General features: G+C 50.9%; 1 protein-coding gene across 1 annotated transcript; it reads left to right on the plus strand.

The window, feature by feature from the left end:
• The first annotated feature begins 275 nt into the window (after positions 1 to 275).
• OTOG (otogelin) lies at positions 276 to 70,429 on the plus strand. The gene is made up of 56 exons (XM_084773335.1): positions 276 to 388; positions 835 to 895; positions 1,027 to 1,087; positions 4,952 to 5,027; positions 5,785 to 5,877; positions 6,037 to 6,191; positions 8,419 to 8,537; positions 9,673 to 9,878; positions 10,847 to 10,977; positions 11,178 to 11,284; positions 11,918 to 12,027; positions 12,444 to 12,572; positions 13,540 to 13,648; positions 13,903 to 13,949; positions 14,344 to 14,489; positions 19,570 to 19,702; positions 20,640 to 20,817; positions 21,980 to 22,104; positions 23,009 to 23,221; positions 24,428 to 24,623; positions 26,150 to 26,224; positions 26,387 to 26,430; positions 27,933 to 28,086; positions 29,962 to 30,069; positions 31,776 to 31,914; positions 33,970 to 34,104; positions 34,359 to 34,505; positions 34,787 to 34,906; positions 36,172 to 36,288; positions 36,883 to 37,039; positions 39,591 to 39,617; positions 42,493 to 42,660; positions 43,613 to 43,891; positions 44,499 to 44,616; positions 45,372 to 45,451; positions 45,845 to 47,583; positions 48,719 to 48,887; positions 49,171 to 49,316; positions 50,116 to 50,205; positions 54,525 to 54,708; positions 57,707 to 57,927; positions 58,064 to 58,202; positions 59,760 to 59,954; positions 60,153 to 60,365; positions 60,864 to 60,968; positions 61,123 to 61,230; positions 61,918 to 62,019; positions 62,221 to 62,319; positions 63,270 to 63,310; positions 64,398 to 64,473; positions 64,603 to 64,781; positions 65,385 to 65,489; positions 65,659 to 65,778; positions 66,486 to 66,531; positions 68,791 to 68,870; positions 68,948 to 70,429. The coding sequence occupies exons 1-56, from the start codon at positions 292 to 294 to the stop codon at positions 69,146 to 69,148; spliced, it is 8,718 nt and encodes a 2,905-aa protein (XP_084629461.1). The 5' UTR covers positions 276 to 291; the 3' UTR covers positions 69,149 to 70,429.
• Positions 70,430 to 143,198: the final 72,769 nt, after the last annotated feature.

A 143,198-nucleotide genomic window follows, 5' to 3' on the forward strand; every position in this document is an offset into this window, starting at 1 on the left:
GTGAGGGAATTGGAGTCTGCCTAGGTTGCCTCCTTGATCCCCCAGGGGACCTCCCTGGAGAAGGCTAGTTACAATGGCAATGGAGGACAGAGGCCTGGCTGTAACTTATGCTAATGAGATGGGCAGTCCTGTCACTCTAGCCTGGGGGAGGAGTCAAGTGCCTGAGAGGAGGGACTAAGGGAGCTGCCAGGCGTGAGAGCGAGGGGTTGCCTCTGCTAGTGGAGGTGTGACCCACCTGAGAGCAGAACCCTGCGCCAGCTCTCCAGTCATCTCCAGTCCCCTGACGCCCTGATGGGAGGCCCCGCGCCCAGACTTTGCTTGCTTCTCTCTTGCTTTTATCTCTTCAGGGTTGAGCCTGCTGCGGAGTTCCCGCGGGTGCAGCACCAGGGTGAGACGGGGTCTGAGGTGGGGCAAGTTGCCGGGGGCTTTGGGAACAGGTTTGCGCTGGTTGGAGAGAGAGAGAGAAAGAGAAAGAGAGAGAGAGAGAGAGAGAGAGAGAGAGAGAGAGAGAGAGGTGGATGTGGTGTGAGGAAGGGGCAGAGACTTGTGAGAGCGGAGGCAGCCAGCCAGGCCTGTCACCCAAATGCTTCTAAGTTAGAAAAGACCCAAAGTGGAGAACAAGAGAGAGCCGAGGCCCAAGGAGTAGAAGGAATGGGAAAGGCCTTCTCTAGAAGGATCCTGGGAGCTGGAGAAAGAACTTGAGAAAGCTGGGGGTGGGGCCCAGGCAGAGCTGGGGTATAGGGGAGTCAGGCTCCCTAGCCAGTGGGAGGATGCGGTGGGAGGCCCCAGTGAAGGGGGGCCTTACCTGGAGTGGAGTCTGTGGTCCCTCCCTAGCCTCAGCGTTCACATGGAAAGCCAGTGCAGAGCCGCAGCAGGAGCCTGCCCTTGAGCCCAGGTAAGTCACTGCCTCCTCATCCGAGGTCCCAGCTTAGCCTTGGCCCAAATAACCCCGGGGCTGGACTTTGGGGTGAGTGGAAGTGTGTCTGATCCTAACTCTGCACATATACAAGCTCATTTTCCCTCTAGCCACAGCTCCCATGAGACGTCCCTCGCAGTAGAGGATGCCACAACAGTTGTGGAAGGCCAGGTAAAACATGCTTGAGGGAGGGAGGGGTGGTCACTGGGCAAGGGGCTTTTTCTGGGCCTGAGGTAACCAAAGGTCTGTCTTTCTTGGGGGATATCTGAAATTCACCTGTTTCCGTTTTTCTAGTCTCTTGGGTCCCTAGGATTTGGTTTCTTTGGGAGAGGCAGGGACACGGCTGAGTTCCTCTCCACCTCAGAGCAGGCAGGGGAGGGTTTACGAGAATGGAGCTCTCTTCTCTGCATGGCTTGCGAAAGCTGGAAATCCTGTCGCAGGCCCCTCTCCATACCCTGTGCAGTGCCCCAGCAAGGCAACTGTGAGAGGCAAGGCAAAAAAACTAGGCCACCTGCTGGGGGCTGCCAGGAAAGGCTGGTGAAGCCGAAGAAGCCGGAAAGGTGAATGGAGCCAGAAGAAGGGGATTGGGATTGCCCTCTGACCTGTACACTCACACACACACACACACACACACACACACACACACACACACTCACATACACACACACACTCACACACTCACATACACACACACACTCACACACACACACTCACACACACACACACTCACACACTCACATACACACACACACTCACACACACACTCACACACACACTCACACTCAACACACACTCACACACACACTCACACACACTCACACACACACACACTCACACTCAACACACACACTCACACACTCACATACACACTCACACTCAACACACACTCACACACACACTCACACACACACTCTCACACACACACTCACACACACACTCACACACACATACACACACCCTCACACACACATTCACACACACACTCACACACACATTCACATACACACACTCACACACACACATACACACACACGCACACTCACACACTCACATACACACACATACACACTCACACACACACATACACACATACCCTCACACACACATTCACACACACACACTCACACACACATTCACACACACACTCACACACACACATACACACACACACACACACACACACACACACACACACACACACACACACACCATGCAATCCATTGATTTCCTGGGGCTGACCATCCCCTGGGTCCCACCCTCCCAGGATCCTTTGCTTCTTGGAGAAAGGCTGAAAGTCTCTTTCCTCCATTTGCCGTTTGTTGATCTCTGGATTGGACGACTCAGATTCGCTTTCTAACCCTGGCTTACATTTGTCCTTCCTTCTACAACCACGGTCAATTTACACATCTGCCCACGCACTGCCATGTTCCCTCAGAAGGCTTGACCCTCAGCTGTGCCCAGTCCAGGGATCAGCTCAGGGCAGCCCTCGTGTCAGCAAATTAGGGGGAATAATTTATTATGTATATATATATATATATTTTTAAAAAGTCCCTGCTATCTGCCCTTCAGGGCACAGAAGCCCAGGATGGCGGAGCCAGCGTGCTCCTCTCTTATGCCCATTTTCCCCTCTCATTGGCCTGGTCTTCTAGGCTTCAGGCTGCAGGATCACAGTCCATTAGAGTTGTTGAAAAGTTGAAAGGGTGGCCTTCTCTTTCTTTTTAAAATATATTTTATTAATTTATTCATATTACATCTCAATTGTTATCCCATCCCTTTGTATCCTCCCATTCCTCCCTCCCTCCTGCTTTCCCCCTTACTTCCCTCCCCTATGCCTGTGACTGAGGGGGACCTCCTCCCCCTATATATGCTCATAGAGTATCAAGTCTCATCTTGGTAGCCTGCTATCCTTCCTCTGAGTGCTGCCAGGCCTCCCCATCCAGGGGACGTGGTCAAATATGGGCAGCCTTTTCATAGCTAGGGAAGCTGACTTTCTGGAACCGCACAAAGAGCAAATAGGCCAAAGTGTTGGTGGATCTAGGCCCGCCCCTCTGCCCACAGGACTCTAGAAGTTTGCATCATGGAGATAATGGCTCTCACACCCGAACGCCTCGCTCCCACTGGGCAGAATGCGCCCTTGCTGGTGTTCTGGTTAGGCAGCCTTGCCTTTTCCCGCTGAGAGGGGTCCTGTCCTAGGATTTTCTATTGCTGGGATTAGATACCATGACCAAAAGCAACATTAGGAGGAAAGGGTTTATTTCATCTGCAACCCTCAGGTCACAGCTCATCCCTGAGGGAAGTCAAGACAGGAGCTCGAGGCAGGAACCAGGAGGCCCAAGCTGATTCAGAGGTGGCAGAGGGATGCTGCTTACTGGCTTGCTTCCCATGGCTTCCTCAATCTGCTTTCTTCTGTCAGCCAAGACAATTTGCCTAGGGGTTGACACTGACCCCAATGAGCTGGCCACTTCCACATCAATCATCAATCAAAAAATGCTCCCCACAGACGTGCCTACAGGCAAAGCTTATGCGGGCATTTTTTTTTTCAATCAAGAGTCTCTTCCCAAATGACTCCAGCTGTGTCAGCGAACATAAAACTAAGCAACACAGGTCTTGAATGTCTCGACCAGACGCTGCGGGCCCATATTGCTCCTTACTCCATAGAGTTAAAAGGACTGACGGTGTCCTCCCTATGTGGTGAGTGGAGGGGCCTGAGGCCCACATACTATGGATGCTTTGGGGCCTTCCAATGCCTGGTCTAAGAGAGTAGGGGTGGGTCCCAGACTAGTAGCCAAGCAAACTTTTTCTTTTCCTTCCTTCCTTCCTTCCTCCCTTCCTTCCTTCCTTCCTCTCTTCCTTCTTTTTCTTTTTCTCTGTCTTTCTTTTTTTTGAGACAAGGTCTTACTATATAGTTTTGGCTGATCTAGAACTTGCTATGTAGACCAGGCTGGCCTTGAACTCACAGAGATCCCCCTGCCTCTGCAGGGCTCAGACATTCTCCAAAGAACTAGGACCAGAAGGCCATGAACTAGGCTGAGAAAAAAAATCCTTGGTAGTGCAGACACCAAGTGAGACCTAGCCTACTTCTGACTATTGCTCCTATAACCAGGAGCGCATTAGCAGTGCCAATTACCGACGGAGGTCACAGGCGTTTCCTGTCACCAGCCAATGCTTATTTATGTTTGGCACTCTTAACAGTCTTGGCAGTGAGGAGGCTCGCTGACAGATCTTATTTTGTGAGTTACCAAAGACGCACAATAGTACCCAAGCGCACATAAATAAGACACTCTCATATTTACATAATTGGTTTTCTTTGTAACCTTACGTTTTATGTGTTTGTAAACACTTTTCCAGCAGAGGCTTCACCAGCTCGTTAAAAGGGTTCATAACATGAGAACGATTGCAAAACCCCCGGTTGGTCCTGAAGACTAATTATTTAGACAGGATTTAAAGAATTCTTCAATGCAGGGGTGGTGGTGCACACCCGTAACCCCAACACTTGGGAATGGAGACAGGGAGGTTCAGGAGTTCACGTTATCTTTGGCTAAATACCAATACAGTAAAATCAAGAATTTTCCAGAAAATGGCTTTGGTGCTTTGCAGCTCAGGCTGTCTGCTGATCACAGGGAGGTCTCAGAAGCCGCATCTGAGGGGCGTGATGTATGCATTCACACAGGCTTTCCAGGGACCACAGGGAGAAGGTGGCAATGGCACCCTCCATATGGCCTTTCCCATTTCCCGTGGTCTCTGAGGGCCCTGAGGCTTGCTATGAAGGTGGGACACCTGATTCCTGGGGGCAAGACTTCTCGCAGCGAGAAGGAGGTGGTATGAGCATCTGGCTAGCAGGAAGTCATCTTCATGCGTCAAGGAGGGCTGGTGATCTCGGCTGAGCTCCAGGCTGCAGGCTTCTGGGCACGCCTCATGTCCTGACCCCTCCGCTGGGAGCCGGGATTCGTCCCAGTCCTGTTTAGGTATTGTCAAAAAAGACACTGGAACCGAATACCCTGGTGCTCAGAACTCACTGTTCTCTGTTCCCAAAAGGAGGCCGATGCTCCAGATGCAGTGGCCATGTCTTCGTGGGAAAGGCGGCTCCACCGGGCCAAGTGTGCACCATCTTGTAAGTCGCGCCCTCCCCGTATGTGGACCTGTGACCCTTCCCCCCTTTTTGGCATGGAATCTCTTCGTATCTTCCCCAGCTTGACCTGCCGGGCCTCTCTGTGTCCTGGTCATGCCCCTGTGGCCTGGCTCCCACTCTTACTCCCACTAATTCATGAGATTGCTGCCTCACGAGGTGGTTGACCTCTCACCCCACACCATCCTCTTTTTGGTCTTGCTTCCTGTTTCCTGTGGGACGATCCTTCCGTGCGCTAGTTCCTGTGGTCTCTGTCCTCCCCTCTCTCCTCCCCTCCCTTATGTCACATGGCCTGTGTCTGTGCTTCCCCCAGCAGAGTCCCATGTTTGTGTCTGTCTCTGTCTCGCATGCGCACTCTCTCTGCTGTGTTCTCAGACCTATCCTGATTTCTTTGGCCTCTCCGCCCTGAACAGTGAATACACGAAGCTCTCAAAGCAGTCTCCCGCTCCCCTGAAAGGTCACACTCTTGGCCTTGCTGTCTTGCTTGTTAGCCGGGAGCTAAGCCCCACGTCAAGTGACCTCAGGGCCACTTCATGAACACTGAAGGCTGAAGGTCTAAGGTCACACCCGAAATTCTCAGCAGGAAAGGGACTGTGCTGTGGCTCTATGCACCCTGTGTGACCCTCATCAGTCTGGTTATATGGGGCAGGGCCTTTACTTCCGTGGTGCCTGCTGGGAGGAGGTGTGTGCCTTGGTTCTGCTGGTCTGGTACAGTATTGGGGTGGCGATGTCTCTCTTGCAGACTTGTTCTCCTGCTTCAATGGGGGTGAGTGTGTGCACCCCGCTTTCTGTGACTGCAGACGCTTCAACGCCAGTGGACCTCGTTGCCAGTTGGGTAGGTCTGATCTCTGCGACCCCAGGAGGGACCATGGGTGCCAGAAAAGCTGTCGGTCTAAGACTTGGGAGTAACACTGTGCCTGAGCAATGGGGCTGGAACCCAGCCGCCCCCAGCACTGTGCCCATACAAATCTGGGCTCACTTTGCTCTCTCTCAGTGTATAACGTGGGTCCTGAGCGGGACAGTATCTGCCGGACCTGGGGGCAGCACCACATGGAGACGTTTGACGGCCTGTACTATTACCTCTCTGGAAAGGGCAGTTACATGCTGGTGGGACACCACGAACTTGAGGGGCAGAGCTTTTCCATCCAGGTGAGGCGTCCGCTCTCCTGCCCTGCTGGTCAGTGCAGGCTCCACCAGGCCCTGGGGACCATGGAGGCTGGCAGTTTCCTTTCCCTCTCTCCGGCTCCTACTCAAGGACTGTGTCTCTATCTCTAGTAGGAGCTACGGTCTCTAAGCCCCTGCTCACCCACGTGCCCCTGGCGGTCGCTGACGATTCGCTCATTTAGCCAGGCTTCCACGCCCACCCTACTGTGTTCTGTCCCTGAGTACAGAGTTTCAGAAAGGGAGGCCCTTAGGACACTAGCACCGATGTGGTCTTTTGTCCTCAAGGACCTTCATTTCAATAGAGAAACCACAGCAAATGACAGGAGTTATTTCAAGTGTAACTCAGAGTGGAGGTGGCAAAATGCCAAAGACTAAAAGGCAGTGTCCTGGAAACTTGATCCGGCCTTTCGTGAAGGACGGTGATGACACAAGTTTCTTATAGCCAAGTGACAGTTATTGAGACAGAAAAGGAGTCCCCGCTGGAGCTAGCCAAGAGGAGAGAAGTGGAGCTGGGAAGAATATGGTGTTTCCCAGAGGATAATGGAAATCTTGGGTGGCCCTGTGTACAGCTCATTTCTGTGAGGAGGGCCTTCCTATGTCTCCTGACAGCCCAAGCAGCTGAGGAGACACTCTCTGGGTAAATAGACACCCTCACCCCACTCCCGTCCCGTGCCCCCACCAGACCATGTCTTATGAGGACTGTTTCTGGGTGGGTCTCCTTTCCCACATATGAACTCTCTGGGGCCAGACCATGTCTTTCGGGCTTGTTCCCTGAACCTGCATGAACGTCTGGTAAAAGTTTGCCAGACGCCTGAGTGCCGTGTGAGGAGGCTCTGTGTTCCTTGGATCTGATGGGCATCTCTGACAGATGGCACGTTGGTCATTTGTGAGTCGCTGCAGCCTCAGGCATAGACTGACGGTCCCATCCTAGATGTCTAGGTGGCATGACCAGCATCGCCTTCTACTCCTCAGTCTATCGTACGTCATGGTTTTTGTGACTGTATTCACCACAGATACATTACGATTATAGTCGGATGAGATGGCCCATGGGGGAGTTGATGTAGCGAACCACACCCTGCCTGCATCTAAGAAGGAGAGAATAAAAAGACACACACACACACACACACACACACACACACACACACACTCTCTCTCTCTCTCTCTCTCTCTCTCTCTCTCTCTCTCTCTCTCTCTCATTATTCTAAAGATGCAGAAGAACATTATTTTGTTTATATATAGATATTTCTTTGTGTGAGTCATGGTAAAAAACAAACAAACAAAAAACTTCATCTCGACCATTCAAGGGGTAGTGGCACACACCGGAATTGAGGGACCAGAGGCAGGTGGATCTCTGTGAGTTTGAAGCCAGCTTTGATCCACACAGTGAGTTCCTAGCCAGGCAAGGCTGTATTATAAGACACCATTTGAGCAAACCCAGCAATACTTGAAAGGCATTAACTTTGGACAAAGGTGGCTTTCACGATTCCTCCTGTCAGTCAAAGAGTCGTCAATCTGGTCCATCATGTCTAAGGATAACGGAGCTGGGGAGCGGGCTCCTGGGGAGTGTTTCCACCTGGGGCAGGTGACCTTTGGGAATCTTTTCCCTAAGCACTAGAAACCTGCTCCGCCCTCTCGGTCTCTGGTCCTTATCTCAAATGGGGCTGGAGAAGATGCTGGAGGAACCAGCAGCATAGGACGGGTGTGTTTATGTGTGCAGGGGCAGGGCTAGTCTCTGCATGCCCGGAGTGTGCGGGGCTCTAGCACGTGTGTAGACAGTGTCTGTGAGCGTGTGTCGGCGTGTGCTTGGGTACACACATCTGCGTGAGGGACGGTGAGTGCACGTCTTCCTTTTGATTTGTGAATCTTGGCGATGCCCCAATGATCTGGGCAAGGCTCCGGGATCTGACTCATTTAGATCCGGGTCAGCAGCTCATTTTTTGCTATCTGCTAGTCTTGGGTGCATGTGGCCCTTGACCCTTCTCTGCTCCTCGGATAATGATGAAATACAGGCGGTCATAGCTCCAGCCCTGCTGCAGTGTTGGAGAGGGGCACTGGGAAGGGTCACGGAGGAGAAGTGTCCAGCACAAGGGTCACCCAGTCATCCCACAGTGGCGGAGCGACGCTCGTGCGTGGGCGGGGCGGGCTGTGGCAGTTGCTGCAGACCACCCCTCTGAGTATCCTGCCACCTCATTCCTCCCTTCCCCCAAATCAGGTGCACAATGACCCACACTGTGGCTCCGCCCACTACACATGCCCGAGGACTGTCAGCCTCTTCCTTTCGGGCGAGCATGAGATCCGCCTGGCGAAGGAGGTCACTCATGGAGGTGTGAGGTAACTATGTCTTCCTCGTCCCTGACGTGGGGTAGGGGATATCTGTCCCCAGTCAAGCTGAAGGGAAATTGATAACGGGGATGGGGGGGGGGTGGGGGGTGGGGGGGGGGCAGACAGCATTTTCCACCCTGGAGCAGAAGTGCACACCTGGCCAGGGTGTGTCTAGCCAGTGGGACTGGCAGATGGATGAATGCCTCATGGTTCTCTCCTACGATTAGTCCCAGTGTGCTTCCTACCGTTTTGGAAAACAGTAACATTTTCTAGAAAGCTGTCTCCCCACTAAGAAAACCTTCCCTCTGAGCTCACACACAGTTCCTCTGTACAGACACTTACACACACTTATCTTTTCCTGAGGACAGGGTTTCATTTTGAATGACAGTTGTCTTGCTGGATACTCAGGGACTCCTAGGGGCCCCGCCTGTGTGGAGAAGACTCCGCCCCACACCCGATGGCCCCAGAGTGAGCCTGTCCGAATTGCCTTTGCTCTCCTCCTCCATGTTCCGTCCTTCTTGGCTATCTCAAGTCCCGAGTTGCTGCCCTTTGCATCCCTCGCCCCCATCCCCCCACAGGGCCAGGGCCTGCCCTGACCCTCTGCATCTGGAAGCTGACCGCTGCTTCCTGGGCCAGAGCGCAAGGCTGGGCCTGAGGGGTTCCTTCTGCAAATCGAGTGGGTGTTCATACACCTACCACTGTCTGGACTCAGGTTGCTCTTATTGTCAGCTGGGCGGGAAGTGCTAGATCCAGACCGTGTGAGGGAAGCAAGAGGGGGCAGGCGGAAGAGGCCTCTTCTCTGTTCTCCCTCTCTCTCCTTCTCTTTCTGCTCTTCCTGTTCCGGACCAGCACAGTAAAACGAAGCCTTCTTGTATGATATGGTTTCTCTCCCTGCCCTCTGGGAGAAAAGAACCTATGGATTGATTGTCCCGATATTTATCCGTGCCAACAACATTGTGATTTGGAAAGCCCTCTGACCATAAAAGAATCCTGATGTACCTTGGCGCACTTAGGAATTCTGGGAACGTGGAGGATAGGGACATAAAGAACTCATATTGTAGGGTAGGGGTGGCAGGCCTTGTGGGAAAGGACAGGGCCCGTGGGAGTTGTGAGGACACTCTGCAACCCTGGGCTTCGCTCACAGGGTCCAGCTCCCACAGGCAGTGGGGGGTGTGCAGCTGCAGCAGCTGGCAGGCTATGTCATCGCACGGCATCCGTCAGCCTTCACACTGGCCTGGGATGGTGTCTCGGCCGTCTACATAAAGATGAGCCCCGAGTTCCTGGGCTGGACCCATGGGCTGTGTGGGAACAACAATGCTGACCCTCTGGATGACTTGGTGACCAGCTACGGTGAGTCCAGGGGAAGGTACCTCGTGGGACATTTTTGCTGTGACTCAGTGACGAAGATTGAGTCAGGATGGGTGGGAGGCAAGAGTTTGCTTTCAAAGTCCTGCCATGCTAGGCATGCTCTCAACCAAGCCCTGGGCCCCAGTCTCCTCAACCGTCAAGAAGTCATGGCTGAAGAGATAGCTCAGGGGTTAAGAGCACTGGCTGCTCTTCCAAAGGTCCTGAGTTCAATTCCCAGCAACCACATGGTGGTGCACAACTATCTATAATGAGATCTGGTGCCCTCTTCTGGCATGCAGGCCCCCATGCAATCAGAATACTGTACACACAATAAATAAATAAATATTAAAAAATAATAATAAACTAAGAATTCATAATGAGAATTCCATCTGGGGTTGTGTGTAGATCCACTGCACGCTTTGCCAGATGGGTTTGACCCCACAAGCCCACAAGGCTCCTGGAGGAAGGGGAATAAGAAGGAGAGAGAGAGAGAGAGAGAGAGAGAGAGAGAGAGAGAGAGAGAGAGAAAGAGAGAAAGAAAGCTAAGAAGAGAAAGGGCCAAACTGGAGCCAAAGTCTCTGATCGACAGATTGCTGAGTGGTGCCAGTGAAACTCAAAGCACATCATGGGGGTCCCGGCAGAAAGCTCAAGGGTACACCCACTCCCCCCAAAACCCCGACACCCCAGCAAGTGCTGAGCACTTTCGAGCTACAGTTCTTGTCAGCAATCTCCTTAGAGACTCACTGAGGCTGAGATGGGGGCTGGTGCTTGTTCAAGCTTGCACACCGGCCCTCTCAAGCGTGCCATGTCTGTTGAGTGTGAGACCGTACAGAGTTTATGACATTCATATCTCTTCCGATGAAAGGGCTTTTCCAAGAGTCTGGCTCAGTTAGGAACCGACCCAGAGTAGAGTGGGAGAGCCGAGGTGGCGGCTCACCCACCTTCATCACGACACTAGTTTTTCCCTGCAGGGAAGCTGACTGAGGATGTTGGGGAGTTCCTGCTCAGCTGGCAGGAACAAGCCCCCAACAGCCCTTCAGGGCCCGGGACTCCTTCCCTGCCCCGGCCACCATGTCTGCAGCAGAGCCCAGCATCCATGCAGGTCGGTGCCCCTGGCAGACTCCTTCCTGCCCACCTCAGTAGAAAGCTTTTGTTTGCAGGACCTGGGATAGGCCCCGCTCCCATGGCCTCTTCCCTTTTTTCTCTGCCTTCCTCTTGCGGTTGTTCTGTGGGGGGGGGGGGTTCCCCGCGGGGCTGGTGATCCCAGCCCAGCTCCTGCCTCTACGCCCACCCCCGCCCCAGGCTGTGTATGAGCGGTGTGAAGTACTGTTGAGGCCGCCCTTCGAACCCTGCCATGCCTATGTCAGCCCTCTGCCCTTCACAGCCAGCTGTACCAGTGACCTCTGCCAGTGAGTTGGGCAGCTAGGTGGTGGGTGGCATTGGGCTACGGGGAGTGCCTCCTAATATTGGGATGAGGGTTCAGGATGTGGGCCAATGAACCTAATAATACTTGGCCATTACAGAACAGCTTTCCAAAGCTTTGAAATTCTTACTTGTAAAGATGGGGTTCAGCTGTCCCATTCAACAGAGGCCCAGAGATGGGGCTCAGCCACCTCAGGGGTCACAGAGCAAATTAGCAACAATGCTGGGACTTGAATCTAGGGTTTCTGCTTTGTGTCTAGAGCTCTGTTGTAGCTGGGCCCTTTTCTAGAGGAAGGTGCCTTGACGTTCTGAGAGTGTCTGTGGCAGGGGTTCCCAACGTGTGGGTTGTGACCCTGTTGGGGTTCAAATGACGTTTCCACAGGAATAGCCTAAGGCCATCAGGAAACACAGATACTTACATTATGATTCATAACAGTAGTAAAATTATAATTATGATGTAGCAATGATATAATTTTATGGCTGGGGGTGGGGGTGACCACAACATAAGGGTCTGTACTAAAGGGTCCCAGCATTAGGAAGGTTGAGAACTACTGGTCTATGATGGGATGGTGGCAGCTGGTGACAGGCTGGACTTTCTCACACTCAGTCTTCCCGCACAGATCAGGAGGCGATGAAACCACTTGGTGCCGAGCACTGACAGAATACGCCCGGGCATGTGCACAGGCAGGGCGCCCTCTGCAGGGCTGGAGGACCCAACTCCCACAATGCAGTAGGTGCAGGCTGGAGAGAGAGAGAGAGAGAGAGAGAGAGAGAGAGAGAGAGAGAGAGAGAGAGAGTGTGTGTGTGTGTGATGTGGGCTGTGGGTGGCAGCCACAGGCCTTCGTCCAATGCTTCTCCTGCTCACCCAGAACCACAGCTGTCAGCCTTAAGCTCTGAGCTTCCATCCTTGCGACAGATGGGAGAACCAAGTCTGAGCCTGAAGGATGGGGCTGGGGCCACAAAGTGAGATGAAGGCGGTTCTCGGTGTACTCTGGCTTTTTACCAGTCTCTTGAGCGCCACACACTCCATCTAGGACTCGAGAAACAGGGAAAAATATTCCCCTATTCCCATCCCAGGACCTGGGGTGAGGATGGGTGCTGGCCAAGCCGACAGACCACAGCCTCCCTCTCTCCCTCCCTCCCAAGGTGTGCACTGCAAAGAAAAGGCCTTCATCTACAACGAGTGTATTGCTTGCTGCCCGGCTTCCTGCCAGTCCCGTGCTTCCTGCGTGGACAGCGAGATCGCCTGTGTGGATGGCTGCTACTGCCCCAACGGTTTGCTGCGGGGGGTGGGGGGTGGGGGGGTGGGGTGTCAGTGGGGGCCTGGGCTGGCATGGAGGAATGAGAAGCAGGGGTTTAGGGAATGCCTGTTTGTGGAAAGAACGAAGGAGCAAACAACTAAACCAGTAAGTGAGTGACCCGCTTAAGGGAGGTGAAGACGCAGGGCTTGGCTTCTTGACAGCTCGACTCATCAAGGAATTTGAGTTCATTTGGTCTGAGCTGTTCAGGTGACGACAAGCCATTCATTCATCGGTATGAGCAGTTTTGGTTGTCTAAGCCTCCGGTCACAGCTGCGTTGTCCTGTGTCTAACGGCCTGTTTATGGCTGGATGGAAGGGTGAGGTCGAAACTGTAAAGCTGGGGCTGGAACTGCAGTTGAGTAAAGAGCTCGCCTGAGCATGCGCAAAGCCCCAGCTTCCATCCCGGCACTGCATAGGCTGTGAGTGCTGTTTCACACCTGTAGCACCAGCACTTAAGGAGGGGCAGGGAGGAGCATCAGACGTGCAAGGGCATGGTGCTCAAGGCCACCCTGGGACACAAAAGTCAAGCGGCAGGCTTTGGTTTTAAGGAACAGAGGCTGCTTCCAGGGATGTGGCACTCCGGCCTAAGGTACAGTGTGGTGAGGACTGGCTCAAGGATCCGGAACAAAAGAGATCTGGGCATTTGTGGACTGTGGGGGTGCCAGGGAAGGACTCTGGGAGGAGGTGGTAACAGATGGCATGGCGGGGTTTGAGAGGCGGTGGGAGGTTAGGGTGTGTGCAGCTTGGCCTGGTATGTGGAGCAATGTCTGCTCAGAAGGGGGTTGACGTCCTGCCTGGGCCAGGGTTTAGAGGGGAGTTTGAAAGGAGGCTCAGAAGTGAAAGAGCTCTGCATTAGGGGCATTTATCTGAGTGCCTGGGAAGCCACCATAGTGGCTTGTGAGCAGGTGCAGTGATGAGTGGCCCTTTGTTGTCACACCCTAGGGCTGATCTTTGAGGATGGGGGCTGCATGTCACCAGCCGAATGTCCCTGTGAGTTTCACGGGACCCTACACCCGCCTGGCTCTGTGGTGACAGAGGACTGCAATGCCTGGTCTGTGTCCACTGCCTAGAGGGAGGGACCTGGGGGAGCCAGAGCTTCCTGTTAGACTACCTGGGGCTGAGGCACCCCGAAAAGACAGGGGTCACTCCCTCAGCCTCTTTGAGGTCCAGAGGGATGTCATTAGATCCACGGGAGGAGGGTGTACTTTCTACCACCCACTTTAGAAATGGGAGGCTGTGGGTGGGGTGGGACAGCGTCTGGGCATTGAGGGTAGGCAGGCCACCTTGGCGATCTCTGTGTTTCAGTACGTGCACTGCAGGAAAGTGGGTATGCAGCTCTTCCGTCTGTCCAGGTACATCTGACCCTCACCTCGGACCTTGTCCTCTTCTCCTGGTCTCATAGGTTTGGGACAGGGACACTTTGGGGCCATGCCTACTTGGGGACATTTGGTTCATGGGGCTAACCCTGACTCCCTTTATTTCCTCTGTTACCTTGGTCCTGTTCACCTGCTGCTGGAACTTGGGGGCTGCCTTGAGATTGGGTCCCATGCCTAGGGCCTGGTCTCTCCTCAGAGGGCCACTGTGGCAAGGCTGTGTCTAGGCTGCCCCTAAGCAGGCTCTCAGAACAAAGGCATCCTGGCCTATCTAACTCCAGAGGGCAGAGGCTGAGATAGTTCCCAGTGGGGGAGGAGAGCAGTCCCGGGGACAGGCAACTTCCTTGAGTAAATTGCCCTTGTTCTCCCTCAGCTGAATGCTCTGTGACTGGTGACATCCACTTCACGACCTTTGACGGACGCCGGTACACATTCCCTGCCACTTGTCAGTACATCCTAGCCAAGAGCCGCTCCTCCGGCACCTTTACAGTGACGCTGCAGAACGCCCCATGTGGCCTGGTAAGGCTGGGTGGCTCTCCATGTTCAAAGAAGCCTCCCACAGGTCCAGGAACTTAGGGAAGGAGCCCAGGTGTTCCCATGGCCTGGCTGCCTGTGGCCTCTGTTCCTGGGACACAGAACTGGTTCCTGAGGCAGTTGGAGCCGTGGCCTTCTGCTGGCTGAGAGTCCGTTCCTCTTTCTGGGCCTCATTCTCAAGAAATCTCAAGAGTGGGCCTAACTCTACTTTGTCTTCTATGCCTCACTGGTTTTTCTCTTTCCATGTCTGGAAGGCATATTTGCTCAATGAATTCGTTCATCAGATTCTGAAAACCTGGTGGGGATCAGAGGCTGTGCAGAGCAGGTCTGAGATTGTTCTGTCTTCTGGGCTCTGTCTTCTAGGCGAACCCGAGGCCCACTGTCACAGTAGTGGGAAGACTTTTCCTTTTACCTGGGCATTGGGTGGCAGGGGCAGAGGGATTCAGGAAAGGCTTCCTGAAGGAGGTGCTCCCCGAGCTGTGCCAGCCCTCCATGAGCATAGCTGAGACAACAGCCACTGTCCCTTGGGCTGACTGTGCTGAGCCAACCCCTTTCTGCACAGTAGAAACAGAGCTTCAGGCCTGGCCAGAGTGTCCCCTTCATAACCTGCACACCTGCTGTTGCCCTTGGTCCAGCCTCAGACCCTAGGGCCTTGAATGTGAGCAAACCTTAGCCAGGAGGTCTGGGGACACAGTCTGGGGACAGTGGGTGAGGTGGAGGCTGGGTTTCTTCTTTTGCCCTGAGTGATCTCTTCTCTCTGCATAGCCGGCTGTTAGCTGTTCTCGATGCAGGAGACTGTCTGTCTTCTAAGGTGGTCACTTCTGTGGCACCTTGAAGGTTGGAAGAAGGAGGGAGAGAGGACAGAATGATCCAGAGTATGTCCCATTTCTCCCAGCCACGCAGCTCAAGGGCCTGAGAGCACACGTGGACCATGGGGCCTCAGGGTGCCTTGCCCAGCCCGCTCTCTACCATGTCCCGAGCCTGTCCAGTTGGCCTCATTGCTGGACAATGCTTCTTGATTGCAAGTCTTTTTTTTTCTGCCTCAGGACAAGGTTCCGCCTCGTGGTGTTTCTATTTGCAGGAGGAACCTACGGGTGTCTTAGTCCTGCCAGCTCTGTGCTAAGCTCAGCGAGGGCTACATAGAGGAGGAGTCTCACCCAACCCACATTCCGGTGCTTACAGCTTATAGGCAGGGCACTTTGACAAGACATACGGCACTATCAAAGGTGTAAAGGGGAAGAGTATAGCAGAAGAAATAGTCCCTAATGTTAGCAGAAAAGAAGGGAAAGCCACGTGGGCAGAGGCGGCGTTTAACCTAGAGTTGTACCTACAAAGATAAATACGGAGGCAAAGAGAAAGGTCACACGGAGAACTGATCACACCAGAAAAGCAATGGCACTGGGATGGCCAAGATGAAGTGTGCTGGGCACAGTAACTGAGGTAACTGAGGTGGTGATGGTTAGCCATGACATCTTTACCCAGTGCTCTGAACTTTAATGACTTTCTGTCCAGCATCCAATTTAAGTACACACCGAGCTGGTGGACACTACCATCCTCCCTGCTTAAATTTAACGGGGTATCCTAGCGGCTTGTGGGGGGATTTCATGCCTACCCAAATCTTTACCTGCTTCCAAGGTTGGATGTTGTCACAGAGTCGTGATGCACCCACCTCATATACAGCGCGGTGCGTACGGTCTTCAAAGGGTGTAAAAAGTCAACCTTGTATTTTAGAGTGGCTTTAGAGTGTTATAGAGTCCTTGCAAAGATAGAGCACAGCCCCACACATCCTGTTTCCTTTGTTCACATCTTATGTTATGTAAGCCAATAGTTACTTTTTTTTTTCTTGTCCAACAGCAGCTTATAAAAGAACTATTCGGGCTATGGTTCCAGAGGCGGGGGGTGGGGGGCTGTGGTGTGGTGTGGTGTGTGTCCATACTGATAGGGGAAGCATGGCAGCAGCAGGCAGCTGGAACAAAAGCTGAGATACTACATCTCAACTGCTCACAGGAAGCACACACACACACACGTATTCACACACACACACACACACACACACACACACACACACACACACACATGACTGGGTGGGGGAGGGGCGCACTGGAAGTGGCTTGAAGCTGTAAACTGCGAAGCCCACCCTAGTGGTGTCCTTCAAGCCACAAGGCTCCTGTCTTAAAGGTTCCTCCCACAGGGCTGGAGAGATGGCTCAGAGGTTAAGACCACTGGCTGCTCTTCCAAAGGTCCTGAGTTCAATTCCCAGCAACCATGTTGTGGCTCACAACCATCTATAATGAGACTGGCACCCTCTTCTGGAGCGAAGGTGTACATGCGGGTAGAACACTGTATGCATAGTAATGAATAAATATTTTTTAAAAAGATCCCCTCAGGCAGCACCACCAACGGGGGGGGGGGCACATGTTCAGACACATGGGCCTATGGAGATTTCCAACCAACATAGCACAGTGCATTATACACAGCCAAGCAGTGATGTGTTGCCACTAGCTTCAGCCAAGGCTTACTCAGATTCCATTGGTTTTAACCCAGTGCCTTTTTTCTGGTCCAGCACCTCACAATAGATACAGTCACGTGTCTTGGGATCTTCTTGGCTGTCTCTCAGGCTTTCCTTGTTCAGGATAACCTGGAAAGCTTGTCAAGGCCTGGTCAGGTATTCTGTAGAAGGCTCGCTCCCTTGGGATTTGCTGATGGTTTTGTCTCTTGGCCAGATTTGCATATTTACATTTGAGGTGACGATCTATAGCTTCTTTATTTTGTCGCTAAACTGTTTCAGATTTGGATAGTGGTAGATTTTTTTTTCCCATTTGGCTCCCACTTCCCTTTTATGTACTCATATTACACGTGTGCATGCATGGTCATCTGCACACTTCTTCATTTCTGGTCCTATAGGTAGGTTATCTGTAATAAATTTAATAAATGCGCCAGGCAGTGGTAGCACACGCCTTTAATCCCAGCACTTGGGAGGCAGAGGCAGGTGGATTGCTGTGAGTTCGAGGCCAGCCTGGTCTACATAAGTGAGTCCAGGACAGTCAAGGCTACACAGAGAAACCCTGTCTCAAAAAACAAACAAACAACAACAACAACAAAATGTAATAAACGCTAATGTAAGATGTTAACAACAGAAACAGGTGAGCGAAGGGGGCAGGCGAGCACAATCCGTGCCGTGGTGGATTAGAGGCGGAACAAGTATGAATGCGTGTTTAGTTGACTGTGTAAGTTTAGATATATTTCTATGTTTGCATGTAGATGTGATATATAGAAATGCTGGTAGACATACATGTGCCCACTGGCTATGCAGATATATACAAGGGTTGTGTGTGTGTGTGTGTATATATATATATATATATATATATATATATATATATATATATATATATATATATATATTTATATATATGTATATATAAATAATTTTTTTTCTATCAACTCAGAGGGCCAAAAAGAAATGGTACCCTAATGCCAACTTATATGTCTAGCACTATGGATTTCTAAGTCCATCCTTCAATAATAAGAATTAGGATGGGCTGGTGAGATGGCTCAGATGTTAAGAACACACTGTCTGTTCTTCCAAAGGTCCTGAGTTCAATTCCCAGCAACCACATGGTGGCTCACAACCATCTATAAGGAGCTCTGCTGCCCTCTTTTGGCCTGCAGCCACACATGCAAGCAGAATACTGTACAAATAATAAATAAACAACTCTTTTTTTTTTTTTTTAAAGAGAAAACCAGTTTTTTTTTAAAAAGGGAATTAGGAGAGTCTGGCAGTATTCTTAGAGGACTGGGACAGGAAATGCATAGGAAAACATGGCAAGGACAGTACACAGCTCCCACACACCCCTCCCCATACCATGCAGCTGTAACTCAAATGTCCCTTTTTGTGCCTCAGTTTTCTGACCTGCAAAATGGTGCTGTTGCTCATAGTAGTTGCTTCGATGCTGTACTTGAGCAGAGTGCCGTGAGGCCGAGTGACGGAGAGTTAGGCACCTCCTGGATGCCGGCACTGACGTAAGCTGTTAGGAGAAGAACGTGGCGGTTTCACGGCTGTCAGGATTATTCTTCACTACCGTCCTGTTCCCTGGGACAACCTTTCCCACCTCTGCAGACCCTTTGTGTGCTTTGCTAGCGCCCTATCCCTGCTCACCACAGCGCGTTTATATAGTCAGCCCACTTTGTGCTTACCTATTCACTGTCTGTGTCCCCCCACACATTTGTAATGCTGAGTATGAGACTGTCCTCTGCCTTGCTCAGCACTTGTCTCGTGTGGTGGAGTCTGCACATGGCAAATGCTCAGGAAATCTCCAAATGACTGAGATGCAGATGTCTTCCTATGGCAGGGCGGTACAAGTGAGCATGTTATGTACTGTCCATGCTGAAGGTGGAGGAGAACCCGGAGCCTGGGGACTGTTTACTGCTCCCCACCCTGGTGGCCTTCTGTGGTGGTTGAATGGAACCCTGACCTTATCTATATAAGCCAAGCAAGGTTGTACCATTGAGCCACACAGCCCTGACCCCCTTACATTTTTTCTTTTTAATTTTGAGACAATGTCTCTTGCACAGTGACTTGAGCTGGCCTCAGACTTGCTATGTATCTCTGAAAGGCTTTGAACTTGTTACTCTCCTGTGTTAGCTTCCCGAGTGGACTTGGCTTCCTGCTTGCCTTTCGGTTGGGTACAGGATATGACGCGTGAGCAGATCTGGAAAAGGGATGGACTTAAAGCTCCAGGTTACAGTTGTGTGAGGGAGCCACGGTTTCCGAGGCTAGACCGAGCTGTGTGGGAGCCGCCTCTGTTCTGTGTCTTCGGACGACTGAGAGTTAATCGTCATGTCCATTTTCCAGCTCTGCAGCCAGCCCTGGCCACTCTGGCCTGACGATCTCCCAGATGACAGCATTTTGTTTGACAATCCTTAATGCCCTGCGGGGCTCTGCGTCTCACTCCGAGGAGCCTACTTCTCAAGTTGGGCTGGCTCCTTGTCACGGAGGGTTCTGTTTGGGCCACCAGAAGACAGCACCAACTAATCCTGCCTGCTGGCCCGTCTTCTTCTTCTCCAGAACCAGGATGGAGCCTGTGTCCAGTCGGTGTCTGTGATTCTGCACCAGGACCCTCGGAGGCAGGTGACCCTGACCCAGGCAGGCGATGTCCTTCTGTTTGACCAGTACAAGATCACCCCACCCTACTCAGATGGTATGGCCCCAGATGGTCACGAGGGCTTAGTTGAGAGCTGATAGTTCAGGAACCTTTCCCCAGCTCCTCTACCCAAGCGATCTGCTACACAGGCGCCCCCTCACATGTATCAGGTTAGCGGACATTGGATTCGGGGAGAGTGGACTCCTGAGATGTGTGCCTCTGTCCATATTCCAACACGATAGTGTGACGGTTCCTTCTGACACTTGGCCATTCGCGGCCCTGTTTCCTCCCTCTGGACTCAATATTCACTCTCTGTTCTGATTCCTTAATTCAAACGCGAGCTGCAGGCAGCCCAGAGAAAGCATGTTTAGCAGAAAAGGCAAAGCTACTAGGAAGTATGATCCAGCAACAGAAAGGATCGGGGAAGAGAGTGTCGGACCCGAGAGACGGAAAGAGAAGTGCAGCCCACGGGGATCGGGAGGGGCAGGGCGGCGGTGAGGGTAAAAAGGCCATGCATGTCATGGAGGCTGTGGAGCTCAGATGACTAATGGGAATGGGAGGGAGGGAGATGAGGAATTCAAAGTTATCCTTGTCTACATGGCAAGTTCAAAGTAACCCAGCTACCTGAGACCCTGCGTCAAAACCCGAAAGACGTAAAATGTGTGACCGTTGAATCTAATCCACTGTGATTGTATGATTGTGCAAAAAGGGGTCATTACAGAGTTCTTCTTGTGTTAGAGCAAGAAACTACACCCCACCCCTCACCTCACCCAGGGAGAGCAGGGTTGTTATTGGGGGACCCACAATGATGTGCCACTTCTCAGTTGAGTTTGCCTGGTAGGTTATGCCAGGGTTTGGCAAGGCAATCCCAAGGCAGGGTTTTCTGCAGGGTGAAGCCAGGGCCGTGTGCAGATGTGGGAGTGGGCCGGAAGGGTGGTGGCAGGGCGCTGGCCTGTACTAACAACATTGCTTGCGTTTCCCATCCTTTGGCCAGACGCGTTTGAGATCCGGAGGCTGTCCTCCGTGTTCCTGAGGGTGAGGACCAACGTGGGCGTGCGGGTCCTCTATGACCGGGAAGGGTTGCGGCTCTACCTGCAAGTGGACCAGCGATGGGTGGAGGACACTGTGGGCCTCTGTGGCACCTTCAACGGCAACACACAGGATGACTTCTTGTATGTGTCCCTGCCCCTTAGGGCCAGGCATCTATGGACACTACCAGACACACACACCACTACTTGTTTATTTTTCCACATTTAAAGGGAACTATAATCCTTTAACATGATAGTCACAGTTCTCTGTGTGTAAAAAGATCACGTGGGGAGTTTGCTTAAACACTGACTCCTGCGTCCCCACTCTTTAAGAATCTCGCACAAGTCTCATTTTCTGTGAGTACTCCCGTGATCCCAGCCTCTGAGGTAGATGGATTGTACCGTGAGAAATGCTGCCTCATGGTGAGGTCTTGACGTTCAAAGCCTCAGGTTGGGTTCAATTAGTCTCACATGCTTACTTGTTTTGATCAACTGCAAACACCTTTAAGTGATGATAAGCTCCCACAAGCTAAAGACACCAGCCTTCTCCCTGTCTGTCCCGGTAGCCCACTGTAACTGTTTCCTACGTGGTACTTCTCCTCTTCCTCCTCCTCCTCCTCCTCTTCCTCTTCTTCCTCCTCTTCCTCTTCCTCCTCTTCCTTTTCTTTGTCCTCCTCCTCCTCCTCTTCCTCTTCTTCCTCCTCTTCCTCCTCTTCCTCCTCCTCCTCCTCCCTCTTTTGGTTTTATGAGACAGGGTCTCTCTGTGTAGCCTTGGCTGTCCTGGACTCACTTTGTAGACCAGGCTGGCCTCGAACTCACAGAGATCCATCTGCCTCTGCCTCCCCGAGTTCTGGGATTATAGGCGTCCGGCTCTGGTATTCTTTCTAAGAGTCCTATTGTTCTTTCTTACATGAAGAGCTGGGGATAGGTGCTAAAAACGTACAGTCCTATGCCCATTGTGATTCTATTGAGTTTTGTTAAATGTGATTGTGTGTGTGCAGATCTTTAATTGTGTGTGTTTGCATGTGGCTATGCAGAATAGCTTGACAATTGGTGTGTCTGGCACTTACTTGTGCAGTGTGTGCATATGCATGTGTATGCTTATCTCTGTGTGTTGGTGTGTGCAAGGGCTCTATGCAGCATCAGGTGTGCTCACCTGAGAGAAGCTCAGAGTGCCTCGTCATGCCTACGCTGTGACCATGTGTTTAGATGTAAGCAAATGGCGGCTGCTTGTGTGGATAGATGCTCTGTGCATCCCTATGTCCCCATGGACAAGTGTGCAACTGTAGTTTTGTCATGGCCACAGGTCTCCAGTGGGTGTGCCTGAGAGCACCCCACAACTGTTTGGCAATTCTTGGAAAACCCTGTCTGCCTGCTCCCCGCTGCTCCCTGGCTCCTTGCTGGACCCCTGTGATGTGCATCTGCAAGCTGGTGAGAAGTCGGGTACTGGGGAGTCTTGGGGAGTCGGGTAGAGGTGGGATTGATGAGTTGGATAGTGGGGAGTCTTGGGGAGTCGGGTAGAGGTGGGACTGATTTGAGAGAGGTGAGATGGCAACTCGAAGGGAGGGTACTGGTCAAATTCATAGGAGTGACAGGAGGGAAGCCACGAGGAGGGGACCTCAGTACTGGATATGCATCCCAAGACAAAGGCCAGGTCCTCAGAAGTGTCCCGCCAGACCCCCTCCATGCCGGGCCTCCTGTTCTGTCTCCTCTGCCCACTGCCCTGCACTGTACCCCAACCATGCAGTTCTTCTGACACTTGGGTCCTCCCTCCTCCTCCGGGGCCTCTGCACTCAGGCGGCTTTCCCTCCCCAGCCACACACTTACCTCAGGATGCAATGCACCTCGGCCCTGTTTTCAAAGTTCTGCTCAAACATCACCTTCTCACCGAGGCCTTTCCAGCTGCTTGCCTTGCCTGCCCCTCCTCACACCGCCAACCTTTCCCTAGCTTTCTCAGTGCCCTAGGTTCATGCTTTTCTACCCCACTAGTAAAACTGATAACTGACTGCCTCTTCTAACCAGCTTGGCTACCTGAGGGTCTGGAATTCGGTCAGCAATGTTCATTTCTGTGTCTCTTTTAGCAGATAGCTAGCTCCCTGCCAGGCATGAGATAGACTTACATGACATCTGCTCATATTCCTGTTGTACGCATGTGCAACATGTACATATGTGCTATATATAGTCATAGAAGCACACATACACACACGAATGAACACATGTACACACACACACACACACACACACACACACACCCCTACAGACCCTGAGGGGAGGCTGAGTCTTGGGACAGCAGGCAGCCAGATCCCTGCTCATGGGCTGTATCTTCTCATCACAGCCTCCTATGCCCTGCAGTCCTGCAGTGTGCTCACGGGGGAGCTCTTTGCACCCTGCTCCACGTATCTGAGCCCAATACCCTACTTCGAGCAATGCCGTAGGGATGCCTGCCGCTGCGGGCAGCCCTGCCTGTGTGCCACGCTGGCCCACTACGCACGCCTGTGCCGGCGCCATGGGCTTCCGGTTGACTTCCGTGCCCATCTGCCAGCCTGCGGTGAGTGCCCCATCTCTGTACATCCATGGGAGCCATGTTCCAGACGCAGGTGTCCCCTCCCCTCTCAATGCTTTTACACAGTGTCCTGCCTCCTCCAGCCTGACTGCCATTCACCGGCTACTCCTCTTCTGCCAACAAGGTCCTTAGGTCCAACACTTGGGACATACTGCTCAGAATGGCTTTTCTTAGCCATGCCTCAGTCCACATCCAAGTCCTGCCTGTCAGGCCAAGTTCAAGTTGGCCCACTCGTCACTTTCTCTTCTGCCATCTCCATGGGCAGAGCCACTTCCTCAGTGCAGAAGAATGGGCGCTCTGAAGACCACTGGCTCTGAGGCCGGTTTGAGGTCCCTGCAGTTGAATTGTGTGACCCTCCTCCATTGCCCCGTGGGTCTTAGTCCTCCCTGCCCTAAGCCCCACAGAGCCTGACTCCCTGCAGGCTATTACAAAGATGGAGAGAAAAAGCAATTGTGCTGGGAGCCAGTAGCTCTGAGTTCTACTCCAGCTGGGCAGGTAATGTGCTGTGTGACCCCTCACAAAACACTGTTAGTCTCTGAATTAGTTCCTCCAAAGGTGTTCAGACAGAACCCGTGGTTCCCAACTCCAGTTACACATAGAGACACAAGGAACTTGAAAACAACATCACTCCTGGTTGTGGGTCCCAGACATCTGGACTGTTCAGAACCCAGTGTTAACTGGCTTTGAGGAGCAGCCAGGGATGGAAAAACAGCCGATCCTGGCAATTTTCAGTGGATTTGTTGCCCTTGGTGCTGTGTGAGGCTCCTGGGGAGTGAGGAGATGGCAGGCCTGAGCCCTGGACAAAAAAAATCTAAAGAAGCTGCTGGGGAGAGAGAGTGTATATGATCATCACAGTGGGGGGTGCACACTTGTGCGTGTTCCCACACCTGCGAGGAACACGTGTCTGTGTGCACGTGATGGGCTGGGCGCTGGGCTCCTGGGGTCTTGACCTCCACTCCTCTCCTGGACTATGGTCTAACAGCAGGGCCTGCTTTTCTGGGCCGAGTGGAATGGAGGCTATTTTGACATTTTGGTACCGTGAGGCACACATCTTTGACCGTGAGCTGCTGTGTGAGCAGGGTCTGAGCAAACATCTTACCTTCTCGGAGTGTTTCTTGTCAAGATGCTGAGCCCACCTCACACAGCTGTGGGAAGAAGAGAGCTCAAGCTCGGTTTTCTCTCTCCCTACAGCTCTGACCTGTGAGGCCACCAAGGAGTACAGCCCTTGTGTGGCTCAGTGTGCACAGACATGCCGGGACCTGGCCAGCCCTGATGTCTGTGGGGCTAACGGTGGCGGTGGCAACTTCAGCAGGGACGAGTGTGTGGAGGGTTGCACCTGTCCCCCGGACACATTTCTAGACACACGAGCTGACCTCTGTGTCCCCAGGTGAGTGGCCAGCCTGGCTTGTGGGAGACGTGGGGAGTGAGGCTAGGGTCTGCTCTGGACTCTGGGCTGAGCCTCTCCTACCCACCCCTCCCCAACCCCCCCCCCCCCCCCAGCCTCCCTCACCCTCATCCAGGCCTTGTTGTAAGATGCAAGCAGCTCTCTCTTCCGGACCTATTGGGAGGCCTCTCTCTCCTTCCTGTAAAACAGACTGAACCAGAGCCATGGTGGGGGGTGGGGGGGGGCAGAGGGCTGGGAGGAGGCACTCGCTCTCTGCTGCTCTCCTCTCCCACAAATATCTGTGTGCATCTCAGCATGCCCCGGATGTTTCTAGCCTCTGAGAATTGAATAGTGGACAGAATAGAGTCTAGTTTTCCAAGTCCACAACCCAAGGTGGCAAGGCAGACACACCCCAAACAGACACTTAGGAGACTTGGGGTAGCAAGAAGATCGGGAAAGCCACACAGATGGTCCTGCGCTGTCACACACAGGTGAGGAGGCCCTTAGCAGAAGTGGCCTTCTGAGCAGCCCTGAGGTGAGGGAAGGCAGGGAGGGAGTCTGAGGTGAGAACTGGCCTGGAGCCCCAGCTGGAGGCAGCTGGCTCAGTAGGGGCTGGAGGTAGCGTGTGAAGAATGGTAGATGGTGACCCCACAGGAACTGGCAAGATTCCTGGGGTCTAGGCCTCAGTTTTTCTGTCTGTGAAATGGTCTATAAATTTGTTGGAGGTTTATCAGTAGTGAGGGAAAGGAGTCGCACACACCCCAATTAGGTGGCAAATGGGAGTCACTCAGAGGCTTGTCACACTGCGGAGCCCTCCTTTAGATAAGCCGTGTGCCCACTAACACCCGTAATAGAAGCCTCCGCAAACTACACAGGAAAGACAGGGAAGCAACTGTGGAGCATCGTGAAAGATGAGCCCAGGATCTCCCCGGCTCCCCCCCCCCCCACTGGCCTGTGCTGCTCTAAGACCAGCGGTGTTGGGATGAGTTGTGGGAATTGTGTGATAAGGACATACAGCCAGCAAGCTCAGATGAGTCCAGGGACCAAAGACAGAGTGACATCCTTACACCCCAGGATCCCAGTGAAGAATCCAGGAGACAGTGCCTGGGAGGGCCTAGCCCGAGTCTTCAGCCAAGTGTCAAAAGTGGCCAGCCAGGGCACGCGCTGAGTCTGACTGGTTCTGATGCCACCCCAGAACAGTGTTTATCCAAACATGGATGGAGACTGGGGGGTGGAGCTCTGAACTGGCCACCTCTGTGGTCTGTGCTCTGAGTTAGGTTGTATTTGACAGGGGTTGGGGTGGGGGCTGGATCCCCATAGGCAGTGCTTACAGAAGCCAAAAATATGGCCTACAACCTGAGTCCTGCGCCTGGTGGGCTTTCTGGTTCTCTGGAGGGTTTGTCACATCCCAGGGATCGCTGCCACCTCTCTCCACATCCTCTGACACGCAGCTGCCTGGGGGTGGCCTTTCCCTGGATGCCTTCATCCCCCTCTCCTGAGTCTGCACTATACTTTCTTGGTTTCTGTAGGAACCAGTGCTCTTGCCACTTCCAAGGCATGGACTATCCCCCTGGGGACAGCGACATCCCTTCCCTGGGACACTGGTAAGCTTCCTGGGTATCAATTGCTGCAGGAGATATAGTGTCCAGCCTCTCACCCTGTGTGTGGCATGGTGGTGGGGAGCCAGGGTAGTAAGTGGGGATGTCTGTCTGGAGCCTCAAGGGCAGTAGGAGGTTCCCAAATGATAACTCCCCAACTCTCTGCAGCCACTGCAAAGATGGAGTCATGAGCTGTGACAGCCGAGCTCCAGGTAAGCAGGGCTGAAACAGAGGTGGGGGGGTTGGGGGGAGGGGGACTTTGGGGTGGAGGGGACTCCAGCTGGTAGGAAGTGGCTGTGGAGAAGGGAGTGGAGAACTGGGGTGCTGGTCAGGATGGGGCAAACCTACTCTAGCTTACCCTGCCTCGGGCATTAGTGTTCATGCACTCTTGGCAAAGGTTCCAGTTTAGGGAGTGGTGCCCTGGGCCCCCTCCCCCCATCCTGGCCTCAACCTACTAGAGAGCACTTGGGGGATCTGGGAAGTTGCTGGTCCTGGGCTTTCCTGCTCTGGGCCGCCAAGTGTGTTTGAGACTGGTTCTGTCCAGCTCAGGAGTGGGCAAGAGCTTGCAGAGAGGGAAGGGCTGCCTGGACTTTTGAGCTTCTCCATAGCACAGAGATAGGTCAGGAGTGGGACAGGGGTGAGCAACCTGTGAGGTAGAGGGTTGGAGAATTCTCAGAGGCCTCCGGCAGAGGCTGAGAACAGGACAGGGGTTGGGATGGAGGAGAGCGAGAGGAAGCATACGGCTGATGGTGAAGAGGAGGCCTAGAGGCTGGATCAGCTGTGTTCAAATCCTGACCTGCACCGGGCAGCTGTGCAACCCTGGGGGACACGCCTCGTCTCTCTGAACCTTCATCTTCTCTCTCTCTTTTTTAAAAAAGATTTATTTATTAATGCATGTACATATTAATGCATGCCAGAAGAGGGCATCAGATCTCATTATAGATGGTTGTGAGCCACCATGTAGTTGCTGGGAATTGAACTCAGGACCTCTGGAAGAGCAGACAATGCTCTTAACCTCTGAGCCATCTCCTTCATCTTCTCTTTCATGGGCAATCTTGAATCTTCCTTCCAACCCCCATCTCCTGTACTGTCCCAGGAGCATCTTTTCTCTGGTCTCCTCTGCCTTTGGATTTCTATCCCTTTGGGATCTGGTTCTTTCTTTCTCTCCTCTAGTCTGTTCTGGCCAGGGGTCTTAACTGACTTTTATTGGATTTCCTAAAACAATCACTCACACACAGAGTGACCTTGCGTGGCGGACTTCGCTGACGATAGGGAGCCGTTATATCAGAAAAACAGATACAATAGGGAACTGGCTCTTCCTGTTCAAAATCTCCGGCCACTGTTCTAGGCTGCTCGGCTGTCCATCTCTGGGTCCCTCTCCTGGTCACTCTGTGTCCCTTCCTTTCAGCTCCTGCTGCCTTTAGACAGCAGAATAGCTCTTCGTTCTCTCATGTCAGAGAGGAGATGCATAGTTCTTGCAATAGGAAGTAAGACAAGTTTTTGGGGAGTGCACGGTGCAGCTGCCCGGCACAGAGGTCTTGTTTGATAATGGTGGCTGGCCTGCACTGTGACTGTACCTACCTACCTCGTCCATGTGATGTGAGAACCCACACATGCCAAGAATCTGTCTGGCTCTTCCAGGCACCCACCACACAGCACCAGCCCAGGCCAGAAGCTGCAGAACTTACCTTCTCCCCCCATTCCTTTCTTCTAGCCGCCGCCTGTCCAGCAGGCCAGGTCTTCGTGAACTGCAGCGCACCGCACCTAGACCCTGAGCTCAGCAGGGAGAGGACGTGTGAGCAGCACCTGTTGAATCTGAGCGTAGCGGCTCGTGGTCCCTGCCTGTCGGGCTGTGCCTGTCCCAAGGGGTATGGTTCCACGCTGCTAGAAGCTTTCCGGCCTAAAGGGTGGCAGAGCCAGGGACTTTGGGTGGGTAGGGGCAGGCAGGGATGGCCTCACACAGCCTGGGATGGAGGAGGCAGCATGGCTGTGATGCCTGAGGGGAGCCTGGGAAGGAGCTCAGCCTGGAACGGAGCCTGTCACGTTCTGCTTCCTGTGAGCCATGGGGCCTTAGATGAGGAAGATGCTTGCTCCTCTAACACTCAGGGTTTCATCTGTAAAATGGGAGTCTGAGTGCTTGTCACCATAATTGGCAGATCAAACAAGGCATCAAAGTGGAAGCACCAAGACAGGTGTCTGATGCACCCCAAATGCCCAAGGCACCCAATGATTGAAGACCATGCACAAGAAGACTTGTGCCAGCTTTCAGTCTACTTCCTTGATCAGAGTGGGGTGTTGTTCCCCTGGAATAATCCACCCAGCAGCAGCCTCCTTCCTGGGTCCTCCAGATGCTGCATGGATGCTGTGGGGAGCTACAGGAGCTGAGCTTGTGGGTGCTCTCTGTACACAGGGACCAGTGCTCAGCTCTGCCAGTGTCTTCAGGGCTGAGTCAAAAGGGGTCCTGGGAGCTGCTCCATGCCATGGCTTGGCAGTGCCCATGAAGGGTTGTGCCCTCTGTCTGCATTGAGATTAGTGGTCACTTAGGAGCTCTGGGTCTGGCCTTGACAACCAAAGGGAATGAGGTGAGGGTCAGAGCTTCTGGGGTGGGCAGGGCAGCATTGCCCATTGGAGCTTCACTGTGTGTGTGTGTGTGTGTGTGTGTGTGTGTGTGTGTGTGTGTGTGTGTAAGACACTGATGCTACCTCTGTCAGTCTCAAAAAGAAAAGAGAACCAGTGTCATCCCACAGACGAGAAAAAGTCCAGGGTCAGAGGGAGGGAAATAGTCTGCTGAAGAACCACACTTAGACCAAGTCTCCTTCATTGCAAACTCCGCTCCTTGCCCAGAGCAGCAGGGCGCACAGTGTGGAATATGTGCCTGCCCCTTCTCCGGCCAGGGCATTTGCTTACATAGGCGCCTTGCCTCACCTTCAGCCACCCAGGCCTCAGACCTCGAAGCGTGTCACTGGAGGCCGCTCGGAATACTGTCCTGAATGCACAAGCCTGCCTCTCAGTCTGAGGTCAGGAGTGGCTCAGTCTCTGCAGTCAGGAGCCAGGAGCCTTTCACTCTCCAGAATGTAACCACACAGAGATTCTGGGAGAGAGGCCTGGGCCGGGTCCTGGCTCTGGGTTTGGGTCTGAATAGGATTCTTTGAGGGTGTATAGAACACCCCATGGGGAGTCCACCTGTGTTTCCAGGGGGCTCACAAAAGTGGAATTATGACCAGGGAGGCAGTTCTGCCATCCTGAAAAGTCCTCTTGATGAGAGAGGGCTCCCAAAGATACTCCAGCCCCATTACCAACTCCTCTCCAGGACCCGCTGAGCCTACAGCCGCTTCTGCATTCCCTGGTCACCACGTCTCTCCAAATCTATCTCAGAATCTTCAGAGCTGGGCATTGCTCCAAAGGCCCCGTGGCCACTACCGCGGGTGGGGACGCCCGGGTCTATCCTGGTTGGCTTTCTGTGGCAGTGATAAATCATCCTGACCAAAAGCAACCTGTGAGAGGAAAGAGTTTATGTGGACTGTACTTCCGGGTCACAGTGCATCACTGAGAACTCAAATGGGTACTGAAGCAGAAATCACGGAGGGATGCAGCTAACTGGCTTTGTCTCCGACTCATGTAGAGCAAGCATTCTTATGGAGCCCGGGCCTAGGGATGGTGCCACCCATGGTGGGCTGGGCCTTCCTACATCATAGCAGATCTAGGAATGCTCTTTTGGTCACTCACTTGCTGTGTCCCTCCAGCCTGCTCAGACACGGGGATGCATGCTTCCCACCGGAGGAGTGTCCATGCACCTGGAAGGGGAAGGAATATTTTCCTGGGGACCAGGTAGTATCTTCCTGCCACACCTGGTAAGTCCCCCAAGCCGGCCTCATTTTTTTTTTTTTTTGCTGGAAAGGATATGATTTTCTCTTCGTCATGTCTATATTCATAGTGACGATTGTATAGGGTTTGTATATATACACACAAGTGCAAGTATGTGAAATAATATTTAGAATATTTGTGACCATTTACGTGAATGATCAGACATGTCTATGAACATACACACTTGCATGCTTATAATCACAACAATGTGTTTGTGTATTTAGATGAGCATATATAGAGATATATAGATATGAATAAATGCAAGTGAACATACACAAAAAGGTGCAGGTGCCATAGGGATGAGTAAATTCGTTAATATATCAGCTAGGAATTTACATATGCATATTGGTGCCTTTCTATATATTTACATGCATATGCACCTATTTAGGAAATATACATGCAAAATGAGTGACTGTGCATTAAATATATGTATATTTGTATTCACATGAATGAATATGGATGTGAATATGCGATGTGTTGTTTTGCCTATGAATACAGAAATGCCCATATTCAAGATGAGCGTGTATGTGGGTGTATTTCCACACTCCTCATTCAGTAACACCAACACACATAAATAGAAGTGTGCACCTGGGCTGGATTGGTTTCAGTGGAGACAGGCTGGGGCCCAGGAGCCTATCAGAGACTCTCAGAGGTCATCCAAGCCATGACAGATGGCTCCCAGTCCCTGCCTTACGCATGGTGGGAAATGTTCACTTCCTCAGCCCAGAGGAGGGCATGACATCTTCCACGACACCAGTATGGTCACGCTCCATACTCTGCCAAGATGCAGAGCCCAGTGCAGGTGTGCTCCCGTGCAGGCGCAGGCAAAGGCTTTGTTAAAAGCATGGCTCATGACTGGCGGCCAGAGCTGATTGGTTAAGTTACTGAATTTATTAGGCTTGCATGTGTCAGCGTGAGGTCTTCAAATCTTTTGCTTGAGCCTTTTAAATTACACTTCTAATCTGGTTGCCTCTTCGCCTTTCAACTGCTGTGATTCTGTACTGAACCCTGTCCTCTTTTCTCTAAGTTACTACAGTCACCTCACTGGTGGCCTTTCCGTCCCCTCTGCCCAGTAGGAGCCACCCCTAGCTCAGTCCTCCAGAGATTTCCTCTCTCATTCCTAGGCAGGAGCCATACGCTCCCATGGCCTTCTTGAGCCTGTACCACGCCGCCCTCCACCACCCTCCAAACCTCTCCTACCCTCTTACCCTTGGGCTGTCCATCTCGGCTGTTACCACCGGAGTGTTCTTCAAGGTCACTGTAGATCTTCTTCCCACAATGCTTTTCTTCCAAGTGTCCATATAACTGCCTCAGCTCCTGGACGTCTCTGATGACCCTGTTTCAATCTGTGACACACTCCTCAGCACACCCTTTTCCCTCCATGCCCCACCCCCGCCACATCACTGCCCTCCTGCTAAAACAGGCAGGGCACATATAAGATCCACTAAGCCAGAGGGTTTTTCTTCTGTTTTGTTGACTGACGTTTCTCAAATTCTTGCAAGAGTGCCTGAGATGTGTTCATCACAAACGGTCTGATGAATGAATGAATGCTGGAGGTTGCTACGTTCACTGAACCCCTTCTTTTAGGGGCACACCACGTGCATTCAGCAGGCAAAGGCTTTGTTAAAAAGCATTGCAGCATGGGGCTAAGTGTGTCCTGTGAGCTGTCTCTGTGTGTGTGTGTGTGTTTCAGTGTGTGCCAGCGGGGCTCTTTCCAGTGTACCCTGCACCCCTGTGCCTCCACCTGCACCGCCTACGGGGACCGACACTACCGTACATTCGACGGGCTTCCGTTTGACTTTGTAGGGGCGTGCAAAGTGCACCTGGTCAAGGTGAGTCCCTGGGTGTGTTTACCCAGCTGGCTCCGTGGGTATCCGGACTAACCAGGGACCGAGACCTGTCAGATGTGTGGGTGAGCTGGACTCCAGGCTGATGCGTGCATCGTTGGATGCATGGGTTGGGAGATCTAAGCCCTGAAGTTCAGCTTTCAGAGGAGTCAGTCAGGGCGAGGGAAACCCTACTTCCTGTCCACACACCATTACAGCCTTGCCCCACTAGTCCTGTTTTGTTTTGTTTTCCTATTGTGAAGGAAAGAGTCCACGCCTTTTAAGCTTTGGTCTACTGACCGTCTTTGTGGGTTCTCTCACTTCCATTTCACTGCTGTGGACAGAGTGGGAGCGTTGTCTCCATGGGACAGATGTGACACCATGGGCCTGGGGAACTTAGGGAGCTTACTTGAGGTGACACAGCTAGGTAGCCACAGAACCAGGACATACGACTAGAAAAATGGTCGCCTGCAGGAGTCATGCATTAAGGTTCTTTGTTCACATAGAGGAAAAGGGATGGTAATGTGGGTGACACAAGAGTCCTCCAGAGGAAGAGTGGGTACCAGCAGGGTGGGGGGCAGGACCAGATATTCATGGGGACACTGATTTCCTTAGGCCCATCTATCTCATCATGTGAATATCGTATGAGTAAACTGTAATGACAGAGTATAACATGCATTTGTTTGTTTGTTTATTATTGAATTTCCTGGTCAGGGCTTGCACATGTTGGGCAAAGCAGGACCTTCCACAGGGTCTTTTCTATGGACAAGCGTTGTGCTGGAGTTTTTCACCTAAGTCCAGTCACTCCACAAGATGCATAGTATTGAACCTGTGCCATTTGATTTTAGTTGGTTGTTTGTCTATTTATTTTTGAGATGAAGGGCTTGCCGAGTTGCCCAAAATGAATTCAAACTCTCAGGTTTGAGTGACCACCACCACTGCCTCTTGGGCAGAGGGACTAGAGACATGAGCCATGGTGCCCAAGCTCTCTCCCTGCCCTTCACACACACACACACACACACACACACACACACACACACACACACACACACACAGAGTTTTGTTTTCTGCCTGTTTGAGAAAGGGTTTCAGTGTGTAGCCCTGGCTGTAGACCAGGCTGGCCTTGAACTCACACCGATCTACCTGCCTCTGCCAAACAATTGCTGGCATGTGCCACCACTCCCGGCTTGGCTATGTTACTATTGATGCTGGTTGGAACACGCTACACAGAGAGTACCGCATTACATGGGCATGGGTGAGCTCCGGCTTGGTCTCAGGACTTCAATGCTGCAGCAAAGACCTGTGTGGCTTTCTGTGCAGTGGAATCTCTGCATAAATGTGATGTAAACCTAAAATGCGATTCAACTCTGGCGAGCCTCCAGCATAGAACGCTTCCACCACATGCAAGACAGTGTCCCCTCTGCACCCCTCTTCCATCAAGTTCACTCACCCATTCATCCCTCAAGCCCTTTGGGGATAGCCACCATCTGCTAAACACTGCACGAGGTGGCCAGAAAATGACACTGAACTTCAGAGAAGTAGAGTAAGCTGCCCAAAGCCACAGAGCAGATGAGAAGTGTCTTCAGGGATGGGGAGGCTGCTCAGACAATCAGCGCAGGGGCCTGAGATCATGCCCAGATGCCACATAAAAGCAGGGCTGAGCTTGTAGTCTAAGAGCCGGGGAGCCAAAGCCAAGCCTATCTCTGGGGCTCCCTGGCCCAACCCGGTCAACTTTGTGAGTTCCAGGCCAGTGAAAGATCTTGTTTCATTATCAAGGTGAAAAGAGTCCAACAATGACACCCAAGGTTGTCACTTGGCTTCCACATTGTGTGAGCATACATATCTGTGCACAGCTGCACATGTTAACACACACACATGCACACTCAAATGCGCGCGCGCGCACACACACACACACACACACACACACACACACACACACACACTCACTCAAGGAAGAAATGGATAGAAAAAAGCCCCTCAGAGTCCACATCCCTTCTCCTCAGTGCTACTCACAAGATGTCTCCTCTCCCTGGTTGTACTGGCTTCTTCTCTCCTCCCCAGAGTACCTCAGAGCTCAGCTTCTCTGTCATGGTGGAAGATGTGAACTGCTACAGCTCCGGCGTCGTCTGCAGGAAGTCCATCTCCATCGGGGTTGGCAGCTCACTCATCATCTTTGATGACGACTCAGGGGACCCTGTAAGGACCTGCCCTGGGGAAGGCTGTGTAGACAGTGTGCAGATCGGTGGTGACGGGGCTGGAGAGGGTTGGGGTCCAGAGTTCCGCTGAGGCAGGAACTCTGACTGGAATCTTTACAGAGGGTGGGATGTCAGTGTCGGGGTGGAGGGAGAGAGAAGTGTTGGTGGGGGTCCCCGGGTTGGGCACTGACTCACAGCCACTTCCAGTTGAGTTGGCGTTGAGGGACACTTGGGCCTCGGGTTCTGTCTCTTTAGAGTCCTGAGAGCTTCCTGGACGAGAAGCAGTCTGTCCACATCTGGAGAGCAGGGTTCTTCACGTTGGTGCATTTCCCACGGGAGCACATCACCCTCCTATGGGACCAGAGAACCACTGTACATGTCCAGGCGGGCCCTCAGTGGCAGGTAGTCCCCAGACCTGAGCATCACCACCTCTGCTGTTGCCTGGCGCTGAAGCAGGCTGCTGCTGTCCTTGGCTGAGATGTCCCTTTCTGAGGGACTGGGGGAAGCACGACCCTGTCCTGTCCACTGCTACCCACTCTGTTCTGGCATCTTTCTCTGGCCCTGCCCTGTCCCGTCCTTCTGTAAACCATACAGTCCACAGTAGCTTCTGGATCAATAGTGTTGGTGCTGCAGTTCGGCCCTACTAAACTGTCAACTAACATGGCGGCCCTCTCTCTTGTCAGGGTCAGTTGGCGGGCCTCTGTGGGAACTTTGACCTGAAAACCGTCAATGAGATGAGGACCCCAGAAAACCTGGAGTTGACGAACCCCCAGGAGTTTGGCAGCAGTTGGGCTGCAGTGGAGGTAAGGCTTTCCAGAGCAGCTGGTATCCGCTCACTGTCTTACGTGGGACATATGAACCCTGGACCCAAGTCAGGGGAAAGCAACCTTAGTGTGAGGCTCTTCCTGGGAATGCCATCTCTGCCTCTGACTGGTATCCCTAGCCAAGATTCTGCCTCTCGCCCACAAGGCAAGCAGCCCATCCTGCCCTTGGCCAAACTTGGGTGGCTAGTAAGGTAAGAATTGCTATCCTAGGCAAGATGGCCACCTAGTTTGGAAGGCGGAGCTTGTCGAAGTCGGCCGGGCTTGTCTACTCTCCTCCCCATCACCACTTTTGGCACCTTTTGTTGTGTGTCTTAGTTAGGGTTTTCATTGCTGTGAAGAGACACCATGAGCAAGGCAGCTCTTATAAAGGCAAACATTTCGTTGGAGGTGCCTTATAGGAAGCATGGCAGCATCCAGGCAGATGCTGGGCTGGAGAAGGAGCTGAGAGTTCTACCCCTTGGTCCGCAGACCGCTGAAGGAGACTGTGTGCCACACTGGGCTTAGTTTGAGCATATATGGCCTCAAAGCCCACCCCATGGTGACACAATTCTTACAACAAGGCCACACCTCCTAATAGTGCCACTCCGTATGGCCAAGCATTTGAACACACGAGTCTATGGGGGCCATTACATTCAAACCCCCACACTGTGCAACAGTGGTGTTCAAAGCGACGTCAGTAAGCAACAAGTGTCTTCTCTCAGTTCCTACAGGTTGGTTGAGAATCAGAACACGAGGCTAGGGTCACTACTCTGTGTCCTACAGCCTTCAGATGAAGTGACAGCCAGGGCTGGCCTCTCTCCCAGAGGCCCCATACTTGGATAGCTGTGGGTCACTTCGCCTCCTGGACCCACATGCCTGAGAGCTTTAGCTTCGGGTAGCTGGCAGCCTCACCCTCAGCTCTTGGGGACCTCCCTTACTTCCTGCCATGTGGGGTTCCCACCATATCCGACTGATTCCTCGCAGCCAGTAAGGGAGAGATTTCATCGAAGTGGGCTCTGGGACCTCACCTGACACAATCGTGTGACCATAGACTCACAACCGGTGTGTCTCCAGAACCTTTGGTGTGCTCTGTTTGTTGGAAGTGAGTTGGAGGCCCCCCCCCATCTCCAGGGGAGGGCATTAAACAAGGACATGGATGCCAAAAGGGCAGTCTCAGGGCCTTTTTGTGCCTAGGCGCAGGCACTTGAGGGCAAGGAGAGCCTCTCTGGTCAGTGCCATAGGACAGCCTTTCCTTTATCCTTCAGTGCCCAGACACCCCTGACCCCAGGGACACGTGTGTCCTGAACCCTCTCCGAGAGCCATTTGCCAGGAAGGAGTGTGGGATCCTGCTCAGTGAGGTGTTTGAGACGTGCCACCCAGTGGTGAGTGCCTCCCTCTCAGCCCCTCCCACCTTCCCAGGACCCTTCTGGTCAGAGACTCCCTTAAATGAGAGGGGTCCATCTTGTCTCTGCCATTCTCCTGCCTCTGGTCTGCTCAGATGAGCCATCCCCAAGTTCCCAATGCCTAGGGACAGCCGGCCCAGTCTCTGCTCTCTGTAACCCACCCAGCTGGGCCTGGCTCTTGCTTCTTGTGAGGCAGTCCTGTTGCAGAGTGAGTGCTGATGTACCCCTTGCTGTACCCTGCCCCCCGCCTTTTCCCTGCCCTCCATGGTGATAAGAATTGGGGCCCAGCTCCACATGGCTCCTCCAGGCCTTCAAGGACTACTGCAGCCTGGCCTTTGTGTGTCCAGCCTGGCTGGGCAGGTCACACTCTGCCTGTTCTTTAGCAGCTCCCTAGTCCCTCAGCTCAGGGGGAACATCACAAAGTAGGCATCTGCCAGTGTTTTCTGAGCTGGCTGCATCTCCCCGCAGCCCGTGTCCCATGTGGACAGCTTACCCTACCTGTGAGCATCTTTGTGCTGTGTTGTCACTAGAAAAGACTCAGGCCTGACATTCGGAATCCGTTGACCTTCCTAGGTTGATGTCACTTGGTTTTACTCAAACTGCCTGACGGACACATGCGGGTGCAGCCGGGGTGGTGACTGTGAGTGCTTCTGTGCCAGTGTCTCTGCCTATGCCCATCAGTGCTGCCAGCATGGGGTGGTCATTGACTGGCGGACCCCGCGCCTCTGCCGTGAGTGTTCCAGGCTGCCCCCAGGGGTGTACACAATCACCATGGCTTTATATTTCTGCGTTGCCTTTGGTGAGCCATGGCAAAAGAAAGGAAGGGGGAGAGCGAGAGTGCATGCCATGCCCCAAACCACGCAGGAGAGAACAGCAGGAGCTCAGTCCTGAAGGTCCTAGCGCAGGCCTTCCTGTGTCCTTCACCCCACTGCTAAGAGTCCCAGGCCCTGAGGTCCAGAGCCAGACTGGCTTTTCACCACCGCAGCCATCTTGATGATAATACAGACCTTTGATATTTGTCACTTGGGGGGTGGGGGTGGGCAGAGGCAGGAGGATCTCTGTGAGTTCAAGGCCAGCCTGGTCTGTAGAGCGAGTTCTATGACAGCCAGGACAGAAAAACCCTGTCTCAGAAAACAAGCAAGCAAGCAAGCAAGCAAACAAACAAAACAAAGGAGCAAAACAAAAGATCTGTTTTCTTAGTTTCCCCTGTGTCCAGGTCCCGTGATGGCTCAGTGGGACCCCGTTACTGATTATTTTAATGTTTTGATATTGTGTTTATTATGAACTTTTTGAATTGATTTTGATATGCTTAGAATGCCACATTGAAGCAGAATAGCTGTTGACCTAAAGAAAGAAGAGGCAGCATCTCCAAAGATTAATCCGATTTTTGGTGAATATTAAAATATCACAATGGGAATACATGTACCATACTGGGCTGTGAGCTTACGAGAGGATGCTACAAAAGATATTTTAAAATCTACAACCCTGGGCCAGTGAGAAGGCTCGGTAGGTAGAGCCACTTGCTGCCGAGCCTGACCACCTCAGTTTGTTCCCTAGGTCCCATGTGATGGAAGGCGAGATCAGACAGATGGAAGGCAAGTTGTTCTCTGACCTCCATCCACACGTGTGCCATGGCGCATGCACTACCGTGCCCCCAATAAATAAATAGACGTAATTTAAAGCAAAAGTCCCTGGCTAACACATTAAAATGAGTGGTGTTCTGATCAGTAGCAACCGGTGCAGGTCCAAAGGGTGGACAGACGGGGCACAGAAGTCCTTGCAAAAGTGTTTCTTACATCAGTGTGTAGCCACAAGGCTGGCTGGCCAATAAGCCCCAGAGACCCACTTGCCTCTGTGTCCCCAGCGCTGGGTTGAACTCGGTCCTTGTGCTGGTAAGGCAAGCACCCGCCCAGCCCTGTCTTATAGTTTTATGACTTAGCACTCTATGTCCACAAACAAGGGAAAGCAAGTGCAAGTGCTCGCCCATAGCCCCATGGCAAGCCAGCTCCTCGATCTTTTTTTGTTTTGTTTATTGAGACAGAGTCTGTCTATGTAGTGCTGGCTGTCCTGGAGCTTGGTATGTAGACCAGAATGGCCTCAAACTCACAGGGATTCTCCTGTCTCTGCCTTCCGAGTGCTGAGATTAAAAAAACGCGCTCTTCCCCTGACCCTTAATGACCTTGCAAGAGGGCAAGCAGGCGCCACCAAATGTGTTGATTGTGGGTATAGGGTACAAAAAGGAGTCGGTGACTCTCTTTATGCCATCCCTGTGTGAGAGGCAAATCCTTCCTCGGCCTTTATCCCAGGTGAACCCAGCTGGTTCCGCATAGCCTTGTTCTTGGTTGATGCGCCCTGCCAAGGTCCCCACAGCTCAGCCCCCCCCTGTCCCTGCGGATTGAGGAATCAGTAAGGAAGATAGATGCTACGGAACAGATGCAGATCGTCCACTAGGGGGCACAATGGTTCCATGCTTTTAGGGGCTCTTAACAGAGCTTTGCTGGAGCCAAAGACTGCACAGAGGGTTTGGGAGACAGCTGGGGTCCTGGAGGCCCTTTGTCCCCTTCCATCCAAGGCTGAGGAGCTTCTGTCTCATGCTCGCATTCCTCCTGTGGGGTTCTTCTGCAACATAGCCAACCAGAGCTACAACAGTTGCATCTGTTTATTGTTGTCTTGGAGACAGCATCTCTAATCCCTATATAGCCAACGATGACCTTGAACTTGGTCCTTCTGCCTCCACCTCCCGAGTGCTAGGGTTGCAGGTGTGAGCCACCACACCCTAAAATGCAACGTCGGAAACTGAACCCCAGGACCTTGTACATGATAGGCAAGCACTCTACTGACTGGGCTACACCTTTACTCATGCTTTTTTCATTCTAATCTTGACATTTGTCGCCACACAGACCATGCTCTTCCGTACAACATTCATTCATTCATTCATTAATTCATTCATTCATCACATTGCTGAGTGCTACTCCAAGCCAGGCTTCAAGCAAGCCTTGTGCTGGGGTGAAGCGAGGGGCCACCATATTTCCTCCCCTTAAGATATATGGATCTGCTGTGTGTTATTGGTGTACACTTTTGATCCTAGTACTCGGGAAGTGGAGGCAGGAGGATCACTGAATTTGAGGGAGAAAAAAAAAAGGCCTATGGAGCTAAGCCCATCCATCAATCTTGGAGTTTTAGAAATAGGCCAGACCCAGTCCTTGATGAAAGGTGGGGAAGGCTGGCTGGTGCAAGTGCCCTGCTCAGCTCATGGAGAATCTTTCTTTTTTCTTCTTTAGCATACGACTGTGACTTCTTCAACAAAGGTAAGCCCATTCTCTCCACGCCCCCCCCCCCCAAGTAGAACCTCAGGGCCAGGGGCACTGCCAACTCTGCCCTTGGGCCACATCAGTGCTGACCTCCCCAGGAGCTGCTGGCCCTGGAAAAGCTGAGACATGGCACTGAGGGGGTGTGTGTGATGTGGAGTCCTGCAGCTGCGGCGGGGGGGGGGGGGGAATGGATGCCCAGGACTCTGTTCTGTCCACTGCTGTTCCTGCAGCCCCGCGAGGCCCGTGACAGGAACCATCTCAGGTGTATTCATCACGCAGTGCAGTGTCACCAAGGGGCTGAAAACCCACTGGTTTCAGTGTACTTACCCCACAGCCTTCCTAACTGGGCCCAACAAGTCTTTCAAGTGTCACCCGGTGGTCTCTGAAGACATGAGTTATCAAAAGCAGGTGCAGTCTGCTTTCTCTGAGGAAGGTTACTGAAAACCTAGATGAATCTTCAATCCTCAAGGGAATCCAGATATGTACCAACATCTAAATTAGTAATGAAGATGAAAATGCAAGTCATTGCTAAGGACCAATGGAGACTGGTGTCCAGTATTAGGGCCATTTAATCAGTTTGATCAGAGGTTGAGTGAGCTGTGGCAAAATGGCCACCAGAATAGTTCTTAGCATCAAGTTTGTCTGCTTGGACCAAAGTGAAATCCTGGACGCACTCAGTGCCCCAGCCCTTTGACTTCTAAGCCCCTAGGTCTCCCCCCCAGGAATAGCCTGTAGCAGCTAGCCTACGAAGGTGTGGGCACAGACAGGCTTCGTGTGCATTCTGGTGCCGATTTGGGTTTGAGAAGCATCTTTCCAGGCAAGATTACTGAATTAAAAAAAAAAAAAGAAAAGAAACAAAAAGAAGGCTATGACTGTCCCTAGGTACGGTGGTGGAGGAGGAAATTTGTTGTAGATGTGAGGGTGAATATATCTAGAGGCAGAGGCAGTTGAAAGACTCCATAGTGAACACGACTCGGAGCCAGGCGCTAAGAGGCCAGGAGGCAAAGAGGCCGAAAGGTAAAAGGCCCCAGTAATCAAAAAAGCAGGATTACACAGGGACAGCAGCTAGGGGGAGGGCAGCCCCGCCCCTGGGCTGGAGAAGCTTAGGGTAGCGAGGAAGGTGTCCCAGCCAGGAGGAGCCTGTAACAGGCAGTGTGTGTGTGTGTGTGTGTGTGTGTGTGTGTGTGTGTGTGTGTGTGTAAGGGGGGATACGGGGGAGGGGGCCGGGAGGGGATGGCTGAGGGATGCTAGGAGAACCTGGCTGCCAGCATCAGCTTTGATGTGCTAATAGGCACCTCTGTTAGCCCTTTGTCCCCGGTTTGAGACCTAACAACTGTGGCCTGGGGAAGGGACACTGAGGCAGACTAGGGGTCTGTGAGATGAGGATTTGCATGAGAGCTGGCCCAGGCTGCACCGTAATGGTAGTTCCCGGGGGTGGGGGGGGGGCTGCTACTGGCCTTCAGTGTCCAGAGGAATGGCTCTAGGAGAAGTGCTTTCCCTGGAAACAGGAGCGTCCCTGTGACATCAGGCAAGACATTTCAGCAGCATGGCTCTGAGCAATTCTCTCCTTCTGCGGCATTTTGGGTGTCAGTAACTTGCAAAGGACAGGCTGCTTCTAGCATCCTCCGCCCACCCTCCTGCCCACACACCCATTCCTTGCTTCAGTTTTCTCCCAGCATTTTCTGTGGCCCAGGCCTCGGCGAGGTGGGGGGGGGGGGGTTCTGGGAAAGAGGACCTTTGCAGAGGTACATGGGAGTACCCCAGCACCACGTGTGTGTCCTGAACCCTGCATCTGTTGAAACTGGTCCACCGCCATGAGTGTTCACACCCTTAAAATCAGCCAGTGTGACACACTGGTTTGTTTGTTTGTTTGTTTGGTTGGTTGGTTTTGTTTGGGTTTTTGAGAGCTGGTTGCTGACCATTTACCAGAGTAGCACACTGTCTGTCTGCTTTCTAGTGAAGGACACAGACAGGACCCCCAGTGCAGATGCTCACCGCAGAGCTGTGACTGGTGTGTGCTTGCTCCAAGGACTGGGTAGGGCACAGGAAGAGTATGGCAGGAGAGGGTGCTGGGAGAACTCCTCCAAGGAGGTGACATATGAGCTGGTCTCCAGGAACTCCCTGTCTTTCAGGCACAAAAGGAGCAGGATTTCTCTGAGGGAGTGGGGCAGCATGATGCCAGTGAGCTAGGACAGGCACACGGCTGTTCCAGTGAGTCAGGGGGCAGTCCGGTGTGACAGGGGCCCCTGTAGGGTGGGAGGCAAAGCAGGGGTCTGGTATGGAAGAGCCCTGAATCGAAGCTGCGTTCTTGAGATTCTGTCCTAGGGACGAGAAGAACCACTTGGGAGTGCATCACGGAAGGTGACCCAGACAGCTATGGGACACACCAGAGGCAGGATCACTTATAAAGCTGACACACCCACACCCCTTTCACTCTAAACCCACAACTCCAAAGCCCCACATGTCCCCCCCCAAAAAAAACCACAAATGGGATATGTGAATGAAACAAACAAATACAAATTTGAGCTCTGGGCTCCTGGCTGTCACCCCTCAGGAGGGCGTGGGCAGAGACCAGTGTGCTGTATTCCCCCAAAGGCGACCCTGATGGAGCAATGTGCCCTGTGGTAATGGCTCATGCATACATAGGTGACTGTCGTGGGCTCCCTGTGCACAGAGGCAGGGTCAGGCTCCTCTGGGGGCTGCTACGCAGGGGTCCTGTCGCATCATAGCTGACATAGCTCCCGTGGGTCTCATCTGGGACCGGAAGCCGTCAAGAGTCCCCCTTCTAGCACCCCGCCTCTTTTGAACTTCTGGGGGGGGTGGGACACGTGGTGTGGGTGGTGGGGTGTGTGACAGGGGCTCTTCTCTCCAGCGCTAGGTAAAGGTCCCTACCAGCTGTCCAGTGTGGCGGCTGGCGGCACCCTGGTGGCCATGAAGGCCGCAGACAGTGACATAGCCCTCGTGAGGGCAGAGGATCTGGCGCCAGGGGACATTTCAAGCTTCCTGCTGACAGCTGCTCTGTACAAGGCCAAGGCCCACGGTAAGGCCCACCCTCTGGCTCCTGTCCAGCCCTCCCTGCAGAGGCGGTGCTGACGAGGAGGGATGCTGAAGCCGCAGCCGCCCACAGGGCTCCGTCTTCCACTAGCTCAGTCTGGTTTCTTGACCTCTGTGACCTAAAACCCAGGACCTGGGCTGGCTTTTGTCCCCACCTTCTAGAGAGTCCCAGAGACAGGAACTATCCTTTTGTCGTGTGTCCTTTTCTCTTCCTTGTCTTCTATCCACTTTTCCTTTCTTGACCGCTACTTCCTCTTCCTCCCTCACCTTCTTCTCTCTTCGCCCTCCTCCCCCCTTTTCAGTGCCCGTGTTCTCTCTCCTCCTTTCTTCTTCCCTCCCTTTCACTGAGCACACACTCGCTTTCACTGAGCACAGGGCAAGCACAGGACCCAGAGATATGAAAAGACCCAGACCCTGGCCCATGTCAGCAAGAAAGAGAGTGCTTCTGAGTCAGAGGTGGGGGGTCTGCATGGCGGGGTAGCTTAGGGCCTCGAGGGATGGGAAATCTGTGGTGACAGGAAGCAACGGGGAACATTAGACACCATGAGCTTGCTGGGTCACCACACCCCAGTTGCTCCCTATGTCCAGTGGACTGTCACCTTGTAGAATGACCATCCCCATCTCTTCGATGCCATGCATAGCAAGCACTGGGCCAGGCAAGGGTTTCCGGTGGGAAGGGAGAAGAGACAGGACAGGAGACCGCAGCTGAGGGCTTCTGTAACCACCCGCCTCCATCCACAGAGATGATGACCAGAGAGCGGCTGGTAGACAGAAAGGGGGGGGGGGGAAGATTCAGGCAGGGAAGAAAGTCAAAGGAGCTGAGGCAGTGCCAGGGTCCACCTGGTCCCCTCAACCAGAGTGTGAGGACACAAGCTAGCATGCTGCACCCCCAAATCTGGTTCTCTCTGTACACTGACCTAACTCCTGCGGCTCTGCAGACCCTGACGCCGTGTCGCTGGAGGCAGCCGACAGGCCCAACTTCTTCCTGCACACCACAGCCAATGGCTCCATAGAGCTGGCTAAGTGGCACCGCAGCGAGGCCTTCCACCAGCATGCCTCCTTCTCGCTGCACCGGGGGACATGGCAGGCTGGCCTGGTGGCTCTGGAGTCCCTGGCAAAGCCTGCGTCCTTCCTCCACTCGTCAGGCCGTGAGCTGGCTCTGCGGACCTATGAACACACGGAGGCGTTTCGTGGCGGCGCGCTCTTCCGCCTTCTGGGTAAGCGGCTGTCCTGCCATCGCTCTTGGGCCTGAGAGGCTTCTGCCTCTCTCAGCCACTTTCCCACCCCTCTCTCCTCTTTCCTTCCACCCATCACGAAGGAGCAGAATCCTCATCCTTTTAGCAGAATGGAGGCTCCCTGGGGTCTACCCCTGGAATAGGAGGTGGCCTCATCTCCATATTGGCAGGTTAGGGAGTAGTGGAAGCGTGGGTTGTGAGACTCATGCCGCATCCTGTGTCCTGCCTTTTGCCACAGGCCACTTACGTAGTGTAAAAATTAGTGGCCTGTGTGGGAATAAGAGGGAAAGCGAGCCTGGTGGAGGCACATAGACTGCTTGGCTCCAGTTTCCTGCCCCGGGACACATATTGTCCCCAGGAGTGTAAAGTACACCCATGGGGGACACCAGGCCAAGAAGCCAGCAGGTTCTCCTCAGGACCCCCAGACCCTGTCCCCAGGCACCATGGGTGCAGCCTCATACTCTTATCCTGCATGAAGTTACATGTCTTCACTACGGGGCAGCGAGGGCACGAGCTGAGCCAGGATAATTCTGGGCACTGGTGTTCATTCTCTCTGTGTCCAGAGACTTGGAGGGACTTGTCTTTTTAGATGCCAAGCCTTCGGGGGCTGCCTACCCCATCTGTGAATGGCACTATGATGCCTGTGCCAGCCCCTGCTTCCAAACCTGCCGGGACCCACGGGCAGCCAGCTGCCAGGATGTGCCCAGGTAAGCCCGGGGGCGGGGGGGGGGGGCAGTGGGCATGGAGTCAGTGCCTGTGAAACGGAGAGTTTGAGTTCATCTCTGAGTGTGTGTGTGTAGACACGCACATGTGTGGGTGTGTGCAGGAGTGTGTCCTAAGGTGGGTATAGGAATGTGCGTGTCAGGGGAATGTGCTTTTATGTATATCTTAGTTATTTTTCTCACACATGTGTGCGCCACATATAAGTGCTGTATATTCCTATTGTATACTGGTGTATGGTGTATGTATTGCTGAACTGTGTTCACATGTATTAAGTATGTATGGGCTGTACACAACTATATCCACATACCTGTGTGAGCTGGTTATATGCAGTTGAGTGTGGTTGAGAATGCTACAGGGGTGTGTAAACTGGTCTTTGTGGGCATCTACATAGATGCATGGGTACATATGAGGTGTGTATATATTCTGGCTTTTTTTTCACAGCCTTGGAAAGAGCCTGTGGGCTGTGTGAGACTGGGCCTGTGCCAAGAGTGTGCACATAGCCACACATTGTTCACACGTGTCTCCCCGTGGGCCAGGGAATAACAGTATAAAAGTCACATATGTGGGCGTGGGTAGTAATGTGCCCATTACTCTACAGAGCTTCACATGAGTGTTCAGAATAAGCATGTATGCACGCACATGCCACATAGGAGGGTGGGGCCTGTGTACTATCCAGGGAAAAGAGAGAGAGGCCAGCACCATGTTCTGGTCGCTAGCCAGCTCCCTGCTCTGTCCTTAGGGTAGAAGGCTGTGTCCCTGTGTGCCCCACTCCTAAGGTCCTGGACGAAGTCACGCAGAGATGTGTCTACCTGGAAGACTGTAAGTGGCCTGGGCTTCTCCTTTCTCCTGTGGACGCCTTCAAGTCTCCAGGGTGTCACTGAGAAATCCTGTCCCAACGTCCTAGGGCAGCAGAGGCAGCACAGGGCCGTGGACAGAAAGGTCTTCAGAGCTGTGGGGCTCTGCCTGGTTCCCGTTTCAGAGAAAGGAGAAGTTAGGCGTGGAGGTCTTGCTTAGGGTAGCCTGGGGAAGCCAGGCTTAGACAAGCTGGAGAGAGTCCAGCCTTGCTGGCTTCTGTGGACAGAGGCCCCGGCCGGCATCAGAAGCTCTGCTTAGGGTACCAGTCCTCCAGCCCCATAGCTCAGTGCTGCCCCCAAGAGGACATGTAGGGACAGTCACCCTCCTCCTGAGCAGCATCTTCTCTCGTCTTCCCAGGTGTGGAGCCACCTCTGTGGGGTCCCACCGAAGCCCTTGACAATGAGACTCTGGCACCGGGTCAAGTGCTACCCACCCCCAGTGACAAGCAGGAGCGTCTACAGGAGTCCCCTAGAGCCCCCACCCGCGGGCCTGTGCTTGTCCCATTATCCCCTCTCACCTCAGCCCCAAATCCACCAATGGCTGCCACTGAGGGGCCAGTGCCCTCTCCAGGGTCTGCCCAACCCACACAGCAGCTACCACTGGGGCTTACAGCATCTAACCGTCCAGCCCACCGCACCGAGGTCCCCGCCCCTTCTCACCTCCCAGTCTCCTCGTCATCCTTCCCCGGTCCTCTGCTGACACCCATACCTGGCACTGTATCAGGCACCACAGAGACAACCAAAGTGACTGTGACCTTTGCGGGGAGTCCCAACACCACTGTCTCCTCCCAGTCACCCCCTGTACCTCGCTTCCCACTCATGACCAAAGCTGTGACGGCCCTGGGTCATGACTCCTTTACTGTTAAAACTACATCCCTGCAGCCCTCTCAGCTGCCGAGCCCCTCCTCCAGACCTGTGACATCCCCTGGAGCAACTTCCTGGCCCCCCAGCTCCCTGGGATCCCATCTGACAGCAGCTGTAACTAAGGTCACAAATAAGACAGTGATGTCCCCGTCCACCCCGGTCCAGAATGCTTCAAGTTCCAGCCACCCCCTGACTGTGGTGAGCACGGCAGAGCAAACTCCTGTCAGTCCCCTTGTCACCAAGGGCTTGGAGGTGGTGCCAGCCACAGAGAAGGGAGAATCTGGGCACAGCCAGTCTATAGAGCTACTGATGTCCCCACACCCAAGCTCAGCCCCCATTGGCCTGCCTCGCCCAGCCCAAGATACCACCACAGCACCCAGGCCTGCAGCTCTATCCCCAGGGACCCTGGCTGCCGACACCCCATCCACAAGCGCTCGCAGACTGGGAGCCACGGCTTTAGTTTCTCTAGAGTCAACTGGGCCACCCCAGCTCCTCTCTGGCCTGCCTCCTGACACCAGCTTGCCCTTAGCTAAGGTGGGCACATCTGCCCCAGTGGCCACATCTGGCTCCAAAGGCTACATCCCCACCCCTCCACCTCAGCACCAGGCCACGACTCTGGCCACGGCTGTGACTGTGACTTCCCCTGCTCAGATGCTCAGTCTGACAGTGCCACTCACGTCTGCTGTGGAGGACCAGGCACACTCACCTAGCGCCATGGTTCCCCAAGTAACAGGTATGGCTCCAGATCTGATTCTGGGAGCCACATTGCCCAGCTCTGGTGCCTCATCTGTGTCTGCTGGGGAGCCCCCCACAGTGTCTCTCGCCTCACGGAAAAGCACCACCCAGAAAGCAGCCATTCTATCTAAGAAGGTGTCTCCACCCACGCTCCTCTCTGGTTCTGCCCAGGGTGGGTTCACGGAACCCACGGAACCTGTAGTGAGCCATACTGTTGCTCCCTTGGTGACGGAGGCTGAAGGCCCCCAGGCTGGCACGGTGCCCCTGGCGCCCACGTCCTACTCCCTAAGCTGGGGAGCAGCCAGGACGGCCTCCCAGGAGGGCCCCCTGGTTCTGCTACCTCAGCTGGCAGAGGCTCACGGAACCCCAGCAGGGCTCGGGCCCCAAGAGGATCTAGGGCGCCAGGCCACCACCGAACAGTCAGGCCGCTCAGCTCCAGCCCACAGCATAGCAGAGGGACCGGTGGAGGCCGACGGGAACATTTCTGCCGCCTGCGTGGTGAGTGACTTGTCAGGGTCTTCAGTGTTTGTGCATCCTCCCCAAGACCTGGCCTTCTTCCGGCCGCTGAGATGACTGCTACCAAAAGCTCGTAAGCCATGGGCCTTTCTCTCCTTTATCTCTAGGCTGCAAAATGTGCCCTTACTTACTCCCATCTCAAGCTCCTGATAGTTCAAGAATTCCCAGGTCTCCTTGGTCCCCTGAAGCGCAACAGGGTCCAACTCTGTCTGCTTGGGTCCAGGGCCTGCTGTGGTTTTGCAGGGTGTGGTGAGAGTGCTATTTTTTTTTTTTTAAGATTTATTTATTTATTATTATGTATACAGTGCTCTGCCTGCAATACACCTGCAGGCCAGAAGAGGGCATCAGATCCCATTATAGATGGTATGGTGAGCCACCATGTGGTTGCTGGGAATTGAACTCAGGACCTCTGGAAGAGCAGTCGGTGCTCTTAACCTCTGAGCCATCTCTCCAGCCCCTGGTGAGAGTGCTTTGGACCGTGAGAAAGAATAAAGCAGGCGCGCTCACTGCTCTGCTGGCTTTCTCTACACTTACACAGCCTAGGGCTCAAAACCAAGGACTTATGCAGCCCACGGTCAGGCCGGGCCACCCCACATCAATTAAAGACAATTAAAACAACCCACCACAAGCCTTTGGCACCACAATGGAGTGTCGTTGCATTACTGCACCGAGAAGCCAATAGATCAAAATGTGTTTGCTAAAATGTATGTAAAAATTCTAAAACTCCCTAATCTCTGTGTACAAAAGAAAGAACAAAACACTAAGAAGCAAGTTTGGAGGAAATCTTATATATATATATTGCAAAACAAAAACAAAAAAACCCAAAACCAAAACCAAAAAAAACAAAAAAAAAACAAAAAACAAAAAACAACCCACCACAGACATGCCCACAGTCCAACCTGATCCAGACAACCCCTTGCTAAGACTCGATTCCCAGGTAGATCTTGGTTGATTCAAGTTGACTATTGAAGCTAGCCACCACAGGGCGTTCGTTCTGTAGTTTTACCTCAGTGTTACCTACTCCGCTACAGCCTGGCTTGTTCCAGAATGGTCGAGGTAGGCGATACCATAAGCTCTGAGGGGACACTCATGTTGACACCCCGACTTTGTGCCACAGCCCATCGCTGAACAAGACTGCATCCGTCACATATGCCTAGAAGGCCAGCTAATACGTGTGAACCAGACCCAGCACTGTCCTCATGGTGCTGTGCGCCCTCACTGTGGGGTCCTGGGCCTCGCTGTGCGGGTGGGCGGGGATCGCTGCTGCCCAGTCTGGGAATGTGCCTGTGAGTAATGGGGTGTCGGGCCGGGCCTCTGTGTTCCCCTCCTTCCCAGAATGCCTCTTCCCCTGGTCTGTGTGTTCCCTCCCATGGTTCTGTGGGACTCATCACAGATGACTCCTGGAATGACAGATTTCCTTCCCCCTGTGACCTCTAAACTCTCGGAAAAGCCTGATCCCAGGAACTCTCCAACACCCCCCCCCCCCCCGAACCCCCATCTTGGACTCACCTGCCAATCTTCCTAGTGTCCTTAAGTCATCTGCTTGTTCTTTTTTGTCCCTCCTTCCAGGCCGATGCTCAGTCTTCCCAGACCTGAGCTTTGTAACCTTTGATGGCAGCCACGCAGCTCTGTTCAAGGAGGCCATCTATATCGTCAGCCAGAGCCCAGAGGAGATCATCTCTGTGCACGTCCTGGATTGCAAGAGTGCCAACTTGGTAAAGGTCCCTTGCTTTTTCCCCCTGCCAGGACCTGAAAACTGAACCTGCTGAGAGGGGAGATTTTTCTCCCTGCCAGGACCTGAGACCTGTACTAGGCTGATAGGGGAGACAAGGTGGAGTTCAAGGAGTGTCAGAGGTTATGATGGGTAGACCTTGGAGATGGCCATGGCAGCCCCTCTCTGTGTCTCCCAGGAGGTTCCTGGAATGGTAGCTATCTTCCCTCAGCAGGCCACGTGCCTGAGGGGACAAGTGGAGCAGACTGCGCCCCCTCCTGACCCTTCCTGGCATCTCCATAATTCCTAGTGCCCTGGGTTCTCTGGATTCCTTTGAGTTGGATTGGGGGAAGCCAATCCAAGATGGTGGCCTGTGGTGTTAGGTGCCAGCTGCAGGGACTGGCTTGCTAGGATAACCCTGTGAGCTTAGTGGATGGAGGAAGCACCCTCTCTCTCTCTTTTTCCTTCCCTCCCTTCCTCTCTCCCTTGCTCCCTTCCCTCTTCCCTCCTTCCCTCCCTTCCTCTCTCCCTCCCTTCCTCTCTCCATTCCTTCCTTCCTTCTTCCCTCTCTTCCTCCCTCCCTTCCTTCCTCTCTCCCTCCCTCCCTCCTCCCTTTCTTCCTCCCTCCCTTCCTTCTTTTTTCTCTTCTTTCCTACCTTTCTTCAGTTAGGCTTGCATGCACTCAGGTAGGACTCCATATCGCGTCTACCCAGGCCTGCAGATGGGCTCACATTTCCTGTACTCACACAGTTGGAGGGAAATTGGGACGGGGCTACAGACTGATGAGGCTGCCCTTTCTACAGGGACACCTGAACTGGCCCCCATTCTGCCTGGTGATACTAAATGTGACTCATCTGGCCCACCATGTCACCATTGACCGCTTCAATAGGAAGGTGAGCACATCAAAGAGGTGGCAGAGCCCCAGCCACAGGAGGTCAGGGCATGCAGGAGGGGAGGCCTTGAGACTTACTTGTAACTAGGGCCATGGGCTGGAGAGACATCCTCTTTTAAGAAATGATGGCTCGTGCCCAGCAGCAGGAGACAAAGGCAAGAGGATCGCTACTTCTATGTAGCCAGCCTGGGCTATATAATGAGACAGTATCTCAAAAAATAAAATAAAATAAAATATAAAATAAAAGCAAAGTAAGGTATACTTGAAAGTTATTTAATTTAGGATGCTTTGTCCATTCGAATGTTAGGGGAAAGGTAAAAGCAACACCAGACTGGCAAGACAGTGTGACCTTAAATAATTGCTGAATGTCATTTCTGCAATGTTTATGAGGAGGTATCGCCAGGGGAACACATTCCTAGAGCCCCTTCTAAGAAGGGGACTGTGTACATGAGATACTGCCAACTGAAGGCTCATGAACTCAAGGTTAAAGCCACCTCAGTCAAGGAAGCTGGAGTGTCCAGAAGGCAAGCCGTATGTGGGCATCCCTCTGCAGGCAGCGCGAGGCACTGATGTGTCTCCATCACAGCTCCCAAGTTCTGTTCCTTGTTTTTTTAAAACCGTCAATAAAAAGGCAGAATTTACATGTACACATTTATCAAATTTAGTATCTTCTTTCTTATTAACATAATGTGTACAAAATAGTGGGTTTTATTATGACATTTGCATTCATGAATATCGTGGGCTTTGGCCATTTTTTGTTTTTTTGCCATTTTCCTCTCTTGCCTTTCATTAGGCCTTTTTTCCTTCCAGACAGTCCCCTTCTGTTGTAATTACAGTATTAATATATACAGAGATATATTACATACACATATGTACTGCATATGAGAGAAAGTCTTGCTTGTTCATGTAACATGATGGTCTCTAGTTCAAACCATTTTCCTGCAAGTGACATAATTTGATTCTTTTTTTAATGGTTGAATAAAACTCCATTATACACTCACAAGTGTGTACACACACACACACACACACATACACACACACACAATTGGCTTTATCCATTTGTCCCTTTGGACATCTACACTGACTCCACACCTTGCCTATTGTGAATGGCTGCAGTAAGCACGATGTGCAGGCATCCCTTTGCTGTGGTGTTTTACTTCCTGCAGGTATGGATTCAGCAGTGCCATAGCTGCGTTTTAAGGAATATGTGTACTGATTTCCATAGCGGCTAACGGATTAGCATTCTGACCAGCAGTCTATAAGGCCTCTTCCCACCCCTCCCCACATTCATGCCCACATTCGCTGCTTGTTTTCCTGAACGGTGGTGAAATGGATCCTCGATCTCATTTTTATTTGTATTTTCAATGACCGGAAAACGCCTGGCCACTTTCTCCATATATTTCCTGGCTATTCTTATTCCCCTGAAGAATTCTCTCTTCAATTCATTTTCCTATTTATTGACTAGAAGATGTAGTGTTTTGCATTTAATTTTTGAGTTCCTTATATAGTCACTATATTGATCCCCCGCTTAGATGAATGGCAAGGTTCACTCCCATTCTGCAGGCTGCATCTTCGTTCTGGCAATTGTTTTCTTCACTGCACAGGAATTCTTTAATCTGATGAAACCTCATGTATCAAACTTGCTGTTGTTTCTAGGGCCATTGGAGCCCTTTTCGGAAAGTCTTTGCCTCCACCATGAAGCACTTCCCCTGTTTTTCTCTAGCAGTTTCAATTTTTTTTCCACCTCTTACATTCAAGCCTTTGATCCCTCTTGAATTGCTCTGTGTAGGGAGAGAGAGAGCTATAGTTTTCCTCTTCCACGTGGGCATCTCCAGTTTCCTCAGCAACATCTGCTGAAGAGGCCATCTTTCCTTCAGTGTGGTCTATGCCTCCGTGAAAGCTAAGGTGGCTGTAGCTGTGGTGTTTGTTTTCCGACCCTCTATTCTGTTGCGTTGGTTACATGCCTATTTCTGTGTCTGCGGTGTGGTGGGTTTGTTTCCTCTGGATATAACTCCAAACACTGTGTTGATGAGAGTGGAGGAAGTGGACACCCTTGTCTGTTCCTGATTTTGTGAATACTTTAATTTTTTTCACGATGCAATGCTGCCTGTAGGGTTAACATGCAGTCTGAGCTGTGTTTAGGCATGCTTTTTTTCTATTCCTGGTTTCTTCTGGACCTTTATCAGCGGAAGATGTTGAACGTTGTCAAAGGCCATTTCTTCATCCACTGAGATGATCATGTGATTTCTACCCTTGAGTCTCTTTATGGCACTGTATTGCATTTGTTAAATTGGATATATTGAATCGTCCTTACAACTTTGAAATGAAACCAATTTGACCCCAATATATGCTATGTTTATTACATGAGTGAATTCCTTTGCAAGTATTTTATTGAGAGTTTTTGTGTTTGTGTGTCATGAGGAAAATTGGTCTATAGGGCTTTTGTTGCTGTTGCTATATTCTTAGCCAAAGTGGTGTTAGAGTAATATTGGCCTTGTAAAACAAATGTGGTAGCACCCTCTCCCTCTCTGTCTTATGGAATAGTTTGAGGAGCATTGACATTCATTCTTTAGTCTGGCAGAATTTGGTCATGGGTCTGTCCAGTCCCTGGCTTGTCCTTCTTGGGAGACTTTTTATGGTGGCTTCAATCTCATCACTCCCTACAGAACTGTTAAAGCCTGCGGACTCGGGCAAGCTGCCTGGGCTTCAGACAGCGATGGTCACACTCCCACCCTGGGGCTGATGGTCACACTCCCACCCTGGGGCTGATGATCACACTCCCACCCTGGGGCTGATGGTCACACTCCCACCCTGGGGCTGATGATCACACTCCCACCCTGGGGCTGATGGTCACACTCCCACCCTAGGGCTGATGGTCACACTCCTACCCTAGGGCTGACGGTCACACTCCCACCCTGGGGCTGATGGTCACACTCCCACCCTAGGGCTGATGGTCACACTCCCACCCTGGGGCTGATGGTGACACTCCCACCCTAGGGCTGATGGTCACACTCCCACCCTAGGGCTGATGGTCACACTCCCACCCTGGGGCTGATGGTCACACTCCCACCCTGGGGCTGATGGTCACACTCCCACCCTGGGGCTGATGGTCACACTCCCACCCTAGGGCTGATGGTCACACTCCCACCCTGGGGCTGATGGTCACACTCCCACCCTAGGGCTGATGGTCACACTCCCACCCTGGGGCTGATGGTCACACTCCCACCCTGGGGCTGATGGTGACACTCCCACCCTAGGGCTGATGGTCACACTCCCACCCTGGGGCTGATGGTCACACTCCCGCCCTGGGGCTGATGGTCACACTCCCACCCTAGGGCTGATGGTCACACTCCCACCCTGGGGCTGATGGTCACACTCCCACCCTGGGGCTGAAGGCCCTGTCAGCGCAAACAGGAAGGCTGGAGGTATTAGTGTTGGGAATCTTCCCAGAGTCACAGTGTTCTGGCTTCTGAACCGAGGTCCCCTTTCCTATGGCTCAGTGATCCACACGCTGGGTAATCTGTGGAGTGATTGGTAGAACAGTCTATTCCTGAAGGAAGGATGGGAAATCGCAATAAATATTTTACAGTCTTTATCTTTTCTGCCGTTTAGTTTTATGGTGTAAAACTTAATTCCTTCTCCACCTTACATACAATTTTAACCCTGTCAGTTTGTGATAGAAGCTATGGCCTTGAATTTAAAGTGTTTGTGGAGACTGGGGTGTGCCAAGCACTTAACAGATATTGACTGAGCCCCCAAGATGATGCCAAACCCAGAGCCGGGTGCTGGGGATTCAAAGAACCAGACAGCTCCTGCCCCTAAGAGAACCATAGTCTAACGGTAACTTTAACTGGGGATGGAGGCACTCCTCCTTGCTGGTCAGCAGAGAAGCGACCTGATGCCAGGCAGAGCCGCTAGCCCCCAAGCTGCACAGAAAATCTCTCAGGAGAAGCTGTCTGAGCAGAAGTAGGGCGCATTTAGAAGGGACAGGGGTTTGCGTCTATGCAGGCAGTGAGATGCAGGCTGCCCCCTGCTGTTTCAGTTATGGCTTTAGTGGGTTTGGCTCATAAAAAAAAACTATTTTCAGAATTTTTTCCCGTGTTCTGTTAGACTGTGCCTCAGATGAATGTGCCCCAAACAGCCTGGGACATAGGAGGTGCCTAGTGAGAGCTTTTCAGCTGATGGGTCTGTAGGTTAGGTGGACAGATGGAAGGATGGATATATGCTGATGGATAGATAGGCGGATGGATGGATGAGCGGATGATGGATCAATGCAGACATGTGGGATCTGTGCTCATGCTGAACTCCCTTCCCCTTAAGGTAACTGTGGACTCTCAGGTTGTGCGGCCGCCCATGAGCAGATATGGCTTCCGAATTGAGGATACAGGACACATGTACATCGTCCGGACACCCTCACACATACAGATCCAATGGCTCCACAGCTCCGGACTCATGATCCTGGAAGCCAGCAAAGCCAGCAAGGCCCAGGGCCATGGCCTATGTGGTGAGATGGGTCCCAGCTCGGGGAAGAGTGTACCTCCCTGGTCCCTCTCAGATACAGGGTTGTTCCCTTGCATCAGGATATGTGGGTACAGGGTATCAGGCGAGAGGTGGGACCAACAGAACTGCCAGTGCAGGGAGGCTGTTAGCAAGGACTACTCCAGGGTTCCATTGCCAATTGTCACTTTAGCCAGGTTCGTCTTTCAGCATCCCTGAAGGCTTCCTAATGCCACGTAACCGTTCTTGTCTGCATGTGCTGGGGCAATTTGTCAGACACTTCCACTCTTTGAGATCATTCACTGGGGGTCACCCACAACACAACAGCCCTGAGAAGTGGCCCTTAGTATCCTCACTGAACCAGAGACAAGCAGGGGCTCACAGGCCAAGTGGCTGTCTGATGGCGCATGGCAGAGTAGCTCTGATGTGCACAGCTAGGGCTCCTCAGACCAAGGCATGGCTGCAGACAGCACCCGCTAAAGGCTGCATGTTAGCTATGGACACAGGTGCAGGGGGCTGTGTGTGTGTGTGTGTGTGTGTGTGTGTGTGTGTGTGGTGTGTATGTGTGTGTTGCAGGCTGTTGTTCCTTGCAGAGACACTTCATGGTAGGCTGCTATGGTTGTGACTGGTGGATATTCCTCTCTCTCTCTCTCTCTCTCTCTCTCTCTCTCTCTCTCTCTCTCTCTCTCTCCTTTAAGTACCAGCCCCTGAGAAGCAAAAAGGACAAGGTTCTCTTCTATGGAGCTTCCACTACTACTGATAAAACATCTTTCCTTTTATATATACCACCACCACCACCATCACCACCATCACCACCATGATCACCACCATCACCACCATCACCACCATCACCACCATGATCACCACCATCACCACCATCACCACCATGATCACCACCATCACCACCATGATCACCACCATCACCACCATGATCACCACCATCACCACCACCACCACCATGATCACCACCATCACCACCATGATCACCACCATCACCACCATCACCACCATGATCACCACCATCACCACCATGATCACCACCATCACCACCATCACCACCATGATCACCACCATCACCACCATGATCACCACCATCACCACCATCACCACCATGATCACCACCATCACCACCATCACCACCATTACCACCATCACCACCATGATCACCACCATCACCACCATGATCACCACCATTACCACCATCACCACCATGATCACCACCATCACCACCATGATCACCACCATTACCACCATCACCACCATGATCACCACCATCATCACCATGATCACCACCATCACCACCACCACCACCACCATGATCACCATCACCACCATGATCACCACCATCACCACCATCACCACAATAATCACCACCACCATCACCATCACCACCATGATCACCACCATGATCACTACCATCGCCATCACCACCATCACCACCACCATCACCACCATCACCACAATGATCACCACCATGATCACCACCATCACCAGAGCCACCACCACATCTTCTCTTCTTTCCTACCACACTCTGTTTATCTCTGGCAAAGATGGCAGGATGCAGGCAGACCATGTTTTCCCTAGAGCACCTTTGGGCTACCCCCTTGGTGATTCAAAACCCAGACTCAAAATGTCACTATGAAGAAAATTAAGAGAAATCAAAGAGTTTTGTCTCAAATGATGCTTTATATTTGTGAAAGTGGTGGTTGGAGATCTCAGAAGGCAGGCGGTTCATGTCTCCGTTTTATCTGAACTAACCCTGGCACATACACTGAGCCCCTACTAGGCAACAGAGGGTGTGCTGAGGTTGGTGAGACCTGGGAGGAAACCTTCCTTGGCACTCAGCTAAAATCCTGCCAGCCAGTAGCTGTTGCACAGAATTAGATGGGTAGGTGGGATGCACCCTGGGATGAAGGACATTCAAAAAGGCACTGTAGGCCAGAAGAGTAACACAAAGGAAATCTCAGGCAAGAAAACAGACATCTGGAGCTGAGCGCTAAGCCAGAGGTGAAGGGATGATGTGGGAAGTGCAGCCACATGAGTCCTGAGAGCATCCTTGGCCCCATCCCGCTACCCAGCACACCAGAAGCCTATTTCCCAAAACCGTGCTTTCCCAAATAACTAGTGGCAATTCATGCCCCCAGATTCCTCCCTTCTCATAGCTCTCCACTGTTCGGCATGAGCTTCCAGCTCCACAAAGGGGAGACGGAAGGGTCTATGCAGCGGGTAGTAAGGACCCTTCACCTCAGCTCACGCTCCATTGGCTGGGCCGCAGCCTCACAGCACAGTCACCTTCGACTGCAAGAGAGTCTGGGAAAAAATGGACGACTGATTCCAGAAAGAAAAGGAAACAGCTGTTACTGTTAGCTAGCGGTCTCCATTGGAGCAGGCTCTTAGGGGATAACTTTCCATTCTGATATGGCCAACACAGACATTGAGAAAGCAGAATAAAGGCTCCCCGTTGCCTTTCACTCAGGCGCAGCAGCTACCGTTAGTATCCGGCTTCTCTCTCTCTCTCTCTCTCTCTCTCTCTCTCTCTCTCTCTCTCTCTCTCTGTCTGTCTCTCTCTGTCTCTCTCTCTCTCTCTGTCTCTCTCTCTCTCTCTGTCTCTCTCTGTCTCTCTCTGTCTCTCTCTGTCTCTCTCTCTCTCTCTCTCTGTCTCTCTCTCTCTGTTTCTCTCTCTCTGTTTCTCTCTGTCTCTCTCTCTTTCTAATATATACACATAAACTACACACATAAATGTAGCATATACACAAGTGTATATGTATGCATGTATGTATGTATCCTTTAACTATTTTAAAGTAAGGTCAAAGCACTGTGTGTTTTATCCCTACATATTTTGGTGTGTACTTTCCTACACAGCAGGTGCTCTGGCTCCCTGTACCTCACTGTCCTTATCTGTCACACAGCAGAAAGAAAGCAGTAACATCTTTCAGAACTGTCTGCTCAGAGTAAGAGTTGAGGTCTGAGGTCCCGGGGTAGCACCAGCTTTGTGCCTCTTTCAGGTATCTGTGATGGAGATGCAGCCAATGACCTCACCCTGAAGGATGGGTCCATGCTGGGTGAGGCAGAGGACCCTGCCCCCTTTCTGGATAGCTGGCAGGTGCCCAGCTCCTTGACCTCAGAGGGTCAGACCCGCTTCCGCCCAGACAGTTGTGCCACAGCTGACTGCTCGCCCTGCCTTCGCATGGTGTCCAACCGCACCTTCAGTGCCTGCCACAGCTTTGTAGGTGCCCATGGGGTGCAGCATAGGGGCAGGCAGGGGGGGGGGACTTCAGGGTCTGGGGTGGGTAGCAGGGACAGCGTGGGACCCAGGATGTGGGGCACCAGGACGGGTAGCGCTGTCTAACGCATTTGTCCAGGTCTCCCCAGAGTCATTCTGTGAGCTGTGGATTCGGGACACCAAGTACGTGCAGCAGCCCTGTGTGGCACTCACCGTGTATGTGGCTATGTGTCACAAGTTCCACGTGTGCATTGAGTGGCGGGGCTCCGACTACTGCCGTGAGTGGGGTCGGGGCACCTTCTCCTGTAATTCTCTTGATCTCATCCTGTTAGTGTGTGTCGGGCCTTCCCCGAGCCATCAGAAGTCAATGCTTTCCCAGGCGTAGCCATTTTTCACTCATTGATTATATTAATGAGCTTATAAATATTTTACATCTGTATTTAAATTTTATGTTACACATAACATATTTGATATTAATAAGCAAATTCTTTTGCTGTGTTTATGTTAATGATCATTAAGCAATGATTTTATTTTAGTTCATCATATTTCATTTGAGTCATTTCTCTATACAGTGGGCACAGTAAAGATTGCCTCCTCCTAAAGTAGCGTGGGTCCACGGGAGGTAACGGGAGTGCATTCCGCCACACCTGCCTGGCTGCTGGCTGCTGGCTCCCTTCACTTAACGTTTCTCATCTTTGGATCTCTCCTTCACTCAGTGAAGACAGAAACGGGATCTGCCTCTTTCTGGCCTCTAGCCTCTTAGAGTTGGGCCAGACAGGAGTAGAGCATTTTGATGTCCAGAGAGGATGGGGATCGCTCCTCAAAAGGCTGTGCCTATATATGACAGATGAAAAGGAAGACTTAAAGCACACAGAGTAGACTTTTTCAGACTGTGACTCCCAACACAAAGGGCATGAAGCCAATTTAAGTAGGGCAACGCCAACATTTTTTTAAGGCAACAAAATACAAAATACACTAAGTATCAAGTATAGTGAGATTTTATTTTCTTTCAACTTAGTAGCAATTTTCAGTCCAGCTGGTCACACAGGGAACTTGGAAAAACACTGGGCCCCATCAGAGGTTCACTTGCTATGGCATGGAATCCTAGCAATAGGATTTCCAAAATGGGCAAAGGACTGCCCAGCAGGCTTGTGTGTACTAGGCCGTAACCCCGGATCCACTGTCTACGGTCAAGACTGCTCTAAAACACCTGTCTAGAGCCAGGGATTGGTAAAGTTTTTCAAAGGCCGGAATAGAGAACACTGTGTCTTTGGGAGCCGCACGGTCTTGGTCTCAAGGATTCTGCTTTACGCTTGCAGTGCAGAGACAGCCAAATGAGTGGTGTATGATTGCTAACACCTGCAATCCTAGTACTGGGAAGACTGAGCCTGGGAGCTGAATTTCGCCTCTAGTAACGAGACCTGGAATCAACAATAACAACAACAACAACAACAACAACAACAACAACAACAACAACAACAAAACCCAAGCAACGCCAACAGCGTTTACACAAACGAATGGGTGCATCTGTGTTCTAATAAAACTTTATTTGAAAGGCAGACAATAAGCTGGGCGTAGGGGGGCAGTCCTTTGATGACTCCTGATCTAGGGGAAGGAGGTCCAGTGCGAAGCGCCAGACTTAGGCACTCATCAGCTGAGGCAAGGTGGACACTCTGCGTGCTTTCTCTCTCTCTCTCTTTCTCTCTCTCTCTCTCTCTCTCTCTCTCTCTCTCTCTCTCTCTCTCTCTCTCTCACCCCTCCCCACTCCTGCTGCCCTCGTTAGGATCCTCGCCTGGGGACCAGACTATGTTTGATGTTCCTTATCGCCCCCACAGCCTTCCTGTGCTCCAGTGACTCTACCTACCAAGCCTGTGTGGCAGCTTGCGAACCCTCCGAAACATGCCAGGATGGGACGTTGGGTCCACTGGACCCAGAGCAGTGCCAAGTGCTGGGCGAGGGCTGCGTGTGCTCCGAGGGCACCATTCTGCACCGTCGCCACTCTGCGCTCTGCATCCCCGAGGACAAGTGTGGTAGGTCCCTGCCCTCCTCAGGTGGGTCCCTCAAGCCCTGTCTCACCCCAGAACCTTATTGACTTCCTGCAGACCATGGCAGAGGCCGCTTTGCACTTCCACGTCTGCCTTGGGGTGGTTCATGTCTGGGTGAGAGGGGCCCTAGCCTGAGACAGTCTGGTCCTTAGTCCCCTGCATCCCGACACGCCCCCGTTGCAGCCTGCACCGATAGCACAGGGGTGCCGCGTGCCCTGGGGGAAACCTGGAACAGTTCCCTCAGTGGCTGCTGCCAGCAACAGTGCCAGGCCCCAGACACCATCGTACCCGTGGACCTGGACTGCCCTGGTCCCCGACCTGAGAGTTGCCCACGCTTTGGAGAAGTGATCCTGTTACAGCCCACAGAGGACCCCTGCTGCCTGGGGAGCGTCTGCGGTGAGCCCCCACTCTCCACTTCCCTGGCCTTTGACTGTAACCTAGCAACAGGCTCCAGTTGAGCCTGTTGTTTGACCATGACAACTGGGGTAAGGCCTGGAAAATTAAAGCATCTTTTGGGGTGCTCACCCTGGGCTTTGGGGGTGGGGCGGGGTGGGGCAGGAGTAGAGGCTTGAGTTGATGTGAGTGAGCATTCCAGTCAGCTCCTGCCCACGTAGACTCCATAAATTACTATCTTAGCGGCACCACGCCTGGTTCCCCTATAACGTGAGGCTGCTTGGCTGTGTGAGGATGTGAACACTGGCACACAGTACACCTAGAGAGATGTCTATTGCTCTTCAGACTCTGCCTTGGGGGATCCTCAGAGGCAGCCGTTTGAGGGTGAGGGCTGGGCACAGAGTGGAAGGAGCCCCAGTGTCCTGGCACCCAGTGGTACTGGGTGGGGAGGCAGTGAGGACACCGGCCTCCAGGTGACAGGTTGTGTGGCCTGCTGCCTAGTGTGTAACCAGACTCTGTGCGAGGGCCTTGCTCCCACCTGCCGCCCGGGCCACAGACTCGTCACCCACTTCCAGGAGGACTCCTGCTGTCCCAGTTACAGCTGCGGTAAGAGCTTGGGGCAGGGGAGTTGCCTGGGCCTGAGAAGCTGGGGCTGAGCTGTGTTCTGAGTCCTGGGTGGAGATTGGACAGGATCAGGGAGGAGCCCAGACACGGCCTGGCATGGCCTGCTGTCGGAGCTTACGTTCTGTTCTTCCCTCAGAGTGTGACCCCGGTCTGTGTGAAGCTGAGCAGGTCCCCACCTGTCGCCCGGACCAGGTCTTGATCGAGGGCCGCCTTGGGGACTCCTGCTGTACCTCGTATTTCTGTGGTGGGTGGTTGTGGGCTCTGCATCAGCCCCTTCCTCATTCCTGCTTCTATGGGTGTTTGAGAGGAAGGGCTGGGGGTGGGTGGGGGGGGGGAGGGGGAGGAGGGGGAGGATGGACTTGTGTGAAAAGGGGTTAGAGGAAGAAGACCGAAGTCACCATCCAGAAAGCGAGGTGGGGCAAAGAGAAAAAAAAATGGGTCCCGTGCTGCCCCTAGGCTACTGAGCACAAGAGAGCAGGTGTTTTTTCAGGGCCATACTATTAAATATGAAAAATAAGATGCCGGGCAACAGATATGATACAGAGAAGTTTATTATAGACGCATGGGAGAACAGGGGAGGGGAGGGGCACCCCAGAGAGAAAGAGACAGAGATAGCAAGAGAGAGAGGAGGAAGAAAGAAGCAAGAGAGAAAGAAGAGGAGGAGAAGGAGGAGGAGGAGGAAGAGGAAGGTTTGGCTTTTTCATATGCTGGGCAACTGGCTCACCTAGTAGTGGGCAGGTAATGACAGCATAGGTTACTAGGCAGACAGTGTGCAGTATTCTAACATGTGCTGTAAGTAGACATAGGAAGAGCATGTAGGTTCTGGTGCCAGGATACCTGGGACCCCCAAAATGCTGCTTTGGACTATTTAGGGGCCCCACGCCTTCACTATGTGGGGAACTTATACGGCAGCACTGACCCATCCCCACAGGCTGTGGTGAGTGTCCAGACCCCATGCCCGAGTGTCAGGAAGGAGAGGCACTGACTGTGCACCCGAATACCACGGAGCTCTGTTGTCCTCTGTTTCAGTGTGGTGAGTCCCCGGAGGGGCTCAATGAGGGTCACGCGTGACAAGACAGTGGCCTCATGAGAGACTCTTGCCCTGGGGGCGTCTGTAGGGGTATAAACAGGAGCTGGGAGGTAGCCAGTGTGGCTTACTGTGCGTTCATAAAGTCTAACATGTCTGAGACTAATTTGTCCCCTGTCTCCTCCGCTCCTGCCGAATGCATCCCAGTGTGTGAGCACTTCCGCTGCCCACAGGTACAGTGTGGCATGGGCACTTCCCTGGTGGAGGTGTGGAGCCCAGACCGCTGCTGTCCCTACAAGTCCTGTGGTAAGTTTCAGTCAGGTATACGTGGTACGTGGGAAAAAGAGCCCCCCCCCACTGTCAACTTTGCTGAGGTTAGCCTCCAGGGCTCCCCTCCTCTGCCTCACTCTGAGCATGAAGCTGTCTGACAGCCTCCTCCTCAGGATTGCCAGAGGCTTCCCATTCAAAGTGCCCAATAGTATGTGTAGGTCGTGTGCTCAGGTTTATCTTGGAAGGCAGACAGGAGCATCAGTGACCAATACTGAACAGTGGCGAGCTTTACACAAAACTTTGAAAGTTACTTGAAAGAGCTGGGGGACAGTCCTGCTCTGCCTTTTCCAGAGCTCCCTAGAATATTCGCTAGGTGAGGGCAGAGTCATACTCCACTTTGTTCCTTGCGTTGTCTTCGGAGCACTGAACAAGCCAGCCACTGGGGAGCACTTAGACCCCCTTGTATGAGCCAGTGACCCAGAAGGGACTTGCCCACCTGCGAAGGTCTGTGGCCCTCAGTCCTCAAAGCTAAAAGTGCTATGCCCCTTACTTTAGCCCTGGCTACCTCCGGGCCACCTCTGCACAGCTGGACCTGCCCACAGTCAGGACAGAGCTCAGCTGCAGGGACATATGTGTGGGAAATGCAAGCGGAAGGAAGCTGCATCTTTGCAGTGTTTACTCCCAGGCCCTGCTGCTGGGCAGAGACAAAGGGAGATGTCCAAGGGGTCTGTCTGCCGCCTTCACTTCCCTCCACCCCCAGTTAGGAGCACAACACTCAGGACTGTCCACCCAGCAAAGCAGGGGCGCTCCTGTCCCCTGTGGGGTGGGGTGCGGGGTGGGATGGGAGGAAAGGAGCCTATTTTTCTCTGCTCATCTTCTTGGCATGGGCTAGGCTAGGCTTAGAGCTGAGCCGGAGGAAGAACGGTCTGCTGTGAGGTGTCTGAGCACTGCTGGTGAGGTAGGTTCTGGCCTCTTCTGTTTTTCAGAGTGTGATTGTGACACAATTCCTGTACCCAGATGCCATCTGGTATGGAGACCCTGCCCTCTCCACCCTTACTGATCTGTTCCTCTCGTCACTTCTTCTCTTTCCCCTTTCTGGAGACGCTTTTTTTTTAAACTAGTGCAGACAGCCCTGGATTTGAGTCAGGACACGTGTCCAAGCTCCGCCCCTTGCTCTGGGCACCCTGTCCTTTCTTTGGAGGGTCAGCTTACCTGTGTTGAGGGATGAGTACGCTGTTCTTTCAGGTGGTGGTGATCACGGTGGAGATGGTAGGGAGGACGATGACGGGTGTGCTTGGTGGGTGATGAATACAGTGATGGTGGTGGAAAACGGTCAGGGTGGTGAGGGTGATGAAGGCGGTGATGACGGTGATGAAGAAGAAGATGATGGTAGCGCTGGCTGGGAAGATGTTTGGAGTAGTGACGATGATGAAGGCAAGGATGGCGGTGGAGTCGGTGGGAGGATGGCCAGGATGGTGAAGATGACGATGGTGACGTAATGGTGATCGTGATGATGGGAGAGCTGGCGATGGCACAGTGGCAGCCGCTTGGGACCTCACCGCAGGCCTGAACTTTCCCAGGTCTTTCTAATGGATTACCTTATTAATTGTCATGATAAGTCCAAGAGATCGGTTCTGTGATGATCTCACCTATGTAAGCAAGGAAGCTGAAACTGGGGTCATGAAGCTGGTGGATCACAGAGCCAGGGTTAGAATCCTGTGACCCTTAACCTCCAGGTTGCGCGGCCATTAGAGGTGTGTGTAAAGTGATACTACGCGGTTTCTGGGTTATGTACCCACTGCCTTGTCCCTGTACACATTTTCTCTCGTGCACTCCTCTCCCCGCCCCCTTTTTTTTCTACCCTGAAACTGGTAAAGAAAGCAGGACATGAGCCAGGTGTGAGCCAAGTGGGTCTCTGTGGTAGCCGTTTTGTGTGGTTGCTTGCTGAGGGCAGGGGCTGGACAGTGGGGAGAGTGACTGAGCTTCTGGGTGCTGAGGGGCCCCCAGGATTGGCATCTTCTTCCTGCCCGCTGCACACAGCCTAGTGACAGGCTGTTTCTGAGGATGGGGCTGGGCTGCCCACTCTGGACACTGACTTGTTCCGTCACCCACAGTGGGAAAAGTCCCAGTTGGATGAGGTGTCCATGCACAGCGAGGAGAATGTGTGTGGCTGTGCCAAATACGAATGTGGTGAGTGGTAAAGGGCAGATGTGGGAGAACTAGGGCGGGGGGGTGGTGAACCTCAGGTGGGCCAGCTAGGAGGGGCCATCATGCCTGGCTTGGCTCTTCAGGACAGTTCCTCCCCCTTCCCCCGTCCAGTGAAAGCCCCCGTATGCCTGAGCCGTGAACTGGGGGTCATGCAGCCAGGCCAGACTGTGGTAGAGCTCTCAGCGGATGGCGTGTGCCATACATCCCGATGCACAGACGTGCTGGACCCTCTCACCAACTTCTACCAGATCAACATCACCTCTGTCCTTTGTGACATGCACTGTGAGGCGGTAGGGACAACGTGGAGTCCACGTAGTCAGGAGGGCCGGGCTAGTGGATCCTCAGCAAGTTGCCGCCTGCTCCAGAAATCAAGACTAGAGACTAGGCCTCAGAGGCCTCTGGAGAGGAGCCCAGCTAGGGGAGGCTGGGGTGGGGATAGCAAAAACAAAGGGATGAAGTGAAAAGCTTGTGAAGACGCCTGGCTTCTACCAGCCTCTAATACTACTTGAATAAAGGGGTTAGATTTGGCCCATCTTTCAACTGAGAAAAGTGAAACTTATGGAGGCTGAGTGGTTTATACAAAGCACAGTAGGGACTGAGGTCCTAACTGAGCTCTGTATGGCACCTACACTGCCACCATCAATGACTACAGTGCTGCCTCTGTAAGGGTGGGGGCTCCTTGCTCCCTAGGGGCTGGGTTTAGGTGCTCAGTGCTAATTGGGCCTCAGGAAAAGACAGGCAAGACCTGCTGCCTGAGTGAGGCCGCAGGTCTTCTTTCTGAGCACCTAAAGATGCTCTCCTCAATCCCCGGGCTCCACCAGAGACAAGCAGATATCAGACACCTGAAGGATGCGGGCGCAAGGCTGATGTTGCCTTCTCTCCCTCACCTTCAGAACCAGGAGTACGACCACCCACGGGACCTCGCGGCCTGCTGCGGCTCCTGCAGGAACGTGTCTTGCCTCTTCACCTTCCCCAATGGCACCACTTCACTGTTCTTGGTAAACAGTTCCTAAGCCCACCTGGGACAGGCCCACTAAGACCCTAAGCCAGGGCGTCTCCTTGGGCCCCAGACTGGGGCTTGGTTAGGGAGCACCAGCAGCGCCTGCTCCCGGGCTGTGCCTGTCTTCAGGCCTTGCTGTCCTCACCTCCCACGGGTGTGTTCTCTAGCCTGGTGCGTCCTGGATTGCAGACTGCGCCCGCCATCACTGTGGCAGCACTCCCCTGGGCGCCGTGCTTGTCCGCTCACCCATCAGCTGCCCTCCGCTGAATGAGACTGAGTGTGCCAAGGTCAGTGTCTTCCCCTGCAGCTGGCTTCAGGCCAAGGCACCGCTGCTTTACTGGTGGGAGAAATTTGGGCCAGACTCCTGCACATTTTTTTTCTCAATCACACCTCATGTCTAGGAACATATGACCACAACCCAAGGCACGCAGTCACGTGTCTAGGACCCATCTCAAATCATTGGTCACTCATACTCCATGGGGGCAACAGAATACACTCAGCATGCCAGTGTGTATACCACGCCTGCAGATGGGCACACTCTTGTAATGCATGTACCAGGGTTATACGTACATGTTTAGGATGATAGGGTGCCAGGGGTCCACCGTGAGATAATAGGCATTTGAGGATTTCTGCCTCTTTAGATAATAGACACACAAGGCTCAGTGGGCACAATGCTTGCTTAGCATGCAGGGAGCCCCGGGCTCAACTCTCCTACAGAGCTCTTGCTTTGGGGTACCATGGGAGGAAGGACTACATTAGACTCTTTGTGTATTATTTATTTAGTTGGTTTTTGAGACAGCATTTTACTTAGTATTTCTGGCTAGCCTGGAACTCACTGTATAGACCAGGCTAGCCTAGGACTCGTAGCAATCCTCCTGGGTCGGCAGACATGCACTGCCATGCTCAGCTCTCTAAGACTGCTTTTGTCTGTCACTGGGATCTTGGATCCTGGCCTGGAAGGTGGATTCTCCACCCACTCTTCATCTCCCTCTAGGTCGGCGGCTCTGTGGTACCATCCTTGGAAGGATGCTGCAGGACGTGTGAGTGCGCATGGCGGAGGTCCAGGGTTCCATGTGCAGGAGGGAGAGGGTGCGCGTAGGTGGCCAAGGGGTCGTGTTCCCAGCCTGGTGTCCATGATGGTAGCTCTCAGAGTGAGTGAGTAGACGAAGGGAAGACCCACCAGCTGAAGGGCATAGCCCCTGTGCAGACAATCAGGTGGCCAGAGGCGACGTGTCCATGAGTTCTGTCCTGATACAAGGTCTCTGCCTCTTGCTGGAGATAAATGACAATAGCCATTCCAGGCAGGGAGTCCTTCAATCCCCAGTCTCATCCTGTCTCCTTCTGTCCCTGATGAAGACTCTGGCCCATGTGTCCCTCTCACTGATTTCTATTCTGTAGCCAGGAATCCAGGCCTTGAAGCTGCCTCTCTGGGGAGACTTAGGTTTCCTGGCTGTGAGAGAGAAACCTCACCATCTCACACTTTGCTCCTGGGACTCCTAATACCTGGAGCCAGCACCTTAGCCACATGCACTTGAATGGATCCATCAGCCTCGTGATCTTTGCTCACATGCTTCCCCTTCTAGGATGCTCAGACCCTGTGTCCAAAGGGACAGAGGCTTTCGGCTCACTTAGGTCCACATCACTTACTACAGGGAAGCTCGGCTCCAGATCTTAATTGGCTGATCCATGACCCATAACCTCACACGCCCTGAATGTCCTCTGTATTTCCCCATGTGGCCTGAGACCTATGCCCCTCTCCTCAGTTTCCTAGGATGCTTATTTCCCATGGTCCCTATTAAGCCCACCAATTCTCTGTGGGTTAGTGTTCACTGCTCCTCAGTCACTTGCCCCAGAAGCACATAGGACTGGAAGCAGGCAGGCACATGGCTGTTTCCAAGTGTCCCTTCTAGGTGGTCCTAAGTCCTGAGGGTGATGGAAAGGAGCCACTCCCTGCCTCTGATGAAGGCCATTTAGCCCACATGCATGCTGGGTACTGAGCCATAACTCTTGGGTTTCGGCATCTCTCATTTATCTGGTTTCCACTCATGTCTGAGGGCATCACCATTCCTTCCCGCACTGGGCACAGCCTTCCTTATTCCAGGACCCACAGGGCTGTGGCCAGAGCAGCCCTCTATTCTGCTGCCTTTCCCCTCAGAGTCTCAGAAGGTAGGAGAAAGGATTCCGCCCAGTTGGTTTCTCACAGATCTGGTGGGCTGACGCAGGGCAAGCCCGTGCCTCCGGCAGATATCTGAGGAGTGCCACTGGGTGGCAGCTACTAGCCTGGGATCGGAGGGCATGGCATAAAGGCCACCCTTTGGGGGTGGGGAACGGGCACAGTCGATAGCGGTTGGAGGCTTCGAGATCTTCAGCGTCCAAGTCATAAAGAGTCACACCAGAGTCCACAACCACACATTTCTCCGTAGCCAAGCCCCGGCACTTACGTGTCATCCCTGCTGGAGATCCTGGGTACATTTTCACACCCTCTCTGATCTTCTGAGGTGTGAAAGAACATTTGGATTGAGAACAGCAACTCACACTGCAGCGAGGAAGGCCACCCAAGCTTAGGCCTCCAGAACGCAATTCCAGGCAGGCCTCTGGCCAGACAGATTGCTTCTGGGACAGAATGGGGCGAGGAGAGATCAGGCAGAGCTGAGCAGGCGAACTCCAATGTGCAGAAGAGGCATCTAGAAAGGTCTCTGTGGGGGCTGTGGGGAAAGTGCTCAAGGAGGTGAGGCGCGAGAGAGTTCTGTGAGTGGTTGTCTGTCTGGGAGAGATGTGATCCAGGCAGAAAAAAAACAACTCTACAATGCCAGGGCCCCTGCTTGAGAGCTATGGAGTCCCCATGGGTCTTGCTGTGTGGAGCAATTAGAGCACCCTGTTTGGGGCTTGAGGTTCCCATTCATGGCTGACTCTTACTGCTAGGTGCTCTCTCAGAGTAGAAACTCCAAAGCTTAGAGAGAGTGTAAAGACGTACCCCGGATGACAGATAAGTGTTGGGGCTTGGGTATGGAGATAGTCTGCCCCTGTCTCAGACCTTCCTCACAGTGCAGGGCCCTGAGGCACTGTCTAACCACCCCACGGTGCCTTCCTCTGTCTCACTGCTCAGGCTGCTGCCTTCCTTGCTGTCACTTCCTTCTAAGACTGTGGGTTAAAAGGGCTTCCCCTTGCCGGAGAGGGACAGTAATGCATAGGCACCAACCTGGCAGAGGAACACTCTCACGGGATGTTATCTACCCCAGGCTGGCCCATCCTGATGCTAGTCTGGGGCCCAACTGTTTTGTCTACCCTGCCCCTCCCAGGTAAGGAGGATGGGCGTTCCTGCAAGAAGGTGACCATCCGCATGACCATCCGCAAGAGCGACTGCCGGAGCAACACCCCTGTGCGTGAGGAGATGGGCGTCGCAGTGGGGTGGAAGGGATGGGGGCGGGCCTCCCTTGCTGACATGCGTGTCCCCAGGTGAACCTGGTGTCTTGCGATGGAAGGTGTCCTTCTGCCAGCATCTACAACCACAACATCAACACCTATGCCCGCTTCTGCAAGTGCTGCCGCGAGGTGGGGCTGCAGCGCCGCTCTGTGCAGCTCTTCTGTGCCACCAATGCCACCTGGGTGCCCTACACAGTTCAGGAGCCTACGGACTGCGCCTGCCAGTGGTCCTAAGGCCTGGGTGCCAGGGCTGGCTGGGTCACCCCTATTACCCTCATGTTCTCCTTCTGCTGGCCTAGGTGACTAAGGGGAGAGAGGTGAAACGTGGGAGAGTTTGTTTGTGCTGTGTGTGTGTGTGCGTGTGTGTGTGTGTGTGTGTGTGCATGTAACGATGAGCAGCATCCACAAAGGACCAGAATAGGCTCCACTGGCCATCCTGGCTCCCTCTCTGGGTCCCACCACACACACATGGGAAAGTGCCATTGCTCAGGGCTTCTGGAACTCAACTCTACATGGCCTGAGGTCAGGAGGGAAGCTGCAGACCCAGTAGCTGAAGGCTTCGTACATCTGTGACTCTGGCCAGGGTTTCTTGGTGGGGGTGGGGGGGTCTGAGACTTCCCTGCAACCAAAGCAGAAGCCAGAGCTGGCCTAGGGTTAGGGTTTGGTGGCCTGCTTCTTTCCTGTCTCTCTTAACAGTGGGAGAAACACAACAGAAGGAAAAGGGATTTAGCCAACATTCAGGTCTGGGTCAAGAGGTCCAGGACACTCCTAAGCAAAGAGGGTGGGCTCAGGGACCCAGGGCTGCCTGTGGAGATCTATGAGGCTACACTCAGAGACCAAGGAGTTAGCACTAGACTCCTCCAGCCTCAGAGGGTGCCCTGACGTTCTGGTATCTACAAGAGCAGGTCCAGATTGAGCAGGTCCAGGTCTGTGCCCTCCCTGTGTCACATGCTCATCCTCAAGGCAGGTTTGCAGATGTGCGAAGGATGAGCAAGGGCCCAGGTGCCCATCCCAGATGTTAGTGAGTTGCCCACCTGTCTCGGCAGCTCTGGGGTATAGGTGGCACTTCCAGCCTGAAGTTCTGTGCCTTTCTCTCCAAGGGTATGTATGATAAGTGTGTTTGTGCAAGGCCCTGCGTGTGCATTTGTGGCTGAGCTAATTCTGGTCTCAGTGCTACCTGGGATTGTATTGACGGAGAATGTCTGTAGGTGAAAATGCAGCCGTGTGAGTGTGCAGCCCCAGCATCCTCGAGTGTCTGTCAGAGCCTTGTCTCCAAACTAAAATGCCCTCCCTAAAGCCAGGGCCAGAACGCCTGTCCACGCCGCTCTGCACATCTCCTTCCTGCTCTGTGCTACTGGCTCTCAAAGGTCACGACCTGCTGTTGGTCAGGTCCCAGCACTGCCCTGATGCCCCCATGAGGCAAAGGCACTCTGTCAGCATGGTCCCCACATCATCTGCTTTGCCTCTGTAACTATCCTGTGTTTTGTTCATCTATCAATAAATTGCAAGAAGCCTTCCAAGCATCTCCGAGGATGCCACGCTTGCCTCGAATTCAGGAGAGTGTCAACTGTAAGGAGAAGATCCCTGGGAGAGGCCTGGGGTCCTTCTGGACTCCCGCAGTTTGCCTGTTTTTCCTATATCACCCCACCTCTCACCCAGGCACCCCTACTGCCTGGCCCCGTTCCCAGCCTCTCAGCCCACACTCCCAGTACGGCTGTCAGGTCACTCCGGGGAGGACCAACCACTCCAGGCTAAAACACTTCCGGGAAAGATGAACAAACCGCCAACCCTGCCTTGCACTGTGGGACATGAGAGTGAGGCCTCCCCAGCTGTGCCCCCTACACTGTGAAACATGCAGGAAGGGGGGTGAACAGAGGATTGCAGCTAGTGGTGTCCAGTTGCCCCCCCAACACCGAGACCCACAGTACCAACAAGAGCATGCAGAGAATTCAGAATGCTAGCTGAAAGGAACATCTTTGGGTGTGCCACAGTGCTTTTAGGCAACCAGTGTAGCTTAGCTGTGGCCCTCCAAAGAGGCACTGCATACCCCTGGAACCTGTGAGGAGGCCACCATCTTACATGACAAAGGGTCATTTCAGGTGTCATTGGGTTAAGGACTTTAAGGAGAGGCATTAATCTGGATTACTCAGATGGGTCCTTAGAAAGGTGGCAGGAAGGCTGCTGGTCTTCGTTTTTGAGGGCAACTGGACACCACTAGCTGTGGTCCTCTGTCCCCCCCCAGTGAGACATCTTCTCCAAGGCCACACCTTCTAGTCCTTTCCAGACAGTTACACCTACCCGGAGACTAAGTATTTAAATGTAAGAGCCCATGGAGGCCGTTCTCATTCAAAGTACCGCAGCTGGGGAGCCAGCTTAGCCAGTAAGGTGCTTGCCCTGCAAACAGGGAGTTCAATCTTTGAACCCACTTTAGAAAGCCAGGCATGGGGGCTAAAGAGAGCTTTGCAATTAAAAGCACATGCCGCTCTTGAAGATCTGGGCTCACTTTATGCATGCGGTGCACACACATACATGTAGGCGGAATACTCATACTCATAATAAACCTCTTTTTAAAAGATGAGTATTACGGGGCATGTTTGTAATCCCAACACCTAGAAGGTGGACACAGGCAGATCTCCAGGGCCCACTGGCCAGCCAGCCTGATAGGTGACCTCTAGGCTAGTGAGAGATAGCCCAATAGTGTAGTTGCATGTTCTGATGAGGAACAACATTGGAGGGTTAGTTCTCTCTCTCACACACACATACATTCATGCATGTGTGCACAATGCACACACATATACACACATGCACACACACATGCATATACACAATACACCAAACATACATTCATGCATATGTGCACAATGCACACACATACACACATGCATATACACAATACACTAAACATACACACATACATTCATGCACATGTACACACATATGCACACGAAGACACACACACACACACACGAAGACACACACACACACACACACACACACACACACACACACACACACAGTGGCTTCTTAGGGCCTCCAGGAAGAACACAGGTCTTCTAGACTTACCAGACTGAGATCAAGAGCAAGGAGCCTGAGATCTGGAACTGTGGATGTGTTTGCATGGCTTTCAGGCCCTAAGTCTGTGGCAGCTGCAAGAAGAAACATCTACAACATCTAAAGAAGGGACCCAACAAAGAAAGCCAAGCCAGGGTACAAGCTGTAGCACTGTGCTAAGTCTGGAAATAGATACCAACTGTAGCTATCCCTGGGGAATAATTAAATAAGCTGGTACAGCCACACCATAGCCTACCATGCACCCCTCTAGTGGACTGACATGTTGGGCTCTCCAGGACATATCACATGAAAATGGCAAACTGTGAGTAGGTTCCCCCATGAACCTAGCTCCTTTGTTGCCTGGATGTGGGCCACACATTCCCACTTGTGCTGCTCTCATGCCTTTGAAGGGTTTTCACAGCTGAGTGTGGCTCTTCATGGCTATTCTAGCCAAGTAGCTCGATGGCGGCTTTGGTCCTGAAATAGGCCACGTAGTTCCACGGACCCCAGTGGTCATCACTGTGCTCAGAAGCTGCGTATAGCAGACTAGACCCAGGTCTCCAAGGACACCTGCAACATCCCCGACTCTACCTCATTCCGCCTAGGACTTAAAACTCAAGACAACCCCAGAAGCCACACATGCCACTGGTAGAGGGTTGGTGGCCACCGCAGGGTGGCTGCCCAGCCTGCAAACCCCTGTGACGTATTTGCAAACACGAGGGGCTTTGAGCTGCAGAACCATCCCATTCTCCTTGGTGCAGGCTCAAGTTCCCTGCTCTGGTTTTCAGGGCTTAGTGTTCCTTCCTGTGGAAATCAATGCGGACATTGTGATGGAATGATTCACGTTCAAGGTCAGGCCGCAGCAAATTGGTGGCGACATGCAGATTTTAGTGCCCTCACCGAGAGGGGAAGCCGGTCCTTAACCCTTTCCTCACCTTGCCTGTCACTCCTGTCAGCTCCAAGTCTAGGTCCCCCAGGCTTTTGCATCCCCTATGTGGGCTGTCTTTTGCATTTCCCCAAGTCTTGAAGTTTTGGGGATCTGCCAAAGACAGATGACAAATTCGAATGGTTTCAAGTTGAAATAAAAAGTGTAATTTTCCCAGCCCAGAGGCCCTCCCTGAGGATATTTTGCACCCTAAGCCTCTGTTCCAAGTTCCAGGCTGTCTTTGTCTGTGTACATGGAAGGATGCAGGAGGCAGGAAGCTAAATCTGTGCATGTGTGTGTGTGTGTGTGTGTGTGTGTGTGTGTGTGTGTGTGTGTGTGAGAGAGAGAGAGAGAGAGAGAGAGAGAGAGAGAGAGAGAGAGAGAGAGAGTGTATATGCCTGTGGGCACATGTGTGCATGTGTGTGCACAGGCATGCAAGCATGCCATGTCAAATATCTTTTCTGTGGTTCAAACATAATGAAACGTTATTTTCCCTTCCTATATGTAAAAGAAGGTTCTTGAATAGCTGCTACTTGGTGTCCAGAAGTCTAGAGACCCTGGCTCCTCTATCCGAAAGGTCCACATGGCTCATCCAACTTTCCTATGGTAGCTATGCCCATTTCTTCTGGGTCTGTGCCTGGGGGTTTGAGGAACATAAATTATAGAAGTGAGAGGATGCTGTACTGAATGATGAGTGGCTTACTTCCTGTCATTCTCATTATACTGGCCTGAACAGAGACATGTGGTCACACCTAACTGCAAGGGATGCTGGGGGATGTAGTCCACCTGCATGTCCAGGAAGAGGAAGACAAGAGTCTGGTGGATGGAATCTTGGGAAAAAAAAAACGGAGACAGTGAAGAAGATGCTACTGAGAAGTTTGAAGAAAGAAAACCAGGTCGTGTGGTCAAAGAAGGGTTCTTTTATTCTTCAAGGGAGGCAGTGGTTTGAAATGAAACAGCTATGATAGGAGTTTTAGAGAAAAATCCAGAGTGGCAGAGGTTATGTGCTGGTGTGAGGAGGGACCATGGTGGATCCTAGTGCCTCTGGCTGGGAAGACAATGCCTTAGATCTTTATGGATTTGTACCTCAACACATAACACAGAAGCTACAGAAAAATGAGTCTGTGCATGCCAGTAAGTCTGAAAGGGAAGAGCCTGGACAGCAAAGAGTTAAAAGAAGGGCAAGGATGAGCAGGGCTGGAGAACCAGGTGCCCCTCAAACACACTGTGGCAGTGGCAGTTAATCCCCTGCAGCAGGCAGGAGGCCTGCACAGCTGTCTCTTCCAAGCTGGAATTGCACCTTCCCTCAGCTCTGCCCCCACCCCTACACACACACACACACACACACACACACACACACACATACACACACACACACACACAAGGCTCCTTGCCCAGGAATCTGGACTGCCCAGGGATTGGGTGAAAGTGGGCAGTGCTGGGCAGTATATATGGTGTGGGAACCGGCCCATCCCTAGCCCGTATTTTCTAAAGCTAAGTTGTTTTTTTAAAGCTTTCTGTTCATCCCTCATTTTTTCTTTTTAATTAATTAATTCATTTTTATTTATTTTTATTTCACGCGTGTTTGTGTTTTGCTTGCATGTATGTCTGTGTGAGGGTGTCAGATCTTGGAGTTACAGACAGTTGTGAGCTGCCAGCTCTCCAGCCCCTCATCCCTCATTTTTCAAGAGACCTACACACACACACACACACACACACACACACACACACACACACACACACACGCTCCTCTCTCTGGGCAGGGTCTACCTTGTACCAGCCCCTGACGCTCCCCTCAAGGTGGTCACTCCTGTTTCTGTGCCTTTGTCTCACCTGTAACGACCTGTTGCTTCTTCTCCCTTGGCAGTCCCTGCCTTTAGAACAGCAGCGCAATCCCAGCCCACAGCATCCCTGTCTTTGGCATCTACCACCTGACTCACCATCACCATCGCACCATCCTGTCTGGGGCTTGCCTACCAGCCTGTACCCATGCTCTATGCAGGACAGGGGACATGCAGACTTATTCCTGCAGTAATTCCTTCAATGCACCTGCCTCTTCACTCAGATCAGATGCTAAAGTACGGCCCAGGAAGAGTAAGGCTTGCGCACAGCTGCAGAGCAGAGAATCAGGGCCTGAGCCATGCTTGTTATACCACGCCCTGTGTTCAGACTTTGCTTCTCAGCCAGGAAAGACCAAGAGGCATGCTGGGGTCCCCGTGGCTGGTGGCTGGCGCTATAGGTCCCTACCTCTGGAAACCTGCGGGAGCTCTGGACCCTCCCTGGTCAGTTAGAAGCTACAGGACACTGACAGATTTCAAGCTGCCATCCTTCATGGTGAAGGGGAGCAACAGGTTCTGCATCCCAGGGTTGGCATGAGGGTCAAGTGAGCTCATAGATGGGAAAAGGCCAGACAACTGCAGAGGCTTCAGAGCCAGAGAGCCCATTCCAACTGCGCCCCGGACAAGGGAAAGGCAAGAGCGCAGGGCTCACCCCCATCCAGCAGGCTCCCAACCAGCCATGCCATCCTGCCTCAGTTCCTCCCGCACAGAGACACTGGTTAGAGAGAGAGGTGACACGGGAGGAGGAAGTGTTCGAGGAGATTGGATTGTGGGGTCAAGGTGTGGCTGAAAACACTTGCGTGATTTATCCTGTCCAAGACTTAGTTTCCTCATACTCCTGGCTAGTAGATGACATTTAATGAGTTTAATGAATTGCTATAATGAAGGCTATACGTGGAAAACTTGTCTTTTAAAAACACGTGTGTGTGTGTGTGCACGTGCATGAGCATGTGTACGTGTGTGTGTTTAAAAAGGACAAGCTCTCTCTCTCTCTCTGTATATGTGTGTGTATACACACACACACACACACACATACATACATACACACGTGTGTGTGTGTGTGTGTGTGTGTGTGTGTGTGTGTGTTCTATATGTGCATGTGTGTATCATTCATGTGGAGGTCAAAGGACACTTTGGTGGATAGTGTTGTCTCTTACCACCATGTAGGTTCTGGGCTTTGAACTGGGTCATTGGCCTTAGCAATAATCACCTTTGCCTGAGAGTCATCTTGTGGCTGGACCAAAACTGTCCTCTCCAAGCTCCATGTTTTCAGGAGTCAGAAGCTGATCCCAGGGAGAAAGAGTGGCACACCCAACATCTCCCAGCCCTGAGACATGATGGAGACCAGGTGTTCATCACATCCCTCCTCTGTGGATTCTCCTCTCCACCCGGGGCACCCTCCCTGCTCTGACCACAGGAACCACCCAGCTTCTAGGAACCCTCTTTCCTCCTCAGAAAAAGAGGGACATCTCCAGGTAGGAGAGGCTCCACCTGCTTCTGGTGAGTCTTTTACAAGTGGGTTGTTTCCAGGCTGCGTCCTTTGCAGACCTAGCCATGGAAGGCAGCTCCTTGAGGGGCTTCCTGGCACTTGGCTGGACAGGGCAACATCAACTCCCAGGATGCAGGGGAGAGAGAAGAGAGCGACGGAAGGGTTAAAGGCTCAGCTGGAGCGAGCAGCCTGCAGACAAGCCCAGCTCAGTGATGGGAGGCCTGCACCATTCCATTCTTCGCAGATCAGTTACACCCAGCTGTCTCCCTCCCTGCTGCCAGTGCCCCTCGGATTAGGCGGGAAAGGCTCCCCGGCCTGAGGCCTGCACACGGCCCATGGGGAACAGCGCCTGCAGCCCACGCCTCCACGACAGCTGCCGAGTGTCAGGCAAGCTCATAGATCAGCGAGATCCTGGCAGAGGTGCCCCAAGCCCATGTGCAGGAGGGGCTGCCTCAGGAGAGGGGGGTCTGTGAGGGATTTGAGAGGTACAGGGAAGGGATTGCTCCCAAAAATATCCCCTCTGCCCATGTGTCATTGTGCCTCAAATTCCACCATTAGACATGAAACTTTGGCTAACCCACAGACACTGACAAAAATAACATTCGTGGAGTCACTGACGTTCTAAGGCATTGTTGATAAAATATATGAGAATTTCATTCTGACATTTTACAGAGTATATAGCTGTCTCTTTGTCTCAGTCCTACCGAGGACTTTAACTCAAGGAATCTATCTTAAGGAAATAGTATAGAGCACAAAGAAAGTGGCTGTCATTATCAGGGTAAAAACATAAAGTTATAAATATTTTCAAAATGCAAAGCCAGGAAAATGAGAGCCCTCCTCAAAATTGTGAGACTTGAAAATATCTGTACCTGCATTAGAAAATAGGAAACAATTCCATCAAAAGCACAGAAATGAAAAAAATTTCTAGAATTTTCCAGAAATTTCCAGGGTAAAGAAAGCAAGAAGTACCGCAGAGTGCCAGGTGGACAGATGGCTAGTTCTGGCCTTGGTCGTTGGCTACTTACTGACCACTCTGAGCGTCAGTTGGCTCAACTGGACAATTAGAACAAAGTTATGATGGTCAGGCTTTACAAAGGGATTAGAAGGGACCATTTGTGTCGTGTCCCTGAGACAGAGACAGGACCAGGAAAACTAGTGTCACCTCTGAGACTAACTGTGGTGTGTCTCCCGGCCCCCACCCACTAACATTGCTGCAGAGAGTGTTCTCGGAGCACAGAATCTGATTAAGCAGTGCTGATTGTTATGCATACTGTCACTATGTATTTGAAAGTAGTGGACAATTCCAAAATGGTGTCTGAGTTGCGTGGGAAGGGTGGATGAATGGCCTTCTGTGAAAGACCATCTATCACGATAAGGGAAGGTATTCTAATTAACAGTTCCTGGGATGATTCATGAAGATGTTATCCATGTAATTGGAAGCGGATATGTAACAGTGTAAGCATACACAAAAAATGAGCTTTTACAAATTAAAAACACCATGATGCCTGTTTTCGTTACAAAGAACACCTGGTACCTGGACATGTAAACAACTACGCCTATGATCCCAGCACTCAGGGAGGCAGAGGCAGGAGGATTGCTGTGAGTTCGAGGCCAAGCTAGTCTACAAAATGAGTCCAGGTCAGCCAAGGCTACACAGAGAATCTCTGTTTCGGAAGAGGAAAAAAAAAAACTAGAAAATTGGTCAAAATACGTGAAATATGTTTTCAGATTTTTGGACAGGAGGCGATACAAAGCTTAGGCTCCCAAAAGAAGGGAAACAGCAAATCAAGCAAGTGCTACCAGACAGCTCCAGTTTCCTCCCGTATCACCCTGTGGAAGGAGGAATAGCAAGCGACATTCAAGCAGAGTGTGCTGGTCCCACTGAGTTGAAGAGCTGAGACCCAGTTCACATCCACCTTAGTAAGTAGAACCTGTAGGGCAGAGCAGCAGAGGCAGGGGAGCCAGGCCCAGAGGAGTTCGGAGTTTGCATAGATGAAGGCAGTCTCTGAACGCTATCCCATACTCCTGCAGTGTAGGAAAGCCACACCGTTGGGGCAAGGCAATAGTGTGAATGGTGTAAGCCAAGCAGTTCCTGAAGCTTACATGGGGCTATGAGGCATTGATTTCATACCGAATCCAGAGCAGACACACACTTCATTGACAGCCCAGGACACTTAATTGAGCCATAGAAAGGGCCTTACCCTAGAAGTGAAATGGTATTATCCCTGGAGTAGGGGACTTAAACTAGGCCAATTATCATTGAAACCAATTGTCTTAAGGGTTTCTATTGCTATGAAGGGACACCATGACCAAGGCCACTCTTATAAAGGACAGCATCTAACTGGGGCTGGCTTACAGTTTCAGAGGTTTAATCCATTATTGTCATGGTGGGCAGGATGGCAGTGTCCAGGCAGATATGATGCTGGGGAGGGAGCTGAGACGTCTACATCTTGATCCAAAAGCAACAGGAGACTGAGCCACACTGGGCATAGCTTGAGTATAGGAGACCTCAGAGCCCACCTCCACAGTGACACACTTCCTCCAACAAGGCCACACCTTGCTATGGCCAAGCGTTCAAACACAGGAGTCTGTGGGAGCCATACCTATTCAAACCACCACATTCCACTCCTTGGCTTCCATACACTTGTAGCCATAACTTAACACAAAATGCATTTAGCCCAACTTCAAAAGTCCCTATAGTCTGTCACAGTCTCAACAATGGTTAAAAGTCCAAAGTTCAAAGTCTCTTCTGAGAGTCATACAATCTTTTAACTGTAATCACCTATAAAATCAAAATTAAAAAGCAAACAGATCACATACTTCCAACATATAATGGCATAGGATATACGTTGCCGTTCCAAACATAGTCAAGAGAACACAGTGAAGAAATACTGGACCAAAGGGCAAACTCTGAACTCTGTATCTCCATGTTTAATGTCAAAATGCTCTTCAGATCTCCAAGTCCCTCCATCTTTGCTGGCTGCAACAGACTTGGTTCTTTTGGGCTGGTTCCTCTCCCAGTTAGTAGCTCTCCTCAGCAGCTGTCCCATGGCACTGACATCTCTAACCTCTTGGGTTCTCTCAGGCCATCCAGGCCTTCACAGCTCCACACAACGGCCTTTCTAGGCCTCCATGCAGGGACACCTCTGCCACACACCTGGCTTCAGAGGCTTTCCTTAGTCTTGGTAGCAGATTCCATAACCTCTTTCTTCAGTTCTTGACTCTAAAGACAGAACCACGTGGCCAAAGCTGCCAAATTCTGATGCTTGCTAGGGCTGGAACATGGCCCCCCTTTTTAATTAAAGCTCTCTATTTTCTGTATGATTTCCTTCACTACCTAATCTTGTCTGACCTGGAACTTGCTCTGTAGATTGGCTTTGAACTCCAAGATTTGAATATCTCTGTTTCCTGGGTGCTGGGAGTAAAGGTGAGTACCAACATGCCTGGACCTAAACTATTCTTTAATTCCTTTTCATCTGATGGACTCTTAGCTGGGTGGGATATTGCTCTGAGGTCACCACTACCTTCATTTTGTTTCTTAATTTGTTTACCTTCTTGAACATAGGATTTATTCCATTCCACTCCCTGGTGCCTCTTTTCTCCTTGAACCATACATTTTGTATTTTGATTTGCTCAGCTTGCTCCTTTTCATCAAAATGCTTTTCATAAGAGTGAACCACACAACAGAGTCTATACTAGGCTGTTTTGAGGTTTTCTTTGCCAATGCAATTAATCTAAATATCTTTACTCAGGCAGACTCTTCAGACAAGGGCAAAAGGCAGCCACATTTTTTACCAAAATATAACAAGAGCAATCTCTAGGCCACATATTAAAATTCGTCTTCTATAAAAGCTCTCAATCCAGGCCCCCATGTTCAAATCACCGTCAGCACCACTGTCTTCCATGTTCCTGTTAGTAAGGCCCATCAAGCCCCACTTAAAGCATTCCACTGCTTTCCTAAACGAAAGTCGCCAAATCCACATCCCTCCAAACAAAGCCATGGCCAAGCCTATCACAGCATTACCCCAGGCCTTGGTAGCAACTTCTGTCTTAGCCAGGATTTTATTGTTGTGAAGGGACACCATGGCCAAGGCAACTCTTAAGAAGGACAACATTTAACTGGGGCTGGCTTACAGTTTCAGAGGTTCAGTTCATTGTTGTCATGGAGGGAAGCATGGCAGTGTCCAGGCAGACATAATGCTGGGGAGGGAGCTGAGAGATCTACACCTTGATCTGAAGGCCGAAGGAGACTGTGTGCCACATTGCATGTAGCTTGAGCATAGGAGACCTCAAAGCCCGCCCCCACAGTGACACACTTCCTCCAACAAGGCCACACCTACTCCAACAAGGCCACACCTACTCCAACAAGGCCACACCCACTCCAACAAGGCCACACCCACTCCAACAAGGCCACACCTCCGAATAGTGCCACTCCCTCTGGCCAAGCATTCAAACATGCGAGTCTGTGAGGGCATTCCTATTCAAATCACACGAACCCCCCAGTTCATTTCTGATATATAAGTAACTTAAGTGTAAGACACATTGAAGTCCGAAAATTCTTTCAAAGAAGAATTTTAGACATTCAACTACATGATAATAATTATATCCAGAATGCACTTAAAACATTACTAGATATATAAGGCAGAATGTGAGTCATATGGCAAAGAGAAAGAAAAATCAGTCAATAGGAACAGATCTAGAGAAGACATCTCGAAGACGATGGAGTAGGGACACACTGTACCTCCTCCCCTGTTTACTTATTTATTTTTAATGCTTTTTAAAAAGTGATCTTTAAAAATGTATAGGGATGTTTTGCCCGCACGACTGCATGTGCGTTTTGTGTGTGCTAGGTGCCTGCAGAGGTCAGAAGAAGATGCTTTAGTTTCTGGAAGTGGAGTGACAGATGGCTGTGAGGTGCCATGTTGGTTTGGAATCAACCCCAGTCCCTCGTAACTACTGAGCCGTCTCGCCAGGTCCACACCTCTACCAATGTAAAAGGAAACATCTGATCCATGGCTGCTGCAAAAAGAGGTGAGATGTGTGGAAAGGCAAGGGTAAACTGCGGTAAAGAGCAACTGTGAGAACCCAGATAAAATACAGATGTATATCATGCTAGATTTATGGGGAAAAATAAAAGCCTTTAGTCTAGCGCAGCAAGTAAAGCGTCAGAGAAGGACGAGGAGCACCTCACCCCCAGCACTGAGTACAGAAACAAAAGAGAAGAAAAATCCCCAGAAGCAAAAACAAAAATAAAATCAAATAAATACATAAATATTGGAGAGCAGAGTCATAATCTGAATGAAACAGGGACCGAGGAATCCCCCAGTGCTCGCCGCCCTACAGATAATACCTATTACACTGGGGCATAGAGGAAGAAGATCCCAAGAGAAAACTATAATCGAGCTGCTCTGCTGGAAATTGTAGAATTCTCCAGAGAACAACACCTCTAAGCCCCAAAGCCTCCCCTCAAAATACTTAAGAGCATGAAACTGAGAGAGCCACAAAACCATGCAAGCAGTATCATGTGACCTGAAAGTTAGTGGGGCAAACATACTCAGGCTGAGACCATTGCGGTGGCTTGAATGAAAGTGGCCCCTGAGAGGCTTATAGAAACTGGCATAATTAGGAGGCGTGGCCTTACTGGAGTAGGCGTGGCCTTGTTAGAGGAAGTATGTCACTAGGGGTGGGCTTAGAGGCTTCAAAACCCTCAAGCCAAGCCCAGTGTTACTCTCTCTTCCTGCTGCCTGGTGATCCAGATGCAAACCTCTCAGCTATCTCTCCAGCACCATGTCTCCCTGCATGCTGCCATGCTTCCCACCGTGGTAAGAATGGGTTAAACCTCAGAACTGGAAACCACGGCCAATTAAATGCTTCACTTTATATGGGTTGCTGTGGTCATGGTGTCCAGGACGACCACTGGCACTGTTAGATAGAAAACCAGAGGCCTGGCAGGACAAGGCTACCCAGCTGCGAAGTGGGACTTTGCGTCTGCTGTGGTTGTTTCTGCAGTTACTTTCCTATTCTCGCCACTTGTCAAGCTTGCACCAGACCTGAGCGTGTAGGCTGACTGTTTAGCTATTAAGCTCCACCTCTTAACCCCGGAAGGAATGCTGCCTCGGCCCTACTACACCATAGTCCCGCTTGAACATTGTAAATACTTCAACTGAAAGAATACAGGGGATAAAAATAAAATCCACTCAACAGCCTAATGTGAGATGAGCAAAGCCCACCACAGAAATAAAGAAACCAGACAGATCAAGACAGTATGACACCTTCTGCGACGGATTCCAACGAGCGTGAATTAGATGAAAATCACAGGCAAACAACTTTTCCAGATCATAAAAAGGCTGAATGACAAACCCTTAGCCAGACCTAGCCAAGGGACAGAACGTTCTCCACAACTAAGTGGAGACTGGGGACTGACTTTCACGCGAACTCTGGTGCCCCATATTTGGCCATGTCCCCTTGACGCGGAGGCCCGATGGCACTCGGAGGAAGGATAGCAGACTACCAAGAAGAGACTTGATACCCTAGCATCATGTTCAGGGGGAGGAGGTCCTCCTCAGTCACAGTCATAGGGAAGGGGAATGGGGTGAAAGCGGGAGGCAGGGAGGAATGGGAGGATGCACAGGATGGGATAGCAAATGAGGTGTAATATGAATTATTTTATTTTTCAATAAAAAATGTGTTTAAAGAAAAAAAAAAGAATGTTGAATGAAATCAAACATCATATAAACTCCCGACTGAATTAAGAGAGACGACAAATAAAGAACTGTGCTGGTTTAAACAAGAAGGACCCCAATAGGCTCACAGATCTAAATACTTGGTCACCAAGGAGTTCTAGTCTCTGAAAGGTTTAGGAGGCGTGGCCTTGTTGGAGGAAATGTGTCCCTGGGGGTGGGCTTTGAGGTTTCAAAAAGCCCGTGACAGGCCCAGAGTCTTTCTCTTCCCACTGCCTGTGGATCAGGAGGTAGAGCTCTCAGCTACCATGAGTGCCGCCATGCTCCCCGCAGTGACAATAACGGCCGAACCTCTGGCACTGTTAGCCACCAGGCTAAATGCTTTCCTTTATAAGAGTTGCCTCGGTCAAGGCGCCTCATCACAGCGCCTTGACACATCACAGTGACTAAGACCACAAGCCAATGAGACAAAGAGGCCATTCCAAGGTACGGAAGGGGATTGGATAAAAAGAGAACCAGTGAAGAAAGGCAAGCTGCAACCTTAGAGTGGAAAAACCCAACAATTCAAATGAAAACCTCTGTGGACTGAGCTGGAAAAACAGCTCAGCAGCCATGGAGAGGCAGGAGAGGGGTAGGCTTTGAGCCCCAGATTCAGTGAGAGAGATTCTGAAAAATTAAGGCAGCGAGAACGTGAGCAAGATGTCCAGCGTCAGCTTCCAGTCTCCCCATGCACACGAGTGTGCCCCCCCCCCCCCCCGTGCACGATGTTCAACATCGGCTTCCGGTCTCCCCGTGCACACAAGTGTGCCCCCTGTGCACGATGCTCAACATCAGCTTTCGGTCTCCCCATGCACATGAGTGTGCCCCTGTGCACAGGCACAAGTGGACATGTACACATGCATCATACGTACACAAACAAATAAAACCAGCATTTAAAAAGCTTGACGGAAAGCCTCACCAAGAGAGTGGATCGAGGGATAGACATAATATCAGGTACCAAAGCCCAGACAGATTTAGAACATTCATGCAGCAATAAAGTTAAAGTAATAGAAAGCACACATGAACACAGCACACAAGATATACATTGAGTATAACACATTCAATAAAATTATAGCGGGAAATTCCTCAAATCTAGAGAGGGCCATCTGATTCAGGAGGTATCTGGAATGCCAGGCCATAACATCAGAAGAAAATGTCCCCATATCCCATGCAGTTAAAACTCATCTGTGCAGTGGAGGGGGAAAGATGGCCAGAGACCTGCCTGCCATGGATCAGCAGCACGGTCAGGCTGCACAGGAGGAGGAAGACATGTGTGCTGCCATGCCACATGGTGAGCTGTAGACACCCAGACGCCTGCTTGCCACCACGCCATGTGGCAGGGGAGTTCACCCAGAGGCCAGCCAGCCTTGTGGCCCACCTGCAGCAGGAGCCACTACAAACAAGCAAGCAAGCAAGCAAGCACAGTGGAGGCTTCCAGAAGCTTCTAATTGTCATCTGTGAACTGTTAGTGCCATTGAAAGCTGCAGGATCTCCACGATGCTGGGCAACAGGAGGATAACTGGGAGGAGTCCCAGCGAGGACTCAGTACTGATGTTGTGACAGAAGCCAGAGACCTCACAGGACACCCGGAGCCAGACAATGATTCATTGCAATGAACATGTGCAAGTGAAGATGTGTGGACAGAGGACATACCGTGGGCCACCCTGTGACACACGGCAGCTTCCACAACCGGATGCCTTTTAGGCTTTGTTTTGGTTTTTGTTTGGGTGGGTTTTTAAATATTTTGGGTGGGGGGGAGGGAGTGGGTTCCAAGGATGGCACAGAGATGAGTGAGACTGGGGCGCATGATGTGAAACTCATAAAAAAAAATCAATGAAAAGCTTTTTAAAAGTAGAAACAACAGCAACAAAAACCTTCACCTAGGCAGAAAGACAAAGGCTGAAGTGTTCAGGCGGGAAGCGCTGCATCAGCGTGATGCTGGGCCGTGGAGGCGTCCCTCAGCTCCTAATCACAGCAACGCTGTCATCTTTTCGGGGAACACAGATTGCGCTCACTTCTCCTCAGTGTTCTGCAGGTTTTGGTGTACAAGTCTTGCATGCTCTTCGCTAAATTTATCCCAAGTGTTTCCCATCCTGAAGCTTCTGTAAGTGGCATTGCTTTTTACATCCTAGGGTGTGGCTGGGTCGGCTTCTGGGTTCAAGCCCAGTGATTAAGAGTAAAGAAAAAAAAATATATAATATGTTTTACCTTTTGATTCCTTATTTATAGAATCTAGATGTATAGTTCACTTTTTCTTTTTAATGAAACAGGTTCTCATTTTGTAGCCCCGGATAGCATGGAACTTGCCATGTAGACCAGGCTAGCTTCAAACTCACAGGGAAATGCCTGCCTCTGTCTCCCAAATACTAGGATTAAAGACATGCACCACTATGCCTAACTAGAACTTATTTTGAAATATTTATTTATTTATTTCTCTTATATGCGTCAGTGTTTTTGCCTGAATGTACATCTATGTAAGGAAGTCAGGTCCCCTGGAACAGGAGTTACAGACAGTTGTGAACTGCCATGTGGCTGCTGGGAATTGAACCTAGGTCCTCTGGATGAGCAGCCGGTGCTCCTAACTGCTGAGCCGTTTCTCCAGCCCCACTATAACTGATTTATATATTGATCTTTCATCAAGTCACCTTTTGGGATTTATATACTAGCCTAAAAGGTCATTTTCATGTTTGTATATTGTGCAGCCAATGGTAAAACAGAAAACAACTGTAGCAAGTGAAGAAATGCAAATGTCTACTGTGCTACCTGCGATCTTTCAAGTTTGCATTTTGCTCCTTTCCCGCCTCTATTATGCTGCTAACAACCGCCATACATGTCAGTCTGGAGTAGTTACAGTGAACATTCTAGATTCATTCTCAAATGTAAGGAGGAAGAATTTGGTCTTTTACCATTCTGTGTGACTTTATCTGTGAGTGTTTCTTAAATGCCTAGGTGAATTTTTGTCTAGGTGAATATACTGACTTTGCTTTTTAGTTTGCTAGAAGATTTTTAAAAATTAATAAAGATGAGGGGTCGGAGAGACGACTCAGCTGTTAAGAGCACTGCCTCGTCTTGCAGAGAACCCAGGTTTATTTCCCAGTAACCATGTACTTTATAAGACTCTATAACTCATAGTCTTAGGCGTTCTAAGGCCCTCTTCTGGCCTCAGGCACCAGGCATGCGTGTGGTACACACACACAAGTGCAGGCAAAACACCCATACACAGTGAATAATAAATAAATAGGAACGTTGGAGTTTATCAAAGCTTTAATTGTATGCACTGACACGGCTTTATTCAGTTAATGTAGTGACCACACTGATGATATTTGCATGTGGCTTTATGTTTCGGGTTTTTCAAGACAGGGTTTCTCTGTGTAGTCCTGGCTGTCCTGGACTCACTTTGTAGACCAGGCTGGCCTCGAACTCACAGCGATCCACTTGCCTTTTCCTCCCAAGTGCTAGGATTAAAGGCTTGCACCACCACCGCGGGTAAGATTTGATTACAAACCATCCTTGCGTTCCAACCTAAGTCCCACTTGTTCATCCTGTATTATTGTTTTACAATGTTGAATCCACACAGGTAACTTTTGTTAAGAATCCCTGAAACTATTTTTATAAGGAACAATGATCTCTATATTCTCCTGTGACATTGTTGCCCAGTTTAATGCTGGCTTAGTACAAATGGTAGAGCCGTGGGGACTTATCTAGTTCCATGGGCAGCCAAGGGGACGGCCGGAGCATGTGTTGTTTCGGAGGCCTGTGGGCCCAGCCCCCTCCCTGCTCCAGTGTTTCCCCTCCCTACTTTTATATCACCTATGTCCAGTTGTCCTCCGCTCCAATAATGCATCTCTCCCAACCTCTTTCTAGTTTCTTGGCTTCTATGGGAGCGCCACGTCATACGCACAAAATCAGAGGTTCAAAGCTAGGACCCACATATGAGGGAAAATGTGGCGCTGGAGGTTTCCTCTCCGCCAGCTAGTTTCCATAAGCTAGAAGATGCTACGGAGGCTTCTGGAGGAGAGGGTGCATTAGTGCCCTTAGCCAGCTGTAACCTCGTGCAGATAGGAACCAACCTTCCGGGCAGGGTGCCTCCACTAACGCAATAGTGGCACTACTGTTACAGGGTTAACCAATTTTCCCCTGCACTACAGGGGCAACCCATGCCTGTTACTCTGGTCAAGACCTCACAGTGTGGGAGAGGGGAACCGAATAATCGCATTTAGCTTAAATGAAATAATGTCAAATTCCATTCTAAATATTTATGTTTATATCCATAGACAGATGCTCTCCTCAGCCTTAATCAGAGACAGTGAACAGTGTTAAGTACAGATTCACGGCAGCACAGATTAACACTCATCTCCAGACATGACGTTTAGGGGCTGGAGAGATGGCTCAGTGGTTAAGAGTGGTCGCTGCTCTTTCAGAGAACTGGAATTCGGTTCCCAGCACCCATGTTCTGCAGCTTATAAATGTCTGTGACTTCAGCTCTCTTCCGGCCTCCTTGGGTACCTGCATGCATGGGTACATGCACACATACACAAACAACCAACTACATAAAACCTTTCTAAAAATAGATGCTTATAGTATCCTTTCAATGGCTTGGGGAAAATTGCAAAAGAAGAGGTAGAATAAAAAAAATCTAAGTAATCAAAGTGGCCCCCAAATAGGTAGGATGGTACAAAATGCCATCACCTGGGCATTATACGGCCATTAGAACCACCAACTTAACGGCAGTCTACACTGGGTCTGCCGAGAATGGGCCATGAGCAGTGAGGTGTGGACGTGGGAGGGGCTCAGGCAGCACTGCTCCTCATCGCTAAGCTAGTTGCTGTCGCTAGCTTCAGGGAGAAAGGGGGCTGTGGCCTCCAGTTGTGGGCCCACGTGTGACCGCACCAGCCTCCAATGGAGAGTTCCATTCCAGTGGTCACACGGGTGGCCCTGGTTCATGGATCACAGGAGGAAGCCAAAATGTCACAAATCTGGAGAAAGGATTGGTAGGGATGGAAGGGAGACAAAAGAGGTTGTAGGGAGCATAATCAGAATGCATTATTTTTACCAAAAAAATTATCGTAAGTCAATAATATCTGAGAAAGTACTCCCTTTTCTTCAAATACCTGGAAGACGTTGCATAGAACTGGGATTATTTTATTCATTTTTTAAAAACTAGATTATGCCTGCCTTAAGCTTGCTTGGGGTTTCATTTAGCCTCCACACTTGCTTTTTGTGTTTTCCTTCTGGAATCAAAGGTTCACCGTGACCTCAGCTCTCTTCGTCCTTCAGACCATCTTCTCAAAAGCTTCTTGTTCATTTTACTGACAGTGGCTTATGTCGGCTCTCCTTTGTCTAAGGATTTTTAATTTCTGAAGGTCTGTGTTCTCTTTCTTTCTTTCATCACGTTAACGGCATTTCTCCCCCCTGACCTCTAACCTGTGTGCTTTCTGAGAAGTCTACAGCATGCCTCAATGTGTTCTTACGTGTGTAGTGTGTCCCTGCGAGGCGTATCTTTGGTGGCCAGCGGATTGAGTGTGTCAGGCTTAGATACGGGGTCCTCCTAGAGTTGTTTCGTTTGGTTGCTTGGTATTTATTGGGCTCTTGGGTCTCTGGGCTCCTTGGAGCTGTGATTTGGTGGCTTTTATTGTGCTTGGAAAGTCCTCGTCTGTTCGCGTGTCTTCCCCAGTCTCTTCTGCTCGCTCTTTTCCTCCACTTCTTCTGAGATTTCAGCTGCACACGGCTTCAGTCTGTGGGACGCTCCACTTTGCTCCCTGTCCCCATTTTTGAGCCTCAGCCTGGTAAGCATACTGAGTCACATGTTCATCTCGCTGGCCCTGTGTCTACATGTCTACTAGTCCCCAATAGCGCTCTCTGCCTTGTAATCTTTGCCGCTGTTTCTCATTCTAACTCTTCTGGTTTCCTTATATTCCTTATATTTTCCATCTCGTTTTGGGGGGTAACTTTCCATTGATCCTTTGTAGGTTTCACATCACACACCTCAATCTCACTCACCTCCCTGTCCCTCCGTATCCACCCTCCTCCTTTGCAACCTCCCCAACAAAAGAAAACCAATAATAAAAACAAACAGACAGACAAACAAGTCTAAAAACCCAAGACGTCTCTCCTTGGAAGCAGAGGTGTGTCCCACAGTACAGCCGTTTGTCCAGACAGCTTTACTTGCAGATGTTCATTGCAATGAGTCACTGTTCTGGTTCGAGGCCTCTGGCTTCTGCTGCCCCATCAATACTGAGTCCTCATCGGAACTCCTCTTTGACATTCTGTGTCATGGAGATCCCACAGCTTTGGATCTGGAAGACTAACGCCACCACAAGTGCTAACAGTTCATAGATGGCGTAGTTGTTGGCATGGGCCATCTCAAAGCCCTGGGCCTGGGCTTGAGTGGCAGCTGAGTTGGCCAACCCACCAGCTCACTCCTATCTGTTCATATATGCTGTCCATCTTTTCCATGAAGTCTTTTAACTTCTTCTATATTTAAAGCCTTTTAAAATAAATGTACTATATTGGATTATTTGTGAATTCTCTTGATACAGACCATTTTCCAAATCACAATAGGTTTATTACATTTTTATTTATTGTTTGATTGTTTGTTGTTGTTTGTTTATTTTTTGTTTGTTTTTTGGGGGACAAGGTTTCACTATGTATTGGTTTTGAGTGTCTTGGAACTCACTTTGTAGACTAAATTGGCCTCTGCTTCCTGAGCACTGGAATTAACACCATCATGCCCAGCTTTAATTTTATTTTTTACTGAAAATAAAGGTATTTTCACACAATGTATTCTGGTCACTGTTTCCACTCCCACATCTCCTCCCAGATCTTCTTCCTCTCCTCCCACTCTTCCAACTCCACGCCTTCTTTTTCTCTCTCTTTAAAAAAAAAAAAAAGGAAAAAAGACAAAACAAAACAAGAAAACTAACAAACCAAAAAAGAAAGATCAGGAGAAACACACACACACATACACACACCCAATAAAATACAAAAATCAAAAACCATAATATACAAGCAAAAAGACCAGAGAGGTAAAAAGAAAATGCCCAAACAAACAATATGATACAAAGAACTCCCCAAACATCCCATTGCATTCATTTTGTGGTGGCCATCTACTGCAGGGCACTGGGCCTGTCCATAATGACTGATTAAAATGGAGTAAGCTAATGGCAATGAAGCTATATTATATCAATGCAGGTTTATTGGAACAGCACTGGGCCGGTGGGGGGGGGGGGAAGGAGGAAAAGGGACAAGGGGCAACGGAGCCAAAATGCATGGATTATATGGTGAAGGGTCTGGGAGAGGGAAAGCCCGGCCCCAAGAGGGCAGGGCATGCCAGCCACACCCAGCAGCAGGACTTGATTGAAGAAAGCTTTGTAGGACTATTCACAAAACCTGTTTGGAGCCCAGTTATTTAGGTAAGAACTTATATCTGGACTGTGACAGACTAGGCCAAGATGGAGACTGCATAACATGTGGCTCTAGGACCTTTCCCTAATAGGGTTTCAACCTTTTAACCAAACTAATAGAAGTTTCTTTGACTATGGCACAGAGTAAAAGTAATTTGCTCTTTCGGTGGTAGAAGCAGAGTGTGAAAGGCTGGTGAGCAGAGGGGGAAAGGTTGTGGTGAGAAGAACCATGACTCATCAGGCCATGAGTGAGTACACTGATCTATGTCAGCGGGCCACGAACAAAGGGAAGCATGAGTCAGTGGACCATGAATGAAGGGAAGCATGACTCAGCAGGCCATCAATGAAGGGAAGCATGACTCAGCTGGCTACCGATGAAGGGAAGCATGACTCAGCGGGTCACCAATGAAGGGAAACATGACTCAACGGGCCACCAATGAAGGGAAGCATGACTCAGAGGGTCACCAATGAAGGGAAGCATGAGTCAGCGGGCCACCAATGAAGGGAAGCATGAGTCAGCAGGCCACCAATGAAGGGAAGCATGAGTCAGCAGGCCACCAATGAAAGGAAGCATGAGTCAGCGGGCCACCGATGAAGGGAAGCATGAGTCAGCAGGCCACGAATGAAAGGAAGCATGAGTCAGCAGGCCACGAATGAAAGGAAGCATGAGTCAGCAGGCCACCGATGAAGGGAAGCATGAGTCAGCAGGCCACCAATGAAGGGAAGCATGAGTCAGCTGGCCACGAATGAAGGGAAGCATGAGTCAGCAGGCCACGAATGAAAGGAAGCATGAGTCAGCAGGCCACGAATGAAAGGAAGCATGAGTCAGCAGGCCACCGATGAAGGGAAGCATGAGTCAGCAGGCCACCAATGAAGGGAAGCATGAGTCAGCTGGCCACGAATGAAGGGAAGCATGAGTCAGCAGGCCACGAATGAAAGGAAGCATGAGTCAGCAGGCCACGAATGAAAGGAAGCATGAGTCAGCAGGCCACCGATGAAGGGAAGCATGAGTCAGCAGGCCACCAATGAAGGGAAGCATGAGTCAGCTGGCCACGAATGAAAGGAAGCATGAGTCAGCAGGCCACGAATGAAAGGAAGCATGAGTCAGCAGGCCACCGATGAAGGGAAGCATGAGTCAGCAGGCCACCAATGAAGGGAAGCATGAGTCAGCTGGCCACGAATGAAGGGAAGCATGAGTCAGCAGGCCACCGATGAAGGGAAGCATGAGTCAGCAGGCCACCAATGAAGGGAAGCATGAGTCAGCAGGCCACCAATGAAGGGAAGCATGAGTCAGCAGGCCACCAATGAAGGGAAGCATGAGTCAGCTGGCCACGAATGAAGGGAAGCATGAGTCAGCAGGCCACCGATGAAGGGAAGCATGAGTCAGCAGGCCACCAATGAAGGGAAGCATGAGTCAGCAGGCCACGAATGAAAGGAAGCATGAGTCAGCAGGCCACCGATGAAGGGAAGCATGAGTCAGCAGGCCACCGATGAAGGGAAGCATGAGTCAGCAGGCCACCAATGAAGGGAAGCATGAGTCAGCTGGCCACGAATGAAGGGAAGCATGAGTCAGCAGGCCACCGATGAAGGGAAGCATGAGTCAGCAGGCCACCAATGAAGGGAAGCATGAGTCAGCAGGCCACGAATGAAAGGAAGCATGAGTCAGCTGGCCACCGATGAAGGGAAGCATGAGTCAGCAGGCCACCGATGAAGGGAAGCATGAGTCAGCAGGCCACCAATGAAGGGAAGCATGAGTCAGCAGGCCACGAATGAAAGGAAGCATGAGTCAGCAGGCCACCAATGAAGGGAAGCATGAGTCAGCAGGCCACCGATGAAGGGAAGCATGAGTCAGCAGGCCACCAATGAAGGGAAGCATGAGTCAGCAGGCCACGAATGAAAGGAAGCATGAGTCAGCTGGCCACCGATGAAGGGAAGCATGAGTCAGCAGGCCACCAATGAAAGGAAGCATGAGTCAGCAGGCCACCGATGAAGGGAAGCATGAGTCAGCAGGCCACCGATGAAGGGAAGCATGAGTCAGCTGGCCACGAATGAAGGGAAGCATGAGTCAGCAGGCCACCGATGAAGGGAAGCATGAGTCAGCTGGCCACCAATGAAAGGAAGCATGAGTCAGCTGGCCACCGATGAAGGGAAGCATGAGTCAGCAGGCCACCAATGAAAGGAAGCATGAGTCAGCAGGCCACCGATGAAGGGAAGCATGAGTCAGCAGGCCACCGATGAAGGGAAGCATGAGTCAGCTGGCCACGAATGAAGGGAAGCATGAGTCAGCAGGCCACCGATGAAGGGAAGCATGAGTCAGCAGGCCACGAATGAAAGGAAGCATGAGTCAGCAGGCCACCAATGAAGGGAAGCATGAGTCAGCAGGCCACGAATGAAAGGAAGCATGAGTCAGCAGGCCACCGATGAAGGGAAGCATGACTCAGCAGGCTGTGAGCACGTAGCAACATGAGTCAGCAGAAGCCAAGAGTCAGTGGGAGCGCTAGGAAAGAGAAGGTAGGAAATGTTACATATGGAAAGACAAACAGACCAGAGTGTGTGCTTGGTAGTAGCTGGTACAGAGCAAACAGCAATGTGTTGGTGCTGGGTAAGAGGTTTGCAGATTACACTGGGTTGTGAGTGAACTTCCAGTTTCTGAATGGCTTTCAAAAATCTGTGAGAGTTACCAAATTAGTACTTCTCGGTTTTCAGTCTTTTGTGGCTCTTTCTTAACAACAGATTCCAGTGTTGGTGTGTTTTTCCCCAGGCCTAGCAACCTGCCCCTTTGTAATTTTATGTATGTGTTTGCCTACCTTCCTTGTAGTCATGGGTTTCAGAAAAAGCTGAGCTCATCTCCAACTTCAGGAATAGATATAATTAGTCTAAGCCAGGAGAGTGCTAACTTTTTCTTAGAGAGCTAAGTAGTAATTCTTTTAGGCTTTGAATGGATATTTATAACCATTAGAATGTAGCTATTTAAAATGTAAAACTAGCCTTCACTTGTGGCCTTTAAATAGTCAAGTGGTTGGCTGGCTTTAGTCGATGGACTGTGCCTTGTCAACCCTGCAGCAAACAGTTTTCCTAGTGAATGCTGTTGGTTCAGGAGGTAGGCATGTGGCCAAAAACTTCCATGGTGGGGAGAGAGAACATTTCTCCCCTCCTATTAAACTGAACAAAAGAATAGGACATCACCCTTTTCTACAGGAGGCCATCTTGTATTGAAGTCAATGATCTAACAAAATAAAGGAGGGGAAAGCTAAGAAATAGAGCCCAGGTGCTGGGTAACAAGCAAGGCCGAGGTGCTGAGCCAAGTAGTTCAAAGGCTGCATTATCTCTGCACTTGTTATCAGCTGACAAAGGAGCCATATGATTTGATCTGGTTCTGTGTAGATAATACATACGCACGCATGCACTGTCTTCCTTTTCTCAATGGATCTCTTTCATGCAAACAGACGGACTAATGCAGACAGGAACCCAGCTGAGACTGGATTTGTCTTTGATCCTCATCCTTTAATCATCTTACAAACAGGTTCTTAACTCTGGCTCCAACCCATCCTCCATCTCCAACCTCGAGAACCTAGATCTGTCATGAGCTCTAAGACATCCCTGGCCACCATTGGCTCTTGGCTTAGGATCAGCAAAGCGTTATCTGTGTCTGTTGTAGAGCACTATGGGAGTGAGTCTCACAAGAGCCGAGCTACCAGATTCCCGTCCTGGCCTGACCACTCTCTGTGTGATCACTCTCCCCTCTGGGAGCTCATGTGCCCTGGATGCAGTAACTGTGCTGGATTTGATATTTTAAGGTCTGTCAAGGTCTCTGCTATCTCTGGAATGCAGAATTCCCAGGCATAGAAAACATCAAACTCTACATATGGCAGTTAATCTCATAGTTTACTTTTCTTTATTTTTAGTTTTAGTTCATGTGCGTTGGTGTTTTGCCTGCATGTATGTCTGTGATCTTGGAGTTACAGACAGTTGTGAGCTGACATGTGGGTGCTGGGACTTGAACCTGGGTCCTCTAGAAGAGCAATCAGTGCTCTTCACCTCTGATCCATCACTAGAGCCCTCCACACTTTATTTTTTTCACTTAACATAGCCATCGAAGGCTGTTTTCTGTTCTGTGTGATGAATGTGAAAGAGCAAAGATAGATGGTCCCAAAGCCCCTGGATCATGGACTCAGAAACCCATGGATTGAGACATATTGAGACTAACTCCTGATGGGCCAAGAGAGCTGCCCTGGCATAGAGATACCCAGGAGAATGGAGGAAGTATTGGGTCATAGCTTTTTAGGATGTGGGACAGAGAGAAGAACCAAGATTGTGGGGGGGGGGCGGGGAGGTTAAGTGTAGATGAGAAGGAAAAGGCCAGAGGTCCTAGCTTGGGGGGCGGGGAAACAAAACCTGGTCACCAAGCTCTTTTCCGGTGCCTTGGAAGCTCTGCTGTTGTTCGCTTTCTCCTTATTCACCCCACCAGCTACACTGGCACCCTCGCCTTTCCTACCTTCAGCCTTGCTCCAATTTCAAAGCTTTCTCTAGCCCCAGATGGATTGGGAAGCAAAGAAAAGAAGAAGGCGTAATTTTCTTCTTCCGTGGGGGAGGGGTTATAAAGAAAGGGCTGGGTGGACGAGAGAAAAGAAATGGAGCTTTTTGAAATGGAAGCCGAGCCAAGCTCATCAGAGATTATGTAGGCAAAGCTCTGCTTGTCTGATATGGCCCAGGTGGTGGGCAACTTGCATGGGCTCCTGACAGATCTTGATGGTCCACAGCCTGCCTCCAACCCCTCCTCCTCATCCCGGAGCAAGATGCAGCCCTTACCCCAAGCCCATTCCTACCTCAGAAGGCTCAGGGCTGCCCCCAGGCTGCCTTCAGGCCAGGTAGGAGCCAGAGGTATACACAGAGGCTCATTCTGGCTGCCTGCACACATTGGTGTGTGCTCACTCACAAACAGCCACACACACGAAGGGGAAGTGGGCAGATAGTTGGCCCAGGCACGTTACTCCAAGGCGAGTCTGCCCAGACGAGAAGGGTCCTGGCTTGGAGTTAGGGAGAAGGGAGTCACGACCTCCATTATGGCTCCGTCCCCTCCCCAGCCTTTTTTCCTGCTCCTTCACTGTCCATGTCTTTTCTTTCCAGCCAATCTCCTGCCTCCACTTACTGCACTCCTCTTCCTCACTCCTGCCTTCTGGATTCTTTTCTTCCCACCATGAAAGCGACCCTCTTCTGACCGCTTTGTTGTCATATTTAAGCCCTGTCACCTCCTGGATTTCAGCAGTGAGAGACAGCAAGTGCTTCCGCCTTCCCTTCCCTTCCCACCCAGTAGCAGCGCTCACTCTGGTCACCCCGCCCCCCCCCCCACCAGTTCTCTTGGCCCCCTTCAATGGCATCTCTTCTTTGTCTGACTTTTCATAGCCTTTTCCTTCCCTTCTGTGAATGTGGGGACCCGTCTTTGTCCTCTCATTTCCTTCTCTCACCACACTCTTCTTTACCAAAGGCTTTAAAAAAAAAAAACTTATTATCTTATTTATTTGTGTGTGTGTGTGTTGTGCTCACGTGCGTGCGCGTGTGCTCATACTTGCACGCACATGCGTGCACGTGTGCACATGTATGCAGATAGCCATGCCATGGAGGCCAGAAAAGGGCATTCTACCCGCTGTGGCTGGAGTAACAGGTGTTTGAGCCACCATGAAGATGCTGAGAACTGAGCTGCAGTCCTCTGAAAGAGCAAGTGCTCTAAACTGCTGCCATCTCTCATGCCCGCCCCACCCCCGAAGCTCTTAAAACACCATTTAGAGGCTGAAGAGGCCTCCAACAATGTCACCAGCCTCCATCTCTCTCTGAGCCTCTAATTTATCCGCCCACTTGTCTCCTGCTCTCTCCTCCTCAGCAGCACTTAATGTGAACACAGCCCAGTTTGCAGGCTGCAGTCACTTTGAGTGAGGATGTCCCTCGTAGGCTCATATATTTGCAGGCTTAGTCGCCAGTTTGGGAAGGATCAGGAGGTGTGCCCTTGTTGGAGGAGAAGTGTTGCTTGGGGTTGTGCTTTGATGCTTTGAAGTTTCAAACACCCACCCATGCCAGGCCTAGTCTCCCCTCTCTGTTTCTATTTCTGTCTCTCTGTCTCTGTCTCTGTCTCTCTGTTTGTCTCTGTCTCTGTCTATCTCTCGCTGTCTCTGTCGCTGTCTCTCTCTGTCTCTGTCTCTCCCCCGCCCCCCTTCACTGCCTGCAGATCAGGATGTAAGCTCTCAGCCACTGCTCCAGATCCATGTCTGTCTCCTTCACACGCTGATGGTCATTGGCTCATTCTCTAAAACTCTCAGAAAGGCCCCCAATTAAATGCTTTGTTTTATAAGAGGTGCTGTGGTCATGGTGTCTCTTCGCAGCAATAGACCAGCAGCTAAGACACTGGGTTTCCCAACTCAGTAAGTGGTGCCCTCATCCATGCCTTTGCCAGACTCAGAAACCTGAGACTCCTTACAGTGCCTGCCATCTTCTCAGCCCACAAAGGCTTCTGACTATGGCCTCTAGATCCCTAAACAGCTCTTGGACTCTGCGTCTCTCCACTCTTAATTGCCTTAGGCTCTGAACCTCTTGCTTTCTCTCCTGGGATACCGTAAGCAGCTCTTGCCTAGCCCACCTTCACCCTTGTGCTTGTCTGACTCATTTTCCAGAAGCATTTCCTGCTCATCATATGGTTGCTGTCTCCGGCCCACTCCACTGTCGCGTGAAATGTAGCTGGCGCTCTGTAACCTAGCGTTTGAGGCTGTGTGCATGTGTCCTATTTCCTGATTTCTGTCCTGATTTCTTCACCATTTTGGTTTCTATCCCATCCCCATGAATGCTACAATCCACTTCATGCAGTCTGCCACGCACGCCACACACAGCCCACCACATGCACCCTACAGTACAACCAGCCAGGCATACCATTGGCTGCATGCCTTTGTTCCCACTGTCTGAAACTACTTCTAGCCTCTCACCTGGGATCTCTGGAGATGCTGCTGCCTCTAGGAAGCCTTCATCTACTCCCTCAAGAACGAGTTTCTCTTTTCTGTGTGTTCTCGCGACTCTTTTTTTTTTCTGTCCTCAGTGCAACACTTGCTTTGGCTTCCGCATCGCCATGCTGGTTCCACTTTTTTGGACAGATCTGAACTCCCTCCCTTGGACAGGAGAAGTGGTGTCCAGCTCATCCCCAAATAGCCAGCCACTCCTTAGCTCAGGGAATGGAGTGATCAAAAGTATTCAGTGCGTGTCTCCGTGGTTCTACGTTAAGTGTAGTGGCTGCCTTCTTGACCAAGTCACCACTTGCTTTATTCCTCTGCCCAGACTGTAGGCTCCTGAGGACTCGGCTGACTGGCCTCAAGTAGAGAGTAATGCAGATCGATTGCTTCCCAGCTGGGTGCTCTGCTGTGACAAGCAACGGTGTGGTGCCTATCTGTGTGAATAAAGCTATCTTCTGAATTCAAATTCTTGCCTTGGCATAAGGAAGGAAGAACAGCAGTCAAACTGCCTGCCTTTCCTCTGAGTGGTGATAGGCTCTCTGGGTGGGGTGGTAGGCTTCCTGTGAAGCCCCCCCCCTAGGTATTCATCTTGGAGTTTAGCACAAGCAGAAGTCAGTGTCCACAGCTCATTAAGAGTTACAAAGGGGCCGGAGAGATGGCTCAGAGGTTAAGAGCACCGAGTGTTCCTCCAAAGGTCCTGAGTTCAATTCCCAGCAACCACATGGTGGCTCACAATCACCTATACTGAGGTTCGGTGCCCTCTTCTGGCATGCAGGCACATGTGTAATCAGAATAATGTATAAATAATAAATAAATAAATCTTTAAAAAAAAAGAGTTACAGAGTATGAACAACAAAGAAAACTGAAGGCCGAACAGAATCGCTCCACCCAACGCGCTGAGAAGCAAAGGCTTAGTGGAAATTATCCGTTGAAAGAGACTCAGCATCAAATATTTTCATGCATGCAAAATTAGACAGTGCCATTTGCCCTGGAATGGTCAAAATCCCCAACACTGACATCACCAAATGCTGGTGGGGACAATGCAACCACAGGACCCCCTTCACTGCCTGCACACCACAAGGAGTAAGGACACATGGGAAGATAGTCTGGTGGTTTCTTGCAAGATTAAACCCATGCAACCCACGGTGTCACACCACATACTCGGACAGGCTGAAAACATGTCTGCCAGAAAGTACATACAGATTTTTTACGGAGGTTTCACTCATGATTTTGGAAACTTGGAAGTAATTCTTTTTTTTTTTTTAATTTAAGTAATTTATTCAGACTACATCTCATTGCCTGCGCCCTCCCATTCCCCCCTCCCTCCCTCATCTCATTCCCCTCCCCTAGGTCTGTGACAGAGGGGACCTCCTCCCCTACCATATAGTCACAGCCTATCAGGTCTCATCCTGGTAGCCTGCTTACCTTGGAAGTAGTTTTTAAAAAGGCTGTGCTTGGTAGCTGTGGGTGGTGATCAGTGGGCAGAAGATGGGCAAGCGACTCAGTGTTCTGTGTGACACGGACTTTCCTTGAATGAGCTGTATGGCTCCATTAAGAGCGTTGAGAAAGACATGACTCATGCATGACGTATGGTGGCTGCTTCCCCTCACCATGGCTGTTTCATTTTCAGAGATCAGCCACAAGGGGTAGTTCAAAGATTTTAGCCAGAAGGCCCAACTTTGCTGGGACTCTGCTCTCCCTGCGGGCACTAAACATGGTTGGGAGAAAGCCTATGCCCAGAGGCAAGCTGCCCTGAGCCTCCAGGAACGATAACATCACCCCTTCCCGTAACACTTTGACCAAAAAAACTGGATACAATTATCCTGGCTTTCAAGACAGTTGCGACCTTGGTTGTTGTGATGTCCAACGGGGGTGTGGGGGGGGGTGTGGGGAGGTGGGGGGGTGGGGGTAGGGGGAGGGGTGGGGGTGGAGGGGTGGGGAGGAGGGGGGTGGAGGGGGTGAACTGACAACCTGTCTTGAATGCTGGCTGTTCCTACTACATATAAGGGGCATGCTTTGCTGATCAGTAGTAAAAGTAGGGCCGTGCATCCTGTGGGGCGTCCCTTCGAGCGTAGTAACCACTGGTAATATATCCTCGCCACCCACAGAGATGACCCTGCTGGCTGCACAGCGGAACTCCTGGCTGCCTGACAGATGACGGAGACTTTCCTGAACCCCAGATAGCACGAGAAAAAGAAAAGTAAGGCCAAGGAGCTCAATAAATTCTGTTCTTTGTCCAAACAAACAAAGCTTAGAAGAGACCATGATGTCTGTGAGTAAAGAATCCGGTAAGTGGACAGAATGGAATATTACTCAATCTTGAACAGAAATGACCTGTCAAGTTACAAAAAAGACAACGTGGTGGGAACTCAGTGCTTGTTACGAAGTGGAGTGTGCTGACTTGGAAGGCCTACGTGTTATACGCTTCCAGCAGCATGGCATTCTTAAAAAGGGGAGCACTGGGGAGACAGCAAAATGTCCAGCACCTGTCCAGAGTGGGCAGAGGGAAAGAAGGCTTTGAGGGAATTTATTCTGTATGATACTCGATCGTGGATACATGCTATCATACAAACTGTCAAAACCTGGAGGGGTTAAACAGGGAGAGTGAAGCCCAGTGTCACGGAGTGACATGTGTGTGTTAGCTATTACAAATTTACCACTCTGGGTATACAGGATGCTGGTGGTGTGAGAAGCTGTGCACATGTGGGCACAGGGGCTACATGCAAACCTTGTATTTTCTGCTCAATTATATTGTGAACCTTTTTTTTTAAGCATTCTATTTTAATAATAGCATGCAAAGTGTGGTGAGGTACTGTATCACCTACCTAAAATAAAGCTAGACAACCCAGTTTTTTTTTTTAATGGCAAAAGACTTGAACAAACATTCCTTGAAAAATATAAATAGCATCCAGGTAGCTGAGCATTATGTGACCTCTCTTGGGGAGGTGTGAACAAGCATCTGTTTACTCAGATAGGACAAAGATGACAGACCAAAGACACGATCTCACCCAAGTCTGGCTTAATGAGCCACTGAGCTCACAGGAGCGACCACTTACAGAAACATGACTGACTCAGAGGCAGCCATGTAACCAGAACTCCCACCCCAGCAGGGTGACAGCTCAGGAAAACTGCGTTGCCAGAGCCTTCTACAGAGCTTGTAGGCACCTCAAAGCATATGAATACACATATGAAACATGGCTCTCCATATCCACCACACAATACCAGATGCAACACCGCTGAAACACAGACAGAAACCAGGATTTGGTAAGGGTGTAGAAGGCAGACTCTGTGGGCTGTGGTAGGGAGCGCTAGCCTTCTAACCACTTTGGAAAACTGACTTTTCAGAGTTTGTCAAGGCTGAGCCCTTACGACCCCAAGCTCCCCTTCTTGGTTATGCTCAGCAGAAACACACAGATTCACATACAGATGCTAGAACACTCACAACAGCACACCAACCACAGGCAGACCCCAAAACCACCCCGTGTCCATCAACTGCAGAACAAGTAAGTAACTGATGGCAGAGACACCCGATGGGCTGCACTCAGGAAACAGATCCTGACTCACAGTGGTGACTGTGCACAGCTTGCAAACACCATGCTCGGGGAAAGCAGGCAGACACAAAAGTAAACAGCAGCATCTAGATAACGTTTAAGATGAATTTTTCTGTCTCAGGTTATAATGGTGACTCCACAAGTCTATGTACATGACAAAATGTCATAGAACTATATGCCAAAATACCAAGAAAATGAAGGTACATAAAAACTGATAAAGGCTCGTTCTGGCCTGGGGCTAAGTAATAGTATTTTATCAGCATCCAATTCCTGGGTCCTATGGTTCTATAATGTACCACGGGGTGGGCAGAGCCATGCTGAGGACACACGGAAGCTCTGTGCAGTTTCATATGAGCCTAAGATTGTACCAATGTGGGAACTTAGTAAGAGCAGGGGGAACCAGTTATGGTACAAACTGTAGGGATAAGGCTTATCCTAGTAAGAATCCAAAGAGTTTGGACGGAGATAGACACTAGCAGGCTTCTGGGACACTGCCAAGCTCTGCTTTATTGATTGGGGTGGAGGTGGGGTTCCTAAACAGGTGTTATCAAATTGTAAGTGTGTATGTGTTTCCTCTATGAATACTACACTTCAGTTAAAAGGTTTTTTTTTTTCTTTTAAACAGTGAAGCTCCACATGAGTTTGTCCAGTGCCCGTCACCCTCATTAAAGATGGCACTCGGTCCCTGAGGCTGGCTCCTTCTGTCACGTTCTACCCTTCATTCCCAGCTCTGCCCGGGTGAGTACAGTGCGGCAACACAGGTGCCTTAGTCCACAGGGCCGTCTCGGAGGGCAGCAAGGCCCTTCTGGCAGGAAAGCCAGCCCTCAGTGTGAGGCCTGATGCGCCTCCTGCCCAGCGTTAGAGGACTTGTTACCGTAACGAGGCATGGGCCTTTTCTACTCACCAGGAATTCTACTGCTTCGTGGCTGATCATATAACGTGTGAACACCACCCCACCGACAGGAAGGGCTATACAAATCACCAAGGCTAGAAGCTGGCTAAGCCAGTCGGGGAGGGGAAGGGAGAGTTCAGGGTGAGTCGAGGCTTTTTGATAAACCCCTTCACACTGCAGATGCCTCTGATAGCTCCTGAAAGAATGCTCATTTTCAATTTGGATAAAGAACGCCTGCCAAAGACAAAGGGGCTAGGAACTGTGAGCACTACGCCTGTGCTATAGAAGCCGAGGGGCTCAGCCTATCCCAGGTCACGGCAGCCACGGCAGCGAGCGCAGTTGGGGTCTTCTGCCAGCCTGGCTTTGGAAGGTCCTCACGCAATGCTGCATTACTGACACCTCGGAATGTTACTCGAGACTCGTTTTTTATGCTCTGGACTCTTCACCCATTCTTTATGGAATGGGGCTAAGAAATGCAAACAAAACCACAGCTTTAGTTCGCCTCTGCAGACCTCTGTCTCGATGGCCAGTTGCCGTATCAATTACAGGATGAAAAATGACACACGGTAATCCTTTCCCCCCTAAAGAATCTGCAGATCAGAGGACCCTCATATATGCTCTGGAGCACATGACATAAAAAATTTTTTTAAAGAGTATTATCCTTTTAACCCAGAGAGTTTTATGTAGGAGCTGGGATGTGAAACAGTTGGTTTTTACAAAGCCCCCAGGGCAATGATGCTGCCCACCATATATTTTGTAATTGGATTGCTATGCGAGAAAATATAATTTTACTGTAGTATTCTCTAGATACTTTCATCTTGTTTTAAAGTCTCCCAAGAAACAATTCATGAAATGTATTGCTCAGGTCTTCTGATCAAAATAGCCCCTGAGTCAACTTCCTGTCCCTCAGTGCTCCCTGGATGCTATGAAGACACCCAGAGGGGGCGGGGCTGGTGTCTCCTCCTCCTCCCTGTGGCATGGAGGAGGACCTCTCAGCTTTGTCCACTGGAAGAAGAGATGGCTTAGCTCACCTGGTCCGGTCTTCCTGAGCTTCCATCCACTGTCATCTGTTGTGGGCTTATTTCAGTCTGTTTTCTCAGCACGGGAAAACCTCTTGGGGATTACTTTTCTAGACAGTGGCCCTCTTGCCTTGCTATTGGACTTGGAGCTGCTGCCCCTGTGTGAATCAGCAGCAGCTCACGGTTGCCTGCTCACACCCCCTGGTAAGGGGACTCTTCAGACCTCCAAGTCCTGGGGTCCCATCCCTTCCATGCCATGGGAACCTTCTGGTAGACCCTGTCAACTCTTAACTCTCAGTCACCTTCCCTGAACTGTCAGCAGATGATGCTGACATCTTCCGGAGCACATGAAGATGACTCCTAGACACCAGTCTCACCACGTTACACAGAGAGTGGGGGTAGAGAGAAAAAAAAATGTGACCAAATAGACCCTCGCTGTCCCGGAACCTGCTGGAGTGTCAGCTGTCTTCCTGCTTCCTGGTCTAGCAAGTCCAAGGCACATACTGATCTTTTCCCGTCTTTTTCTAATGATGGAGGTGTTCTTGGCTTCCCCTGCCCATCTGAATGGATGGCCCTTCTGTCACTTGCTCTTCTGCACAAGCCTCCAGCCTGAGGACGATTGTGCAGAGGGCACAAAGTCGAACTACTTAGAGCAGAAAAACTCACCAGGAGGGGTTTTCAATGGTATGCAACCCCTGACCTATGACTCGGATGTGCTTCTAGACTCTGCTAACCAGCGGACAAGTATCAAGGGCACTAGTGCACTGAAGTAGTGTCCTTAGGGAGCATCACTTAATGTTCAGCCTCTTCCAGCACAGAAAAGACAATGAGCAGCCTTCATAGGGCCTCCCAAACTGCCCTCCTGATGTGTCTATATTATTTAATATACAAAAACACTGTTGGGTCTGGGGAGACGGTTCTGTGTATCAAGTGCTCACTATGCAAGCCTGAAGGCTTGGATTTGAACTGTCAACACCCATGGAAAAGCTGAGCATGGCAGTGTGACCTTGTAACCCTAGTGTTGGTGGGCAGAGACAGGCAGATCTCAGCATCTTGCTGGCCAGTAAGCCTAGCTAAAAGGGCCAGCGTCAAGCCCAGTGAAAGACTCTGCCTCAAAGGAGATATGGTGAAGAGTAGTAGAGAAAAGCACCCAAAGTTCTTCTCTGCCCCCCTCACCCCACCCCACCCCCCACAAGCACGCCCCACTTACAGTTAGTCCAGCCCAATGCCTTTGAAAGCAGTGATTACAAGAGCAACCTTTTTTTTTTTTTTGCAAAATGAAGTGTAAATTCCAAAAGCTGAATCTGACTACTAGGGGGCAATTTCTTGCGCTTTAAAAAACAAATCAATACCATTTTAATTTTTATCAGTGCAGCACAATTTTGGTCTCATAAACTAGATAAGCACTTAAAAGCTAGGATACTAGTTGGTATCAGGCAACGGGTAGAAAGTCACACTAGGAATTTCACAAAGCTGACATTAGCCCGCCCTTCCTTCCTTCCTTTCTTCCTTCCTTCCTTCCTTCCTCCCTCCCTTCCTTCCTTCCTGGTACTCTTGTGCCATGATGGTGTCATGATATGCCACCACCCAGATCCTAAGTCCTATATTTAAACTCTAATGAAGTACATGTTTCTTTCTTTGCTATTTTTTTCACGCTTACCTTTCTATGACTTTTGAAGTCCTTCTCCTTTATTACCAATTAGGTAGGACCTGGGACTAGGCTTATTCTTGTCTAGGAAGGTTGACAATGTAGCCATAAGATCATTGGCCACCACCCAGGTCTACACACATTATTAGTCTACAAGGCCCCTTCCTCTAAATATAAGAAAAAAAATAGGCAATGTGTACTGAATTTTGGTGTCCAGTAGTTTACACTCATGACCTCAGGTCACTGGGTAAATAAAGAAATTTATATGAAAAAAATCATCTCACCGTATACAATAAAAGTATGGTTTGAGTCCATTGGATCCTGGGGCTCTGAGCTGTTAAAACTGAAGCACAGAAAAATGAAATAGTTTGTCCACAGTTGTGGAGGTAGTAAATAGCTGGGAAGTGGATTCAAATTGGCATCATATTAGGCCCCAAACACTTGTTCCTAACTGGGGAGGACATGAAGGAGACAGAAACAGCAACATTCCGGACTGGCCTGTGAGAGAAGCAAGCACAATTTCAGATCGGGAGGTAGGAGCTAATCTTTAGCTAGAAATGGCATGGAAGAGTTTTGAGACCTGACTAATGAGAGACATTTCAACTCTGGTGTCAGCCAATGAGTTCTTGGGAGACTGATGAGACCAGTCAATCAGTAACTGAGAAAGAAGGATTAGTCACTAGATCTGACCAATCAGGGATCTCACAGCCGAGACTGTGGCTCCTTGGAGAAGTAATTTGACTTCATCGTGGCAAAAGGCCCACTCTGTGGCCTGTCTGGCGCCAGGGTTCCAGGAATCAGCCCGGAGACCATTCCTGTGCCAGTGGTAAGTGCCGGGGTGCCTTTGCTCATAGATAAGCCATGAGGTCAACGGTTCATGTGACTCATTTTGTGAACATGAGGCGGCAGTGTCAGGCCTTAGTGTTTCTCTGGACACATTTAAATTGATTTTTTCCGGTTGGTTAAACGCTCTCTTTGTTTTTAGACAGTGGCTTAGAATGTGCAGGATAGCAGGTCCTAAGACAATACCAGGTAACACAGTCCTCCAGCGACAAGTGCTTTGAAACCATGGCTAGCAGGGCAGTCATGTCTAAGGCCAGTCTTGCCAGAAGTCTGAGACAGCCCTGCTGACTGACAGTCTGGAAACATCCCTAGCAAGAGTCAAGACAGGACCTTAAAAAAAAATGTCAAGAAATCACATTTCCATGTGACATTTCTCTTACAGCAAGACACTTGAGAAGGATTGTGTGTGCTGGCAGTCTCCAAGGAAAAGAAAGCGCCCATCACCTGCATAGCTCACCATCTAGTCTAGTCTCAATGACTTCCTGCTGCCGCCACTGTGTGCCACCCCACCCACCCCTGCCCTGCCATGACGCTGTCAATCTGTAGATGTGCCATTTCGATTTTGATTACACTGAGCCATGAGCCAAGCCAAGGATCGCCTGCTGGGTGGCTGCTCAGATGAGAGGCCAAGGAAACATAAACGACAAAACGACGACAGGGACACAGGCAGGCAAGGCTGTGTGTATTCTAGGGGGTCCCGTCAATAGATGGGGAGATGGTTCTTCTGGAACTTGTGAGAATCTATGGGATGCTCCCAAGAGAGTCCATCTGACAGAGGGCTGGAATGTTTACCCACTGCCTCCTCTCTCCCACTGGTGTTCGTGGGGAGGTTTCTGACTCAAGGCAGGGTTCGGATACTGTAGGCAAGCTCTCTATAGAAAGAACCTTTCATTGGAATCTGGAGAGACTGGCTCCTGCTGGAAGCCGGGCTTTGAGAATGAGTCGACGTCAGCTTTTCGTTACTGTAACAACTGATAATGAACTTAGAAAGAAGAAAGGTTTCCTTTGGCTCAGTTTTAGACGTTTTGGCCCCTGATCAGTTGTCTCCATTTCCTGTGGTCAGGAAGCACAGCAGAACAGGGACTCCGTGGTGGGGCAAAGCCGCTGGTCTCATGACCAAAAAAACAAAAGAAAAGAAGGAGACTTCGCTCTCGCAGTCTCCTTCAAAGCCACGCCCCAGTGACGCAAAGACTTCCCATTAGCCCCGCCCCCTCTTCGTGTTTACCACCTTCCAATAGCACCGCTCAACTGCCTTGGGATCTGAATGGCAGCAGAGTCTGTGCTCTCACGGAATGATCCATTCAGGCAGCAACTGAAACCAGGGGTGCGCAGGGGCTGGTGGTACAGCTCTGGGTGCTACACACATTGACCGGAACCTTTCTGAACAGCTCTCTGAATCCCAAGCCGGAATGGCAGGGAAATGGACTCAAAGAGAAAGAGGAACTGGAATCCGTTTATTTCACTCAACCTGGGGTATTGTCATATCTCAGTCTTCTCCATGAAAGGCTGTGGGGGAAAAGAACCATAAATGGACTTATTGAGGGGCTGGAGAGATGGCTCAGTGGTTAAGAGCACTGGCTACTCTGCCAGAGGTCCTGAGTTCAATTCCCACAACTACATGGTGGCTCACAGCCATCTGTAATGGGATATGATATCCTCTTCTGGTGTGCGTGAAGACAGAGCACTCATATACATAAATAAATAAACAAACAAATAAATAAAATTTAAAAGAACTTCTCAGCTCTCAATCTTACAAATGTTGTCTCCAAGTCCCAAGCCTATCATTAAGTAAGTTAGCAACTGTAGACTTGTCAGTCTGCACCTCGAAGTCTCAGCTTGGAGAAGTGTACAAAAGGGATGAAGATGCTTACTTGGCAAAACAACCATACGCAGAGCCCTAAGAACCTGGAAAGACCTTGCTAAAAACATGGAAGCTTACTAAGAAGCTGGCACGTTTTGCACAAGCCAGAAGGCACCTCCAGGCTCCAGGCTTTCTCTGTGGAAGGGCCACCATTTCATCTTCCACAGAGCAGAGCTGCCTATCTTCCTGACACCCTCGAGACCCAAGCCAAACTGCCACATGGGGTTTGCTGTCCTTGCTCAGGACCTTAGCAGAGTCATTTCTTGTCTACGGATTTGGCTCAGATAATTTAGGAGGCGCAGGACTGGAGAGGCAGGTCAGTGGTTAAGAGTACCCGCTGCTCTTCCAGAGGACCAGGGTCTGATTCCCAGCACCCACACGGCAGCTCACAATCATCTGTAACTCCCGCCCCGGGGGATCTAAAGCTCTCTTCTAGCCTCCAAGGGCGCGAGGCATGCCCAGGGTGCACAGACATACGTTTAGGCAAAATACCCACATGCATGAATTGAAATAAATAAAATAACTTAAGAGGTATAAAGAAAAGTGGTCTGGGGATTGGGGATTTAGCTCAGTGGTAGAGCACTTGCCTAGCAAGCATAAGGTCCTGGGTTCGGTCCTCAGCTCTGGAAAAAAAAAAAAGACAAAACAACAAGAAAAGTTGTCTGAGTGATGTATACAAAACCCAGGTGCTAAAATAATAGAACCATGCAGAAAATATCAGTCTTTGGAGAACTATCCTGATCTCTCAACGGCTAAAATGATGCAGACTTTCTGGCTTTTCTCTGTGTCATGGTCCAGGTTGGCATATGACTAGGTGAAGCAGGTGCTGTGATGAGCAAAGCCAAGCTCCACGGGAATCATGCCACCCATGGTCCTGACCTGTGGCAACGAGGGATGCTGTCTGCGCGAGGCATTCGACAGCTTAGTCTTCTTTTTTTCTTTTTCCTTTTAAAGGATTTATTTATTATGTGTACAATGTTGTGTCTGCATGTACACCTGCAGGCCAGAAGAGGGCACTAGATCTCATTATAGATGGTTGTAAGTCACCATGTGGTTGCTGGGAATTGAACTCAGGACCCCTGGAAGAGCAGCGAGGGCTCTTAACCTCTGAGCCACCTCTCCAGCTTCCTTATTTACTGTTCTTAGATTAATCATCCTGGACATTTCATTCCTGGAGCTCTTCAAATTTCTCCTCCAAAATGACTTGAAATGTGACTTTTCCAATCTGGGTTAAAGGAGTGACATATTTAGTCTAAGAATCACCTTCTTCAACTCTTTCTGCCCTAAGGGGTCTAAGGATGGATGGGAGTTGCCCAGCATGCACACAGAAGTGTACACAGGACCAATGATCTGCAAGATGACATCCCCAGGAAGAGTGCAGGCCAGCCAAGACCACAGAGGCCAGAGCTGTGGAGCAGTACCCACCATCATGACCTCAGGCAGCTACCTCAGGATCTGAGCACTTGGTTCCTTTTCTTTAAGGTGGGGTGTGGGACTTAGACAGGATGTGCTCTGGGAATCTGTGGAAGCCTTCTGGGGGGCGGGGGGACTTAGGCCGAGGTCTCGAGACAGCAGCAAGGATTTTCTGAGCCTCACCATGAAGTCCCTGGCTTGGTTTAGGGGGCTCCTGGAGGGCAGGATCACGTTGCCACAGATTCCGAGACTGGCTGTAGCACAGACCTGGAATCGGGTGACAGATCCTTTCAGCCTGGACTGGCTCAACCCTTCTGCTATGGCGGCGGCAGCAGCAGCAGCAGCAGCAGCAGCAGCAGCAGCAGCAGCAGCCATGGGGGCTGGAAAACCAGAGCTAATGAAAGCCAGCTGGAGTCCAGGACAAGATTGATGAGGGACAAGGGATGGGGAAAGGTTCGGCCAAGGTGTGTGTGGCAGGGTGCCGCTGGTGGAGGGAGCAGTAAGGGAGGGGCGGGGCTAATTAGTCTTGCCTGCTGGCCCGGGTCCCCATGCCTGGTAAACCTCATTAATTGGGAAGCCCCAGTGGGGAATTTCTGCTCATGACCCAGAGAAGGGAGAGCTTGTTAGGAGTTAATTAGTAGTGAAACTGCCAACGGGGGGAGTGTTTAAAATTTTAAGTGGCAGACACCTGTTTATCTACAAACCACTGATACGTCAATTACCTAGCCATCAAAGCAGGTCCCAGTGATAGTGATTTGCAAACTCATTCATCCTGAGGGTCATTCGGGAACTATGCTATCCATCAGCCTCCAACACAGTGATCCTGATTGGTCAGCCAAGGGTGACAGCCACTGCCCCAACTAAACCTTCCACTAGGCCATTTCTTGGCATTAGCTCAGTAGCTACATCTGTCAGCAGGCAGCAGGTACTACCACTGCTGGCCTTTCACAGGCACAGGGCTAGCCTCCCAGGGTGCCTTGCCTCTTTTAGCCTTTGGTACAGCAGGTGTCAGGATCTCTTTTCTATAACAGATAATGGAGCTCAAAGACAGAAGGGAATTTATGAGGTCTAATAGAAGTAGAAGTTGGCTGAGATTTTAGTAGATCCCAGACCTTTTGACTTCAGACTCCAATTCCTCAACCTTTTAAACAATCCTCAATGCCTTTCCTGTGATATGGATGATTAAGACAAGACTTGGTGCTGCCGCACGCCTGTAACCCCAGCACTTGGGGAGGCAGAGGCAGGCGGATCTCTCTGAGTTCAAGGCCAGCCTGGTCTACAAAGCGAGTCCAGGACAGCCAAGGCTACACAGAGGAGCCCTGTCTCAAAACAAAAAAACAACAAACAAACAAACAAACAAACTCCAAAATCAAACAAACAAACAAAAAAGAGGAGACTTGGTTATGCTTTTTAAGGCTAATCATAGTGCAATTCAAGATGTTATCCATTATGCAGACAAAAAACAAGTCCCACAAAGGGGCCACTAATGAATTTGAAGGGCCAAGCTATGGTTCTCATGCTCAGTATATTTTCAATTAGATAAAGCCATCACCTGGGGGAATGGAGTGAAAGGAAGAAGGAAAATGGCCTCCACTGCTGATGGTTATTGTGTGTACCCTGCTTTTCAAAAGGTCCACTGATGTCTGGTCCTAGTCATATCACCGACCTTAGTGGGACCCTAGACAAGGCACAGAACTTGTGCAGGTCTTGGTTACCCCATCTGTCAAATGGGAGTGCTGTTTTCTAGCCTGCCTCTGCCCTGTGAGCAGAAAGAGAATGAAGAAAAGACACTGCCACGGCCCAGAAGATCATATCAACAGGTGGAAAAGGCTTTGAGTATAGAAGATCCTTTGCACAACTAAATGGTCACTTACATCTTCACAAAAGTGTCCCATTGGGTCTGAGCTACAGAGACCATCTCTCTGGATTGAAGAAAACCAAAATACTTTCTAATGTTGTCCAGGGAGCTGATTAAGGTGGTTGACCAGATGGCCCTCTAGGCCTTCCTATGGCTGATAGACTTTACCTTAATGGCAAAATAAGCCTTACAGCCTTTCTCCTCAGACCAAAGGCAGCCACTTCTGGAACTGCACTAGTCTAAGAGCCCCACCCAAATGCCCGCCTAGTTCCCTTCCGGCCCTGGTGGAGACAGGAGCCTCACCCCCCCACCCCCACCCGCCGCCTCCTGCTCACTCCTCGGCTGCCAGCCCAGCAGCTGTTGCCTCAGATCAGTGTGGACTATCTAATCCCCTCTCTTGAGCCCTGGCCCCCTCCTCAGGCAGTAAATTAAGGAGGATGTAAGAACAGAGGGCACCAACGTCAGCAGAGCGGCATCCAAAACATCCTCCCCCACCCCGCCTGAGTCACAGGGCCCTGAATTGGCCCCTCTGAGCCTAAGTTGAAGAAGGAGGAGGAAGAGGAGGCAGGGACAACCAGGCTGAAGAGAAGAAGGAAGCAAGAAACCAGAAAGGGCAAAGGCTTTCAGAGAGGACCCAGACTAGACTCTCAGGGTACATTCTGGCTCATTCGCCTTCCCTACACCCCAAGTCTCTACACCGGAGTTATATAGGGTGGTAAGCCCAGACAGGAGATTTCGTTTGTCATGCTCTGGGTCTATGTTCCTGTCTCTTCCACATGCCACACTTGATTCTGTGATGCCGACTCTGCATTGGGACATTAGAACATTCAATGTCAAGGGTAGGAATCCTCACTTCAAGGCCCATCCCCACTCCCTGTGTTACAGTGGTGTGGTGGCAGAAAACCCTGAGGGCATACGTTACATTGCTACATAACCTTCGTAAACTTCTATCACTCTGTGACTTTTCAAAGCACCATCTGAGACTGAATACTGATATTCATTTCAAGAGCTACCTGACCTGACTCTGGTCTACCAACAAACTGGAAACGGAGAAAGAGGACCGAATGCAGCTTGTATACTATCCATAGGTATGACCTGAGACAAAGAACAGTGTAGAGACTCTGCCCGGTTCCTGAGAGATGCGACCTGTCCTCCCTGATGCAGCCTTATAATGAGCTGATAAATGTTTTCCACACTGAGCATTAGGTTGCTTACCCATCCTGCCCACACTCATCCCAGAACCTCAGATACCAAGTCTGCGAAGCCAACATCACCTGTTAGACTTGACTGCGACAGTAGGACGAGACTCATCCCTCAGAAACAGAGCGAAGATGGTTCATAGACGCAAAACGGATCCGCTCCGAGGGAGGGATGAATAATCCTATATGTAAAAAATAGCAATGTTCAGACTTCTTTAAATATCATGTAGAGGCTGGAGACTGTCACACTTCTATCTTCTGTCCAGAACACTCAACAAAACCCCTACTTGGTGTCATGGCTTGGATATTTGGCAGATCTGTCAACCTGACCTACCAAAGCCCCCACAGACTTTCTCCACATCCTGCTCTCATGTCTATTTTGGGGGACACCACCATTCACATTTATTCAGACAGACCCTCAACACTGTATTAACATCTTCTTGTCTCCTCTCTCCGCTTCCACCACACCCAGGTTGTCACAAGAGCCCATTAGCTCTGTTTCCAAATACTGCATTCAGGCACTAGCTGCTTCTTCCTCCACTGTTACCACTGTAAACCAAGTCACAGACATATTTCATTTGAAATGTCCACCCTGCAAATCCCCTGCACAAGCCATTTGTCTTCCACCCTTGACCCCACGGTCCTGCCCCAACTATGCTCAGTATGGGCGTGCAGTTCTTCCAAATGTCCGGTAGGTCTCCTACATCTTCTGGTCAAGTTCTTCAAGGCTCCTCATCATTTGAAGGAAAACAAAACAAAACAAAACAAAACAAAACAGAAAACACCAAGGCCCTGGCAAAGCTTCCAAGATTGCACTCAAGCTTGTTTCATTGACACTTGGCCTCGTCTTCCTCTGCAGTGCTCCAGTGTGCCCTCTCACTGTGCAACAAACATTACGAACACCTTTGTTGCCATGGTTTCCTCTGTCTGGAATGCTCTCCTGCCAGATACCCACCTTCCCAATTCCTCAACACCTTTGACTCTTCCCCTGACTCTCACCTTGATGATGAGATGATGATGATGGCTCATGATGGTGGGTACCGCTCCAGAGCTCCGGCCTCTGTGGTCTCTTCACAGGCATGATGGCTCACACCCATAATCCCAGCATTCAGGGGGTAGAAGCAGGAGGATCCTGAAAGCCTGTCTCAAAATAACAGCAATACCTACTCAAGATCAAATGTCAGTATGGAAACGCACATTAAAGCCACCACGAGGACCTATTTCATACTAATTGGAACAGTTTGAATCATTTTTAAGTTGGTATAAATATCTCCCCACCATTTCATTTAATGGGACTGTAAATGGGGACAGACACTTTGGAAAACAATCTAATAGTGCCTCAAAAAATTAAACACAGAGTTCTCACAGGGCCCAGAAAGTTCACACTTAGGTGTCTCCTCAACAGACTTGAAAGTATATTCTCACATAGCCATTGGCTCACAAAGTTCATGTCAGCTGTGTGTCCATAAACTGGTGAACCGGTTACTGTGATGTGGTCTACCTGTTCAATAGAGCATCAGTCATGAAAGGCGTACTCATGCATGCTATAGCTTGTGTGGACCTTGGAAAACATTATGCTGAGCAAAAAAAGAAAGGCGCAAGATGTTATATACAATATGGTGCAACTTCTATAAATTTCCTGAGTAGGCAAATGGAGTCAATTCAAGGGCTTGAGAAAGTGAAAGGAAGAGAGAAAGTTCTGCCATTACAAAGTAAGGATATTTGTATAATTCTGTGAGTACAAAAAAAAAAAAGAGTACCAATTGTTGACTTAAAAAATACCCACTAGTTGGCTCCCAATTCTGTCCCTCAGAAGTCTGGATGGGCTTGTCTGAGCTCTAGTTTTAAGGTCTCATTAGACCGAAATCAAAGTGTCAGTAAGAGGATGAGCAAGAGATGTGCCCTTCCAAGCTCACATGGAAGCTTCTTCTAGGCTCAATGTGTTGGCAGAATCTAGTCCTTTTGGCGATGAGGCTGAGAGTCCCCTGTTCCTCCCCTGTTGCCTCTTCCTCCATGTTGAAGTTCCCTGTATCTATTTTTATTTATATTTATTTAAATTTTATTATTCAGATTACATCCCGATTGTTAGCCCCTCACTTGTACCTTCCCATTTCCCCCTCCCTCCCTCTTTCACCCTATTCCCTTCCCCTAGACCTGTGACAGAAGGGGACCTCCTCCCCCACCATATGATCACAGCCTATCAGGTCTCACCTGGATAGCCTGCTTACCCTTCCTCTGAGTGCCACCAGGCCTCCCCACTAAAAGGGGAAGTGGTCAAATAGGGGGCACCAGAGTTCATGTCAGAGGCAGTCTCCGCTCTCCACACAACTGTGGAGAATGCATTGTTGGTTGGCTAGATCTGAATAGGAGTTCTAGGGTTACTGCATGTGTGTGTGTGTGTGTGTGTGTGTGTGTGTGTGTGTGTGTGTGTGTGTGTCTGTCTGTCTGTCTGTCTGGGTGTGACGTTCATGAGAACCTGTTCTAGCCACATGCTATGAGTCTCACAAGCAAACACACACACACACACACACACACACACACACACACACACACACACTGGCCAGTCCTAGAACTGAGTGTGTGTGCACTGAATACCCACTTCAGTGTTTACTGAAGTGTCCCTGATGTATGAGAGGTAACCCAAGAATACAGGGCTCTCTACCGGGAAAGCTGAGGTCCTGGAACACACGGAGGAATGTAATGTGGGGAAGGGCTTTCCCGAAGATGGCCTGACCCACTAGATGAGGAGAGGTGCTGGGAACCCAGAAGGAAACAAAGCTGTACTCAACCTCCTGGTACTCACAGAAGCTGCATGCGTGGCATAGGCTGGAATGTGCCCCCCAGCTTTGGGAAGCACAGTCCACAACATAGAGAACGGAGATAAACATCCCTAAGAGCAAATGGGCGATTTAGGGTTAAAATACATGTAAAAGGGGGGAGGGGGATGAGAAACTGTACAAGGAGCTAAGAGGAATAGTGTTGTTCTCAGATGGTTCACTCATTAAGGAAGTATCTACCGAGGGACCAAGGCACCTGTAAGATGGCCGCATGACCATGCATGTGGAGGTCTGAAGACATCCTGTGGGCTCTTCTTCACTGTCTCCTAGGGGCTGAACTCAAGTGGTCAAGCTTAGCAGAAGCACCTTTATCCTCTGAGTCATCCTTGCCAGACCTAGACCAAAGAAAGGACTTCTGGGAAGAGAGTTAGAGAGGGAAGAACCCATCTGGGACAAGATGGGAAAATTCAACAGGAAACAAAAAGGGACCTTTTCAAGTTCATCCTGCGTCCGCTATCCCCATGGGGCTCCGTGAGCCTCACACTGCTCCGTTCTGTTCTCAGACGTTGTCAAGGATGGATGGAGTCTAGTGGGAGCAGGTTGAAGAAGCAAGGATGGGACAGCTGTCCTGGAGCTCAGAGTTCTGCCAAGCTCCCGCTTCTCTTTACATCCCAAGAGATACAACTCTGGCTCCCAAAAAGCGCATGAGATGCGGTGGCAGCTGAGGTGGCTCCAGGAGCAGGGAAAGTCATTTCCTGAGCGGCAGCAATGGTTGTCTTCTCGCCCAGATGCGATGGTTGATCCGCATTGCCAACTTGATGGCTTTAGGACCACCATGGGAGCACACTTCTGGGTGTGTCTGTGAGGGTGTTTCCAGAAAGGTTTCACTGACGAGGGAAGAGCCACCCTGAACGTGAGTGGCATCCGTAGGCTGAGGGCCAGGGCTGAATAAGAGGGAGAAACCTAGCTGAGCATCAGCATTAACCTCTCTGTGTCTGTCTCTCTCTTTCTCTGTGTCTCTCTGTGCATCTCTCTGTCTCTCACTTTCTTTCTCTGTGATTACTCACACCATGCCTTCTGCTCCATGGCAGACTGTACCCCCAGACCCCCCAAAAACAAAATTAAAACAAAACTCACAGATAAACACCCTTCCTTTCTTTAGCCACCTTTTAGTCTAGTATTTTGTCACAGTAGTGAGAATGGTAAAACTAATAACAGATGCCACCGTGCACGGCCTGGGATCAGGATGCTGGTCTGGGAGAGAGGGTCTAGAACGGATTGCAGGGGGGTGATACTCAGCTGGGACCCAGCCCAGCTAAGTTCTGTCTGTCTCGTTTAACTATGTGGCCCCGTGTCACCTGGGGCATGTACACACACAGCCACGCACAGGCATGAGTGTGTGTGCAGCGAGAATCTGCGTGTGTATTTGTGTGCCCTGGGCTCCGGGAGAGCACGTTGCTGAGAAAAGCCTGAAGAGAAGTGGGCAGGGCGCTGCACACAGTGTCCAGGGTGCTTAGAGGCAGCAGGAAGTTGGTCAGTGGGTCAGGCAGCTGGTCACCCGAGCAGGAGAGTGACAGGTGGGCAGAGCTGTCAGGGGTGACCAGCCGGCTCCCACCTGCCTGAGCTGTCCATCAGCACCACTACTGGCAGCTAAGCCAGGACCACCATCAGGCCAGGTCCAGAGAAGCATCCTTCCAGAGGATATGCAAAATGGTAGAGACCCCTCACAGCCATCCACAAGTCCTGACCCAGACTTAAACTCTACACCACGCCTTCTTACTGGTCCCCACGCCAGAAATAAAAGCTACCTTGACTGGCTTAGCTGGAATCTGAGGGACAAGATGGGTGTCCTCACCTACTCACCTATATCAGCCGTCCTACAAGGAACAAGAAAACAGTCCTTGAGGCGGAGATGTAGTTCACTTGGTGAGATGCTTCCCTGGGTTGGGTGCTGTCCATGCAGAAACCTGGGTTTGGGGGCACATCTGTAATTTCAGAACCTCAGAGAAAAGTTGGAGAAACAAAAGTTCAAGGTCATCCTCAGTTCTGGGTCTAGCCTACGCTACTGAGAAAGGGCGAAGGTGTGTCTCCGGTCATGTAAATTAAATCTCTTATTTTTTCAGGGAAGTAAATGTGAATTCAAAGAGGCTCTGGGACTCTCCCACCCCTAACACTAAGATCCTGGAATCTGTCCTATCTGGCTATAGGATTTGAACAAGCGGTGATGTGAGCCGTGCCAAAGTATAGCAAAGACAGGTAGATGGGGTGGGTGGGTGGGGGAGTGTCCCTGGACTTTATTAAACAGACAGGGAAAGACCCCCAGACCTTGCCAGATGAGCAAGGTTAGAGCAAGGGGACTGAGATCAGTGCACAGTCAGACAGGGCACTGGTAGAGCTGAGATCTATGGCAAGCCCTACCTTGGAGAGCAAACTTCCCTATGAAGCAAAGGATGGAGAGAGAGGTGGGCCATTAGGAGGGGCCCTTGCGGTGGAGCACTGGGGATGCTCATAGGCCAGGTTGGGGATACATGGTCAATAGCCCTCTGTTGCTCTGCAGAGATGGGGATGGGGCACAGGGCGCACGTGGTGGGGATGGCGGTGCGGAAAGAGCTGAGGCTGCGGTGAGGAGCGGCGCGTGGCCGGCCGCCCCCAGCTGTGGCGTTGCTCAGGCCCGGCTTAGCGGGGCGGGCCAGGGATTAGGGGCAGTGGCCGCACCTGGCGGGGCGGCCGCAGGGCTAATGCTGTGTAACCGCGGCGGCCCCGCCCGACAACTGGCTCCCTCCCGCCCGCGTAGGGCTGTGGGCTCGTTAGCCCTCGCCGGCGTGTGCGCGGGTGTGTGTGGCGGGTGGCGGGCACACGTGTGCCACGGAGGCCCTGCGGCTGTTGCTGATGGCCACCGGCTGTGCGAGCTTGGGGATCCCTGGAGTAAGGCCGCTTGAGCAGCCCATCTGAAGGGTCTCACCGTGTGGGACTTCGAGGGTTAATTGCAGGCCACCTGATTGTGTGCCCCTGCATTGTGTAAAAGTCATTCTGGATCTGAGCCTTGTGGGTGGGGGTGGCTTGGGAGGAGAGGGTGGAACTTTATGACAGTTTCTATTATCACTGTGTGTGGATAAGCTGCCATTTCTAGAACCTTAACTCATGTCTGTACACGACTCTTGGAGGGACCTCCATAGTCCCACCTTTCTTGGGCCCTACTGCCCAAGCTTTGGGGTACAAGTGTCTGGAAAAGCTACTTTCCACACGGTCTATACTAATGGCACCTTGCAGGCCTCAAACAGAAGTTACAGGAGTAACGCTTACCCCACCCCAATCTTTGGCCAAGCTGGAGTCTGTGCTGCCCATCTCCAGGCCCGCCAGCTCAATAACTCCAGACAGGCTTTTCCTGCCCCTTTGTCTACTGAAGTAATTGGACCTAAGACAGCCTTATGAAAGTTGGGAGCTTGTATCTGAGGCCGTGGATGAGCCTGAGGCCTTTACACTTGTTGTTCTCTCTTCCTCAGAGGAGCCTCCTCCAGTTCCTAGAGCTTAGAAGTCACCCACACCGTGGTAGCCTTCTCCTAAGTATACTGCTCTGCCCCAGGCTTCCTTCTCCTGGTAAAACCTTAGGTTACACCTGGCCTCGCCTATTCTGATGTCATCTCTACCTTCTGGACCTAGATGCTGACTGTGGAAAACAGAGGCAGAGCTCAGACCCTAACTGGAAGTGGTAATGTTAGCTATTAGGGCAGCTGAGCCACCCTTCCCTACCTTGCCACAGTCTCCTAGAGAAAGCCTGCCATCGGGACAGGAAGCGTTAACAGGTTCTGTCTCCTGCTACTGAGGATATGTCCCCTCCGTTCCAGCCAGCGAGGTCCTTAGCTGCCAGGAGCAGCCCTGCCCCCACAACCAGGGAACTGGGATGTCCTTATCCAACCTCGGGGCCTCATCCTGGCCAGTCCCTGACCATGCCTGAGGATGCCAGCACCCACAGCAGGTGCCTGGACACGCTTGGGGTAGAGGGAGCCTAGGCAGCGCCGGCCTCTGGCAGAGAGCGGAGCTCACACACTCACCCCCAGCCCATTCCTCAGATTTGTTAGCAAACCCTGGCAGCCGTTGGCTGGGAGCTCATTACCCATCTTTGCTCGTCCGTTTCGTTTCCACTGTGTATTTTCATTGTGCAAGGCACTGTGTCACACTTTGACACAAGCATATAATGTATGTTGAGCATGTCTCCCCACATCTCCATGCTGTTTTTTATTCCTCCAACCCCCTTTCTGGTTGGTCTCCTCTGTTCCCACACCTCAGACACTTTTCTTTTTACTTTCGTGACTTACAGACGTGCATGATTTTGTTCAGCTATATAAAAGGAACCACCAATGAGGAAGCCATCCAAGGTTTGTTTTCCTAAGACTGACTTAATTCGCTTAATAAGATTAGTCCCAGTTGTAGTCACTTTCCTTCCAAGGACATAACTTCTTCTTTTTTAAAAAAAGATTTGTTTATTTATTATTTATATAGTATTCTTCCTGCACACGAGAAGAGGGCACCAGACCTCATTACAGATGGTTGTGAGCCACCATGTGGTTACTGGGAACTGAACTCAGGACCTTTGGAAGGACAGACAGTGCTCGTAACCTCTGAGCCATCTCTCCAGCCCTTCATAACTTCTTTCTGAAGAGAAAATGACTGGAAATCTCCAGTCTCTGTCGAACTCTGCTCTCTTCTTCCATTATTTGCCACCTAGGTAGGTTCTGCACCTCGGCAATGTGCACAGCGGTGCTGCAGTAAAGGTGGGCATTCCCAGGACTTGACATTGGCAACATTTGTGCCATGCTGAGTGGGTGCTGAAGGGTGGTGTCAGGCTCCACTCCTCCTGGTGAGGCAGGACATGTTCAGAGAGCTTTCCTTCATCGCTCAAGGCCACCCCGCTGGTCAGCAGCAGAGCCAGGATTCACGCCCCCTCTTTCAAGGCTCGTGTCCTCTGATGCTGGCTGGCTCTAGGAGCTACTCTCCTTGTCTTAGTGATAACTCTGTCATTGGTTAGTAGCCTACACCAAAGACAGAACCATGATGAGCAAACACAGCCCTTTCCTCTCAGTGGTCCCAGAGGAGGCATGGGAGATGATGTCGTCTTGGCTATCAGGTGATACAACATGGTGGCCAGATGACATGGGTAGGAAACACGTGTGTAGGAGGTCAGATCTCACATTGGCCTTTTTTCTTTATCACTGTTGAACATTTGTCTTTTTGCCTCAGTTGCCCCTTCTGCACAGCAGGCAGATTAATAATAAAGCACTATTGTTCACAGAGTTAACTTTGGAAGTGTCACTGAGTTTGCTGTGTTATCCCTTGGTTGTTCCTCCTCGGTAAATACACGTGGGCCCTGCCCCACTCTGCAGCATCCCCAGCCCTCAGCCCAGGCCTGCTCCACAGCAGGGCCTTCTACTCCTTCCTCCAGAAAGCATGGCTCAGTAACACCCAACTGCCAAGTTTAAGGGGACTGGCGCACCACCCAAGGCCGAGGGTGGCATCCATGTTGGCAGATAGTGTGGCTAGGGTAGAGCCATCCAGGGCTCTCTTGAGCAGTCCACCTTTGCCAGCGTACAGTTCAGCACTACATGTCCTGCCCATGTGCCCTGGTCCTGAGGGTACCTGGAGCCTGCCTCAGAATGTGGTTCCCCCACTGCGTGGAGAGAGGCCCACAGGAGCATGTGTGCTGCTGGGGCGCTGCTGCCTCCTCCTCACCTCTTCCTAGGCTCCTCTGAGGGACCCAGAGCAAAGAACCCTGGGACTAGCATCAGGGAGATGGAGGGACACTGGGCTTCTCCCAGACCTTTAGGAACACAATCTTGTCTTCAGCTACAGGATCAGGTGACACTGACACACAAAGCAGGTTGAAGGGCCATTTGGTTGCTCTAAAGGGATCCGTAAGTCCCCATGACTGACTCCTATTCCATATGAATACAGTGCTAGTCTCCATCTGCTACAATAGGGTGTTGTAGGCACTAATAGGTCATTGCTGATGAGGGATTGGTCAACCAGGAGGGGTGCTGGCAGCAGAGCGAGGCCATTTTGATAAACACAAGATGTAAAGTGGGGGACGTGTGTAGAAACTGGAGCTCCCCATCAGCTTGAAACTCTAGGCCTTTGCGTTTGTAGTGGGCAACATGCACAGCTTGAAATGGCTGGTCTGTGCCAGTCTCTCTTTTGTGGCAAGAGAGTCAGTGGCAGACTCAAGCGATTATTGCCCAGGTTGGCCAGTCCCCCACCCCAGGGCTGAGAATCGTCAGCCCTCAACGGGATGAACTCCAACCACAAAGTGGGGTCCTGTACCAGTCGCCCATCATTCCGTTCCAGTCATCTCCCAGCAGCCACTGCTCCAGGCCTGAGGCAGGCAGGAGCCAGGCCCTTCCTCCTGGCTCCAGGCTGGGCTCGGTTCCTAACACCCGTTGCTCAAGACCTTTCTTGGAACCACACCACCCCAAGGCTTGGGAATACCCAAAGAGTGGTAGATTAGTGGAGCCTGCTAGGTGGGCGAAGAGCAGGGGGCCATAAACGTGGTCACTGAGAGCCTAGGTGGGGGGGGACACCCCAGAGCACCCCACAATGTGGGCCCCACAGCATTTGGGGGCATTTACGGGCCTTCCTATAAACTTCTGAGACGGTAACTTTATCCTGCTTCTTTCGGCCAAGTACCCTCCTCCAGCAGCTGGTCACAAAGCTGGTTAATCTCCCAGAGTGCTCAGCTTAAAACCCGTGACTCACAGCACAGCCAGTTGGGGGAAGGGGACAGCCGCCTCCAAACGTGGCGCCCAGAGTCAGCTGTTGCTGGGCCTTCTCCGGTTTCTCTAGCTCAAGCCTGGAGCCGGGGCCTCATCTTCCTTCCTGGAGTCCAGGCCTTCACTGGACCCTAGACACCAGCCATGAGAGGTCAGCGCTCTGGGAGGAAGGCCAGTGCCCAGGCCTTGAAGTTGGCCAAGCTTCAGGCTGTCCCCAGGACATGGCCGTGAGGCATGGGGCTACAACAGAAGGGCGGGCGTGATTTCAAGTGCAGCTCCGGGAGAGAGTGAGTTGGCCCTGACACTGGGATCCCTGACTCACCTGCACAGACTCGGAAACATTTCTGTCATCCATGACTCTCTCACTGAGGATCTGCCATTCCGTGTCACCGTGTGACAGGACACGGAGAACGGCTGGAGCGGGCAAGCTAAGAACCTCATGCATGTCAAGTGGCCTCCAGCCTGACCTCAGCAGAATAAAAAGGAGGCCTGTAAGGGAGAAAAGTTGAGGTCGGGTGTGTTGGTTATGGACTTGACGAGATGGGGGTTCGAGTCCAGCTCTGCCACTCGCAGGATGCCCAGCTTCTTGGAGCTTTCCTTTCCCTGTTTAGTGGGAGTAGCGATCCTTCTTATCCCACTGACTCAAGGAGATGTCTGCTTTGCTGTAGCGAGTAGGAGCTACAGATACTGTTGTCGGTGTCGCCGTCATTCACTGTCACTGAGCGGAGAGGCGAAGCGCGTTTCCGTTCATCAGCATCGGTAGCTGTGAGATGGGAGAGACGCTAACAGTGGAAGGCGCCTCTGCTCGTTTGGCAGGGAGTTACTTTACAGGAACCCAGCTCTGCACATGGGAAGGGAAGAGCTCCCAGCCAGGCACCTGCGTTGTAGCTGAAGACAACCAAGAAAAAGCTATGGCCGTGGCAGACTCGTGATAAAGGACTCTCCGGTGGCTGTGCTGAGCCTAGTGTCAACCATGAACTAGAGATGCTGCCATGCTTGAAGGAATTCTTAGTACCTTCCACCCATCTGAACAGTCCCATAAACACCCAAATAGCTTAATCATTTTATAGTTGCCTACTGTGGGCAAGGCCCAATATTAAACACGAATCTGGCCATCTCTATCCATTGCAATGAACCCAGGGGTACATTGACTACTATCACTCTGCGTGGTCACCTAATTACACGAAGCACTCCATCTTGTGAAATGTGATTTTTTTTTTTTAAAGCAAGCAGTTCATTTTCTCCAATTCTTCACTCTCAGTTTGGTCATGTATCCAGCTATGACTCATTGGGGTATATATTTTGACTTGTCTCATTTGCGGAGGTAAAAATCAGGTTAAGGAAGGAAGGGCTTGTTGTTGTTGTTGTTGTTGTTGTTGTTGTTGTTGTTGTTGTTGTTTTGGGGGGACTTTCATTTCAAAGGTTCAGTCCACCAGGGTGGACGTCATGGTTACAGGAGCTGGAGGAGGCAGCTGGTCTCATGGCAGCCACAGTCAGGAAGCAGAATGGGGTACGATCCCCTGAAGACTGGGTGCCCCACCCTCCTATCGCTGCTCATCTAAGCTGAGCTCAGAACGCATCTCTGTGGAGCCTCCCCCACTTTGCTTCTCCCACTGCAGCCAAGATACTCATTGGCACTGGCTCTCTGAGACGGTTTTGAATGGCTCATGTTGCGGATGCTGTAAACACTGTCACTGTGGCATACCCCCAAGATCACAAGCTAACTGCAAACATGTCTAACCACCAGGTTTGCCGGTATTGAGGGCCTTTTGTTTGTTTGATTGGTTTGTTTGCTTTCTGAGACAGAACCCCCTGTATAGCCTGGACTGCCTGGAACTCGCTATGTAGACCAGGTTAGTCTTGCACTCACAGGGAATCTACCTGTGTCTGCATCGTGGGCACCAGGATCAAAGACATGTCCCACTATGGCTCGCTATACTGGGGTTTTAGAGATGACTTTCTTCCCGGAAAACTATTCTCCTAGAAAAATGGATTCAGGTATGTTCCCCCTTCACCTCAAGTGGCCTTCTAAGATGGGTTCTGGGGGCCAAACTCAGGCCTTCATGCTTTTTGTCAAGCACTTTAACCACTAAGCCATCACACCCAGTGTGAGCGTGGGGCTTAAGGAGACTATTTGTGAGACAGATCAGAGGGACTCAACACTCCTATATTTGGCTGGAGACTAGTCACTGTTAAGTGCTCTTGAGATCATTAATTGCATATCAAGCCTATAGTCTAAGTAAATCATGCCTGGCACTGGAAACCCAGCCAACTCGCTGAGGCTAATGAGGTCAGGGACCTTGGAGGAGAAGATGCAACCATCACTGTACTAAACGGGCACAATGCTCAACTATATTCTAAATACATTTTCCTATATACGCAGTTAAGTGTAGTCCTCCCCCATCATCAAGGAAACGTCTCTTTGCAACAAAGGAAGCCATGGTAGAGAGCAACCACCAATCAAAACGTGGAGTTGCACGGCCCGGTCCTGATGGCCGCATCTGGAAACAAAGTCTTGAGCTTGGCTCAGGGAACACTGGGGAAGAGAGATGGCAAGACCCGAAGAGCCAGAATGGGGCCGTTTGCTATGAGACTGTGTCTCCTGGTAATGACAGAAGCTGCCTCCGTCACGTCTCACCAACACGACTGTCTAAGCGCAAAGTGAACAAGGACCACAACAGGCGTGCCAGAGCAGACAGAGGAAAGACTACAAACCCTCAGCCCTGCACAAGGCACCCAAGGAACACTAGAGAGTGAGAAGGAATCTTCCCCGGGGAAGGGCACACCAACTGGTTATCCAACACCAAATGGTCAGCCCCGAAAGCATTCATCTGAGAAACATTACACAAGCTGAGCAGCTTTTATTTGGGAAGATACATGTATATATGCACATATACGAATGTGATGACAGCTAATGAAAAAAGAGGCTATAAGCTTGAAAGAGAGCAAACAAAGGTATACGGGAGGGCTTGGAGGGAAGAAAGGGTGTCAGGAAGTGATGTCATTACAATCTCAAAATAAAAGAGATAATGCTGGGTTTTCTTTCCACTTTGTTTTGTTTTGCATGTGAGTAAAGTAGTAAAGCTATTAGGAATAAGTCATTTGGTGTCTTGAATGACAGCTATGAGACCTTTCTCTACCAAATGCCTGCCTTGAGTGAAGACCTGTCAGCTAAGCAGCCCCTTTAGCAATGGGTTAGACTTCCCTAGGGACACTTGTCCTTCTCCTTGTGTCACCTGGGGCCAAACCCAGGATGCCAAACATGCTAGGCAAGCACTCTACCAGCAAGCTACACTCCCTGCCCCTGAGCCTATATTGCGCATTCCGTAATTACACTAAAGAAACTCCACTCCAGCCACAAAGCCCACTGCAACAACGGCTCTGCCAAAGGCAAGACTGATGCCTTGGGAGGCCCCACTCCAGCCATGACTAGTCCAGAAAACTTGCAACCACTTTGGAAGACTCCATTTCAGGCAAGAGAAGCCTTGGCAACTTCAAATGACTTGGATCACCGAGCAACTATCCTCACTCACGAGGAAACAGGCAGCATCTCCTCAGGGCCCAGCAAGAAGCCTGTGATTGGTGCATGAGGGGGGTTTGTGATTGGTGGAGCTGAAAGTCATGTGACTGTGACTAGTGAAATTACAGTCCAAGAACTAGCATGCCATTTCCTTTTCCTAGGTCTATTTAAGGCAGTTTCTCAGTCTTTGAAGTTTAGTCTGGAAGATTTCTCCTGCAAAAGTTCCCTTGGTGTTACATCACTAGGCCAACAAAAGCTGTCCTGATTGATTTGTTGATTATTTGTGGTCTTTACTACGGCCAGAGTGGGCTGAGATAGTAACAGAAAACAGGCAAAATGTTGGGTTTCTTGCTCCAGGCCTCTGGCGGCAGCAGCTGGAAGGTAGCTGGAGAGTGTCTCCTGGGACTTTAAGGCTCCTGGACTCCCAAGGTTTTATTATAAGCCTTCATCTCACTCAGAAACTAGGAAGTGGGTGTAGACTTTCCAAAAAGAGACACTGAGGAGACTATGGAGAACTCTGGAAATACCAAGAGGTTGAAGGGCATCGGGGAGCTAAGACAAGAGCTACAAAGCACACCAACCACCACACTAGAGTTTTAGAGTTAGGAGTCGAACACTCAAAGTTCAGGGGCTACAGTGTTAGCTGTCAGTCTTAAGCCCCTCACTGACCAGGCCCAGAGCTTAACTCTGACCTGAGCACTAACAGTAGTAGCCTCTACCTATGAGAGCTGGAAGGCAAAAAACCTCTAGTGCGCTGAGCCTAGAATCAAACATCTGAGGTTATAAAGGCTGTTCTAGAAGCCTTGGCTCTCAGCAGCTCAAGGCTGTGAACACTGAGTAAGTTAGTCCCTTGCCCAGTCATGACTTCCATCTACCTAGAGCCCCGGTTCATGATACCTAGGGATCTTAACATGTCTCACCTGAGGTTTGACACACATGGCAGCAAAATATTAAGAAGGCAGACCAAATGGCCGAGGTTGCAGGCTCAAGGTGGCATTCCTAGAGATGTCCATGAGCGCTTCCTGTGGGCCATGGGTAAGAAAAGGCCAACAGGGGCAGGCTTAGCTGTTATCCTCAAGGCTGTACAGAGAATAACAGGTCCTCAACAGCAGAAAACTGACAGTTGACCTGCAAGGGAACCAAAGAACAGAAGTGTGGGTGAGAGATGCCACTGAATATCCAAGAACCTGGGGGAGGAGCCAGGGTGGAAGCAGTAAGCTTTCCAGAGGATTTCCCATCTGTGAGCCCTGGCAGCAGAGAACTAGAGCAGGCCCCGCCTCCCTCACTCTGCCTTCCTCCCTGGACACTGTGGACTCCCACTCATTTCATTCCCAAACTAGAGGACCAAGGAGGGAGGCAGACTCCACCAAAGTCATTTCAGCATTTTGATTTTCACCTGAGACTGGGACTTGGAATTTCTGAATATTTGTATTCGTTTTCCATTGCTGGATAACATCATCCCTTTATGTTAGGTAGCATTACTGCTCATGGTCCTGTGAGTTGAATGCATGGCACATGGCAGGGCTGGGTCCTCTGCTAAGGGGGTCAAGGTGATGATGTCAGTTCTTCAGTTGGATGGGTTGAGTGGACGAAGTTTTCTCTTGGAAGCTCCAGAGAAAACCCATGCCCAGTCCATAGGTTACTGGCAAAATCCAGTTCTGTATGGCTTTACAAGAAAGGAAGTCTTGACTGGGGTCACACCCAACAGCAAAGGCCTCTCTCTGCTTCCTCATTTTTTCCCATCTTCCTCCACCCACCTCTTCTTTCCTTCCTTCTCTTTTCTTCAACCTTCCCAATATCTTTTCATGATGACCTCCCGCCAGTCCTTTTTCATTGTCCACTACAGTGACTGTCATCACCCTGTCCAATGAGCATGCACTCTGTTGGGGTCAGGAAATGTTTTCCCATCTTCCATTCTCCATAGAGTAACAGACAAGATAAGTGTCATTGCATCGGAGGGGAAGGTTGTGACTTGCTGGGAGGACGAAGAACCAAACGTAGCAGCTGGGATCTTCTGCACCAAATGACAAGGCTGCCGGTGTCATTCTGCTCCTCCTCTTGAGAGCCGCGGGAGGAGAGAGTGACCAGAGATAGTCTGTGGGAGACATTTTTAACAGGAGGCTCCCTCAAGCCTACATATTTGCTAACAGTTGAACTCAATTTGGTTGAATTCAGAGACTACCTTCATTGTCACCCTTTCACACCCTCTCTCCCCTGGGCAGAGGGCACTAATTGGCAGCTGTAGGTGAGACTCAGCACTAGATACCAGGAATCCACAGACCAAAGGGTTTGAGATGATTTTGGACATTCCGTAGGAGGGTCTGACTATTGAGTTCAGGATGGACAAGTAAAACCCGGGAAAGCTCTGACGTTGACTGAGAACTTTGTGCTGCTCTCTCACGTTCTGCTTTTCTCATCCTTCCACGTGCCATCTTACTTTGTATCCACAAGATCCCCTTGGGAAGCAGGAACTAACAGCTCCACTTCTCAAATGTGGAATGCTTGAAGAGGCTGAGGGACCAGAGTCACATAGCTGATGTCAGAGCCCAGAGCACACCTTAGGCTGTGTAACCCAGCGGCCAACAGACTGAGCTGGGTCACTGCTTCCACTCAAATGGCATTCCACCCTCACCTTCCCCAAAGACTTCCCTTCCACTAGAGTCTTCCCTTCACCCCGAGGAAGAGTCACCCGGGCTGCTGGCCTTGCCTGCGGCACATGGAATGCAACCTACCTGCCTCGCTGTGGTCGGCTGAGTCCAGCAAACAGCTACTGTGTTCTTTATGGCTTGTTCACATAATGTCCTGAACACATCCCCAATACTGCATAGGCATGAATCCTCTGGTGCCTGCATCATTGCCAAATGCGTAGTAGGTGTGCATGCTAATGAATATGTAGATTACCTGGCTATTTGATTTTTCAAGCCAGGGTTTCTCTGTGTTAGCCTTGGCTGTCCTGGACTCGCTTTGTAGACCAGGCTGGCCTCGAACTCACAGTGATCCGCCTGCCTCTGGCTCCCAAGTGCTAGGATTAAAGGCGTGCGCCACCATGCCTGGCCCAGTATTCCTTTCTTACAGCACAGTATAGGCATGTAGTCTGGCGCCTGCGTGGCAGTGTACCAATGCTGGAACTGGAGTCTCTCCCACCACTCTGCGGATCTTGAAAATGCTACTAAGAAAAAAATAATAAAATCAAATAAAAGAGAAAGAAAATGCTGCTAAGGCACTACTCCCATCTCATCGCTTAAGCTAAGGGTTAGTTTCTTATGGCTGGTGAAAAGAAATTATCATAAATTTAGTGGCTTGAAGTAGCATGCATTTATTGTCTTACGATCCTGGAAGTCAGAAGCCTGACTTGAGTCTTTAAAGGTTTGTTTTGTTTTGTTTTATTGTTGTTGTTTCTTAGTAGGCAGAGCCTCATCCAGCCCAAGCTGGACTTGAACTTACTATGCAGCCAAGAATGGCCTTAAACTCCTGATCCTCCTACGTCTCCCTCCTAAGTGCAAGAATTTTAGGCAAATGCTACCAGGCCAGCTCTATGCCATACTAGGACTCAAGCCCAGGGTTTTATATATGCCATGCAAGTAGTCTGCCGACTGAGCTATGTCCTTGACGTGGGTCTTGTGGATCAAGATCAAGGTGCTGGCCGATCATCAGTCATTACAGAGCTCTACAGGAGAATGTGCCCCTTGTCCTGGTCCTTTCCAGGTTCTAGAAGCTACCTACTCTACTTGGCTTATGGTAACACCACTCCAACATTTGCTTTTAAGGCCATACTTTCATCTAGGACTTCCTTGAGTACACTGGGTCCCATGGAGAACCCAGGTTAATTTTCCCACTTCAGTCTTAATTACATTCTCAGACTCTCTTTTGCAATGTAAGATAATCTCTTTGTGGGTTCTGAGGACTCAGATATGAACAATTGGTGGGGGGGGGGAAGCCATGATTCTATCTAACACACGGTAATAGCTACTGCGGTTTCTGTCAATCACCTATATTCCTATCAATAAGAAGGCAGAAAAGAGAGCAGCTGCTGTCTCTTAAGATAAAAACCACAAAGTTAAACACAAATTGCTTCCCCCGGTGCTCTACTACTGTAATTTAGTCATATGGTCATATCTAGCTGCAAGGGAATCTGGTAAACGCAGGTGACCATATGCTATGAAATAACTCCTATAGCATCGCACTAGAAAGAACCACACACACATCCTTATATTGAAACCCTAACCTCCAGTGGGACTGTATTTGGAAGCAGAGACCTTGAGGAAGTAATTAAGGTTAAGTGGGGTCATAAATGTGGTAGCCTAATCCAATATGACTAGTGTCCTTATAAGGACAGAGACAAGGGGATTTGCATACACAGAGAAAGGCCGTGTGGGGACACACAGAGGGCAGCTGCCTGCAGGCCAGGAAAGAAGCCTCAGGAGAAAGAACACTGCCAATATCTCGCTCTCTGACTCCCAGCCTCCAGAACTGTTGTTTAAGACGCACAATCTTTAGTACCATGCTTTGAGCATCCCAACCTGAATAATACACCATGTTCTCAAACCAAATTTTTACCGTCTTATAAAAATAAAATGAAGTATGGGTGTTGAGAAACAGCCCTCAGTCTTTGCAATGTCTCCAACAACAACAACAACAACCACCACCACATGAGGGGGTGATGCCTGCTGTACGGGAGGGACTGATCCAAGGCTCTGGGGGTTCCAGTATGAGGAAGGTAACAGTGAGGGTGGGGTTCAGTGATTAGGGTAGAAGACAGAACAAAACAGCACCAGTGTGATTCAGAAAGTCATTCTAGGAGTCACATTGTAATTATGGGCCTCTCACTGTCTGCTGATTTGCATTCTGTACTCACAGTCAGGTGAGTCACCCATATCATAACTCCTTACATAAGAGGAAACCAAAGAAAGGAGACAGAGAAGGGGACACTGGATCCTGGATGCTAGGGGGTCAAAGGATGGGGTGTTCAAGATGCCTCTGTACCACCTTCACTGAGTCTTCAAGGACAAGTGACTAATGGGCCATAAAAAGGACGGGAGCTTCCTGGAAGAAGGTAATGGAAGGAAAGTTGTGCCCATGCTGAGCCATCCTGTCAGAGGAATGAACGGAACTTCTGGGGGGAATAGATGCCACAAGCCGTGTGATCAGAAAGCAGCAGGGACGCATGCATTTGGGAAGGCTTTGGACGCTGTGCCAGGACACTTAGACTTTAGCCATGAGATTATGGAGAGCCTTGCAAAGGTGTTACACTGTTGGACCGTGCTGCACTTCTCTTTCACAGCCATATGCCTGGGGTCAGGGGAGGGGTGGATTTAAAGAGCTTTGAGATTCACGGCTGAGAACACGGTGCTGAGATTGCCACCAAAGAAGAAATGCCACGGACCGCCCTGCAACGGAGTCCAAAAGAGTAGGGAGGAGGCGCCTCGGGGGATGTTTGGGAAATAAAATCAGTAAGGCTCGGCGGCCAGGAGAGGATACAGTGCGGAAGCAGGTGAGGAAAGACGTCCCGGAACCTACCTTGGGTAGCAGAGTTGCGGGGCCGGAGGACACTGAAGGAGAACTAGTTCCTGAGGACTGGCTGGATGTTGGATTCCTGGAGCAGATAACAGGCACATCCGGGGAATATGTTGAATTTGAGGGGCCGTGAGACATTCGAGTGCTGGTGAATAGGCAAGCCTGCGGCTGGCACATGAGGTGTGACTGGGTACAGATACAGATAGATTGATCCATGTATACATGGTGGCTGCCTTGGAAATTAGCACCCTTAGAGAACAGGTATATGGCAGTCCCCAGTGGGGACTTTAAGGGACAGAGAGCTACATGAGAAGATTGGGAACTAAGGCAATCAGTCACTTTGAGAAAGAGGATGACGTCAACAGCAACTTTAATGAGTGCCCAGCAAGCAGAGGTAAATAGGGGTAAATAGCGCTCGGCAATAATGCTGCTGCCGGCCATTTTGATGAAGAAGCAACAGCTGAAGCACACCTCTGGGAAGCCAGGAAGGAAGGAAGACACAAGGAGGAGGAGCCAGGAAGTGGGAATTCCGGAAGAAGCTCGGCTGAAGGCAGCTGTATTATGCATCCCCAAGGGAAGATTGCTATCTCTCCTACAGAGCCATCTTGCCCAAACAAACCAGATCTGAATCTGCCCACGGTTTTATCCATCTACCACATTTTAGGAAACAGGACAGATCAGCATATGAGCTCACACACAACTTCAGACCTACAGCCCATCCTTTTGTGTGTGTGTGTATGTGTCAATAAACAAACTGCAAAGTAAAAATGAATATGGATGGAGATGGAATTTTTAAATTAAAAAAAATGCACATAATAGGAGATACAGCTCAGGAGATAAAATGCCTACTGCATACACGACGACCTGGGTTTGAATCCCTAGCACGCATGTTAAAGCCAGGCTTGGTTGGTAATGTGCCTCTGTTATCTCAGGGCTGAGGGCTGGGGGCTGGGCACGGAGACAGGATATTATCTGGAGCTCACTGGCCATCTAGCCTGATCTAATTGATGAATTCTGGGTTTGGTGAGAGACCTGTCTCAAAGAATACGGAGGGAAATGACCCAGAGGGATCTTCTGGAGAGCCACACACATTCACGCACATGTCCATGTAGCACACATGCGTGCATGTGTGCGCACACACATACACACACACACACACACACACACACACACACACACACACACACACACAATGTTTATGGACCAGCAAGAAGGCTCGCTGTCAAGGCTCATGACCTAAACTTGATCCCCAGGACCCACAAGATGGAAGGAGAAAACTGGCTCCCCAAAACTGTTCTTTGAACACCACACTCCTGCCACGGCAAGTGTGTAAGTATCATGCATTCACACCTGATAAGTAATGAACACACGAAATTACTTGTAAGAGCTTAGAGCATAAGTCAACCAATCACAGTGTGTGGACTCCATCTGGATCCCAGTGCAAGCAAGCAAAATGCATGTGCATGAGATCATTGGAAATGTTGTTATTGGCTGCATATTTGATGGTATGTGGAACAACTTAATTTTTGGTATGTTGATAATGTTATGCTTCTGCTTAAAAGAAACCCTTATGTTTTAGAAATATGTCATCAAACATATGCAAATGAAGTGAGAAGATGTTTAAAGTCGGCCTCAAAATAAAGGAGGAGGGAATCTGTGGAGCCTTAGTGGGTGAGATTAGGACGTGTACTAATGGTTGTCAGGGCTGGTGCTGTCTGTGTTCATCCGTGTTCGACATTGTCACGGCGGTGGTGAAGACAGCATGGCTGAGGGCCAGAAGGAAAGGCAAGGAGGTCCTGAAAGGAGGCAAAGCAGATCTGATGGCTGAGCAAGGCCCCCCGAGGCAGGCATATTTTTCTCCCTGTGTTTCCTCCTCCGTCTCACCTCTCTGTTCCTGGGACAGGCCCACTCTGAGTTCCCACGCCGTGATCAGAGACCGTGGGAGTCGAGATGACTGAGTCAGATGGCGTGGGTCAGATGAAGGGCAGAAACGGTTACTTTCTGACCACAGAGAAACCGAGGCAGCTCTAGCTCCTGGTGACCCTGTCTGCCTTTGTCCCACTCCCATGGGGAGCATCCCACAACAGGGACATAAAGTAGTCATCTTTTTGTCTATAGAGCGAGTTGAGTCTATTCGCCTGTGCTCACAGTCTAGACTGCTCCTGTTGGCTGGAGACATAGGGACATAGGGACATGGGAACATAGGGATGTGGGACATGGGGACATGGGGACATAGGGACATGGGAACATAGGGACATGGGGACGTGGGAACATGGGGACATAGGGACATAGGGATGTGGGGACATGGGGATGTGGGGACATGGGGACGTGAGGACATAGGGATGTGGGGACATGGGGACGTGGGAACATGGGGACATAGGGACATGGGGATGTGGGGACATAGGGATGTGGGAACATAGGGACATAGGGACATGGGAACATAGGGATGTGGGACGTGGGAACATGGGGATGTGGGAACATAGGGACATGGGGACGTGGGAACATAGGGACATGGGGACATGGGGACGTGGGGATGTGGGGACATAGGGATGTGGGGACATGGGGATGTGGGGACATGGGGACGTGAGGACATAGGGATGTGGGGACATGGGGACGTGGGAACATGGGGACATAGGGACATGGTGATGTGGGGACATGGGGATGTGGGGACATGGGGATGTGGGGACATGGGGATGTGGGGACATGGGGATGTGGGGACATGGCTCAGTTGGTCAAGTGCTGGCTTCATAAGCATGGGGATCTAGCTTAATATCACGTAAACCCCTCGGTATGGGCAGCCGGCAACCTCCTATAACTCCAGCTCCAGAGAGTTCTGAGACCTTTGGTTTCTCCAGGGTGTGGCACTCAATGCACATACCCCCCATCCCCACCACACATATACAAAACTAAAAACAAAACCCCAAAACACACCGTAGTGGTGTCTATTTGTAATCCCAGTGCTGGGGAGGCATAAAAGGATGGATGCCAGGGATTTGTTGTCCAGTCGACCTAGTTGAGTTGCTGTGCCCCAGGTCATCGTAAGAGGCTCTGTCTCAAAAAGCCAAGATGGCTGGCTCCTAAGTCATGAAGTTGATCTCTTGCCTGCACACAGACACACACATGTGCTCACACATGTCTCTCTGTGTCTCTGTCTCTGTCTGTCTGTCTGTCTGTCTGTCTGTCTGTCTGTCTCTCTCTCTCTCTCTCTCTCTCTCTCTCTCTCAGTTTCCCACTCTGAAATGAGGATACAGGTGTCATCTGGTGTGAGGCAGGATGATGGCACTGAACACTGAGACGTGGACTCTACAAGGCCTCGGCATCCTTAGGCCTCCCCACCCCCTCCCCGCCCTGCCTGCACCAGCCTCTCTTCATCTGTCATCAATGCTCTGCTCCCCGGAGCCCAGGCTTTGTCTGGGGGTGGCTGGCTGGCTGGCTGCCTGCCTGCCTGCCTGTGCTGCCTCCTCACCCCACACTGCCAGCCTACTTCCACCACACCACAGCCCCCAATTCTAAGAGGTCCTGAGCCCAGAATAACCAGCCAGGCTCCCGACAGCCTCATCCCAACCCCACCCTACCCACTGCCTGCTGAAAGCGAGAAAACCATTCCCGAGTTCCTGGTGCACACCACGAGACATGCATGACCCCAGTGTACTGTGTGCCTGTCCACTGAGACTTCCCAAGCCTACATGCTAAGTGCTAGACCTGGATACATTGTATAGTTAGAAAAAAGGAGCCTCTAAAAGGGGGGGGGGATCTACCTTTCCGGTGCACAAAGGGGGCATCAGTGCCTCTAAATGTGGCTTGTCACATCCCTGCTTCCAGTGGAGACCCCTGGCCCTGGGCAGTACAGCGCCGACCCTGGGAATCCAGCTGCCATATCAGAGAAGGTCAATCCCAAGTTGACATCCACTAGGCCAAGTTCAGTGGGATGTAGGATCTTGTGCTGCCTCTGAAGGAAGAGGCTGTGGTCGCCCATGTTTTCCCAGGGGGTCCTGCAGGTGGTGACCATCAAACTCATTGTGGAGTGAACTTCTAATCTCACAGTGAGCCGAACCTCAGACTTTAGGTTCTTGGTGTACCAGCCCTCTTCTGGGCCAAGGGGGCAGGCCATGGGCTTCTGACCTGCTCAGAGAGGGAAGCAGGGGGGACCAGGGGAGCAGAGAGCAGCAGGGTCCCCTGCTAGACCTCAGCCTGAGTATGAGCGGAACTCTTGTCCAATGCCTGCATCCAGGGAGAAACAGGGTCCTGGGCTCAGAGAGGGCCACACCACAGGGCATCGCTGTAAGGGATGCCCTGTCTCCAAGTTCCGGGTGGGTCACTCCCTACACACACACACACACACACACACACACACACACACACACACACACACATGCACACACTGACAAAGGTGACTATCTCGTCCCTGCAGTTCTTCCGTGCGCTTCTTATAGCCATGACATGGCCTGCTATCTTGTAAGCTTTCCCTGAGACAGAGCCCCAGTCATTCCTTTAGGGACACAAGATGGCTGGACTAAATGATCAAGAGGATCCTGGATCCAGGCTTGGCAAGGTGAGCAGCATCCCTGAGCGTGTCAGTGTGTCTTCCTGTGTGTCAAGAATCCAGCCCTCTAACCCTGGACCGCCTTTCCCTTTGCTCCTCCGACTTTCAGCACCAAGACAAATACCAGCACTTCTGCTCAGGGAAGTCACGCTTACCCATAAGCCCTCTCTGGGATGCTGTGATGATTTCTCCAACCACTAGGGGAGCTCTCTGAGGCCAGACTCTGGATTACCCTCTGATCCTGCAGCAGGGTGTGGCTTGGGGGCATGGAAACAACGTTAAGGGGACACTTGAAGGGCGGAACACACATAGATCAAAAGCCAATCCCCCTAGCCAGGAGGAGGAAGCAAGCCAGGATTGCTTCCTGGAGGAAGCAGGCAGGATGTGAGCATAGGCAGGTGACAGGTGCCCAGGCAGTCAGAGGCTTCTGAGTTCCTGGGGCCTCTGTCCTTCAGCCCAGAAACCCCTGTCCCAGCTGCTAGTGGCCAGGGGTGGGCAGGATTCATGAGGAGAATCGGCCGGTCTTCCCCTCAAAGGCATGCGGCTAGGGCAGCTGCTGTGGGCAGCAGCTGGCACCTGTCCCTAGAGTCTAGTGGCTGTGTGTGCCCTAATCCCAGCCCCTAGGAACCCCCCAGGAGGGCAGGTGGCCTGGCTAGCCAGGAAAGAGGCACTACCACAGCTGCCCCCAGATCCTGCCCCATATGCCTTCCCTGCCACCATGTTTCCTTCCCCTTAGCCCCTGAGCTGACCTTCTGTCAGCCCTAACTGGACAACTGGCCTCCTCTGGGCAGAAAATGCTGGCTTACAAAACGCCAGCTGGAGACAGTAAAGACAAGACAGAGCCGCCATGGACTTACGCCCCTTAGTGTCTTCCTCAGCACTGGGCAGGAGACCGCAGACAACAGTGCTGACAAAAATTCATAGCGGAATAAAGGCATGGAAGAGCTTGAAGTAGACTGAAAGCAACTCTGCTGTGGACTCGACGCATGCAGTGCATCTTGTGGGTACAGAGTACAGAGCCTGGGAGACGTACATCAGTAAGGATGGATGGGACACGGCATGGGAGATACGTAATATGTCCTGTGTGTGAGCTACACTTGTGTGTGAGATGTATGTGTTATAGGTGGGGGAAACAAAACGTAAGAATGAGGTGACCCAAAATCAGAAAGGAAAAGCCACATTTTCCCATTTTCCCTCATGTACAGATCCCATCACATACATACATACATACTATATACATACATGCGTGCATACACATATCTGTACTTACATACATAGTGTGGTTATAATATAGCATTCAGAAAGAAGACCCAGAAAGAGTAACATTGGGTGACGTGGAAGGAGATCGAATGCAGGCAAGCACACATGGGTTGTGAAAGAGGATAAAAAGCTAATTGCCTCTTCTAGTCTCTATTCTGTCATATTTTTGTGGTGTATAAATGCATACAAATGTAATTCATAGCGAAACTGGAAAAACTCTAAGTGACGCTCCCTGGCTTCGCAATGTGATGCTTTCACTTGTGAGTCAATTAAAATGAACATGATTAAAGAAAAGTCTGTGAGGAGAGTGTGGAGGGTCGCTGTGGCGCGAGGAGCCTATGGCGTGAGAGCTGTCCACAGAGTGTGGCCTGCCACAGGATGAGTGGTGTGCATGCGTGAGCTGTGCGTGGATGCGATGGGTATAATGTAAAAGGTGGCCATAGTGTTGGGGGTATACACAGCGTGGGGTACGTGCAACATGTGTGTCCAATCTGAAGTGGTATGTGCACACAACAAAAGAAGCACACGATGAGGTATACATGGTGTGCCGGTTAGTTTCAAGGCAACTTGACACAAGCTAGAGTCATTTTGGGGGGAGGAAGTCAATTGAGAAAATACCCCAACCAGATTAGCTGATGGGCAAGCCTGTGATGCACTAGTGCATTGTGGGTGATGCTAACCCCTAGGAAAGTGGTCCTGGATGGTAGAAGAAAACAGACTGACCAAGGCATGGAGAGCAAGCCAGTGAGCAGCAGCACTCCTCCATGGCCTCTACATCGTCCCTGCCTTGAGTTTCTGTCATGATTTCCCTGGATGGTTGGCAACAAGCCATAAGCTGAAATAAACCCCTTCATCCTCAAGGTACTTTCGGTCATTGGCGTTTATCTCAGCAGTAGAAACTCTAACTATAAGACACATGGTGTGTGAGAGAGGTGCACAGGGCATGAGAGCTACCCAGTGTGAGAGAACAGTATAAAATGGGACAGGCACTCGATGTTAGAGGCCCACATAGAGTACACGGTGTGCACAAAGTGTGGCAGATGCACACTGTGCACAAGGTATGCCTAGTGAGTGAATTACACACAGTGTGAGGTAAGCAAGGCGAAGGTATGCCCGTTCATGTGAACGCACGACTTCTGTAATACGGGAGCACAAACACTAAGTCACAAACACGAGGCCATGTCACATGGAAGGTGTGGGGGGGGGCGGGGCGGGGTATACTGCTGTGAGAAGTGTCCACAGAGGGATGTGTTCACTACATGAAAGGTGTTCACAGAGTGCTGTGCATCGTGGGATAACGGGGCAGCGTGTGAGGGGAGTACCATGTGCGAGATGGCCATGGCGCCTGTGGTGCTAATGTGAGGACATGGGAGTGTGGGGGCGAGAACAGTCATTGCAAACGAGGGTACATGCCTTACGGCTAGCTGTTGTGCAGGCAGAGGACACAGAAAGACACCCTGCCATACCACAAACCCCCACGTACATGAGTGGAAGGCAGCCTTGCAACCTTCCTGTCCTGCCATGCCAGCTGAGCTCAAGGACCATACCTATCCACACTGCATGTGCCATTTGCTTCTCACCTGCCGTTTATACTCTGCACACTATGCACACTGCACACGGAACCACACTCACCTGCCTTTTACCTCTTACATGCCATCCACACCCCACATGCCATCCACACCCCACATGCCGTTCCCACCCCACATGCTGTTCACCCTGCACATGCTGTTCACGCCCCACATTGGTAATGCTATTTCTTTTTTTCTGACTTAAATCCCTTTACCAGTTGTTTTTATTACAATCAGTTGTGACCTTTCCTTCCATGTGGCTCTCTGCATCCTAAGAGCCTAATGTCCTTTCCAAGAACAACAGACACTTTCATGAGCCCCTTTACCATCTCTAGTTTTTTTTTATTTTTTTCATTAATTAATTTATAAATACTGTTTATTTATTCACTTTACATCCCAATCAAATCCCCCCTTTCTCTTCTCCTCTCAGTTCCCCCTTATGCCCCCTCCCCCACCCCATCTTTCTTTCTTCTCAGAGGAAGGAGGAGCCCCCCCCCAATGGGTACCAACCCTCCCTGGCACATCATGTCCCAGCAGGACTAGTTCATAAGTATGTGATATGTGCCTGGTGTGTAGGTATGCATGGCATGTGACGGGTTTATGGCCCATAGGGTGTACATGGCCTGTGAATGTATATGATGTGTGTACGACACGGCCTGTGAATGTATATGATGTGTGCATGGCGTGTGAGGTGTACATGGCCTGTGAATGTATATGATGTGTGCATGGCGTGTGAGGTGTACATGGCCTGTGAATGTATATGATGTGTACATGGTGTGTGAGGTGTACATGGCCTCTGAATGTGTATGATGTGTGCATGGCATGTGAGGTGTACATGGCCTGTGAATGTATATGATGTGTGCACGGCGTGTGAAGTGTACATGGCCTGTGAATGTATATGATGTGTGCATGGCGTGTGAGGTGTACATGGCCTGTGAATGTATATGATGTGTGTACAGCGTGTGAGGTGTACATGGCCTGTGAATGTATATGATGTGTGCATGGCGTGTGAGGTGTACATGGCCTGTGAATGTATATGATGTGTGCATGGCGTGTGAGGTGTACATGGCCTGTGAATGTATATGATATGTGCATGGCGTGTGAGGTGTACATGGCCTGTGAATGTATATGATGTGTGTACGGCGTGTGAGGTGTACATGGCCTGTGAATGTATATGATGTGTGCATGGCGTGTGAGGTGTACATGGCCTGTGAATGTATATGATGTGTGCATGGCATGTTAGGTGTACATGGCCTGTGAATGTATATGATGTGTGCATGGCGTGTGAGGTGTGCACGGCCTGTGAATGTATATGATGTGTGCATGGCGTGTGAGGTGTACATGGCCTCTGAATGTATATGATGTGTGCATGGCATGTGAGGTGTACACGGCCTGTGAATGTATATGATGTGTGCATGGCGTGTGAGGTGTACATGGCCTGTGAATGTATATGATGTGTGCATGGCATGTGAGGTGTACATGGCCTGTGAATGTATATGATGTGTGCATGGCGTGTGAGGTGTGCACGGCCTGTGAATGTATATGATGTGTGCATGGCGTGTGAGGTGTACATGGCCTCTGAATGTATATGATGTGTGCATGGCATGTGAGGTGTACATGGCCTGTGAATGTATATGATGTGTGTACGGCGTGTGAGGTGTACATGGCCTGTGAATGTATATGATGTGTGCATGGCGTGTGAGGTGTACATGGCCTGTGAATGTATATGATGTGTGCATGGCGTGTGAGGTGTACATGGCCTGTGAATGTATATGATGTGTGTACGGCGTGTGAGGTGTACACGGCCTGTGAATGTATATGATGTGTGTACAGCGTGTGAGGTGTACATGGCCTGTGAATGTATATGATGTGTGCATGGCGTGTGAGGTATACACGGCCTGTGAATATATATGATGTGTATACGGCGTGTGAGGTGTACACGGCCTGTGAATGTATATGATGTGTGTACGGCATGTGAGGTGTACATGGTGCCTGGCCTGGGGAGTGAAAAGTAAGGGACTATTGTGATGTTCTCCAGTGCCAACTTCACAGCAAGCCACCCTGGGCCCTCTGCCCTCTCCGAGTGCTTCCTACCTCCCTACATGCTGAGCTGAAGGGACGTTTACTTCTCGGTGAATTTCTAACTAAAGTAAAACTTAATAGCTAGAAATTTCCTTCTTGAAGAAAAAAAATATGTTCCATTTAAGGACTATGCCAGTATGGCAGGGAGATTTTAGTAACCTTGTCAAATAGAGAAAAACACCTCTGGCCCACTAAACTAAGTTTAAAAGAATTTCCTGGTTGGGGTGAAAGCTTTCACTAGACTGACAGGCCGCCCATCCAACCCTGTGCTGAGCTCTCTCTTGCTGCCGCACACCTGCGCACACACACACACCCAGACACCGAGGAGGCATGGCCTCCTTGTCACTCAGAAGATGCGTCTTTCCTACCGAAGTGTCTCCATTATTCTTTGTCTCTGCCTGGAACATTCTTCCCCAGCGGTCACGTGGGCTGGCCCCAAACCTTCTTTTCCCTTTTTGCCCAAATGTCCCAGTGTCACTCCAGTTAACACAAAGCCCACGCTGCACACCAATCCCTTCCACCTTGCACTGATTTTTAGCATCATTTGCCACATGTTCTACCTGTGTGGTGTAATTTGTGTGTTTATTTCTTGTTCATCTGGCTCTGTCAGAATATCAGTTCACGTGGCCAGGAATATTCCTTACCTTGCTGTATTCCTAGCACCTGAATATATGTTTGCTGAATAAAAGAATGACGCCTGGGCTGCTCCGCTGGCCGGGCCGTGCACTCTCACAGGGCACAAACCCACGGGCCCTGTGCTTTCTTGTCCCTTTGTTGCCACTTAGTCCATTTACCAGACTCCCAAGGTCCTGCACATAACCAGAGTCTGAGGGTCCCCAGAGTGGATGGACATATGAAGGGTCCGTGGGACACTGGTCATGACCAGGACTGAGTCTGTGCCCAGCCACAATTCCTCCATATCAGCCTAAATTGGCCAGCTCTTTCACTGGTAGCAGGCAGTTTCAGGCTAAATTAAGAAAGAAAAACCTAGGGACAGAGACCAGACCTGGGGCTGGCCTGGCCCCTCCTCTGGTCCTTCAGCCCCCTATACTCCCCTAGCAGAGTGCAGAGGCCACAGGTCATGCTTGGGTAGGGCAGAGGGGCTGGGGCTTGGGACAGGTGCTGCTTGGATCTGGTTTCCAGAGGCTATATATATTTATAAAGGCTGCCACTCCCTGTGGTGCAACACCCTAGAAGCCTGGCCAGACCAGCATTCCTGCCCAGGAGCTAGCTCTCCATTTATAGCCCCTGGGCAGACTAGCCAAAGGAACTGACCAGCAAGGCTTAAATTTGACGGGGGAGGGGGGTGGGGGGGGAGGGAGAGAATCAAAAGTGTCTCCAATGGGCACAGGAGAACCGAGGCCCAGGGTAAGCTGTGTGCTTCTCCAGGCCACTGGACCTGCAGCCTAAAGGGCCCTGTGTTGAAGGGACCAGTCTCTCAGCCCATAGCCAATGGCATCTTCCAGAATGAGTGGCTGGAGAGAAGTCTTAATGATCATAATGATCATAAAACAAAAAGCAGAGCTGTAATCACTGAGTCTCAGCCTAAAATTTGGTTGTTGTTGTTTTTTTTTTCTTTTTTACTTGCTCAGGTTTGAAGGGGGGAGGGAACTAGACTTGCACAAGTTGTTTGAAGTGCTTCCTTGGAGATGCCAGGCCCTACATAATGAAATGGAACTGGTCACTTATCAGCCAAGAGCTAGTTTACGGAGTGCCTACTGTGTGCTGAGCACATTCAGTCCCAACTCGAAACAAGGAGGAAGCAAATGCTTCTCTCAAAATCATCATTACTAATAGCAATTACTTTCGTTCTTCATTGTGAGGTTACTCAAATGAACGGTGTTTACCATGCGTTTACCATGGACGCCATGTCTCTCTGCAGCTTACCGTTACAATGTTTCAATAGGCCGTGGATTATGGGTCAGGTGTAAGCGAGCGTTGTGCCAGGCAGAAGAGCCTCTGCTTTGCCAGGGAGGAGCCCTGTGTGAATAACCATGTACATGGTGCCCGATTTCGGTGAAATTGTGACACCAAATTCAAATACAAGGCTGGGGAGCAGAAGAGCCCAAGGCTGCCTTTTCATTTACTCGACGCTTACCAAGAGCCCACTGTGGGGGTCGTTGCTGCAGTGGTTTCTGAAAATGCCACAGCAAACAAGACACCCCCGTGTCGTGATTGTCTTCACATCCAAAGGTGAGCCAACTAACAGACAAGATCGTTGTAGAGGAAAAGCTGAGTGGCATTCCCCCCAGCCTGCGAGGAAGTGGCCAGAGACACCCCAAAGGCAACCCTGGAACTGAGAAGCTGCCGGTCATGGGTAGAGCCAGGGGAGAGGGCGGCAGGCTTGGAACTGCAGGCCCAAGACTCCGTGTCTGTGAAGGAGGCTGTCCAGTTCAGAAAGAAGGGAAGGTGGCTAACCGGAACCGGGCCCTCTGAGGGGACAGCGGCTCTGGTGAGGTTGTGGAGGCAGACTGATCAGGGTTCCTGAGGACGATGAGATTTGCATCTGGGGGCAATGACAAAAGGTGCAGAGAACTGCAGGACCTCCATCACTCACTCCCTCAGGCTGCTGTGCAGAACCTGGCTTCCAGGGACCAGTGTGCTAGTGAGGGGAGAAGATGGGTTAGAGGCCACCTGAGTCAGCAAAGGGCGGGAGTAGCATAGTCTAGATGGTGCCCTGAGGACCGGCACACCGAGGGGGTGTCTTACAGGATGAGTGGACAGGTCTTCATCATGCCCAGCCTTCCCTCTGGACCTCTGGCCACATGACTTTCCACTTTGACTCCACATCTCAAATTTCAAAATTTTGCCGAAACTGGGTCTTTGAGCTGACACTCACAGACCCACTACTTTTCAGTTCCTTTCCTAAAAAAGACATCTTTATTGTCTTTCTTGTCCCTGTGTCCCCATCCAAACATACAGAAATCTTGCTTGTCCCCATCTTTATTTTTAAAGATGTCAAGGTTTTTATGTACGTGAGTGCCTTGCCTGCATGCATTTCTGTGACCCGCGAAGGTCAGAAGAGGGCATCCGAGCCCCTAAACTGGGGTTCCAGGCAGTTGAGAACAGCCATGTGGGTGCTGGGACTCAAACCCAGGTCCTCTGCAAGAGCAGTGGGCGCTCTTAACTCCTGAACTACCTCATCTCTCCTGCCTGCCCAGCTCCATCTTGAGAGCATATCTGGAACTCAGTTACTTTTCACCAGATTCACTTTGCCTCCCAAAGCTAAGCAACTGTCTGAGTGACCATGATCGCTCATTTGGGCTGTTGCAGTGCCCTCCAAATCTGACCCCTTTCCTTTTGTCCTTGCCTTTTACCTACCTGTAAAGCTGTGAGCTGAGACCCAATACAGCCAATTCCTGGGCAAGTCCGGGGAAGAGGACTAAAGCTGGGAGCAGCAAGAATAAGATTCTAAGACTGAATCCCTGCTGGGTATTGGAGGAGGAGGAGGATGAAGACAAGGAGGAAGATGAAGAGGATGAAGATTAGGAGGACAAGGAGGAGGAGGAGAGGAGGAGGAGAACAACTGGGGGAAAACTGGAATGGAGCCGTTAAGGAGAG

The sequence above is a fragment of the Acomys minous genome (genome assembly GCF_964271855.1).
Source record: "Acomys minous genome assembly, chromosome: 2".
Lineage (NCBI taxonomy): Eukaryota > Metazoa > Chordata > Mammalia > Rodentia > Muridae > Acomys > Acomys minous.

Excerpts from the sequence above, each read along its gene's own strand:
- OTOG (XM_084773335.1), top strand. The coding sequence starts at position 292 with ATGGGAGGCCCCGCGCCCAGACTTTGCTTGCTTCTCTCTTGCTTTTAT. Across the intron at positions 26,431-27,932 it reads CTGTGACAGCCGAGCTCCAG|CCGCCGCCTGTCCAGCAGGC; the intron begins GTAAGCAGGGCT and ends CCTTTCTTCTAG. Across the intron at positions 28,087-29,961 it reads GGCTGTGCCTGTCCCAAGGG|CCTGCTCAGACACGGGGATG; the intron begins GTATGGTTCCAC and ends GTGTCCCTCCAG.